The sequence below is a fragment of the Vicugna pacos genome, chromosome 21 (genome assembly GCF_048564905.1).
Source record: "Vicugna pacos chromosome 21, VicPac4, whole genome shotgun sequence".
Classification (NCBI taxonomy): Eukaryota; Metazoa; Chordata; class Mammalia; order Artiodactyla; family Camelidae; genus Vicugna; species Vicugna pacos.
In genome coordinates, this window is record NC_133007.1 from 24,329,523 (window position 1) to 24,466,238 (window position 136,716).

General features: G+C 51.3%; 9 protein-coding genes and 1 long non-coding RNA gene across 20 annotated transcripts in view; 6 read left to right on the plus strand and 4 right to left on the minus strand.

The window, feature by feature from the left end:
• The first annotated feature begins 6,538 nt into the window (after positions 1 to 6,538).
• On the plus strand, positions 6,539 to 16,000 carry SH2D2A (SH2 domain containing 2A). Its single transcript, XM_006214746.4, has 8 exons — positions 6,539 to 6,669; positions 7,271 to 7,431; positions 8,228 to 8,412; positions 9,126 to 9,215; positions 9,469 to 9,637; positions 12,569 to 12,718; positions 12,936 to 13,235; positions 14,919 to 16,000. The coding sequence occupies exons 1-8, from the start codon at positions 6,636 to 6,638 to the stop codon at positions 15,084 to 15,086; spliced, it is 1,257 nt and encodes a 418-aa protein (XP_006214808.2). The 5' UTR covers positions 6,539 to 6,635; the 3' UTR covers positions 15,087 to 16,000.
• Positions 16,001 to 20,730: 4,730 nt separating this feature from the next.
• PRCC (proline rich mitotic checkpoint control factor) lies at positions 20,731 to 42,076 on the minus strand. Its single transcript, XM_006214585.4, has 7 exons — positions 41,059 to 42,076; positions 32,018 to 32,065; positions 29,173 to 29,739; positions 26,759 to 26,854; positions 24,795 to 24,938; positions 22,678 to 22,743; positions 20,731 to 21,168 (listed from the first exon to the last, which is right to left on the minus strand). Exons 1-7 carry the CDS (start codon positions 41,524 to 41,526, stop codon positions 21,082 to 21,084), a joined length of 1,476 nt encoding a protein of 491 aa, XP_006214647.1. The 5' UTR covers positions 41,527 to 42,076; the 3' UTR covers positions 20,731 to 21,081.
• A 12,355-nt stretch (positions 42,077 to 54,431) lies between these two features.
• HDGF (heparin binding growth factor) lies at positions 54,432 to 64,525 on the plus strand. 4 transcript variants are annotated; one of them, XM_072946350.1, is made up of 6 exons: positions 54,432 to 54,850; positions 61,226 to 61,302; positions 61,447 to 61,585; positions 62,275 to 62,460; positions 62,746 to 62,966; positions 63,162 to 64,525. In XM_072946350.1, exons 1-6 carry the CDS (start codon positions 54,764 to 54,766, stop codon positions 63,166 to 63,168), a joined length of 717 nt encoding a protein of 238 aa, XP_072802451.1. In that variant the 5' UTR covers positions 54,432 to 54,763; the 3' UTR covers positions 63,169 to 64,525. The 4 variants fall into 4 exon arrangements, with proteins under 4 accessions (XP_072802451.1, XP_072802450.1, XP_072802452.1 ...); XM_072946349.1 differs by lacking the exon at positions 54,432 to 54,850 and adding an exon at positions 55,561 to 55,580; XM_072946351.1 differs by lacking the exon at positions 54,432 to 54,850 and adding an exon at positions 57,940 to 58,079.
• Positions 64,526 to 65,387: 862 nt separating this feature from the next.
• Positions 65,388 to 69,296, plus strand: MRPL24 (mitochondrial ribosomal protein L24). Of its 2 annotated transcripts, none has more exons than XM_006214589.4 (6): positions 65,388 to 65,581; positions 67,873 to 68,116; positions 68,197 to 68,292; positions 68,505 to 68,608; positions 68,842 to 68,972; positions 69,069 to 69,296. In XM_006214589.4, exons 2-6 carry the CDS (start codon positions 67,934 to 67,936, stop codon positions 69,203 to 69,205), a joined length of 651 nt encoding a protein of 216 aa, XP_006214651.1. In that variant the 5' UTR covers positions 65,388 to 65,581; positions 67,873 to 67,933; the 3' UTR covers positions 69,206 to 69,296. The 2 variants fall into 2 exon arrangements, with proteins under 2 accessions (XP_006214651.1, XP_006214652.1); XM_006214590.4 differs by having other exon boundaries at positions 65,563 to 65,717.
• A 316-nt stretch (positions 69,297 to 69,612) lies between these two features.
• On the minus strand, positions 69,613 to 76,606 carry METTL25B (methyltransferase like 25B). Of its 5 annotated transcripts, none has more exons than XM_072946353.1 (8): positions 76,441 to 76,606; positions 73,446 to 73,505; positions 72,866 to 73,336; positions 72,329 to 72,391; positions 71,955 to 72,098; positions 70,981 to 71,465; positions 70,383 to 70,567; positions 69,613 to 69,961 (listed from the first exon to the last, which is right to left on the minus strand). In XM_072946353.1, exons 3-8 carry the CDS (start codon positions 73,151 to 73,153, stop codon positions 69,840 to 69,842), a joined length of 1,287 nt encoding a protein of 428 aa, XP_072802454.1. In that variant the 5' UTR covers positions 73,154 to 73,336; positions 73,446 to 73,505; positions 76,441 to 76,606; the 3' UTR covers positions 69,613 to 69,839. The 5 variants fall into 5 exon arrangements, with proteins under 5 accessions (XP_072802454.1, XP_006214653.2, XP_031545011.2 ...); XM_006214591.3 differs by lacking the exons at positions 73,446 to 73,505; positions 76,441 to 76,606 and adding an exon at positions 75,564 to 76,329 and having other exon boundaries at positions 72,866 to 73,058; positions 73,212 to 73,336; XM_031689151.2 differs by lacking the exons at positions 73,446 to 73,505; positions 76,441 to 76,606 and adding an exon at positions 75,564 to 76,136 and having other exon boundaries at positions 72,866 to 72,973; positions 73,212 to 73,336.
• ISG20L2 (interferon stimulated exonuclease gene 20 like 2) lies at positions 75,997 to 80,975 on the plus strand. Its single transcript, XM_072946356.1, has 4 exons — positions 75,997 to 76,383; positions 77,004 to 77,855; positions 79,782 to 79,982; positions 80,687 to 80,975. The coding sequence occupies exons 2-4, from the start codon at positions 77,121 to 77,123 to the stop codon at positions 80,798 to 80,800; spliced, it is 1,050 nt and encodes a 349-aa protein (XP_072802457.1). The 5' UTR covers positions 75,997 to 76,383; positions 77,004 to 77,120; the 3' UTR covers positions 80,801 to 80,975.
• Positions 80,976 to 94,543: 13,568 nt separating this feature from the next.
• Positions 94,544 to 99,438, plus strand: CRABP2 (cellular retinoic acid binding protein 2). The gene is made up of 4 exons (XM_006214593.4): positions 94,544 to 94,683; positions 97,990 to 98,168; positions 98,385 to 98,501; positions 98,969 to 99,438. Exons 1-4 carry the CDS (start codon positions 94,614 to 94,616, stop codon positions 99,017 to 99,019), a joined length of 417 nt encoding a protein of 138 aa, XP_006214655.1. The 5' UTR covers positions 94,544 to 94,613; the 3' UTR covers positions 99,020 to 99,438.
• On the minus strand, positions 94,645 to 107,480 carry LOC140688078 (uncharacterized). 3 transcript variants are annotated; one of them, XR_012062791.1, is made up of 3 exons: positions 107,333 to 107,480; positions 106,503 to 106,634; positions 94,645 to 96,277 (listed from the first exon to the last, which is right to left on the minus strand). It is a non-coding gene; the product is annotated as an uncharacterized lncRNA (long non-coding RNA). The 3 variants fall into 3 exon arrangements; XR_012062793.1 differs by having other exon boundaries at positions 106,459 to 106,634; XR_012062792.1 differs by lacking the exon at positions 107,333 to 107,480 and adding an exon at positions 107,142 to 107,325.
• Positions 107,481 to 115,210: 7,730 nt separating this feature from the next.
• NES (nestin) lies at positions 115,211 to 124,771 on the plus strand. Its single transcript, XM_072946357.1, has 4 exons — positions 115,211 to 116,141; positions 117,254 to 117,378; positions 119,151 to 119,224; positions 119,471 to 124,771. The coding sequence occupies exons 1-4, from the start codon at positions 115,359 to 115,361 to the stop codon at positions 124,237 to 124,239; spliced, it is 5,751 nt and encodes a 1,916-aa protein (XP_072802458.1). The 5' UTR covers positions 115,211 to 115,358; the 3' UTR covers positions 124,240 to 124,771.
• Positions 124,772 to 132,728: 7,957 nt separating this feature from the next.
• BCAN (brevican) overlaps positions 132,729 to 136,716 on the minus strand; it is a 13,182-nt gene continuing 9,194 nt past the window's right edge. Inside the window, exons 8-13 of the mRNA XM_072945897.1 lie at positions 135,879 to 135,986; positions 135,162 to 135,320; positions 134,470 to 134,552; positions 133,956 to 134,100; positions 133,503 to 133,693; positions 132,729 to 133,215 (exon numbers count right to left, since the gene is read on the minus strand). Of these exons, the coding sequence (XP_072801998.1) occupies positions 133,108 to 133,215; positions 133,503 to 133,693; positions 133,956 to 134,100; positions 134,470 to 134,552; positions 135,162 to 135,320; positions 135,879 to 135,986 (794 nt within the window). The 3' untranslated portion in view covers positions 132,729 to 133,107. The remainder of the gene's footprint in view (positions 133,216 to 133,502; positions 133,694 to 133,955; positions 134,101 to 134,469; positions 134,553 to 135,161; positions 135,321 to 135,878; positions 135,987 to 136,716) is intronic.

Sequence of the window (136,716 nt, forward strand, 5' to 3'; positions counted from 1 at the left end):
GAGAGGCCACTGAAGCACCTCCACACCTCTCCTTTCTGTGTTTTCTCTTTGTTTCCATCTTCCCCAACACCTTTCAGGCCTACTCTGCCCCACCCCAGGCCTGGGACAGCTGTCCCTACTTCCAAGGAAAGAAAGTCACGGGAGGTTGTAACTGAACCAGTGCCGGTGTGTCCGGGTGTGGCTGGTGTGAAAGGCTTACAAGGGAGCCGTGCTCGCCCCACACGGGTGTGGCTCTCAGGTGAGGTCCGCCACCCACAGACAGGCAGCTCTCTGGGTGCCTGGCCCTGTGACTGTCATGATGCTCCAGGCCTTTGCACCCCTGTTCCCCCTGTTTCGGACATTCTTCAGACCTTGACGGGCTGGCTCCTTCTCATCTGGCCAGTGTCTGTCACCTCAGTGGGGGGCTGTCCCAAGCAACATCCACTCTTCATCTAACACCCTGCTTTATCATCTTATTACACGTATCAGGATCTGAAACTGCCTTCTCATTTGTTCACACGTTTCTTTTTCTCTCTTGCACCAGAATGAAGGTTCCCAGAGGACAAGGTTCAAACACATCCCTGCTGCTGCATTCTCAGTGCCTAGGCTGCCCGACAAATCCTGAGAGGGCTCAAGTCTGTTGAACTAGCCAGCTGGATGGACCTCCATTTCTTTCTTTCTTTCTTTCTTCTTTCTTTCTTTCTTTCTTTCTTTCTTTCTTTCTTTCTTTCTTTCTTTCTTTCTTTCTTTCTTTCTTTCTTTCTTTCTTCCTTCCTTCCTTCCTTCCTTCCTTCCTTCCTTCCTTCCTTCCTTCCTTTCTTTCTTTTTTCTTTCTTTCTTTCTTTCCTTTTCTTTTCTTTTTTCTGGTTAGTGGAAATACTAGGGATTGAACCCAGGATCTCGTGCATGCTAAGCATGCACTTTACCACTGAGCTATATATAGTTCACCACCCACCCCCCATAGCTACATCCGCCCATTTCTTATTATTACAATAAATTAAATGACAGTACCCAAATACAGCAGCCTTTTCCAGGTGACAAAGCATCACATGAGTCACAGCTCATATTCTACATACAACAGCTTAGTCTGGGTTATCCCCACTTTACATACGAGGCAACTGAGGCTCAGAGGGCCTACAGGATTTGTCCCAGGTCACAGGGCCGGTAGGTGGCGGAGCTGGGGCTCAAACAGACCCAACTTCTATTCTCTCTCCACAGTCACAGAACTCACGCCTCTTCCTCTGACACCCTCATCCACATAGGTGCCCACAGCAGGCACAGGTGCGCATGTGGAAGAAAGTCTGCACCGAGACAGAGGCTGGCCTGTGACTGTGTGAGGAGACACACGTGGAACCTCATGAGAGTGGCATATGCAGGGGACTGTTGCACTAGTGTGAGGAGACAGGGAGGTGACAACATGGAGACACCTCTGCCCGGAGGGCCATTTTTAATTCTCTAAAAGCTTTCTTTTCTCCTTTTTAAAATCTTCTCAAAGATGTTATTGAGTATCTCTGACACGCCAGCATTCTTCCAGGCCCTGGGAATTCAACATAAATCAGAGAAGATTTCCACCTTGGAGTGGAAAAGAATGAAGAAAAGAAACTCAGAAACCTCTCTTTTCTACCATTGATTCATTGTTTCCTTTTTTTCCCCCATTTCTGCTACCCAGGTATGTGGGGATCTTTCCTGCAGCTTTGGTCCTATAAGAGATCTTCTGCCAGCTTTCAGTTGTTATTCTGTGAGAATTGTTCCACACATAGATGTATTTTTGATGAGTTTGTTGGTGGGGAGGTGAGCCCCACGCCCTCCTACTCTGCCATCGTGATCTCCTCTACTTGAATAGTTGTTTACTCAAGGAAATCAGATGCTCTTTGAGCCCATATACTAATTAAAAACTAAGCAATTGATCTAATTAATCAGTGTCAACACTAACATTACATTTAAATATTACATTTGCAAAAGGCCTTATACTTTTCAAAACAACTGTGAATATAATTATTAAGTATATTATGTTAAGGAGGAAGTTTTTTATACTTTCAGAAGAACAAGGAAGAACTTGACTAGGCCTGGCTCATGATGCATTCATGTACTAATTCCATAATAAAGCTGTGATTTAGAAACCCAGCCAGGCACATGCAGACCCACGGGGAAAGGGGGCTGTTGAGGTCAGGGCCCAAAGGTGTCCATTTCAATTCTCAGTCCCTCACTTTCAATGTGCTGCTTCTGTTACCTGCTGGTTTTCAATAAGAAGTAAGAGGCACTAAAAGGTTAATATGCCGTGGGTACTTCTCTTCACCCAGACATGAACTCCAAAAGAACAGGTTGCTGAGTTTTTATTTACTATTGCATGTCTAGCCCCTAGCGTGTTTGGTGTCCTCCAGGCAGAGAATACATGTTGACCAAACAGACACAGTAAGAGTCACTATAAAGTAATGCCTTAGGTCCTGTAAACGCGGACAGCTGTTCAGGGAAAAGGCAGTATGTGAAATCTGAAATATCACTGCTCCTTTCGGTAGCACCGTGGGAGTGTGTCACAATCACTTGTGATGTCAGCAAAGCACATTCTGCTGGATGAAAAACTACATTCAAAGATACTATGGTTCTGCAAATGAGTCCATGTTTTGGGCTGAAACTGCAGCAAAGCACAAGTTACTAAAAGGGAAGAGTTTTAACTGGTGGTTAGAAAAGTTTCCTGGATTCCAGTTTTGTTGTGGTTTTTAAGTGGAAGTACTGGGAGTCGCACCCAGGACCTCATGCATGGTAAGCGTGCATTCTGCCACTGAGCTATACCTACCTCGCGAATTCTTGTTTCCTAGAGTTTGAATATTTTGGTCTTTACAGGAAAATTCTATAGAGAGCGTTTTTGTTCTAGCGCTAGATAAAGGCTTGGAAAGTCTGCTCCTTTTCTGCTCTCCTCGAGTGTCTTTTACGTGAAACCATTCAGTGGGAAAGTAGCACTCGAGTGTCTTTTACGTGAAACCATTCAGTGGGAAAGTAGCAGAGCAGGGCGCTCCTAACTCCTTGGCGTCTGTACTGGCTAGAAGTTAAGATCACACGATCTGAAGCCAGACCACCTGGTTCTAATGTCCACTTCCTGACTGTGTGACCTTGGGCAAGTCACTCAGCCTTCCCAAGTCCCAGCTTCCCTGTCTGTGAAGTGGGGGTGATAATCAGAGCGTCTCCTTTGTGGGTGTGTTATAAGGGTATACGAGTCCATGCTTGTAAAGCACTCAGCGTGGCAGTTGCTCATGGCAAACACTCAGGACTTGGTGGCTATAATCTGTCCCCATCCCCATACCTAGAGGTCCCAAGTTGGAAACCCCAGGTTTCAGACTAATGCTCTCATTATGTGACTGAAGCTAAGTCTCTTGATCCTGATCTCAGTTTTCTCACCTGTAAATGGTGCCAGGTAATCGTCAAATAAGGCAAAGTTATTTGGCAGTTATTTGTCAAATAATAACTGATCATCCAAGGTAATGATGAGCTACTGGTAAAGTCTAGACACAGGGCAGGATGGTTAAAAACACACACACAGAGATATCAGTTTTGTTCCCTGAATTCAGGTGGTTGGAATGAAAAAGTAAAGATATTTGTGTAATCCACAGTGTGTATTCTCCTTACTATATTGTATCTCCTCAGATTCCCTCCATTACCACCTCCTTTCCAAAAACCCTGTTCTGGAACTTGCTGTACAGGACAAGATGTTGCACCTTGTATTTCCCAGCACTAAGAGAGAGGCACAGCATTTATTTGGCCTCTTCGGATTTGGAGACCAGGTGTGCTGTACTTGAGAATATCATTTCAAACTAGTTGTGAGGTGACCCAGAAGGTTACCAGGTCCAAGCGAGTCCCAGAGCTAGAAAAGACCCCTGCAGCAGGTCCAGACTGTAAACAAGCTGTCCCACTTCTTGGGCCTCGTGGTCTAGCATGTCCGGTGGTGCTGGAAGTAGCTGTGTTGGCTCAGGATGCTATGTGGAGTCTGGAAAGCTCTGATAGGGGAACTGCAGCACACAACCTGGGCTTCTGGAACAAGGTCATGCTCTCTCTAGCAGAGAATTACATCTGAAAAATAACTCCTGGTCCACTATTGGGACCTCACAGAGACTGAGAGCCTGACCAATGGGCGCCAAGTGACCATTCAACCTGAGCTATGCATCATAAGTGGGATGCCCTGAAGAGATGCCCTTGAGGAATCCTTCCCCATGAGCGTGGGTGGGACCTGTGACTTGCTTCTACCAATGAAATGTGGCAAAGATATAAGTAATTACGTGCATGTGATCACATAAGATTGCAGTGCCCATCTTGCTAGAGGCTTTCTCTCTGACTTGAAGAAGTAAGCAACTATGTTGGAAAGCTCATGCGGCTAGCAGCTGGGAACAGCCTCCAGCCAACAGCCACTAAGATACCAGAGACCCTAGTCCTACAGCCACGTGGCAATGAATCCCGTGAACAACCTGAGCAAACTTAGGAGAGGATTCTTCTCCAGACATGTCTCTGGATGAGAACACAGCCTGGCAGTCACTTTAATTACAGTCTTGTGACTCAGAGCAGAGGACCCAGCTAAGCTGTGAAATTACACGTGTGTGTTGTTTCAGACTGCTAAGTTGTGGCAATTTGTGACACATCAACAGATACCGAATATGAAGACCCTCTGTCTCCTCTTCTCCCAGTCCTACCTCAGCTCCAGCAGGGAGACGAGCAGACCACACCCTCTCCTGACTCCAGCCCCTCAACCACGGGCCAGGGGAACAGGGTGGGAGAGGGGAGAGAGGAAAACAAGTTTAAATCAGATATGCGATTGGATATTGGAGTTTTAAACTCTTCATGCATGAACATGAGTGAAAATTAGAGTATCTGCTTAAGATGCTGTTACAGGGTAAGAAAGAGGGCAGAGTTTGGTTGCAGGTAGAGACTGCAGAAAAATAAAAAAACCATGTCAGATTTGAACTCCACTGAGTTGAGACTACTCAATACGCTGGTTACATCTTTGATTTTTGAGGAGGGCCAGCTCCACCTATAACTTACTGGGAATGCTGGGCAAGTGACTTTTCTCTCTGGGTCTGGATAAAATGAGCAGTTTGGAGAAGATCTTTAAGGCACTTCTCAGTCTCATTTCCAACCCCTGGGGGCTGGGATCAAGGAAAAGGCAACAGTTTTTAAGGAAGCGGAGAGGGACCAGGCAGCTAAGGGGTGGGAGGAGGTAAGGTCCTGGGGTGCGGGTATGGCTGGGCCAGCAGTGACTGCTGGGGTAGTGTTTTGGGATTCCAAAGTTCTTCCTGGGTGCAAGGCAGTGTGTGCTCCAGCCCTGGCCCCCTCCGGCTGCATAAACCACCACTGGCAGCCCCCAAGGCAGCGGATTCTCCAGGCACACACTCCCCTGCTCCACCCTATTGCCCTCTTCCAAGCCTGTACACAGGCTTGTCCTCTTCTAGAAACATCTGTCCTACCTTCTTTAACCCTACTCATCCTCTACAACTCAGCTCCCTCTCCTCTTCTGACATCCCAACCCCCTCTACACTCCCGCATGGCTAGATTAGGAGCCTTTGAGGTGGGCTCCCGTAGCATCAGCCCACACCACTAACTTGCCACAACCTTGTATAAGAATCTGTTAGAAAGTCGTTTCCCTTTCTTTTCATCTTGAGACAAGATCCTTTTTCTCTCTGGGCTCTCAGCACCAAGAATGGTGCCTGGCACAGAATCAAGGACTGTTGGCCTAAATCACAGTGAAATTAGTAAAAGAAGACCTGATTTCTAGTCCCAACCCTGCCATGAACATCAGGGACAATGAAAGACCCTTGCCAAGGTACTTCATTCCTCTGAGCTTCAGTTTACCCTTCTGGAAAACGATAATGTTCTCTGTCTCCTTCTCATTTGTGAGGATCACATGACAGAGAAATGGGATAGGTCCTATGGGGTGGCAGGAGATAAGCACTTTACAAGTTTAAGGCATCAGCACTAAAGTTACTGACAACAACCACTAGTAGTCTTACTGCTAAAAACGACCTGCTTAGTTGGAGGAAATTCTCCCTTCCTTTCTCTGGGATTGCCTGGTTTTGCCCTAACCCAGCTCCATGATGTGCTTAAGGAGCTCTCTCCTCCCTGCCCCCTGGTCTCACAGATTTCATAAGAGCTCAGAAAGTCCTTCAAAAGTCTGACCCGCTTTCTTCCTGTTGCAGTTCTGTCCCCTCCACCTCGCGTGTCCTAAGAACAAATCTCTGAGGAGCCTGAAGTCCGATCACTTTACACGGTTTATCCTTCCGAGGTTGACATCCCCACTGCCTCTCTCAGAGACAGAGAGAGAGAGAGAGACAAAGATTGAGGGAAAGGGAAATCCCAGTCTGGAGTGAGGGCGTGGAGAGAGAATCAGGAAGGATGGAGATAAGATAGCAGTAACGGCTTCCCAACACCCAGACACAGAATGACACAAATACTCACCACACTGCCACCACCTTCAGCTGCCTGGCTTCCGGGGGAGGGACAATTGTCTTACAGCTTTCCATGACGTGGGTCCTCTGCGAAGTCTAGGGCTGTGGGTGAGGCGACATTTCCTGCCCCCGGGGGCAGGGGTGAGAGGAGAGATGAGTTGCTGAGTGTGCACACCTTTGAGAGCCCATACACACAGCCTGCTCTGGGGGCTCCTTTCCTAAGCTGCCCCCATGGAGTTCCCCCTGGCCCAGATATGCCCCCAAGGTAAGTGTGAAGTTGGAGAATGTGGGTGGGAGGGAACATCGAGACCCCCATCACACCCCCACCCGCCTTCCCGCTCGCTCCCCCAGGCCTGAGCTCCCATTTCAGGGGTGAGAGGCCCCACCCCAAGCCAGAGCTGGCAAGGCGGCCCACAACTCCTTCTCCTCCTCTGGGGCTCCAGGTCCATGCAGCCCCAAGGATAAAGGTGGTAGGGTCTGCTGAGCGCTTCTTAGACACGAGCAAGGAGACAGCAGGATGACGAAGCGGGGTGGGAGGCAGAGGATCCTGGCCCAGAAGACGGACCTGCCCTGAGGAGATCTGCCTCCTTTCCCAGATTTAGGGACTTCCGGGCCACCAGATGACCAGTTGACTTTCCAGCTCTCCTTCCTGAGGCCCAGTTTCTCTGACAAGCCCCTCTGCCACCTCAGCCCCTCTTGTCTCCTTGGCTCCTCACTCCTCCCTGAGAAATCATCTCTGCCATCCCTCCTGCATTTCTCCTGCCATGACTGTCCGGCCCTCCAGGTCCCTGGTGAGAGGCCTGGAGGAGGGGTGGGTGGCAGGGAGGGAGGTAGGCCTTCACTGAGAAACCTCTCTGTGCGAACAGGGAGTCCAGAAGCCCCCGCCTTGAACTTCAGCACCTTCCTGCCCGTGGACTTGAATCCCAGGAGCTGCCAGGACCTGAACTTGCTTCCGGGACCCAGACTCCAGGCTCCAAAGGCTGAGGAGGCTCAGTCCACCCCCAGGGCCCTGGCTGTCCACGCTGTGGTGAGTGGGAACCGGGAGGTACAACTCCCTCATCTGCCCCACCCTCCCACGGGTGAGGACTTGCAGGTGGACAAAGGCCAAAGCAGGAATGAGCTGGGGTTGCCAACAAGGCCAGGGGCACAGAGGGAGGGAAAAGAGATGAGGAGCTCCTCTTTCAGTTGCTGAATGACCCACTCACTGCTCCTATGCCCCTGGGAAGCTCAGGGTCCACAGGTGACCAAGCTATGGTGACTTGAGTCCCAGAAGCAAGCTTCTGCATTTCTGTCTATGGCCTTCATCTGCCCAGAGCAGCCCTGTCTCAGTCCTTCTCACCCACCCAGTCATTAGGAAGCCCTCCCAACAAACCAGCTGAATTCCTCCAACTGTAGGGTGAGCTCTCCCTCCTTCTGGCCTCTGGAGTGACCTCCTGCATCATCTCCCTTCATGGCTTAGGCCAGGGAGTTTCTGTCTATCTGGAAGGCCTCACTCCCATTTAAGCGCAGCTTAACAGCTCCCTATTCCTGAATCAAAGGCCCAGGGACTCGGAGGGAAGTGGAAGGAAATTCCCTAGAAACAAAAACAGCTGGAGTTGAAGCAAGAGATTTAAGTTTGACTTTGGGAAGGACTTTCTGGGTCCTAAAATATCCTAAAATAAGCAACTGAGATGGGAGAGGGGGGTGGGGAGCTTCCTCCACATGTCCAGGAGGGGCTAGATGAAGGGATGTGAAGCTGGCTCTGAGGCAGCTGACTTGGAGTCAGGAGAAGGACCACTAATCAAGGCTAATTCCCCCTCCTTGAACTCTCTCTCCCTATCTAGGCACCTCCCCAGACCCTGGGGGCTGCCTTCAGCCCAAAGGACGTTGGGAAGGCTGAGGAGGTACCTAAGGAAGGAGGCCTGTCCCTGCAGGCTGAGACTCAAGCTTGGTTCCAGAAGACCCAGGCCCGTGAGCTCCTGCAGCACGGGGCAGCCCCCGCCTGGTTCCACGGCTTCATCACCCGGAGGTGAGTCACAGGGGAAGAAACAGGTTCAGAGAAGGGCAGGGGCCAGTCCTGGGTCCTGCGGTCAGTTAAGAGTAGATTGAGGCTACAAGCCCAGGCTATGACTCCTGGAGGTTTCAAGTCTATTTTCTGAGGCAGCTCTCCTGGGGGAGATCATTGGAGAAGGTCCAGCGCAAACCCCCCACCCTGTGCTTCAGTTTCCCCCCTCTAGGCTCAACTTCCCTCCTGTCTCTTGGGCCTCTAGTGCTCAGTTTCCACCTCTGTCTCCATCTCTCTCGTCCTCCATCTGGTTTTCACCAGCCTGCTCCTTTCTTCCCTCCCTTGCAGTTCCTCCTTCCATCTCAGCTTCCCTTCTCCTGTATCTGTGTTCACCTCCTCCATTCAGCTTATGACTTCTGAAATCCAGAAGTCTATTACGGTCCCAGTTGCTGAAGCTGCAGAACTGCCTCCCCCCAGCCCCCCACCCCAGGCTATTTTTCCAGAATGCAGCCAGAAGGATCCAGGGCTGGGAGTCTCCTGAGTGGGACCCCTGGTCCTTGTCCCTGCCCAGTCCCTGCAGCGGAGTGCAGTGCCCACATCCTCTCTCCCACCTCCACCCTTCTCTAGCCACTTCAGCCTGCTTAATTAGGGTATATGGGTCCCCCATGAGAGCCAATGAGATGGGGGTGAGAATGGATGTCAGAGCAGCCTTCCCGTGTCTTCTCCATCACTCACAGAGAGGCCGAGAGGCTGCTGGAGACAAAGCCTCAGGGATGCTACTTGGTGCGTTTCAGCGAGAGCGCTGTGACCTTTGTGCTGACTTACAGGTGAGGGGAGGGGCGATGCGCTGGGGGGCAAGGGGGCGGGGCTTTGGGTTAATCGGGGGGCAGGACTTGGTGCTTAAGGACCTGTGAGGGGCAGAACTTCATGCTGATCCCCAGCAGAGGCAGGGGCTCTACGCTCAGCCCCTAAGCTAATGAGGGTAGGAGACCCTTACGCGGGGCGGGTAGGGGTCACTACTCGTACTGACGTCCTGGCTGGGAAGAGGGAACAGGTCTGATCCTGACTGGTGCCCTCCAGGGGCCGGACTTGCTGCCGCCACTTCCTGCTGGCCCAGCTCCGGGACGGGCGCCACGTGGTGCTGGGCGAGGACAGCGCCCACGCGCGGCTGCAGGACCTGCTGCGGCACTACACGGCGTGCCCGCTCAGCCCCTACCGGGAGAAGCTCACCGAGCCCCTTGCCCGTCAGGTACGCCGCCCCTACACCCCGCCCTGGCACTGACCTGACTCCAGAGACTCAGGCTAGCGCCCCTTCCCACACAGAGTTCAGGCCGCAGGACCGCGACACCAGGCACCTTCTCACTCTACGGACGACCCAGTCAGACCTCCCGTGCTTACACATCTCCGCAGCAAGCCCTTCCAGAAAGATGTGTTGAGGAAGGGGTCCTTGAAAGATCAGCCACACAAAGACTGGAAGGGCTGGGAGTGGCCAGCTAGCAGACAGGTCATTTGTTTTTTTAATTAAGAGATATTTACTGAGGACCTAGCATATACCAGGTGCTGGCAGGCCCTGGAAATAGAGCTATGGACAAGACAGAAGGTGTCAAACCCACAAAGCTTGCTCACCAGCCGCAGAGACAAATAATAGGAACCAAGTGTGAGAATGTGATAAGAGGAAATACAGAGTGGGGTGCTGTTTAGTTCCCTTGGTGGGGAGCCAGGTCAGAGAGTGCCTCCCTGAGGAAGTTCAGGCAGTTCTGAGGGATAATTATGTGTCAGGCATTGGTCTGGGCACTGGGAAATGCTATTTCAAAAGAGTAAACAAAACTGACCCAAATATCCCTACCTTTGTGGAGCTTACATTCTAGGGAGAGGAGACAGACAACGAATGATAATATGGATAACAAACAGAAACTACAGAAACAGGGAGTGACAGGGTTGGGGCTATTTTACATAGGGATGTCAGGGAAGGCTACTCTGGTAAGGGGATATTTGAACAGAGGCCAAAGTAAGGGAGGGGGTCATGCAGACAACTAGAGGAAAAGCATCCTAGGTAGAGGGCACAGCAGGTGCAAAGACCCTGAGGTAGGAGCATCCCTGGTGAGATGAGATGAGAAAGCTACTACAGGTAGAGGTAGGAGATAAGATCAGAGGAGTGAAGGTAGGGGGCCCTGTAGACTCTTGTTTGATTTGGGATTTTATTCTGTGTGAGGCGGGATGACACTGGACAGTTAAAAACTAAAGAGTGACATGACCTTGTAAGTTTGGGAGGAACATGGGTGACCAGATGGAGACCACTACAAAACTTCAGGAGAGAAGATGGAAGCCTGGACCAGGCTGGTAGAGGTGGAAGGGTGAGGAGGTGGAATGCTGGATCTGTTTGGAAGGTGGAGCTGATAGGGTTCTTACAGGATTGGATGAGGAATGTGAAAAGATGGAGTTGTTGACTGAGATGAGGAAGGCTATCAGAGGACCAAGTCTGGGGAGGCAGGGGTTCAGTTTTGACATTCATGGTTTGAGATATCCATTCAATATCTAAATGGAGATGTCAAGTAGGCAGTGGGACTATATGGATCTGGAGTTTAGGACAGAAGTCTCAGCTGGAGAGAAACATTTGGGAGCCATCAGCATGCAGATCGATTGAGTCTAAAGCCCTCAGGAGGGATGAAATCTCACTCAGGAGTAAGTGTAAATGGAAAAGAAAAGAATTCCAGCATTTTTAGAGTTTGCAGAAATGAAGGGGAACCTACAAAGAAAACTGAAAAGGAGCTGCCAGAGAGAGAGGAGACGAACCAAGAGGATGATGCCCTAGATGCCAAGCAAAGAAAATGCATCAAGGAAGAGCAGGTGCCAGCAGGTCCAGAATTGACTATCGGATTTGGCCAACAGAAGGTCACTGATGACCTGGGCTAGAATAGTTTCTTGGAGCTTAGTGAGTATCAGTTCAAAGAAGTATTCTCTGTGGGACTGTTCCTATGTGGCAACTCTTGTGCAGAGTTTTGTGAGGAGTAGATAGAGACTTGAAGATTCCCAAGCAGTGGCAATGGGTTTTAGCAAAGTCTGGAGGTGAGGGGAGCCAGCTGCAGCTGAGAGAGATGAAGGCAGATCTGTCAGAGACCAAGCTCTATGGCCAGGGCTCAGAGGGTTGGGTGACTTAAGTTCTCTGGAGTTTGCGCTTTATCCTGGAGCAACAGGCAGCCACGGACGATGGCTAGGGGAACTTCTGCAGGCTCACTCTGACCGAGGAGTGGAGATGGGTTGGCAGGGCAAGATAATACAGGGGGAGGAATTAGGAGGCCTGGACCAGAGTGGTGGCTGTGAGCATGGAGAGAGGTGTGCAGATCTAAATATATTTATGCAGTGGACGGAGCAGTGGATGTGAGGAGGAAGGGAGAGGATGTCCAGGATGACTCCTAAGGCACTACTTCAGCAGGTCGTTGGAGGTACTGCTTTGTATTCATAAAGGGAATGCTGAGAACTCTTAGGGGGTTGGGGCAGGGAAAAAGAATTCTAATTTGGATCCATGAAGTCTGCAGTGCCTGTACACCCCTAGATGGAGACATGCGCTTGGTGGATTGCAGAAGCAAGAGAAAAGCCCTATGGTCTGAGCCTCCTAGAAGTAATGGACATGCGGTGAACATTTGTGAACCCCGGGACAAATGCGGAGGGAAAAGCACACCTAACACAGGGAGGAAACCTCCCTCTGTGAGGATGGCTCCTCTCCCCTGAGGCAGTAACTATGTCCCTAAAATATCTAGCTTATAGCTGCATAAAGTTGTCCTCTGGCACCTGCAGAAATAAACACAGACACAGCAGTCTTGGAGATCTCTCCCCATGCTGAAAATTTTTAGGCTGAAAACTTCTAACGCATTGTTGCAGTTTTGCAACCACAGGCACAAATGGTGACCAGCCTGGCCCTGTGTTTCAGATGAAGTTAAGTTTAATACTAGATGTGGCCTGTGACCGGAGCAACTGCCCCACCTCCTTGTTTCCCTGCCACCTCCATCCCCTCTTCCTCATCCAGGAACCCAGTGTGGGCCAAATTTCTGTGCCCCGCCCCGCCCCCACATCCTCCACCTGGACCAGATTACTCCGTCCTCCGGGATTACCTGCCCAGTCCCACCCGTCATCCGTCCTTCACCAAGTCCCTGAGGCTTACTCCCCCTCAACCCTCCCGCAGACTCCTGAGCCCGCGGGACTGTCCCTAAAGACTGAAGAATCAGACTCTGGAAGTAAAAGCCAGAACTCACAACCTCAGTATAGCCCAATCCTCAAAAAGGAGCAGAGCGCATCCGCCACGCAGAAGGAAGGGGCTAGGGAGCCACAGGAGGTATTGGGCGGGAGGGGCTGAGGAAGGAGGCAGGGCCTGAGGGAAGGGCGGGGTCGAAAAGGAGGGCGCGGCCGGGGGAGGGGGCGGGGCCAGTGGGGAGGCGGGAAGCCTACTGGGGACCGATGCTCAGGCTGGGCTAGGGCTCCAGCTTTGGCCCTGCCTGGGTTGTTCTGACGCGCTCTCCTCCCCTCTCTGCCTTCTCTCCTGGCCCTCCCAGCCGTCCAGGCCCAGGCCTCCCGTGCCCGCCAAACTTCAGCTGCCCTATGAAGTCTACACAAGCTCCGCTTCGAGACCCCGCCCAACCCCGCCCCCTAAGCCCTCCATCCCCATCTACCACGAACCTGATGAACCCATAGACTTCTATGCCATGGGCCGTGGCAGCCCCGGGGAAACCCCCAGCAACATTTATGCCGAGGTGGAGGTGAAAGTGCCTGATTCAGGGGGTGAGAGCCTGCCGCGCATCCTCAGGCACGAAATCCTACGGAAGTGCAAGTCCAGACCCGTCCCAGAAAGCCAGGTAAATGGGGATACAGGGAAGAGTTAGACCACGAGGAGGCCTTCCTGAAAGCTAGACTGGGGAGGGTGGAGAAGATGTTGAGACTGGATGCCTGGGTTTAAGTCTGAGGTCTCACCTGAGATGGGAAGGACAGAGGTCCAGGCTGCCAGCAACCCTTTTCCATCTCAAGAGATTGCTCCTTCTCCTCTGCCTGGAGTTCCTGGGACCTGACTCCCCTTTGTCAAGTCCCCATCCCCTCCACTTCTCGGAGAAAACAGAGGTCCCTCACAGGGCCCCCTCAGCCTTCCCCTACCTGAGCCTGTGTCCCTCTCACCCATCCTGTGCCTGAAATCTTGGCTCCACTCCTCCTCTGCTGCCCAGTCTGAACTTGGGCCTCTCCTGCTCTGGCTCCTTCCTCTCAGCCTTCAGGGGCCCTGCCTTCCTGAAAAAGAGCACTTGGAGTCCCTTGTGTCACCTAAGATGAGCTCAGGGGAGGGGGCACCGGCATGCTTTCTCCTTCCACACACTCCCTGTCTCCTCCTTCCATCCCCCACACCTACCCACTCTTCTCACTGATCAGTTCAAGTCAGTGTCTTGTTTCCTGAGCTGTGTTAGACCCACGGGCTGCTCCCACCCTCTCCCTCTGCTTCTGCCCCGCCTCCCAGGCCCTCCTTCACCCTCCCCCACTGCGGGGCGCACCAGGGTCCACCTCCGCAGCCCTGGTACCGGCTCACACTTAGGCAGGCTCCTGCCGCCTGCTGCCATCCAAGAGCTGGTGTCACCAGTCCATGTTTCTATCCAAAGTTTTCTCCAGGCTTCTGCCCAGCTCCCCGGTGTCCCACAGCCTCTTGACCTCAGTGCAGCCAATGCTCTCACTGTACTCCCCCCTACCCGAATTCTCTCTCTGTATTCCTTATCTGGTCTCATACCACTGCAGCCACACAACTGTTCAAGCCAGAATCCTGACTCCTTTGACACCTCCCTCCTCTTCACCCTCACTCCTTGATAAGCCACTGATTCCTGCCGAGTCTCTTCCTAAATACATTTTTCCTTTCCCAGTTTCAGCCCCCATCATCTCTCATCTTGCCACTTGTGATTCACTCTGCCCTAAGAAAGTCAGAAAGGTCTTTCTAAAACAGCTACCTGGCCCGTGAGGCCCTCTGTACTTGGGGGGACCACCTCCTCAGCTGTACCACCGGCTGCTCGCATCCTTCCAGAACTGTTCACATTTCTTCAGACACACCAAGTGGTTTTAAGCCTCCTGAGGGTTTGCATATGCCAGTCCCTCTGCCTGTACACTTCCTGAAAGTGCACACTGCCGCTGCCCAGCAACCTGCTAATCATCCTTCCAGACCAGCTTGCCCTTCTCTCTGCAGAGACTTCCCTGACCTGACTGCAGAGGCCATCCACACGGAGGCTTTATACACACCTGTCGTGCCACTGATCACAGACACCCGTCTTCCCTCTTCCCCAGCAGAGTGTGAGGGGCTGGGACTTATTCATCTGTTTCCAGAGCACTCAGCACATTGCCTGGCACGGAGCAGGTGCTCAACAAATGTTTGTTGAATGAATGAGAAAGGTTTAGACCTCATCTCTGCAGGCCAGTGACTGTTAAGATCAGACTGTCTTATCCATTGAGGCTGCAGGTAGGCCTAAGAGGCAGAGGGTAGAGGGTGTGATCTGGGACCATTCTTCTCTTTACAGAATCCAAGTGGCCAGCAACTGTATTCTGAGAACTTTGCGGCTGAACAAGGCCTTTCCGTGCCCCACCAGCCCCTACCCCGCTGGGGGCACACCCTCCCCCACAACTTTTCTAGACAGGTGCTTCAGGACAGAGGACAGGCCTGGCTCCCCCCGGGGCCTTCTCAGTAGCTTGTGAGTCTGAGCTGGCGGAGGATAACTTGGAACAGTGGATCGAGAGACCTTCACACACACCCAGGCGCCCTCCTCAGGAAATGCGGATGGAACAAACTGCAGGTGATCAAAGCTGGCAAGGACCTCAACCATCATCTATTGCAAAGATGGCAAAAAGGTGTCACCTTGCATGCCAACTCCGATCCATTGGTTGTGGCTTCCTAGAGCGCTGCGCTGGAAAGGATGTTAAGGTCATACTTGAACTCAGCAGAAAAGAACACCTGATACACTGTGATTGATTAGCGATATCTGCCATGGGTGAGAGAAGGAGGAAGAGAAGCATCTACTTTGCCCTTACTGATTAAGTCCAACCCCCTCACTGTGCAGATAAGGAAACAACCAGAGAGGGATAGTGGCTTAGCCAAGGTCAAGGACTAGAACCCAAGCTTCCTGATTCCTCTGTATAGTCCTCTGTTCCATACCCCACATCCACAGGAATGTCAGGGATTTCCTCAGATAAGAAATCTGGCTGCTGTCCAGAGTTCCACCTCATGGGGGCCTGGGTGCTGGTTCCCATCCTCCAGATCTCAGCTTAGACCTGTTCCCCTGACTGGTCTGGGACCCCACAAAGAGCCTGGAGGTCAGAGGAGCAAATGTGGAGTCAGCTTCCTTTTAGGGACACACCCACTGGCTCTCTCCCAAGAGTCATTATGAATCCAATGGCTCAGTGCTTGGCCATCTTCTAAAACAGTGGGCTAGGAGGGCCCTGCTGCATCCCACTGCCCTGGTTTCTCCTCCTGGAGTCTGATTTCCTTGGCCCTCTGAGCCTTTGAGTCTGGGCCCTGTTCCAAAGCTGCTGTTGTCTGAGGAATGGTTTGGCGAGAACAGATGTTAGAACTTGTTTGTTGATTCTTGTCTGGCTAATAAATCATCGTCAACCACCTCCCCCAACAGGGATTCAAGAGCTCTAGGCTCCTTCTGTCTCCGTCTCTGACTCTCTCTCCCATACTGTGGAAGGAAAGTGGTTGAATGGCCACTGCAGGGAGGGGAGAAGGGCCAGGCATTGAGAGACACATGGGTAAGTGTCACAGATCTGGGGGCTGGGGGCCGGGAGACACCAAAGCAAGGGACAAAGACCTCTCTCTGCAAAGTATTCCTTCCCTAGTGGAGGTGGGCTGGGCAGCTATCCAGGGGCAGAGGGGTGGCTGTATCACCTGGGGGATGCCAGGAAAGAAAGAGGGCAGGGAGGGAAGTGGTTGAAAGTTAGCCCCTTGCACCTCCTTCCCCAACTCCCCTGCCAAGCCCTGCAGGACTGGGGGAGGGGGGTAGGGAGCCTATGTGTATGAGCCCCTTAGGAGGATGGGGAGCCCGCCCACAGTGGCTCCAAGGCACTCTCTTGTGTCTTCCCAGCCTCTTGCGCTCAGGCCTTCTCTGTCTCCCTCATGAGGCTTCCTCTCTCTGCCCTACTATGGCCAAGCTCCATGCTCTGGGCTTCAAGTGCCTAGAAGAATCTCCCTTAGATCTTATCCTTGTCTCATACTGGAAGCTCTCTGAGGCAGGGAAGTGTCTGTCCTTGGGTTGCGCTCAGGGCTCAGATCAGAGACTTCCCCAGGAGCCTCTCAGGGGGCTTCTGAGCACTCCTGGGGTCCCATCTGGGCAGCCTCTTCTTACTCATCCCTGTGAGAGCTCAGCCAAGACAATCAGGGCCCATCGGGGTCCCCCTTCCTGCCAAGGGGCCCTGGGTACTTGCCTGAATCACGGAAGTCCCCCAGACCTTCCCTGAAGATATGTTCCCTAGATGTGGGTGCTGCACCACCACGCCACCCCCAGCCTGGTGCAGGGCCAGCTCCAGTGACTAGTGAATTCCCCTCCTTTCCACTCCAGCGCTAATCAGCTTAAGGAGAAATATGGTTGCTGAGTCAACAGACTTGGGGTTCCATTTCCTCCTGTCTGTAGATCTGAACTCCCTCCTGAGCGAGGGAAGAGGTGGGAGGAAGATGGGGGAGGGGAGGGGAGCAGATGGCTTTGGGGAGGGTAGGCTGAAAGTGCAAGAAAGGCCTTAGATGAGACTCAGGGAGTCACCTGGTGGCTGAGTCCTTGTGGCAGGGGAGGAGGAAGAAAAAAGGAAAAGCTAACTGTATAGCAAGAACTAGAAATGAGAATGTCAGAAAACAGGATTTCCTTAGCCTTCAAGATAGAACAGGATGGGCAGGTGCAGGGAGGGGTCAGAAATGCCTAGTGACCCACGTGGTGTTTCTGAAGGAGCAAGGCCTGCTGGAGAGGGGCAAGCGGGACCCAAGGAACCTCTCCCTCCCTCTTCAGCTCCGCATGGCTAGGGGTGGACTCACCAGAGCGAGTGGGATCAGAATCCGGAGCCCTAGGTTCCTGTTGTGGCTCTGTGCTAACAAGCTGCCCAGCCTCTGACAGGGAAACTTTTTCTGTGCCACTGCTCCCTACATTCTTTTGAAATGGAGGCAATGCCTTATTTGCACACAGGGCTGCTGTACAGAGCTGATGAGACCATGCAAGTGAGGGGATTGACAGAGCAGGACCACTGGGGCTTGAAGGGACTTCAGGTCCTTTGTGACTGACTCTTTGGTTCAACCAAATAAGAACACTGAGGGCTAGACAGGGGAGGTGGCAGGAACTGGAAGCAGTCAGGACCAGATCTTGTCATCCCAATCCAGTGCTCCCCCTTATACCGTGGGGTCCCTCCCAGGCCAGGTAAGGCCCCGGTCCTCCCTCGGGCTCTGGCTGCAAGGTTCTCCTCACCACAACCATGGGCACCCCTGCACCGTTCTGCTGACTCCACTCCCAAGGGGAGGCCTGGGGCTGCGGTGAGACCTCAGGATGGAGAAGCTGGGTAACTAGTACAGGAAAAGGAGCCTGGCAGTCGTGCTGAGCAGGTTGCTCTGCCCGGGCAGAGGCCACTCAGGCCAGGGGGCGGTGGGTGGTGGTGGCACTTCCCAACTGACTCGGTCTCCCATGGTTATTGCATCCCTCCTGCCTCCTCTAGGCAGGGCTTTCTCTGGCTCAATCCCCTCTTAGATCTGAGGAGAGCTGTTGCTGCCAAGCCCCTGATGCCCTTCAGAGCCTGCAAAGGCCTTGCTGCAAGTGAATGTTCCAGCTTCTCCCTCCGGTTCCAGCCCCTTCAGCACCATGGCTGACTCCAATGTCTCTTTGTATTTTTTCCTGCTCTTGTCTCCCTTATGCTGCTCCTTTCATCCTGTCAGTTCCTTCAGCTAATGCAGTAGACAGTCTTAGTAGGACATCCTGTAACTCGGCCCAGGTGGACACGGCAGGGGCAGAGGGGATGAGAAGCTATTAACTCCCCAACCTCAGCTATCCCAAGTCTGCGGTTCATCATTCCCCAGGAACCCACTCAAGGAGGACTAAGGCCCCACCCTCAACTACCTCTCCAGGCCTTAGAACATCTGTCTCCACCTGAAGGAAAGCTGAGCAGAGGGAGAGGGGGTGAAGAGAAGGTCAGGAGCAGACAGCAGAGCATTCCTGCATCCTTGCCGCCTCCCCAGGCCCCACAGAACTTCAACCATCCCCTCAACAGACTCTGGCTTCCTGGACAGCAAGCTCAGCACTCAGCTAGGGTGAAGACCTGGCTGGGTCCCTGCCCAGGGGCCAGAGGCTTTGGGGTAGGAGCAATGACAGCTGCGCCATCTCTGTGCAGTTCCTAAGTCTGATCCTTGTGGACCTCGGCTTCCTTAGCTCCACTGTCCCTATCAGTGCAGCACAGCACACTCGGACTTTGCCCCCGCCCCTCCAACCACTTCCAGGGCCATTTGGATCCATTTCTGACCAAGGCCTTCACCCCCTCCTTCCTCTGTCCCTCAGCGGTTGCCGCCATGCCTATTTTAGCCAAGTTATCGTTTCTTATTCCTCCTTCCCTCTCCCTTATACCTGTCTTCTCTTTCCTGTTCATCACTTGAGGCTATTGCCTCAGAGAGCCCTCTCAAATAAAGTATGCCCATTTTCTAACTTGTCAGTATTTCTTCTGGTGACCAGGAAATTCCAATCACCAAATAAAATGTCATCTTTGGTAGGGAATAAAATGTGGCTTTTAAAAAATGGCTTAAGACTACTTGCAGAATACCAAAGGAAGTGGGAGGCAAGAGGAAGCTTAAAGATATCTGGCTTAACTCTGTCGTATCCCAGAAGACACCGGGACTCTCCCTGCCCACCATGTCTTGCCTCCCAATGCACACTTCCAGCTCCATCCTGATGTAGCCCCTAAAATAAGAAAGTTAAACTGTCGAATCCCAGGAGTGTGGTAACTCAGGAGCGCAGGGCTTCATCTACAGCATAGTGGATACAAAAAGAGCATTTGATTCCTTGGGACCTCAGACTTTTGGGCCCTGCTGAGCTACCTCACCACCTCACTTCACTGAGACACCCCAGAGGGGCGATCTCAGCCCGCAGTGCCTAGTGGATGGTGGGAGTGGTGGTGCAGGCTAATGCTCCGTGCTAAAGGCTAGATGGATGCACTGACTCGGACAACTGCAGCCCAAGTGTCCCTGTGGGATGCAGGAGCCCTGTCTGGCTCCAACCCGAAGTAGGTCAGATTTCAGATAAGCGGGTGGTTTTCCTGTAAGCGATGAAACCCTCCTCTTTACTTAATGAGAAACAGACTCCTCAACTTACCCCAGCCCACAAGACCAGAAGCATGGTGAGATTCCTCACTTCTTTCTCATCCCCAAGTTCCCATCACACACTCCTTCAAACTGCCCCTCTGGCCTTAACCTTCCTCTGTCACCAGGACTATCAAACACCAAGTCCTGTTTCCCTGTTCAGAACTGGCAACATCTGGAGTCAGGCATCTTCATCCAGCCAGTGCTCCTCTGCCTGGCATCCATAGCCTTTCTTCTTGCAGTTTAACACTCCTTTCAGTAGGAAGTCACAGCAGTTAAGCCCTACTGGAGTCCCAGTGCCCTCAGCAATGCATTTCAGCAGTGGTCTGAAGTAGGATTTGCATGCTGTTTTGTGACCGATATGTGGTATCTTCCATCTCTACTAGAACCTTGCCCTGAGAAGGAGGAATCACGCCACCCATCTTGTGGCTCCTGAGCATCACAGTGCCCTACAGCTAACTTAAGTCCACAGACCCTGGCACCTCTCTTCCCCACTCACTCACCCACCCGACCTGCCCCTCCCTCCCTAGCAAAAAGCTAGGAGTCCAGAAGTCTCCAAAGAGATCGGTCTACCCACCAAGTTCTACGCAAAGCTTCCAAACCAATTCAGGTGGATGACAGCAAGTATAAATGTGAATCATCTTTAGGGACAGGCATTTAACCACTTGTCCATGTCCAACAACTCTTTCATGTCACAGAAACAATCTCTTTGACTCTCCCCAATCTTTGAAGATAGAACTGAGATCAGCAATACTTTCAATACATGGGGTCACAGGCCCCTGTCCCATACAAAATTGTACATACAATCCCTAGAGTCTTCAATGGCCATGACCCCAGCTTAGATGTTGAGTACACAGAAAAAATGCAAAGTAATCATGAGGCAGCTCATGATAGTTTGGAGGCTGCTTTACATAAGGTAAAAACTGAGATCCAGGACCAGGATAATAAATGAGAAAAGGTCCAGAATCGAAAAGGAGACCTTACTAAAAAGCAGGAAAAGGGTCAGGGCAGGCAGCATCTGTCAGACTGAATGTTTTATTTCAACAGACATCCCTGGTTTAAAAAAAAAAAAGTGGAAGGAGGGGTTCAACATTTCATCACACCCAACAGGGAGCAAAACTCCCATCCAAGAACTCAGAGCCCCTTCTGAGGCATCACTTGAGTCTTTACTAGCTCCAAGACAGAAAGGAGCTGAATTTTCTAACTTTTGTTAAGAAAAATCTATCAAATATGTTCATTCTCGCAGAGGCGAGGGCTGGGTCCTCAGGGAAAGAGATCCTGGGCGTGGAGCAGCTGGGGTCCCGGAGATGAAGCTGGGGGCCAGGCCAGCTGGGCGGCAGGAGATCCTGGGGGCAGTCGGGTCCGGAGCCCTAGAATCCGTACTTGGCTTGGGTCTGCCGGCGGCTGAGCTTGTTCTCCGACCAGGTGTTCTTCAGTTCCAGCTCCCGCTCCTTCGCCTGTGAGAGGAAGAAGGGGCAGGGGAGAGTCACGCTGCATTTTTGTGAAACATGTTACTCTTGCCTCTGTGAGTGTCCCAATTTAAAATCTTTCTTCCATCAAGGAAATAACAAATCCTTTGAAAGACTTAATTTTCTCTTATTCAAGCAGAAGGGAAGACTGAGAAAACAAAGGAAAATCATCTCTTTGGGGAAGCTAACAGGATTTAAGCAGAATAAAAGCTCAAGAATCCTGGTTCTAGAATTAAAACCAACGTGCTCAAGTGGGAAATGGACAAATGAGAACTTGGATTTGGTATCTGAAAGGAAGACAAATCAGCTGCCTTGGATACCTAACCAGCCAAGTGGGAAAGGACAGCCTCGAAGACACGGACAGGTCAAAACAGGACCCCAATCAACAATAACTTATTTACTGGACCCACAGTTTTGCTGCCGTGTTGAATAGAGTGTTGTGGTACCCTAGAAGTTCACACTACTTTATTAGCACCACGCTCTAACCAACTGAGCTAGCCGGCCGAGGTGCAAGTTCACACTACTTTAAAGTGCAAACTGAAGCTGCGAAAAATTGACTGGAAGGTCCCAGAATTAATGCTTCCCCTTCTGACTGCAACAGCTTCTGGCTCTACTGCATTCTGGGAATGTACAAGCACCGCCCCAGGAAAGGGCTCCTCAACCCCACCCCCAACAAGTCACCTGATGCGGGTTCCTTTCCCTGGGAATGGGAGGAGGTAGTGCTCAGGTTTAAAAAGAGAGTCTACCCTCAAATTCTTCCCTTACAAATAACAAGATAGGGGAACGGTACAAAGCCGTTCCTAAAAATGAAGGCGAAAATATAAGAACAACGAAAGCAAGTTTTGCCACTGAAATTACTAACTAGCATGCACACTCCCCGGGGACAGGGTCAGGAAACTCTTATTTCTGTCTATATCCTTGACAGCACTTAGCATAGCAGGTCTCTAAAAGATGTGTGTTTAACGATTCAAAGAATATTTGAAAGCTGTCACGTCTTATCAAATAAATAGCAAGACATACTCTCATTCCAAAAAACATTTCTGGATTATCTATAATTTTGAATTATTTGCACTGTTGTTTCCTGCCATAGAAATGGAAAAACACAAAACTAGCTTCCTCATCAAGTGGATGTTTTGCTAAAAGTTGGTAAACTAATTTTTCGATATAGTTTTTAAAATCACCAGATAAACTTGCCACTTAAAAGAACTCTATGATAAACCGTTTCACTCTCCTCTTACCATTTATGTCTTGAGTATCCGAATTTTCACTTTAGAGTTTATTCCAAGCACCTGTACTCGCCTTATCGGAAATGAGACTGATGCAGAGCAGAACAATTCTGAAGGACACATCCCCACCTAGTGGCCACATGGAGAACTGGGGAGGGTGCCTGCTGGGAGGTGGTGCCTGGCACAGAGGCTTCTAGCCTAGATCTCAGCCTTCAAATCCCCATGTTTACAGGGATCCTGCTTGGCAGGCCAGGGCCCTCAGCCCTCTCACCTGATGAATCAGGTATGTGATCTGGTGTTTCCGCCGCTGCTGTCCTGTTGGCTGCTCTCCTTTCTTCTGCAAGGGAAGAAAACAGTCATTCACCCACTGAAAGAAAGTAAGTTTCCTACTGACCCAATGGGACAGGGCTGGGGATTAAGAAACCAACTACACAGCCCAAATTCTGGACGTAGGGGGAAGTAAGCTTGGTGCTATTTTTATGTCTACATACTTACAAAATAGTTATTTTTATTAAAGCCATTAAGCAAAAAACCCAAGCTCAGAATACTTGCCTGAAATAGCCAGCTAATACCCCCATTAGACTGGAAATATTTTAAGGTCAGGGCTGTGTCTGCTATTTCTTTAAAAACCCCACCCCACCCCCAGCATCAAGCATGGGGCTCTGCCCACAGTGGACACTTGATACCAGTTTTACTGCCTGCAGTCAGTCTACAACAGCTTAAGTGCCAGGGTCCAGATGACCCTCCTCTCTCCTTACCTCCGTCCTCTCTAGATCCCCTTACAATCCCTCTGCCTATCTCCCCTTTAAGCCCTCTTCATCTCTGTCCATTTCTCCCCAGTCAGGCCAGATGTCCAGCCTATCTCCCACCTACTGCTTACCAAGCTCTCTCTCATCCATCACCTTTGGCTGAAACCCCACCTCCCTCATTCTAGTAAGTGTCAACAAACAGCTTCCCTGGAATTAAATTTTCACAATCATTTCACCTCTCCCCAATCTTCCAGCCTCCACTCATAACTGCACTGAACCCCTAACCAAACTGTGATGCAAATGATTTACTGTCAAAGTCTATATTGGTCTGCGCTTTCATTCTGCGGTTTTTCTATCCTCTGCCACTGTTGTCTCAGACTGGAAACTTCCCAATCAGCCCCACCCAACTCCCCAAACTCCTCTCTGGAGTCTCCTCAGCACTTATGTAATCAATTTGCACTGTAATCATTTACACTCAAGTGTCCTTAAATCTTTTTCCCAACTACACTGTAAACCCCTGAAGAATAGGAACCATACCTTTCTCTTTGTTTGAAAATCTAGCTCAATACAGCGAGATGGTGGAAAAAAACTTAGACCTGGGAAAACAGCAAACTCCCAGTTCCTTGCTGCTATTTAATGTCAATTAATATGACAGTTAAAGATGACAAACATAAAACATCCAGTTCCACTCCTGGCCCACGGTGAGCACTAACAACAGTAGCTATTACTACGTGATGATGCATCTCGACCCACGGTTAGTAGCGCATGCTCTCCTAAGTGGTTTTTCCAGTAAACAGTGATGGATCTATGCTGATCTAACCATAATCCTTTGCTCTGTCCTGTATGACCGCCAGCATTCAGTTAAAACAAACGACTGGGGCTCAGATGGCCATCTGTGGCCACAGAACAAAGCAAAGAAAATGGGGGGAGAAGAAGTGAATAAAATGCCCGACCTTGACCTTGCTGGTGCTGGGCTTGAATCCAGGGCTTCCCCACATTTTCCCCACTGTGAAAAGCTCATAAATGTCCACATTTGCTGTACTCAGCTACTAGGTGAAGAGATGTTCATCATACTGACTGAAGACAACTAGCACAGAGGGTAGGAGTGTGGTATGGGAAATGCGAGGAATAAAGCATCTGAAGAGACCACAGCTAGCCATAATTAATGATGGAAAGAAAGGAGAGAGGAGGGGATGCACACTCACAACGTAGGAACCCAGGATATCTGAGACTGCTGTGCCCACATCTCAAAGATGTGCTGAGCCAGGTCCCACCTTAATAGGATGGAGAGAGGGATATGATTGTAGGGAAAGGGAAGAACAGCTGTGGGTTCTGTCCAGCCAGGGAAGGAGCCACACATATCAGAGATCTTCCTGACTACAGGATAGGAAACTGTTCCAACCATTCAATCTCAGTAACCAGACTCCACCGTCCGGATGGAGAGCAAAGTGCTGCAAAATTCTGGAAGGCAGAAGCTGTAGCTGGGAGACTTGGTGGACACACCAGTACCAAGGGGAACAGGTGTTTGCTAACGGTGATGGGACAGTAACAGCAGGGTGTGGGGTCAGGGTGGGGAGTAGGACCGGATTTTGCTTTGGAGACTCCCAAGTTGGCCACCCAACAGCCCTTTCCCACTTACTTTGCTGAATGACTTCATGGTTTTCTCTTCTGTCAGTGACTTGGTCATCCACTGCTGGGCCCCACTAAGCTGGTCATCACCTTTGATCTCCACAAAGTTGATCTCCTCCCTCCCACGATTCCTTTTGCCCTGCAGCCGCTTAAACTGGAAAAGGGGAAAAAGAAAATGTAGGAGTGGGGAACCTGGGTAAAGGATCAGGAGATGTCGCCAAGGATCCAATTTATGGAACGGTTTCAAGGCTCCCCAGTTTCACTGCACCGTCAAGTCTCTCTATGCAGTATGTCTTTTCACCCTGCCACCTACTGCGCTCCCTTGATGCCAGGTGAAAGGCTACTTCTTAGAAGTTCTCCTGGACTCAGGAAAGGAAGGCTAAAAGGTATTCCCAAACATAAGTGAGTGCAGAAAATCACTGGTATGAATTTGTCCTCAGATTATGTATAAATTGGATCTGCCTAAAAGGACTGTATACTATTTTCAAATTAAGAACTCAAGGTAAAAAAAAAAACAAAAAACTAGGATTTCTCCTCTAAAAATTGGTTCTTCTAACATGTCTGTTCCTTCTCACTGATTCACTATTACCAAATCAGCAGACCCCACATCGGAGCAGACATTCGAGAAGGAGCATGTAGTGCCTCAAAAAAAGGCCTGTCAAATTTTCTAGGAGACCATTACTCTTTCCTCCTCCTCCTCAAAAAAAAAAAAAAAGAAAAAAAAGCAGATCACACCAAAAATCACCAGGAGATTTGCTTAGAAGGGAGTGTGGGTGAAGGGAAACTGAATTAAAAACACTTGGAAACTTCCGGTGAAACTCAGATTGTGGCCTGAGCATTAGCAAGGTCTCCTGGGGTCACTCTACCCACAAGAAACTGACTTCTGCCACTGGATGAGCTCTTTGCTGCTTCCTCGGCTTAGAACAAACAAGCCCTAACTACTGAGCTTAACAAGAAGGATACACACAGGGAAGTGGATGGACACAGTATTAACCAGAGGCAGGAATCTACAAAGGGATAAACACCTTTCTGTGAAAAGGTGAGGAGAAAATTATTTTTTGTAAGAACTTGCATGCAAAGAGGTAGCATTCTCTATTTCTCCAGTCCTCTCCTAATAGGCTATGACCTCCCTACGGATTGAATAATACTTTATCTCCTGAACACAGCCTGATGGTCGCAGGACATTGGGTTTTCCTCTCCCCTTGTGCTGAGGTTGGGGAGAAGCTCAGTGGCAGGGAATACAGTGATGTGAAACATGGGGTCATTTACTGGGCTGCTGTTCCCTCCCAAAATCCTTTAGTGTGAATGAACCCAACAGTTTGGCTAGGCATGTTACCACCCAACTGAAAGACTACATTTCCTTGCAACTAGATATGGCCATGTGACCAGGTAGATTAGATAGAAGGGGAAGTGTTCATAGGAACTTTTGGGAAATCTCCTAAAAGAGGAGGTGACTTTGTTTCTCCACTCTGCTGCCTGGTATACAGTAATGACGGCTGTAGCCTTAGCTGCTATCACGGCCCATGAAAATGATGGCAAAGTAATGATCAGAAGGGGACTGGATCCCTGACGACTTTGTGGAGCTGCCACACACCAGCCTTAGCCTGCCTACCTCTAGCCTTTTTTTTTTTTAAATTGAAGTATAGTCAGTTTACAATGTTGTGTCAATTTCTGATGTACAACACATTGCTTCAGTCATACATGAATATACTTATATTCATTTTCATATTCTTTTTCACTGTAAGCTATTACAAGATATTGAATATAGTTCCCTGTGCTATACAATTAGCCATCTTTTATGAAGAAAAAAATTAGCTTCCCTCATATAACCCATTATTATTTGAAGTTTCTCAATTCTATGTTGCCAAACCTAATCCTAACTAAACAGAGTTTAAAAAAAAAAATTTCCTTTACTTAAAATTTGAAACCTGGTGTCTGGGGTCAAAGATGATCACTTGTGCTTTGTTAACTTACTGCTTCGTCATCAATGAAGGACGCATCTGGGGCAATTTCCTGGGGGGAGACCAGAGCCGGGTCCTGTGCAGGATAGTAGCCACCACTGTAATAATCCTGCAGCCAAGGAGGGAAAAAAAAACACCAAATGAGGGCACAGTGGACAGGGGACAATGTCCACCCAGGAACAGAGAAAACACTCATCAGAGACACCCTTCAAATGGTGGTGGTGACACCCACATTACAGACCCCTCAAGTATACCAGTAAAGTCACAGATCCTGAGGACCTACCCTACGACTCAAGAACACCCTCTGCACCTTTTCTGATCTGCCCCACCCAGACAGATGGATATTTTTTGGGGAAGGGTGACAAGAAATAAAGACGTTCTCTCCTGCTTTAATTTACATCCTGCTACCTGTGGCTACTTCCCAAGCGTGATTCCCAGCCCTTACCTCTACTGTCCCTCAGCCCTGCTCCTCCTGCTCATAAGACCCCAGTAAGCTCCAGTGTGAGCAGAGGCAGGAAGGTGTGAGGCATGCCATTCCATACAGGCCTGCCTATAACGGGCGGGAGGATGCAGATCTCTGACATAAAATAAACCACTGTAAGGGTGGTATGGAATTTACAAAGCTGGGAACAAACCAGGTTTGTGTTACTAGATTTTTAGTTCACGGTTTGATGATTCTCCTTATAGGTGATCTGTCTAGATGTTGCTGTGGACCCAGAGGAAGAGGGGTGAAGGCAAGGGCAAGGCCCCTACTGTGGCCGAGCCAGGCAGCCACAGGGCTGAGAAACTATTTCCTCCCTGCCTACATGTTCCCCTAATTCTTCCACCTTTGCCCAAAACTACAAGAAATTCTCTTGGAACATTCACTTTATAGTGACCTATGTGACAAATAAGGTTTCATACTGACTAAATAAAAATAATACATTAAAAACCTAGAGTACCTGAAGCATTAATTTCCACTAAAAAGTATTGATAATAACATATATTTAAATTGCAAGGTCCCCTAGGGTATTTAAAGTGCTTTAATTTGCAGCAACTGCCTCAATGATGTTTGTAACTGCATATAGAAGTCTGACTGTTATTTATTAGCTGCATTTAAACTAGAGGTTTCTTAGATTTAAATAGCCTTTTTTTTTTTAAGCTAAAAAGGTCAAAACACTCTTCTTCCTCCTTCCTTCTAACAACCTTGAGGAGAGATACACTGTCCATGATCAGTCTACAGGATACAATGAGGTTTAACAGCAAATAGTTTTCGAAGTCTGATCAGAACAGAGTCCCCTCAAAGCCCACCTACCATGGGTCCCTATCCGTGTGGACAGGCCGTATCTACATTCCTATCCATGCGTGAAGACAGACTGTAGATAAGACTAACACTGACCATGCAAAGAGTCACAGTGGTTGCAGGAGACTGAGGTCCTGCAACCATCCCACACTGGCAGGAAAACTTCCAACAGCTGCCCAGCCACAGGACCAGCCAGCTGCCTCTGCTCCACCACCATGCTGCTGCGAGTCCCTGAACTCCTGGGAGCTCTCTCCATCTAAGGAAACTCTGACCACTGTAAACCTATTTACAGCCTGGCCTCATTTATTCTCACTCTCTGAGGCTACACAGAACAATTTAAACTGCTCTTCCAAATAACATTTGAATAAAGTTACCATAACAATTTACTGAGCATTTGCTATGTTCCACACACCACACTAAACCAGTGTTAATCCTCCGAGCAACCCTATGAGGTTGCTATTATTATTCCCATTTTACGGCTAAGAAATCTGATACTCAGATAGGCAGAGAGGCAGTTAAGTAATTTGCCCAAACTCACACAGCTTGAGATTCAAACCCCAAACCACCCTCTCAAACCCCATTCTCTATCTCTGCCCAAACTATGGTCCCCTAGTGCCTTCTCTCCAGGGACTTGCCTCAGTCTTTTCAACTTTCCATGACTCAGTCAAGACCCCCTCTTCTCCTTACTCCCTTTTGCACTCAACTCTCTGGATTCCCTCCTCTTCTCCTCAGTCCCTTCGCTCCCTGTCTTCCTCCAGAAACTCTTCCTGGACCCTCTGCTACCTAGGAGTCTATGCATGGTTCTCTTACCCTCCTCACCCACACTCGGATCTCTGAGACTATAGACCACTCTCTGGAAGACTAGAGACTTCTCACCAGCTCCTACAGTAAGATTTTACTTTCAGAGTAAATGGATCAATTATGTGGTTCTGTCAGACTTCAAGACTTCTGGATCAATTAGATCAATAAGATTCAGCATAAAGGTAGTATGCTGTGAGGCCTGATAGGTATAGGAAAATCAAGACACCAGAAGATTCATTAATTCAGCCAAACTGACGCCACAGAGGCTGTATCACTGGCTCAAAGCTCTCCCTGAGGGCCATACGCCAACATTCCCTAGCCTGCCCTCAATGCCTCCAACCCACCTGATAATAAGCACCAGCGGCATTGGCATCGCCATACGTAGAAAACTGATTGTAGCTGTAGTCGTCCCCAGGCTTCGGCATCCAAGGGGCCCCACTTGAGCCTGCTGCCATCTTGAATTCTAGCGGGGCATTGGCTGCATCGTCCTGGAAGGCCGGCTCTGGTTCCGTGCCTGGAGGCAGCTCTTCAGGAACGGTGGGAATGGGGTAAGGGTATGGCTCAACTCCAGGCGGTTCGGCCTTCTCAGGGAGGGAGAAAAAGTTCTCAGGGGCTACTTCCTCATCGCTGTCGTCCTCCTCCTGCGTGATCTGCTTCGTCACCTGCAGGGCAGCACTCTTGGCGGCAGCCTTGATGGCAGAGGGCGACGGAGTGGTGGTTGTGGTGCCCACAACAGGGGCCAGAGAAGAGGGCTTGGTCTTAGAAGCCTGTCTGGAGGGCTTAGTGTCAGAGGAGCCATCCGAGGGTTTCCGGGAGAAGGCATGGGGCAGGAGCAACCTGTTAGTCTCTTTCACAGTCAGGTTTTTAGGTTGGGGAAGCAAGGCAGACAAACCAGTCCCCTCACTGGATCCCTGGCGAGACACAGTTGGGTAAGGAGGGAAGAAAGATGACAAGTGAGATGTTACGATGCACACAACTGATACTGAGAACAAGCATTACTGGTAAGTGCTCTAGCCTAAAATCTTACCAGCCCTGTTCCCGTCTTACTTCCACCCACTAAGATCATCCAAACCGGGCCTGACTCCTCCTACCTTCGGCTCTGCTGCTGTCCACTCCTCCCAACCCTCCACTGTCTGCTTCTCTCACAGTAAGATGTCATCACATTTTCCTCGACCATCTCAACCCAGCTTCTCTGCCCTCTGCCACACAGCCTTCCCTGACTCTGTCTTTTGCAAATAGGATGTATTCAGTAAATACATCATCCTTCTTCCCCAAAAGCCCAGGGCTCTCTCTAGCTGATTGCTCAACCTCTCTCTGTATCTCGAAGGTTCCTCCTAACATGGGAACTCTCTGCTTCCTTTGGATTGACACTCAAAGCCAAGAGCAAGGCTCTGTTCAAAAAAGACATTCATACATACTGCCAAAAGTCCCCTTTCCAAGGAAAACCCTACAGATGTGGAATATTCAGCTTGTTTATGCCAGAGTCAAGCATTTAACTTAAGTCAATTTGTAAGCTAATTGGCTCAACCCATCTAGAGTTCCTCAGCCCATCCAGAGTTCCTATTACTCCTAAGAATCTCTCAGTTTCTGCTTTCTGTGTGCTACAGGGTCAGCTGGGCCTAACTGTAGGGCTAAGGGAGGTATCAGTTTGAAAAAGGGGAATGGAATAAGGTCACTGTGTCACTGACCTGGAGTACTCAAGTACTTCAGCCCTCTCAGCCAAGAAATGTCCAGAATGAATAAAATAAGACTTTTGAGTCAAGCAGGCCAAGCAGAACCATTCATCCAGAAAATGGGCCTTTCCTGATGTCTGTGTTCACAGATTTGGGGCATTCCAGCCTAGTAGACCCCAGAGGCTTAGGCTCATAAAAACTAGACTGAGGTGCCAGGTGGAGCAGGCTACCTTTTAAGTATTCGATTTCTCAGATGACATCTGGGATCATGGCTACATCCCTTTGCAGTGGTAGGTCCACATTCTGCCTTAACAGCTTAGAGTTTCTCTCTCCACTCATCTCTTCCTACCATCTGGAAGACTGCTCTTTACTCCTGGGGTGCCTTCTGAGACAGTGTCCTCCCATCTCTTTAGTCGCCAGTCCACCTCCACCAGGAAGCCATTCTGACAACAGGAGAACGACTGGCCTCAGTCAGCCTCAGCATGTCAGTTTCTTCCATGAGTCCTCCCTCATCACACACTACAAATACGGACACAACATCACTCTCACCAGCTATCTTTCTAACTTCCACATGACTGCGCCCTTCGAAGACCCCCCAGCAGTGGAAGTGACACATCAACAGAGTCAGGCAAAGGGGAAACTTCAGCAGCACATACCTGAATCATGAGACAACCACCTCATAAAGGCAGAACCACTTCTGCTCTTCTTGAGACATATAATCAACTGAGGCCAGAGTGTTTAAGTCACCGAGTGTGGAACAGAACAGGAAGAAACTCCTGGGAGCCAGAACAAAGGCACGGGGGCAAGGGAAACAGCAAACAGCAGCGAGACTGTCTGATACTGTCTGTTTGAGGACTTCTGGTCTTGGTTACAGAGCAGCAGCCAAATGCAGCAAGTAAAAGCTTGGATTCCACAGTCAGACTGCCTCAGTGTGAAGCCCATCTCTGCCCCTACTAGCTGTCTGGCCTTGGGCAAGTTCCTCAAGCTCTCATTTTCCTCATATGCAACATAGGGATGATAAAAACACTACGACTTAGGCACTACTAAGAGGATTAAATCAGTTAAACATTAGTATAGCACTTAGAACAGTGCCCAGTAAATGCTATTTAGATGTTTCTTCCCCAGGTTAAAAATGAAACAAAGAGAAGATGGATAATTTTAAAATTCAGATGTTCCCTAACCTCATTTTGATCAATCCATTTATTCTACCCTTCCTAAATGATCCTTTTACCTGAAATGTAATGGATCAAATTGAGTTCCAATTCATCTCCCTACCACGCCTGTCCCCTAGGAGAGGCAACACCAGCGCGCTGAAGCCAGGGAACGGTGAGGAGAGGGTAGAGAAGCAGAAGGCCTGATGTTATCAGGAAAACAAAACGACACCCAAATGGCCAGGCCTCAAATCACTGCATTTGCTCCAAGCCTGATTTGGGAACGGCTGGGCACCGTAAATCCCATCTTTCAGTAGGCAATATGGGAAGAGAAGAAACGGCTTCTACTATGTCTCGAAGCTTACCTGAAGGACAGTTTTCTTCTTTGTGGGTTCATCTTCCTCGGAATCTGACTACGAGAAAAAGAAATGGAATAATGCCTCACTGTTTAAGGACAGTGGGGGAAGCACTCATATTAAACGAAGCACAAATGAAGGACTGGACAACAGCGGCTATCATATTGTCTGTGCCCCACCTCAAGAGGTGCACCGCGCCAGGACCTGCCAAACAGCAGGCCTTCCCTCCTGCCTCAAACAGTGTCAGAAAATGAGGTATGAGCTGACCTCCCCCAGTCACTCATTCTCATACCCCAAGACCTGTTGCATAGCCTTCTCGGCATCAATTTCTAGTCCTTTAAATTAAGACTATTCCCTCCCATTCAGTCTTTGGTGAGGGGGAAAAAAAAGAAAAGGCTATACCCATTCTTCTTCCTATAAATCTGTCCACTAGAAGATGAATGGGATTTGGCCCACAATCTCACCCAATCTGAGCTTCACTTCTAAAACCACTTATATAGACTACATAACCACAGGGCTGGGGAGCTCCGGTGGGATTAAGTGGTGTGTTAACTACTCTTCTATGAGGCATTAAAGGTCAAAGCCATTGGAGAAATCCATTCCCTCTCCAAGTATGATCTATTGTCTGCCAGACAGAGTTGTTCGTGTCCAGGAAGAAAGCAAGCAAATGATGACTATGAGAATTTCGGGCAAGACAGGAGGTCACCTGTTATCCCTCTGACTCAAAAAGACTGTTTCTAATACAGCTTTCACACTGAAAAATACCTAAACTTTCAGCTCAATACCAGTTCCTCAGCACCTTCAACCATCAGAAAGATGCAAGGCACATGAATAGCCAGCTTTAACATTTTATTTTTAAAAATTAATATCCAAACCAAGAACCTTAAAAGTTTTCTGTTTGTTCTCAGGACCCTGGTTTTGGGCATCTGTAAATAAAGGTGATTAGGCAGGAATCTAAGACCCTATTCATCTCCCAGATTCTAAAGAACTCAAATCCTCTGCCCTTCTTTCTCAACTGAACCTCATATCTCACAAGTCCCTTTTTGGATCCATCTGCTACAAGGACCTTTTTTATGACCATTACTCAGAACCTACTCTATGCAGGACACCACCAGGTACTGCAGACAGCTTCCTAACCGGTGTCCTATGGCTGGATCCTGGGTACTAGGATGATACTGATCCATTCAGCCCACAGGGCATCAGGCAGGGCTTGGAGCAGGCAGAGTCCTGGCTCACTGGTTTCCACAGGCACAGTCTGTACCATTTCTCCAGTGTGCTGCAAAGACTGTGTGTGCCATGACATGAAAAAAGTCCCTGCCTTCAAGAAACTTACAGTCCAGTGAGAAGAATGACAAGTACCCAAACAACTGTAGCAAAGGCAGTTAAAAGATACGGGCAACAAGTGCAGTTCAAACATCCCCTGAAAGAACTGGCTGGTTCTCCATTTGTGCTTTTTCATGTAAGCCCCCCATCACTCCCTGACCCCGTACCTGGATCACTGCCACCAATCACTCTCCTGTCAGACCATACTCCGTTCTTCCTGACTCAAAACTCCTGAAGTCTTCCTGATGACTTTCAGCTTGCTCTTTTTCATTCTGTGTCCCTACATTACTCATCTGTTTGGGGAGGCATCATACTTACACTGATGCATTTGTGCTTGCTCTGTAAACGTGCCATTTTTCATGTGTGCTTTCTTGCCTTTACTCCCACAGTAAAGGCCGTACCTTACAGTTCTATGTTACCTCACGGTAGTCAGCACACAAAGATTTTAATTAGTAACTGCTGCCAAACGTAGTATTGAAAAAAAAAAACCTGTAAGAGAAATGTCTTGGTACTTAAACATGGGGGACAAGAGAAGGGGCAGGAAGGAAAGGACAGGCATCTGCTGAGTACCTACGACGTGTCAGGTAATTTACTCACAATTTTTCATTCAATCCTGACAGTGAAATTTCAAGGGAGGCATTATTACCTCAATTTTATGGGTAAGGAAAGTAAGGCTCGGAGAGGTTAAATAATGGCTAGTAAATGGCAAAACCAGGACTTGAATCTGTTCAGCCTCTCAGGCTTTTGTAGCGACACCACGCTGAGCTGTCCGTGTATGTCCACGTCTGAGATCCGTACTGACCAGATCCCACTAGATCCCACATGATACAGCCGAGAGCACAAGCCACAAAATCAGAAATACACATTTGAGTCTCAGCTTTGCAACTTATTGGCCGGGGGATCCCCAATGAGCCATTTAACTCCCCAAGCCTCAGTTGGAAATAATACTTAGCCATGTCACAGCGATGTTCTAAAGACTGCATGAGCTACTACCCATGAAAATGCATATAAACTAAAAATTTTAACAGAGTTCCAGGATTATTATTCTCTCTAGCCTGTCAAGATGTCAAACTCAACCAAAGAAAAGCCTTAAGCTCCAAACACTCCAGCATTCTCGATCTTTTCTCTCTGTTTCTCTGTTCCACGCTCCCGCTGCCTCAGGGGCTAGTGACCATCTTCCTTATCTTCTGACCATGTAGACCCTTCTCCTTTCCAGCAGATGACACAGAACCACCTCACTACGGGATGTACGGGGTTTTCACGAAGTCCCCCGGTACGTTTAAACTTTAACATCTTAGGCAATACATCCAATGGAAACGATCTAAATAGAAAATGTTATCAAGTTTAAGACTATTACATTTATAAAACTGTACAAGCCTATTTTTATTTTTCAGATCCTGTGACAAACAAAAAGTGGCTACTCTGCAAATGTAGGCAAACTGTCCTACAGCTAATAGAATTGATGGCCAGATCAGCTGGGGAAAGAAAATTCAATTTTTCTTTAAATGTCAGATTGTTTCCATTACACTTGTCAACCTAAATTTAAAGTTTAAAAGCATGCACACACACACACAGCTGTACAAAGACTTCAGGAACACATTATTTCTGGATTGAGAGGACTGCTATGGTTACTCACAATCACCCTTCTTTCTTTGAACATCTTATACTAATCTACTAAACCCTGTCTCAAGATGGGCACCAAATATGACAGACTCCCTAAAACAGAACACTAAGACCCTCAAAAAATGTGCTGAGACCCTAAACCCTTGTTAAGTCATGACTATTCATCTTTGAGGGATGGGCAGAAATAAACCTTTACCTCTTAAAGCTGACAAACAGAGTTCCAAGACATTCAGTAATCTACCCAGGGTCGCAGAGGAAGTCTAGGGCATTGGGAGGGTGGAGAAATAGAATGAGAACAACCGCCTGCCCCTTGAACTAACTTCAGCCATCTAAAAAAAGTTGGAATATGGAACTCACCAGTTCACTGTGAAAAAGAAAAGCGGTTTAGATGCCACTCAAAGCACTTATGGGCATGTGGGGACCCGAATGAAAACTAACAGAAATCAAAAGGAAATCTCAGCAAGGAATTATCTAAGTACCTCACGAAAGAAAATAAATTTCAGTTTAGAGTACCAAAAAGCAGGAGATGAGTAATCCAAATGCTAAAAGATGTGCCATGTATCTTCTAGTTATGGGCCAGGGGAGGGGAGATGCAGCTGTCCTGGGGCATTTGAAAGAAAATCAATCAATTCAGCTTCCATCAAAAATCAGCTGGAGGCGATGGGCTCAGCCTTAGCACAGTATTTAATTTAGACACATGGAGAACTTCCTTGATGGTGAGAGGTACAGGAGCAGATTGCATTTTTTTCCCTTTATCATGGTAAAATATATAAGCATAAAATCGACCACTTTAACCATTTAAGTGTACAATTCAGTGGCATTAAGTACATTCGCAATATTGTATAACCATCACCACTATTTCCAGAACTTTTTCATCATCCCAAAGAGAAACTTTGTACCTATTAAACAATAATTCCCCCTTCCCCAGCGCCCTAGCCCCACCCCCTAACCTCTACTCTACTTTCTATCTCTGAATCTACCTATTCTAGGTACCTCATATAAATGGAATTATACAATATGTATCCTTTTGTGTCTAGCTGATTTTACTCAGCATGTCTGCAAAGCCCATCCATGTTGTAGCATGTATCAGAATTACATTCCTCTTAAAGGCTGAGTAATATTCCATTGTATGTATATACCACACTTTATCCATTCATCTGATGGACACTTGGGTTGTTGCCACCTTTTGGCTACTGCGTGTGAGCAGCACTGCTATGAACACGGGTGTACAAGTATCTGAGTCCCTGTTTTCAATTCTTTTCACCTAGGAGTGAAACTGCTGCATCATACATGGTAATTCTAATTAATTTTGCGGGGATCTGCCAAACTGTTTTCCACAGGAGTATATTAAATGGACACTGTGGAGTCAACTCCTAGAGAGTGCTGAAGACCAGCAAACGGTGATCTGAGTGGGTCTGTGCCATGAGACCCAAAGAGAAGGGTGATGCTAGAGATTCGGGGGCACCCAGGGCTGGAAGAGGTATGCTGGGCCAGAACAGGCATTTCAGGGTTTGGGAGGCACAAACTGGTTGTATCTTTTAAGAAGAAAGTACTGTATTTCTTCTTGGCCTCACAAGAGCCCAAGCCTCAATGGCCACCACTGTCCTCTCTGTTCCTGCTGCCAAGAGTGACAAGACACACACACCCCGAGACTGCTGAGCAAGAACGGAAACAGACATTTTCCATTAAGCCAAGCCCAGTGGGATCTGCTAATCTATCAGAGCCTCATTCCCCATGGCAGCCTCCCTCTTATCTTCCCATGCTCTGGTTCTGACAGACTCCTGCTCCAAAAAGCAATCACTAGTTGCCAGGGCCAGGAGCCAAGAAGGAAATCAGGGCCCAAGCACAGACCTCTCCCCTCACCACCCCCACCCCACGCCTCCCAGGCTCCAAACTCGAACCACTACCACACTCCTCTCTGCTATTATCCCTATTAGCTAGATTCATCAACTTTTTTTTAATCTTTGGTCTCAAATATCTTCTTACATCTGCGCTTCAGCTAGGACATCATTTTCTCTCCCACTTTTGCACTGCTCATTGTATCGCTTTCGTATTTCTGGTCGCCCAAGGCTCTTCGATCTTTTCGGTAGACACTATGATAGAAGAGAACAGAACACACCTGGGTGCAAATATGACTTCTGCTCCTCCCAAACTGTGTGATTTTAGGCAAGCCACCTGTTTTCTAAACTCTACTTCCTGACCTGTAAACTAGGGGTAATACTCAGCTTACAGAGTCACTGAAGTGCCCAGCAGTGTCAGATCCCAAGCACGTGCCCCACAGACATCAGCGCGAATCTTTCCTTTCTGTCAAGGGCTAAATCTTAGCTACATTCACCACAGTCAACTCTTAATTACTTGGCTAACAGAAATGACCAAAATTAGTGAAATCTCAATCTCATAGCTTCAAATTTTCCACACCTGGGAAAACAACCTGAAAGTATGGGGAATATTAACCCAGATAACCCTAAAATGTCTATTCATGTTGGAATGCACACTGTATGATCGAAAACTTACAGTAAACTTATTCTAGTTTTGTTGTTTTTGTATCCTAATTTTAGAAGTCTAAATCCCTTAAGCCTGTAAAATCAATTAACCAATATTTGGATGTAGCCTGGGTCAGAAAAAGAAAAGTAAAAAGGGAAAAGGAGAGGATGATTATTCATTTTATGGCTCATTCCTAATTCTTCATGAGTCAAAAGCTGACTGAACTTGACTTTGCAATACACCTGGAGAGAGAATCTGGTATTAGCCTGTCCCCTGACTGCAGCTGATTGATGGGCTCACCCAGGTCAAACCAAATGTATTCTGTCCCCTGGGAAAACATCAAGAGGGACTCAGATTGTGGTTCAATCTGGGCCAATCACTAAAAGAAAGGAAATAAAACCAAGAAGGTACAGGTGGCCATCTTTCACCTGCGGCCAAGGTTAAGAAGTGGAAACCAGTCTGCAAAGAATGAATTGAATGTGCAAAGAGAAGCTGTGTGGGTCCCCAACAGATCTCCAAATCCTGATTCCAGGCCCTACCCAAGGTACCTCAGTATATTTATGATATGTTTCCATTTAAGCTAACTTGAAGTGGTTTCTGATACTTGTAACCAATTAAATCTAACTACTCTCCAATCTGCTCTGTCTCTGTACTCCCTAAATGAATGGCACCACTACCATCCCAGCTGCCTAAGCTGAAAGGCAGGGGGTCAGCCTTGAATCCTCTCCTTCACAACATCCAATCAGTTCCCATCTTATCACTTCTACCTCCTAAACAGACCTAGAGCCTACAGCTCTCTCCATCCCCTGCTACTCCTTTAGCCAGGCTGCCATTATTTCTCACACTGTCTCTGCCAGTCTTGCTCCCTCCATGTCTTTCGCCACCCTGTGATCAGAGAATTCCTGTGATCAGAGAATTCTTGCTCAGACATTAAGGGCTCTTCACTACCCCAGAATTACGTACAAAGGCCTTGGCATGGTATCCAAGGCCCATTATCATCTGGCCTCAGCATCTTTCTCTAGCCTCATCCCTCACCACTCCCCTAGCCCCACCGGTGCACTCCAGCCACTGTGCCTTATTACCTAAGGTTCATCCAAAGCACTGTCATTCTCTCTCACCTCTGGGCTTTTGTACATTCCATTCCCTCTGCCTAATGTGCTCCTCTCCACCGGCCCTTTCTCTGGCTACCTCCTCCTCAACTCTCATGTCTGTGTTAGACATCATCTTGTCCCGGAAGCCTCCCCAACCTCTGGACAGGCTTAGTGCCCTCTAGGAGTGCTCCCATGGCTCTTCCCTGACTTGACCTAAAATCTATTTCCTTCTCTGTTGGTCTCCCCCAGTAGATCATAAGCTCCTTTTGTGACAGGGTCTATCATGTTCACTGCTGTACTCTTAGCTCCTGGCACAGAGAAACAGCTCAATATTGAATGAATGAATGAATGAATGAAAGAATGAAGAGTTCAGAGTTAATTACCTTTACTTTAGCACCAGACCCTAAAGGGAAACTACTTAAGGAAACCTAATTCACTCCTTCAAACATTTACTGAGAGCCCAATAAGCATAAGACGCAGAGCTTAGAACCATGAGGCCGTAGACCCACAACTATTTCAAAGGCAAAAGTCACCCTCACCTAATTATCTTGAACTCTCGTGGGCTACCTTTCCCAGCAATTTTATGTTCAGAGAACACAAATACCAACTTGAACAGAAAAAAAGTGAGACACTGAACTAGCTAAGGGCTAGAATTTGGCTTTATTTTACTTACCCATGTCACTGTTTACCTCAGGAATTTAGAGAATTACACTTACAAAGAACGGATCGTTACAAGTCCTCAGAGTTTCCCACCACTTCAGTCAGCCTAAATGGAGGATTCTACAGCCTCTACCAACATAAATGACTCAGACCTAGAAATGAGTCTTTCCACTGTCACCGCGGAGGGAGGCAGGCTGGCTCAAAGTGCCATCTTCCCCCACGTATCACAATTAGGCCAAGAGAAAGTTTGGGGAGAAGATTATGAAAAGAGAATACAAACAAACAAAAAAACTATTTTCCTGTCTTATTCAGGGACTTTCTTTTGTCTCAGGTTAAATCAAGGCCAAAGTAAGCTTCAACGGAGCAACAGGTTTCAGGGGGGAACCTAGACTTAGAAATGACAGGCTCAGGGGAAGGAAGCGGGTAATGACATGGAAAAAAGTTTGGAACAAGGTAGTAAGGGAGACTCTGGAATTTCCTTCCATGAAGAATATTCATTTGAGTTCATTCACTCAGAAAATATTTAGGTAGTATTCAGTATGTGCAGGCATTGTTCTACCCACTAAGGATATAGCAGCGAATAAAACACACAATAAGGCCTGCCTTCATGGAGCTTGTACACTAGCAGAAGGAGAAAGACAAATAAAATATATAGTATGTTAGATAGTGGTAAAGTATTTTAGATGGTGGTGCCCTGGAGGAAAATAAAGAAGCAGGGTGAGGAGGAGTGGGTGATAGGAAGTTGCAATTTAAATAGGTCAGATAGGAAGTCCTCACTAAGAATCTGTCTTTTAAGCCAAGATTTCAAAGAGGTGAGGGAGAGAACATTAGGACATCTGTGAGATAGGACCAGCAAGCACAAAGAACAGAAATAGCCCCAGGCAGAGTCAGAAGTCTGAAGAAAAGCAAAGGCAGGAATTAGTATCTCCCAGAGGATAACCAAAGGTGAGCCAGGGATTGACCAATTAACCTTTCAGAAGAGAATGGAAAGAACTCCAGATAACTCTAAAAGATTACCTTCCCCTAGGCTGTCTCCTTTATTCCCAAAGCACTCACTCCAGGAGAGGCCTTCAATTTTTCTGCTCCATTCACAAAACAACGGAAGCTTGGTTGCCTCTTCTAGGACCCAAGAGTCCTAAATGTCCTAGGCTTGACAAATACCTAAATAGTGAAACTGAGGCAGAGGCCTGGAGTTCAGATAGACCCAACTCTTAAATCTTCACTCTGCTCTTTACCAGATAAGCTCTTACATGCTGGACACCTGTTTCTTGTCCATAAAAGTTAAAATGATTTCTCCCAGTTCTGTAATAATCAAAGGGCCAATGCCCAGCAAATGATCTCTGTTCAGCAAATACTCAATTTCTTCCCTAACTCCTCTCAAAAACAGAATCCAGAATTCCTATCCTTTTGGTTCAGATCCTGATGCTTTTTAAGTTCAGAGGCAAAGGAAAAGGTTAGTCCTGAATGTTCAGCAAAGGCTCAAGAATCCTGTCTCCTGTTACCTCTTCAGGTGCCAGATTTTATGCTGTTCACAGTAGAAGGGGAGGTGGGGACTGGCCTGCAGTGAAGATGCAACAAGGGAGAGTGGAACCAAGTGTCCCTAGGCCTGGGCCTGTCAGTGCCAGGTGATGATATATGGCCCTTCTGCAGGCGAGTTTTGCTTGGGGAAACCTGCATGGACAAAATATCTCAACTCCCCAAAGTTGCCAAACTTCAGTTCAATCAATCACACTGTACCAGGGACCCAGTGGTCTGGAATCAATGGATGCATTTATAGGAGGGAGTCCTGGAATCTATACGTCTCTCCTATGGCTGAGCCCATGCCCAAACCCAGTGGAAAATTTGGGGGTGTTCTCCCTGGATACTCACATCCCCCTTATGCAACTCCGGCGCCGCAATCTTCACCGGCTCTGTCCTCTTCTTTGGCTTGGGAAGCCCCAAGGGGGGCCCGGCACCGCCGATGGGGGGGGGCAGACTGAGGCCAGGGCCTCGGGGCGAGGGCAGCCCCAATCCCAGTCCCTCCCCAACTCCCGCCGCTTCAGCCGGGCTCACGCCTGGAGGTGGGGGGAAGCCTCCCAGGCCGAAGGGCAAGGGGGGAGGAGGCTGGAGCCGGGGGTCTCCCGTGGGTGGGGGCAGCAATAGCGGCGGAGGGAAGGTTGGGGCCAGCATCTGGGGGGGCGGAGGCAGCAAGGCCGGACCCTTGGGTGCAGGGAGAGAAGCGAACAAGCCCCCTAAAGTGGGCCCAGGTGTAGGGGCCGCCTCCTCCTCCTCCTCCGGCTCCGGCTCAGCCTCATCCGGCTCACTCTCATCGCTGCTGGCGTAAGCAACCAGCGACATGGCGCCTCCCGCCTTTGGGGCGCCCTTGCCGGCAGACGAGGCCTACTTGAGACCGGGGATGCCCAGAGGCCTAGTGGGCCCCGCCACTCGGCGGGGCAGGGAACCAAAAAGCCCGCCTTCTCCGTACTCTAGGGCTAGCCGCGGCAGAAGCCCATGCCCACAGTTGATTTCGCCGAATAAGGCTTCCCTCTTCACTTAAGCTCCTAGTCCCGGGCAACTACACACAGCTAATGGCCGCCGAGTCACTCCGCCTCCTCGTCGCCTCACCAACATAAGAACTACAACTCCCAGAGAACACTTTGACCACAGCACCATTCTCCACCACAGGGAACTCAGCGCAAGGCCCGGCGGGAGTTGGAGTCCAAGGAAAGAGTAAGAGACGCGGAGAAAGACAGGAGGAAAACCCGCCTCTAGCGCGAGGGCTCCTGGGATGAGTAGTTTTTTTGGTCGCCTGGCAATTCCTAGGTGACTACAAGCCCCATCGGTCACCGCGGTAGTCACGGAGACGGGTAGGAGAGCATTTCGGTATTTGAAGTTCCCTAGGGTAGCTGCTTGGGCGCTAAGACTTATGGGAGATGTAGTGCCCTTAGAAACTGCAAGCGATGTCGGGAATGAGAGGGAGTCTGGGAAGGTGGCGGATTGGGGAAAATAGCTTAAAGGTAAAGTGATCTCTAAATGAACTGATGAAGCTTCGGAGGCGACTGAAACTTGGAGTTGTCCCCAAGAAGAGCCAGGGCCAGAAAGACATGTACGAAATTGGGCTGCGAGTCAGAAAGAAGCAAGACTTCACACGTAATAAACATCCGAGAGCTGAAATAAATGTGACGTAAGAGGGAGTAAGTGATCTCCCTCGCCTTGACCAAGGTGCACATCCAGGAGCACACCTAGCCCGTCCAGCCTGGGTCCTGATCTCTCTCTGCAGCAACCAATGAGAGAGAAAGTTGGGGAGGGTCCTGGAAGGCAGAGCCTGGTACTTGAGGTTAATCCAGTCCCTTCAGCCCAGTGGGGGAAGGGGGCAAGCTACATCTCAACCCCCTACATGGATCTGAGGCATCACCTGAGTCCATCCCTGTGTGCCTGTGCCTCCCATCTATCTAACTGCATATGTCCTTTGTTTTTGTCTCTGTTGGTGCCTGGTGTTTGTTGTGCCTTTGTATGTGACCTTGTTAATCGGTCTCTGTGAATGTCCTTTATTTCCATCCATGTTTATGTGTGTCCTTTTCCAGCTTACATATGTCTGCCTGAGATTCTGCACCGTCCTTCCTTGTCCACCTGTAATTTTGTGTCCATTGCTAGTTTATCCATTTTTGCCCCTTCTGTGTGCCTGTAACTGGGTGCCCTCTACTTGTCAACTCAGTCTCTGTGTGTCCTTTACATGTTAAACAATCTTGTGTGGGCTCCATCTCCCTGCTCCCAGAGAGCAGAAGGTTCTGAGCTCAGCCCATAAGGTTTGGGGAGGAGGCTAAAGAAGAAGATGGAAAGGATGACGAGGAGGGTGATGATGATGGCAACAACAAAAGGACAGTGAAAGGCCCAAGCGTGAATTCTCCATTAGACAAGAGCCTTCTATGACCCCCTCCTCCCCACCTCCATGTGTCTAAATCTCACCCTGCTTTCACCAACAAATTCACATGCCGCCTTCTCCATCTGTTTGCTGCCTGCTCTGGATGCCCAGAGCATTTTTTTCTGCCTACCAATTCTTAAACTTGAATTGTGCCTAAGATCACTAGGAAAACTTAAGCTTCTTAAAAATGCAAATTTCTAAATTCCAGCCTAAGAAATTTCTCTTCAATAAATGAGGCTCTGGATATTTAAGAAACTTCTCAGTTGATTGCAAAGCAGATAGATGCACTGAGGACCACACTGAGAAAATAGACCTTCCAGTCCAACCTCGAAGCCAGTATGCTTTGCACAGTGCTGACTTGTTTTTTGAATCTCAGTTCCCCAGCCAACTCTGGTGAATTTGTCCAGTCACTTCTCTTCTCTGAGTCTCACTTTCCTCTTTTGGAAAATGGATAGAGTATGAAGGAGCCCTGCCCTACACCTGATATTAACACACAGTAAAATGATTTAGAACCCTAAGAGAAAAGGAAACTTTCAAAGGGAAATGACTATCCTTGTTCCTTATCAACATATCTTGCTGCCCTGCAGTGAAGAGACACCCCAAAAGGGCCAGGATCTGCCCTTTTTTGACAAATTCTTTTTTAAGCAGGGTTCTCTTACTATAAAGATTAATGCTTTATCTTAATAGATAGATACCTTCCCCTCAAAAGATTGTTTTCATGCAAGAAATTGATAATAGAAATTTCAGGACAGGGATGGGAAGGGAATTTATTTCTCAGGGTATACTCTTTTATGCCTTTAGAAATTTGTAACCAGTGTATGTATTATCTATTCAAAAAAAGTAGTAATAACAGTAATAAAGTCTCCCAGTAAAAGACAGTGAATTAAATAGACATCTAATTTGGCTCCCTCCTGAAATTCTACTAAAACTTCAACTGCAGTATTTTTTTTGAAAAGGCATTAAAGATCATTTTGAAAAGATTTAAACACACAACGATGGGGACAGAAGAGGAGATCACATTAACATTTTGGAAGGTGGAAAGCAAAATGCACCAACGAAACGCATCGAAGAGAGCTGAAAAGCAAGCTGGCCTTGGGGAATGATGAGACTCAATCTGAACTATCTGCAAAAACCTCAGAAGGCTCAGGAGTGGTTTCATCCAGAAGTGAATGAGGAGGCAAAGGAACAAAAATGAGGACTGGTTACAAGCTGGTTAAGAAACAGATCCAAAAATCCCCTCCCTCATTTCATGCTAGAGGCAGACTGCCTCTCCCAAACCCCAGAAAAAAATATTAGGAAGGTTGTTTTTATTATTATTTTTTGTTTTCTTTTCAAGAGGGAATAAAACAGAGGGTTTCTGCTGTAGGGAAAACCAGGCACAGTCAAGGGAAGAGGTATTTTACAGAAATCAAGGGAATTAAAGTGATACGCACATGGAATACTGAGACCTCAGACCTATTTCTCCCACAAGACTAGCCACTGACCTTTACCCTCCAGGCTAGGTATCAGAAAACACCTCCACAGGAAAATCTGTTCAGCCCAAGAGGAAAGACCTCTGGAGCCTGATATCAGGGACTCCCCCTACAAACTTCTCTACCATCAGGGTTTCAACTGACAAGCCCCAACCACATGCCCAGAGTTACAAGATGGCTTTTTTAGTCCCTCAATCTTTTTATTTTTTATTTTTTATTTTTTGAAGTACAGTCAGTATTTTTTTAATAGTTTTTTTTTTTAATTTTGGGAGGATGTAATTATGTTTACTTATTTATTTATTTAGAGGAGATACTGGGGATTGAACCCAGGACTTCATACATGCTAAGCATGCACTCTGCCATTTGAGCTATACCCTCCCCACTTAGTCCCACATGAGCAGGCACTCTGACATGGATGATGGGGACAAAGCAAAGAGAAAGAAATAATAAATAAATAAACAAACAAACAAACAAACAATATAGAAATAAAAATAGAGGAAGTACAGAGAGAAGAAAACTTCCACAACTTATCAATTTTCTCGGATAAACAAGAGAAAATATTGTATACAAGAAACAAGAACAGAATACCTTAAAAAAGAAACACACAGAAAATAAAATAGAGCTCTTGAGAAATAAGAATATAAGAGCATAAATAAAATTCTCACTTATGACACAACATTGTAAAATGACTATAACTCAATAAAAAAAATGCTTAAAAAAAAAATAAAATTCTCCATAGAAGAGTTGGAAGGGAAAAGTTCAGAAAATCAGAGGATCAGCCCAGAAAGTCCAATATTTGAATAATAAGAGTTCTATTAAAAAAGTGAACAGGAAAAAGAAAAAAAACAAAACAAAACAGAACAAAACAGAGAGGAAATCATCAAAGGAATAATTACAGAAAATTTCCCAGAACTGAAGGATGAGAGTTTTAGATTGCAAGGACCTACCCACTTCTCAGCATACTAGATAAAAATGGACCCAACTGAGACAGGAAGGATGGGGGCAGGGCACAGCCATTCAAGGAATGACACAGCAATTGACACCAGAATGGTGGAAGATTCAACCCCCAGTAGGCCTTGAGGCTCAAGATGGCAGGGGATTTGACTTCAAGCAGACCTTGAGCTCCATTATTTGCTCATTGTAATATATTAGCATGATAAATAACATGCCCACAGGCACCATGACAGTTCCAAGGCTGACCAAAAAAGGTCAAAGAGTGGGCAAAGACCAAATTCCTGGGAATCCCAGCCCCTTCCTGAGGGTAGCTAGAAATGTCCTCCCACTTATTAGCATATGAAGCTACCAAGCCCATAAAAACTGGCAACACTGCCCCTCACAGCCCATTTTGCCCCCTCATCTTTGAAGACGGACCACACTGTCTATGGGGTGTGAATCTACTTTTACTAAGCTGAGCACGCAACTCCCATACCCTGTGTCTTTTCTCTTGCCCTCAGAAATAGCCTACCTCTGTGCACTATGTATCTCTCTAAATAAATCTACCTTTACTCAACGGTGGCTCCCTCTTGAATTCTTTTCTGCACTAAGCCAAGGACCCACACTTGGCGGGGCACATCCCAGGGGGTTCCATTGAGACCTGGGACACAGCCCTCCTCATGCCCCACATCTGTTTTTCCTGCATCAACACCATCATGAAGTTTCAGCTCCCAAAGAAAAGAAACATCTCTCAAAATGGGTCAGTACAGAATGGCTTCAAACTTTGTAACAGCCACACTGGAAGCTAGATGACAATGGAGAAAGGGCTTCAAAATCCAGAGGGGAAAATACCAAGCCAAACTCTGAATCAAGTGGGAGGGTAGAATAAAGACATTTTCAGGTGTGTAAGTTCTCCAAAATTTCTGTTCTAAGCACCTTTACTCAGAAAGCTACTGGAGGACGTGTTCCATCCAAAAAGGGGTGATTAACCATCTAGGAAACACCTAGGACTTAGGAAACACAGTCTCCAACACAGGAAAAGCAGAAGGGAAACCCCAGGATACTGGGGAACGGAGATTCCAGGAGGACAGCTGTGCCCTGGAGGTAGAAGGCCACCAGTCAGTCTGGATTGGGAAAGAAGGCTTGAGGAGTGATGTCAGCAAGAAGTTGAAGTTGATAGTATATCTGGTGTGTCTAAATATTTTCTGAAGAGATTGAAATGGTGGAGAATTTGTGGCTGAATTAGTGAATAAGAACCTAGAAAACTAAACAAAAAAATTAAAACAGTTAACAATGTAGGGGCAACAAAATGTTATGCATAGAAGGAAAAGTGTGGCTCAGATATGACTGATACATGAATATTGAATATTAAGACAACAGAAATGATGATGCAACACTTTTTGGACATTGGGAGTTTGGAAACAAAAAGAGCCCTTGAGGCTGAGATGGACAGAGGAAAGAGCGAAATCTCTTCTGCATCTCTTCCACAGCTTCCCCTCAATAGATAATACCTAAAATGATAAATCAAAAAAGTAACCATAAAAGCATGTTGCTTAGAGATATGGAAGTAATCCACAAAAAATTAGTTAAAATAGTTTGAATGTTGTTGTCCCTGGAGAGGGAATAGAGAGCAGTGGGAGCTGGAACCACTGTTTTTCATTAAAACTTTGTAGAACTCTGCTTCTTTAAACCATGGGCATATGTGACAGTAAAACAACAGCAACCAGCACAGGAGTGGAGTTACCATCACCCTTGGTTCCTTTTTTTTTTTTTTTTTTTTTGGCATCTCCAGGCTCCTGCCTCCTGGGGTATGAGGACAGCCTGGGATCCTGCAGAGAGCTATGTCCTGCTTTGTGATGTGAAGTGATTTAATCTGCACTCAGTTTTTCCCTCTGAATAATGGAAATTATAGCAGATCCCTCACCTAGGATTTCATGAGGAGAAGGCAAGTGATTTTGGCTGTTTAATTTTTTTTCATTTTTTAAAATTGTTTTTAGTGATCACAATAGTCCCATGACTACAAACATTAGTATTTGAAAGTTCCTGGTAACAGTGTTTCTTTCTTTCTTTTTTTATTGAAGTACAGTCAGTTACAATGTGTCCATTTCTGGTGTACAGCACAATGTCCCAGTCATGCATATACATACATATATTCGTTTTCACATTCTTGGTTCTTAATTTACTTTCATCATTGATCCACATATGACCCTCGTTGATTTACCTATTAAATATATATGTGTATAATCAATACGCATGTGCCTACCACCCCAACCATTGCTACTGATTTGTGCTTTTCTGTGTTCCCCTTCCCCATCAGGCCCCCCAAGTCCCCCTAACACTAGGTACTAGGTATCCATTGTCCTAAAACCTCTCTCTCCCTCTCTAGCTCCCTCTGTGTATATGTGTGTGTGTGTATATATATATATATATATATAGTTTATATATATTATATAAATAATTTATATGTTATATATTATATATATAGTTTATACACATATATAATTTTCTCACAACTATAGGTTCTCCTGAAAATGTGTTGTTCAATTTTGGCTGTTTCTAACTTTATCAAAAGGGTATAAAACTGTAATGAATTACTTTTTTCACTTGATATTGTATTCCTTATATTCACCCACATTTTCATCCACATTGAACATCTGTTTTTTTTCTTTGCTTTAATAACATTCCTTTGCATTAATATGTGACAAGTGAACTATCCATTCTCCTGCTGATGGGCATTGGAGTTATTTCTAGGTTTTCACTGTTACGAACAAACTCATGATATTCTTTCTTCTCCATCGCTCCTAGTGTGCACACACAGCGGCTTCTCCTGTGTATACACTTAGCAGTGGAAATAGTGGGTCACAGGGTATCTGAAATTTAGACGTTACAACGTGAGGCCAAACTGCTTTCCAAAGCAACATATAAGGGTCTCTGACCACAATTTTCTAACGTCTGGTACTGTTGGACTTCTTAATTTTTGCCTCTTGAATGAGTATACATGGTTTCTTACTGTGATCTTGATTTGAGCCTTTGCTGATCACTAATGAGATTGAGTGTCCCCTCACGAGAGTAGTGTATTGGTCATATTTTCTTTTCCTTATATGAAACCCTTGTTCATGTAGTTTGCCCATTTTTCTATTGGTTTGTCTGTCCTTTTCTTTATTGATTTGTACATGTTCTTTTATACAGATAATCTTGAATAATCTTTTATTAAAAATAATAATAATCTTATATTGATTTGCATTCAAACTTTGAAAAAAAATTTTAAAAAATAAAAGCAAGAGGGCAGAGAAGGGTGGAATTTGGAGTGAGAAAACTAGAAACTTCCAAACTGGAACACTGAAGTCAGAGCTGGACCAGGCTGTGTCAGGATGACTGACAGAACCGAGGGCTAGAGACCAGACTACTCACAGCCAGCCACTTATTCATCTTCAGACCCACCCCTTTCCGGCAGCACTGGCCCAGGGCCTGGCATGGCACCTGCCAAAGCCTGAGGAATAGATGTGGAGGCAAATGAATCAAACCTCAAGCCCATGGCAATGTGGTGGTAGAATATGACCTCCCACTGACATCTGTGCCCACAAAAGCCACAATCAGCCTCCTCCAGAAGGGCCAAAACTGCCACCCAATTTGGGTGGAAGCTCTCTCCCCCAGAGAGGGAGGGACAGAGAACCTACTAGGGCTCAATCTTATCAGTCCAGAAAAGGGCCCTTGGCCCCTCCTCACCATATGCAAGTCCCGGCCCCTCTCCTCCCCAGGCCTCTGTCTCTGGGGTCTCAGAGCAATACCCTCAGTGGGAGAGGGCTGAAGAATGTGGCCAGACATGATCAGAGCCACGGCAATTCTCTCGGCCTGAACCTGGCCGCAGATCTCATTCCTTTAAGTCTTAGGGACCAACCTGGGGTTTGTGCCTGTACAAAATGGCGGGCCTCTCATCCAGCCTTAGACGCCCCAGCAAGGTTACTTCCAACACTACTTGTCAGCAAATTCCTGCCAATAATGTTGCTGTGAATGACCTTTTTCATCTTGCAAATTGGAGAGAAAACTGGTGAGGATCCTCACCCCCAAGTGAGGTGAAATGGTACAGTGGTACAGTATTATTCACTGTAGCACGGTTGGTATTATCAAAAGAAAGGAGACAAGTAAATGCCCATCACCTGGTGACTGATTAAATTGCTTACGACACAGAAATATTGTGAACTATTATGCCACCGTTAAAATGAATGGGGCAGATGGTCGTGGACTGAAATGGAGGCAGTTCCAAGATCTGTTGTTAAGTGGAAGATAGTAAAGTGCAGAACAATGTATATGGGATGCCACCATTTGCGGGAAGGAAATAGATAGCTCTACATTTGCTTGAAAATTAGAGAGAATATTACAAGAATACATACAAAATTGGTAATTTTTTGCCTCTGAGAAAGCAATTGTGGTGGCAAGGCAGACAGGAAGAGGTAACATGGAGATGACTTTTCACTGAATTATCTTCTTGACTTCCTAAATTTTGTATCATATACACATATTCATTACATATACAAAAAAATAACTTAAGTGTTTATGCGTCGTCTACAGCTCCTGGGGATCCTGATGTGCTCTGACTACTTTGTGCTCTGACTACTTCCTGCTCTGTGAAGGCTGAAGCTCTCGCCCTTGATGGCTCAGGAACCATTACCACCCACAGTTCTTGGAAAAGCAGAGAAGACAACCCAGGAACATAGCTCCCTGGGAGCCTTCGTAGTCCTTCCACATGCCGGGTCACACGTCCCGCAGTAGGGACCACTGTGGTACCCTCTCCCCTGACCTAGCAAGCCCCTCCACATCTGTGCTGCCTCCAGATGAAGCTTCTAGAAGTTCACTTCTGCTCATGTTTCTCTCTTGCCTAAACCCTTTAATAGCGTCCACTGTCAAACAATTAAATCTAAACTCTGGGGAATCGGGCCCAGGCATTGGTATTCCTTGCACTCTTCAAGTGACTCTAATATAGGGCTCAAGTAGAAAGCCATTGCCTTGAAACAGCGCTGTCCAATAGAACTTTCTGTGATAATGGAAATGTTCCATGCGCTGTCCAATACAGTAGCCAATAACCACATGAAGCCACTGAACACTTGAAGAGTGGCTTATATGACTGAGGAAGGGAATATTTAATCAATTTAAGTTTAAATAGTCACATATATTAGAATAGCTTTAGAGAATAAATCCAATGATTTTCACTTTAAAAAAAAAGAATCCTCCTTTTAAAAAACAATATTTTTATTATGCAGGATATTATGCATATAGCAGAGTTGTTATAAAACATAAGCATCTTTAGGAAAAATAGCTAACATTATTATACTAACAGCTAATAGCTAACACAGAGTAGCCAGTAGTGCATATGATGTGCCAGGCACTGTCCTAAGCATTTACATATATCATACATATTAATTGATTTCTCAACCTCCCCCTTTACAGATGAGAATACTGAGGCACAGAAAGGTTGAGTAACTTGCTGCAGGTTACATGGTTGGTAAGTGGTGGAGTGGGACTCAAACCCAGGTAATTGGGCTCCCAAAGCCCATGTGAACACCTATACCCACTGTCATAGTGCCAGCTTTACTAGGGCATAAGGCTAGTATGAAGAAGCTCAATCCAAAGGAACCCATTCCCTTGAACTAAATATTACTCAAAAGCTAATATGATAAATATAGTGATAATGGATTTTATCAAGCACTTACTATGTTCCTGGCTCTGTTCAAAGCACTTTTTAAAATACATGAATTCATTCAATCCTCATCACAATCCTTTTTCTACAGACATGGAAACTGAAACTTACCCATTTTACAGACATGCAAACTGAGACTGGGGGCAGTTAAGTAGTTTTCCTAAAATGATAACAGTGGGACACGGTGCCAGAGTGGGTACTCAGACCCTGTTGTCTCTGACTCCTTGTAAAATGCACAAAAGCACAGATACTCTTTTACTTTGGGTGACTTGGGTGGGAGTGGGCAATGGAGGTGGTTTTGAAAAACACTGGTCTAAACTACCCATCCTCCTCTCCTCCCTCAACTCTCTGTTAGGAGGTAAAGGGAAGGAAGTGGACATTTTCTTTGAACCTAATGAGCAGGTAAGGTTTTCACGCAGTTGATCTTCTCCTACCTCATATAAGGTAGCTATTTGCATTAGGAGTTTTGCAACGGAAGAAAATTTTATTTAGGAATTCTAGATAAGCCATTTGCCAAGAGCAAAACTCAAACCCAGGTCCCTTGACATGCAAACACAGATTGTTTCCATTAAACCACACTGCTTCTTCCTCTCGACTCTAAGCTCCGTCCCCCTGCAGCTGTATCAGCTACCCCTCCCCGACGTGGACAGAAATAAGCCCGCCACCATCTTCCCTGATCTTGCTCCTCCAGACTCACTTTGGAACTCTAGAGCCAGATCTGCACCCATAAGTCTTCTCTGCTCTGGGGCCCCAAGTTCACTAACTTCTGTCCTGACCTCTCTCCCACACAAATGTGGAGTCAAGCACCAGCATCAAAAGAATCATTTCACTGAGACATCTGTGAACTGGTTCCAAGCTGGGCTGGCAGTCTGGGGGCCTGTGACCGTGTGTTTTAGAACTTACTACTCAAATGAAGGTTCAAAGCAGCAGAAACAGCACCTTGGGTGATGAGATACAAATGCAGGCTCCCCAAACCTACTGAATTAGAATCTGCTTTTTAAGAGATCCCCAAGTGATTCATTTGCACATTAAAGCCTGCATGCAAAGCACTAAGGCGGACCTGAATCCCAGGGGAAGCAGGCTTGTGCCCGCTGCCAGTGTAACTGACCCTCTGCGGCTCCTGGCTTGGTTGTTAGGGGCAGCTGTGAGTTAGTTGATGATGTTATTGTAAGGAGAACTTGGATATTGAATTGCAATGAAGGCCTAGGAGATTACTGCAACAAAGGGAACACAGGTTGTTTTATTGCAACCAGCATCTGCATGAAGGACTGAATGACAGGCCCAAGAGACTTGGCAAAAAGAATTTAAGAAGCCTTATTGCCACCTCCATGCAACAAAGTGGGGCAAAGGATGGGACTCTTGATTTTAACTAAGTTGGGGTGCGCTAAATTGGAAAACAAATTAAAAATATGCTTGCTGCGCTGAAACAGCATATTTATAATACTGGCCTGGACACTAAAAGGAAACCAATTGTGTCACTGGATTTATTAAAACATCTCTAAGAACTTGTGACAAGATTCTCTCTTAACAACAATAAGAACAACAAAGAAAAGTATTAGCCTGACAGAATCTGGACCATTAAGCTGACTGCATTTCAAACTGGAATGCATGGTAGAGTAAACACCACTGGAATCTAGCTGCCCTGTTGCAACAAGTTCGGATTTGCTATTGAAACAAATCGTCAAGTCTGTGGCTGAGGGCATGCATGGCTCTTTTATTGCAACAGGACCTTGCAGAGTGTCCCACTCTGCCAGCAGCCTGGGGCCTGAAGTGCCTGTGAACAGGGCCAGAGCAACTCCTATCATAAGGCAGAATTACACTGAGAGGCCACACTGTTAGAAAGGCAAAACTCCTGAAATGCATTGTCATGGGTATAAGGACAATCCATAAGGATATTAAGAACTGTAGGGAACAACTTCAGGCCTCCGATAATAAGCAGCCAATGCATGACTGTGATGTTGGCAGAGAGTAATGTGATCCCATCTCACAACTGAGGAAACTGAGGCTCAGGGAGAAGTTCAGGGGGTAGCCCACGTTCTAATGACTGGTGAACAGCTGGATAGGAATGTATACTTGGGCCTTTTGGCTTCAGCCTGCCCTTCTTTCACAGGGAGCCTTTGCATATGCTTTGAAGTAGGATCAGGAAACTTGTGGGAAGAAAAACATGCATATTTTATCCATTCAAACCTAGAATATTTTGTTGCAAAATTTTAAGGATTTGGACATGCTATAACGTAAGAACCAAATCTTACTTCTAAGAGACTGTAGATGTCTGGAATTTCGGCAAATCCAAGACCAATACAGTGACAGCAAATCAAAGATGTAATTATAGTAAAGTCTTGTTTGGCTTAATGGTAAGAGATCTGAGTTCAAGTTTTGGTTCTATGAGTTCTTAACATCCACATAGGCTAAAATGTAGTGTCTGGAATTCGGCAAAATCATACTGATCCTTTAAGGTCCAACTCAAAGTCACCACCATTGTGAAGCGTTCCCAGATTCTCCCCCACGTTCATCCCGCAAGAGGTAGTCACTTCATATTTTATCGATGGTTTGGGATTTATTGGTACTCTGCTGTCTCCTCCCACTAGTACAGAGTCCATCTTTGTGGGCTTACCTAGTGGTAAAGCCAGATCTCTCTTGCCAGGAAGTAGCATAGAGAACCAATACCTATCTAAGGCACCTGGAACATGGCCACTTTGTGCCACAACCCCCCCGAACACCTCCTGTCTACCAAACTCGAGCCTCTCCTCTTCCACAGAGGCCATAGTAGGGCACAAATCCCCGACGTTTCGGGGCCTAGGCCATTGACTGTAAGCACATCGAGGCCCAGGGCGAACCTCAGTGTACTTCCCGGCGCCCAGCACGCTGCCAAGCACCACGGGCGCCCAGAACACATTCGTGGATGGAGATGCAACCGAGGGCAGCGAGGCACTGCGGGTAGACGACGACCCTTGACTGCGCTGCAGCCGCGGTTGGGAGCACCCCGCGGGGTCGGGGGAGGGGCGCCAGGCCGCTCCGTCCAGCCGGGCGCCAGCTCCTCCTGGGCGGGCGGGCACCCACCGACAGCGGGCACACAAAGCCTGCTCGGCGTGCTCGGCGATCGGCTCTTCATGCCTGTGTCGCCGCGCGCCGCCAGGCGGCTCCAGGTTGGGCGTCGGGCTGTGACAGGCACGGGGTGTCAAGAAGCTGCACGCATCAAACCGCCACGGGAGGGAGTGCGGAGTTGGGGGAGGAGGAGTGGGAAAGGGAGGAGGGAAGAGGAGGAGTGGGGACCGGGCGGGGGGTGGAGGAAGAGGCCTCGCGCAGAGGAGGGAGCAATTGAATTTCAAACACAAACAACTGCACGAGCGCGCACCCACCGCGCCGGAGCGTTGCCCCCGATCCGCGCCCGCCCCGTCCGTGCGGAGCGCGGGCGGAGACGCCGTGGCCGCGCCGGAGCTCGGGCCGGGGGCCACCATCGAGGCGGGGGCCGCGCGAGGGCCGGAGCGGAGCGGCGCCGCCACCGCCGCACGCGCAAACTTGGGCTCGCGCTTCCCGGCCCGGCGCGGAGCCCGGGGCGCCCGGAGCCCCGCCATGTCGCGATCCAACCGGCAGAAGGAGTACAAATGCGGGGACCTGGTGTTCGCCAAGATGAAGGGCTACCCACACTGGCCGGCCCGGGTGAGCAGCGCGGCCCGTCGCCCCCTATCCCCCTTCAGGCTTGGGTTGCATAACACCCGGGAGGGCACGAGCGCTCCGCGTGGAGGGGGTGGGGGCGAGGGGCGTCGGAGTCCCCCACTCTTTGCTGAGCTCCTCCAAGCCCACCCCCCCGGTTATATAATGGTGGAGGCGGCGGGGGGGGGGGTGGCGCGGCGGCGAACACCTGGCCAGACGGCTTCCGCGCGTAGTGGCTGGTGCGCAGCGTGGGGATCCCAGGGCGCCGGTCACTTCCCGGCCCCCGGCTCCGCGTGCTCGGTTCCGCCCTCAGCCCCCATACTCCCAGCGGTTTCGGGCGCGCTGCCTGGGTTTGGGCCAGTCATGTAACTCCTCCCAGGCGCCACCGCCACCCCCCTCAGGGACCCCCTTAGAGACCCCCAGTTTCTTCACTGATTGGTGCCCCCAGTTCAAACTCTTATCTTCTTGGACTAAACGGTTGAGAAGGATCTCATCCCAGAAAGAGAAAGATAGATGGAGGCGGAGTTTGCGTCTAGAAAACTTTGGTTTGGGGCATCCGTAAGAGGTTTAAAGTTGGGAGGGTCGAGGGATGGTTGGGGGGCGGCAGAAGAGGGGGTCTGTCTGGCTTGGAAATTACCCGCTAGTACTCTTCACTCCTTAGCCCCACAAAAATAATTCCTCCATAGGCTGCCAAATCAAATTTGGGGCCGAAGGTGGCAGAGCCCTTGTGGGATTGGTAAGTCCAGCCCAGACTGCTTCTTGGTAGAGGTGGGGGCAATCCGACTTTCTTCTCTCCATTTTTGAGACTCTCCCGCCAGAACGGCCCAGTCTGCCATGTGGTTGATTCAGCCCGCCAATATGAGGTGCCCCCCCACCACAGCACCTGGCCAGGTGGGAGGGTGGGGCCCAAAAGCCCAGCCTGGCGCATTCATCATGTTTCCCCTAAGAACTGAGACAGGTGGAGTGAGGTGTTAGTAAGGGAGGTTGCTGAAGAAGGTTGGGGGAAGACACAGCGGGCAGTGCCTCTGGCAGCTTATTTCGGAGTTGGTGTAGAGAGAGGCCTTTGGTATTAGCCCTAGGGTATAGGAGTCTTGCAGAGTGAAAGAAATCCAGAGAGGAGTAGAAGGAGGGAGTCTTCTGGCTGAGGGGGCCAAGTGCAGAACTGCCTTATGGCTGTGGGTTTCCCTTCTCTGCGTGAGCCTGTGTCTCTTCATTCTGCTCTGCGCTTAGGAAGTTGTCCCAGGCTCGCCTGGGTCCTGTTCAGAGTGTCCAGACCAGTTTTGGGGCCACTCCGAGAAAATCCAGGAGACCCTTTCTCACTCTGTACCCTCTCCTGAGGAATGTGCTTAATCCCGTATGCAGGAAGCCCCTTGTTCCCTCGAATTTATAGATGTCTGGCCTCTAGAATGGGAGTGAAGTACAGCGAGAAGCAGGGCTCTCTCAGCTTCCAGGGCCTTCTAGGGGACTACGAGCAGGGATTAGTGTGAGGAAGCAGCCACAGACTGCCTTGTGTGTGCATGTATGTGTGTGGTGTATGAACACTCGTGTACTTTACCCAGCACCTTTGATCCATCTGGCTTCTTGACCCAAATGCCAAGGGCCTGGTGGGCAGGGCAAGAACTGAACCCAGGTCTCTACTGCTCCTACCTCCTGGGGGTGGGACAAAGTTCAGAGGCTAGGGAGGGGGCTCAGCTGGAATGTGGGTTGCCGGGACCCCTTTCGGGTTGCAGGGAAGAGAGACTTGGTAGGGGGAACACATAGGGACCCACATTGGCCCCTGTGAGGAAGACCTTCAGGTTTCCTGTGGCCTTTGGAGTGGGGGCAGCGCCTGGGACTGGGGATGCCATCCATTTCTTCTTTTCATTCTCGGCCTCCAGGACAGAAGAGTGGGACAGGGAGGCAGAGTCTCTTGCTCTGTTGAGGCCTTACGCTCTAGATAAAGTTAGGGCTGGGGGAGGGAGATCAGACTGGATCCCAAAGAGATAGGACCCCACCCTTTGCCTGTGCTCTGGCTCTTGGTTGTGACAATTGCAGGGAGTGGTACACCCAGGGCTGTTATCTCCCAAATACATTCTACTTGAAAGCCACAAGAACAGACAAATCTAAGTCTCCTCACCATCCTTGGATGCTATCTTAGTCTGTGGGGTGGCCCCTCCTGAGATGAAGGAGGAAGGAGTAGGGGGGCCTTGCTGACTAATAGGCAACCAGAGTCCTCAGCCATGGTGAAGGCTACTGTGTGGATTTTCCTTCCTCAACCCCTGCTTCTGGGGAGGACGGCTGACCCTGGGTGAGACTAGAACAGCCCAGTGCTTAAAGAGTCCAGCCAGAGAGGCCACGTGGTAGGCAAGACCTGCCTGGAAGGATGGTGTGATTCCATCTTAACCTTCTCCTTTCCTCTTCCTCCTCCCTGACTTCCTGGGGGATCTCCAAGCATTTAACAGTTAACCTCCAAGACTCAGGGATTTTCCCCTTAGGTTCCTTCCTCCTTTCTCCACTTCCTATTTCACAGTCCCAGAAAACCTGAGCAGCCAGAGGGCCTCACCCATCTTTCCGCCCTCTGCCCCTCCCCCACACCCAGGCACCACCTTCTCTTTTCTGCCTCTTGGGCTTGCCACACTTTCCTGGCCCCAACTGTCTCCTGCCCCAGATTTTCCGGTTCCTGGGTCAGGCCGGGCCTGAGCCCTGGGTGTGGTGGTCAGAACCCTGGCTGGCAGTCAGTGTGGGCTTAGCCTTCTCTGCTGCCTTTCTACGTGCTGAGTAGGCGCCCCTAGGCCTGTATTTGGTCTGAGGCTAGGGGAGAGGTGTTCAGTCCCCGTCTCCCCCACTCCTCACTTGGGAACTTCGGATTCCTCTTCAGACCTTTGAGGGTGTCTATAGGATCTGGGAGGACGAGACTTCCAGTGCTCAGGCGTGTCTGATAGAACCAGGCAAATGCAGAAGGGCAGGGGAGGGAGTGGGTGAACCCTAGCTGGGGAGAGGTAACTCTCCAGGATTCCTGAAATGGCTGAGAAGTAGCAGAGCCCCCTCCCCTGCTGGCCAGCGGAGGAGGTACAGTGGGATCCCCAGCATTCATCTGGCCCCACCCTGACCCACTTAGCCTTGACTCACTTGTTCTGAGTCACAGCCTGGATATAAAGGCACCGCCTGGGAGACACATGTCTGTATTGGGGGTACAGGCCTCCCCTGAGACCTCATGTCCTCTGCATTGACGAAGAACCGACCTTCACTTCCAAATGTAAGAAAAGACATTTCCTTTGTAGCTTGAAGGATGAAGAGGCCACTACAGAAGGGATTTCTCCCATTTTGGGGGTAAGGGGTTGGAGATTCCATTAAGTGAAAAGAGTATACTTCTGGCCCTTCCTCCACAGGTACCTGCACTCAAGCGGGGAGATGCCCGTCTGTCTACTCAGGCCCGTGGCCTCCCTCTTTCATCTAGACCAACCCTTTATTTGGCTGGAAGTCAGCAGGGCGGGTATATCTGGTGTGTCTCGTTCTGTCTATTTTTAATTCCCATCCATTCTTTTGTTTCTCCCCCGCCCCTGAGGCTGGGCAGCTGGTGGCCTCCTGGATCCCCTGTCACAATGTTCAGCTACCTCTCTGAGTTTGCTTCCCACGGAAAAGAGACTGATGGTCAGGGTGCTACTTGGCCTTGTCTGAGCTTAGAGAACCTCATATCTTCTCTTTCTTCACTCACCCTACCTCCTTTCCTGAGCCTCAGTTTTTCCCCTTTCATCTCATGTTTCCTGCGAGCCTGTTAATGTCCTGGCTCAGGTGTGGGCACTGAAAATGCAGAGCCCAAAGAAGTTTCCAGCGAGCACCCTTAGATCTCCACCTCCCCAGCCCCCAGCTGCGGCCCTAGTGCACAAAGATCCGCTGAGAAGAGGCTGAGGAAAGGGCTTTTGCTATTATTGTCCTATGCCTGTCTCCTGGGATCTCTAAGCCCAGGAGGCTCTCATTTTGCTTTTTGCTTCCCCTTCTGAGAGTGGGGAGCTAGCTGGCAACAGAACCCAGGTGTCCTGGCTGAGGACTGGCTCCTCCCCAGCCCACACCCCAGCTCTGGCTTCCTGAAGAGGGCCCGGCCCTCAGCCCTAGCTGTGGTTTCAGGCACAGCCAGGGACCCAGGTGCCAGACTCCAGGCTTGGGGGTGGGGTGTGTGTTAGTGTCCCCTCCTCCCCAATCTGGAGAGAGGGCCTGGGGGGAGGGGCAGTCACATTCCTGGTTGCTGAGTGGCCCTGGGGGCGGGGTTGGGTTGTCATGGTGATGGGGATCGAGCTGGGGTGGGGGACAACATGCCTTTCCACCCCCTGTTCTCACACCCTAGCGTCTCCAGGTCGTGGGGAGGGCCCAGTTTGTGCTGGGCCTTCCTGGGGGGAGGGGCTGGACCTCTGTCCCCAGAGGCCACAGGGCAAGGGGGGAGGGGCTCAGGAGCCTGAAGACTCCATGTCTGGAGCAAGATGCCCCTCAGACGCTTGCTTGCCCAGGGTTCCGCCCCCTCTCTTGGGTGTGTCTCAGCTTATTTCCAACCACCCAGCCTCCCTGTCTCCCCAGGCCCCCAGTCAGGCACTCTCTACTAGTCTCTGTTAATCACTGCCTTGGCCTGTCTGTCTCTTTCCTATCTGCGCCTGGGGCCCCAGTCAACATGGCCACCTGGCCTCTGTCCGGCGGGAAGCCAGGCCCAGGCCGCTGGGGCTGCTGCAAGTGTTGCTGGGAGTTGTAGTCCTCCCCAACTTCCCCAGCCCAGCTTGGCCTGGGCTTCACGGCCTGATCTGGGAGAGGCTGTCTGGACCACTGCCTTTCACCATTTCTCTGACCTCAGACCTCTGTACCTTCTTCACTGCAGCACCCCTTATGGCCCTCAGGACATGTGGGGCAGAAGATCAAGTCAGGAGATCTTATTCTAACATCTAGCCTTCACCAGTTTGCCCTTTTGCCCTGTTATTTTGGGCAAATCACTTTTCTTTTCTGGGCCTCAGTTTCCTTGTCTGTAAAATGAGACTGATTATATCGCATGACTTTCAAAGTGTTCCCCAGAAGTCTTTTCTGAAGCTGCTGCTGATGGAGGGATATTGAATAGGCAGCCCCTTGGCCTTACCCTTCCTCTTTAACCAGAGCAGTCTGCTTTTGTCTGTTTCATAGATTTATTCAGCAAATCTTTGTTGTGTACTTACTGTGTGCTAGGGCATGAAAACAGACCTCTCTGATCTCAGGGCAGGCATAGTCCACATAGGCATTAATCAAATGATAACATGAAGATCTGTAAAATTGGAATTGTGGAAAGCACTATGAAGGAGAGGTGCTAAGAGAGTTTCATCTGGGAAACGGACCAGGTTAGGAGAGATGAGGAAGATTTCTGGAGGAAGTGATGGTGAGGCTGAGGTTGGAAGGCTGGTCAGGAATTAGTATAGGAGTCTGAAAGGCCAGTGTGGCCAGAGCAGAGAGCAGAAGGGCAGTGTCCTGGGAGAGGAGGAGGACAGCAAGCATGTATTCGGGATGTACATGTCAAGTCATGGTTACTTAATCCTTACAACCCTGTGGCTTCAGTACCATAACTATCTCGGTTTTACAGATGAGGAGACAAGTTCTGTAAGTTGCCCAAGGTCATACAAGTACAAGTGGTAGCACTGGAATTCAGACATTATGGAGGCATTATGGAGGAGAGGTGAAAGGGTGGGCCCTAGAGTTCTGAAAAGGTTTCAAGCTGGGAGACAAAATGCCTGGTCAACGTTTGGAAAGGCCCCCTCTGCCTGCGATGTGGAGAATGGGCTGTAGTAGGGCTAGAATGGAGACAGAGATTGAGGCTGTGGCTTTAGTCCAAGCAAGAAGTGACAGTGGTTGGGCCAAGGTGATGGCAAAGACATGGAACTTTATGGACAGGATCTGTTTCTTGAGCTGTGAAGGAAGGCGGGGGTTGGTAACTCTGGGGTTTCTGCTGGGCTTTTTTATGTCTGACTTCTTTGGAACAAAGTTCCACTGCTAAAAATGATTCAGAAATCACCTTGGTGAAGTCCTGGGTCCCTCTCAGGCTGACTTTTTTTTTTTTTTACATTTTTTATTGATTCATAATCATTTTACAGTGTTGTGTCAAATTCCAGTGTTCGGCACAATTTTTCAGTCATTCATGGACATATACACACTCATTGTCACATTTTGTTCTCTGTGATTTATCATAACATTTTGTATATATTTCCCTGTGCTATACAGTGTAATCTTGTTTATCTATTCTACAATTTTGAAATCCCAGTCTATCCCTTCCCACCCTCTACCCCCCCCCAACAGGCTGACTTTTAACAAAAGTGCCTTAGAGGTCAGCCCCCCACCCCTCGCCCCAAATCTTGACCTCAGGATTCCAGCTCACGCTCACTTTCCTCCTCTTGCTCTCAGATTGATGAGATGCCCGAGGCTGCCGTGAAATCAACAGCAAACAAATACCAAGTCTTTTTTTTCGGGACCCACGAGACGTGAGTGAGGGGGCAGAGGCAGGGTGGGCCACGGGTGGACCACTTTGGGGGAAAGAGTGGTGGTGATGGTGACCCCTCCCTGTCGGGCTACGCAGCTCAGAGGCAGGGAGGGGCTCGAGAGGACAGTCTCCCATCTCTCATCAGGGCATTCCTGGGCCCCAAAGACCTCTTCCCTTACGAGGAGTCCAAGGAGAAGTTTGGCAAGCCCAACAAGAGGAAAGGGTTCAGCGAAGGGCTGTGGGAGATCGAGAACAACCCTACTGTCAAGGCTTCTGGCTACCAGGTGAGCTGCCATCTGCCCCGAAGACCCCCTGGAAAGCAGGTGTGGCCATAGGCGCCGGGAGCCCCGGGCCCACACTCAATGCTTAGCCTTTAGGACGGGGGGGCTGGCTCAGAACCAAACACCAGGGCTTTCAGAGTAGGAGCTCGTTGGGTGGGGGGCGGGGGAGGCCTCCTGCAAGAGGGGAGGAGTGTAGTGTGGGTGTGTGGTGTAGCCGTGGTGAGGGGCAACTCACTAGACAGCGCCTGGGGGGGCGAGAACAGGATGGAGGCGGTAAGTGAGGACTGGCCTTTGGTGGGCCCAGCGTGAGTGTAGAACGTGGCCTTAACTCTTTCCACAAAGGCTTCCAGGAGGAGGTGCTCGTGAGCCGGGCAGGATGAGGCGGGAGGGTGGGGGGCGGGGGTTGGCGGGGAAAGGGTCCCAGCTCCCTTTGGGAGAAGTTGACCCGAGGTTTTGCCTCCTGCTCCAGCCCTCCCCCCTCCTGCACAGAGCCCTGCCTGCCCGGCCAGTGGGTTTACCCCGGGGCTAATCCGACAGAGGTGGGTCTCAAATCACTCGTGAGACTGGGCACCTGGGTGGGGGCGGGGGAGAGGTGGGAGAAGGAAGGAGTGAGTGGCCGAGGGAGGGGCCTTGGGAGGGGGCCCAGCATGGCAGCCGCTGGTGCCACTCAGCCTCTGCTGTCTCTGCCGCAGTCCTCCCAGAAAAAGAGCTGTGTGGAAGAGCCTGAGCCAGAGCCCGAAGCCACCGAGGGTGATGGCGACAAGAAGGGGAATGCTGAGGGTAGCAGTGATGAGGAAGGGAAGCTGGTCATCGATGAGCCGACCAAGGAGAAGAACGAGAAGGGGGCGCTGAAGAGGAGAGCGGGGGACCTGCTGGAGGTAACTGTCCCCTACCTGGGGCCCAGGACCAAGGCTCCCAGTCTGAGGAGAGAGATTACTACTTCTTCAGGGAGTGCCCAGTTTGAGAGACTCAGCCCCTAGTCATGGGGTGTCCCTTGCTAAGAAGATGGGACACGGGAGACATCTCAGCCACCAGAGGGCTGGAGAGGGGTTGTGGGTCTGCCCAGGAAGGAGCCTTGGGGAAAGGAGGGGGAGGCCCGGGTGGGTGGCTGGTGTCCTCCCTCTCCAGTCTCAGCCCACCTCGTCTCTGCCAATCCTGCCTAGGACTCCCCCAAACGTCCCAAGGAGGCAGAAGACCCGGAAGGGGAGGAGAAGGAGGTGGCCACCTTGGAGGGTGAGAGGCCCCTTCCTGTGGAGGCAGAGAACAGCACCCCCTCTGAGCCTGGCTCTGGCCGGGGGCCTCCTCAGGAGGAGGAAGAGGAGGAAGAAGAGGAAGAGGCTGCCAAGGAAGATGCTGAGGCCCCGGGCATCAGAGATCACGAGAGGTGAGTGTGCCCCCTGCCCTGTGGCAGTCGGGCTGGGAGGGCCCAGCCACCTGCTGAGAGGAGGAGGAGGAGGGCCTGTAGCAGTCAGCCTCTCGGGAGGCAGGGTGGGCTCTCCCAGGAGACCTGCACTGGCTGGGGCCTGGCCAGGCCAAGGCCACACCATTAACCCTTCTCCCCTCCAACCCTCCCCCGCAGCCTGTAGCCACCAATGTTTCAAGAGGAGCCCCCGCCCCGTTCCTGCTGCTGTCTGGGTGCTACTGGGGAAACTGGCCATGGCCTGCAAACTGGGAACCCCTTCCCCACCCCAACTCACTCTCCTCTTCCATTCACTCTGCCCCTTCTGAGCTCAGCCCTTGGAGATTGACCTGGATGAGGCAGGCTATTTGGCCCTCACCTCCATGTCCCCACACCCCTGTGACCTGAGTCAGGTCCATGTCTTCTGCTCTGTGGGATGAGATGAGGCCATTGTGTCCCTCCCTGCCTGGAGCTGTTTCCCAGGGTATTTGTTTGGGCCTGGCCCGGCTATTTCCATACCTGACACCCCTCCCCTGCTCTCCCAGGCATTCTAGACCTCTGGGTTGGTTGGGATCAGGGCTAGGAGTGGACAGGATGAAGAATTAGCAGCAGGGTGGGCTTCTGGGGTCTGGGAGGGGCAATCTTCAAATTGGGGGTGGGGGTGGGCAGGAGGATGGCATCTTCTTGAGTTCCTGTCCCTTCCTCCCACACCTATTATCCCAGCTGCCTAGATTCAGGGAAAATGGGACAGCTTGTAGGGGAGGAGCTCCCTTCCATAAATCCTTGATGATTGGCAATGCCCATTCTTTTGCCAACCCCAGGTGTTAGGGGAGTTACCTTTTATCACCAGAATATTTGGGGCTTCCAAGTTCTTTGGGCCAAGGACCTGAGATGTGAAGAGTTGATTTCACCCAGCTTAGGTAGGAATGTTGAGGAGTATCCATCCGCCTCTAGGTCTTGAGCCAGGGATGGGATGCCCTGGGGAGACCCTTAGCTGCCCTTTTCCCTCTCCCCACAATGCTCAAGGCCAGCCTATAGTCACATAACGTCACCCAGACATAAAGGAAAAGACACATTTTTTGAGGAAATGTTTTTAATAAAAGAAAATTACAAAAAAAAATTTTAAAGACCCCCACCATCCCTTTGTGTGCTCCCCCACTCTGCTCCTTTCTCCCCCACTGTTGCCCCCATTTCTGAGGTGCACTGGGAGGCTCCCCTTCTGTTTGGGGCTTGATGACTTTTCTTTTTGTAGTTGGGGCTTTGGTGTTCCTTCTGGTGTCATTTTGCATCCACATACCCCCACCTGGTCCCTCAGTGTTGTCACCAGATCAGATTTGTAACCCACTGAGAGGCCAGAGGGAAATAAGTGCCCTCTCCCAACCTATTTCTAGTGGTCTCCATGCCTCTCCTCCGTCTCTTGTCTCTCTCGCCCTTGTCCCTCCCCTTGGGCTCTGAAGAAAAATTGCTGACTGTAGCTTTGGAAGTTTAGCTCTGAGAACCGTAGATGATTTAAGTTCTAGGAAAATAAAACCCATTGATTACTACATTGGATCTTGACTGGTTCTTTGGGGGTATATTGGTAAACTGAAGAGGGGAGTGGGGAAAGGGAATGCAAATGATTTCCAAGTCCACTTCTCAGATTGAGGTAAGGGGTGCTAGTCTTCTCTTCCATTCTCAGGCTGTTAGAAATAACTAAAATTCTACATGAGGGCAAAGTCACAGAATAAACTGTACCATTCATTCTACTTCTGCCCACCCACTGTTTAACACAATTCCCCCGTAAGCACCTGGGAAGTTTTTTTCAAGTTTGATCAAGAACTAGGGTATGAGAGATTGCCAGCCAGTATCAGCCACAGCCCTAGATGGCCATGGAAGTGGGGCTGTTGGGGCTGGTTGTAGAAACAGCTTTGACCCTCAAGGGCAAAGCTAGGGATACCTGCCACGGGTAACTGGTGGGGAGGGGTGGGGAGGTTGATAACGTGGAATCCTCCCAGTACTCCTGAGTTAAGTGGAATGGATGGATTAGATCCTCTCTCAGATTCTTCCAGGCTGACATTTTGTGACTAGACCTTCGACTGGCATTGGAAGGGCCCATGTTTCATCTCTTTAGAAAGCCTGTGACATTCTTTTATCTGCCGTGGCCCCCTCCAGCAGAGAAGGGCAGGCAGGAAGAATACTGGCTATAACCTTGACCAGAAAGGAAGGCCCTCAGCTTTGAATAGGGAGCGGCGATCACCTAGAAAATGGAGCCACGGTCTCTAGTAACTACAATTCCCAGCGGCCTCCTCGCAGAGCATGTGCAGGAATGTGCCAGGCGCGGCAGCCTATCCGGCTTTGCCTTCAACTCCCGACGTGCTTCACGGTGCTCTTGCGCTTCCTTGATTTCCTACCCGACCAAATTTCCTGTCCCTCACTTGCTCCGTAGCAACGGACTACAACTCCCAGCATGCAAAGAGGCTAAATTCGTTGTTGAGCGTCCACTGTACGACTAGACTACATTTCCCAGCAAGCCGAGGGATAGGGAGAGGCGGGGCTCGGGGCTCAGGTCCCATGTGCCGAAGAAACAGGCGGAGGCAACCCGGGCTCAGCGGAAAGCGAAGGTGAGGGATGCGCGGCCCGGCGGTGTTGGCAGCTCTGGGCTCGTCCGGGAGGCGGGAGCGGGAAGGGCCTTCCTTTTCTCCTGGCATGGCACAGTTGCCTCGTCTGAGGTCTCCCTGCATCGGAAGCTCGGAGCGGGTGGGTGCTGAAGACTGCTGGGGGCTTGACATCGCCCACATCTAGGCTGGGGCTGGCCATGGAAGTCTTTGGAGCCGGGGCCTGAGGCAGCAGACGCTCTACCTCACTACCTTGAACGGCGCTCCCAGAGCACACTGTGAAAGGCTCACTGCGGAAGGGACACCAGCTTCTCCAGGATTTGGAGGGAAAAAAGGACGAGATCTAGGGGGCTGGCTTCTGGGATCTCCTCCCAGAGCTTCACATCTAGAATGACTGTGGTTAAGGGTTGTCTTGCAGCAGTCACGCAGGAGTCTCGGATCTTAAGATTGGCTCCGCTCCTATCAAGCTGTATGAACTAGGGCAACTCGCCAGCTCTCAGGGCCTCGGTTTCCTCGTCTCCTGTCAACCTCCTTCAGGGGGGCTGTATGAAGATCAAATGCCAGGAATAGTGAAGTTGCTAGCATTAGATCTGTCAAATGATAGTGCTCCCTAAAGCATTTTTAAATTCTGGATGGGACCACCTAGGCCCTTACATACATCCAACATTAGTTAAAAATAACACTAGATCTTTTCTTTTTCATGTTGAGAGGTATAAAGAAAAATGACCCAATATCTCACTGTTCAGATAAACCAGTTGATAATATATTTTTTAATGCGCATCATTAGAAAATGCAAACGTTATGGAAAGGAACACGATGGAGAGTAAGAGCCCTCCCAAACTTCCTCTTACTCAAAACAAGTATGTTAGTTGTTTCCTGTTTCCTTCTCATGAATACTTATGCCTGTGACAATATGTATATATATTTAAATTTACTCAAAAGGATAATACTATCCCCGTCATTCTGCACTTTGGTTTGTTAAGTTGTTAAAATTAGGCCGCCTCTCTTGCTCCCTCCTCTTTGGAGGCTGCGTGCACTCTGTCTATGGAGTGTGTACTTACTTTTACTTTAACCTGAGCACTCAACCCCCGCACATCGTGGCCTTCCTCTTCCCTTTTGAAACAGCCTACGCTCTATACAGTATGTATCTCAAAATAAATCTACCTTTACTAAAAAAAAAAAATAGTTAAAAATAACTTGAGTGACACAAACAACCCTGTAAAGTTGTACTGATGATGAAACTGAAAGTTGGAGGTCAAGTTGCCTAGGATCACAAAATAGGTTGATAGTGGAGCAGGGACCAGAACCCGGGTCATCTGACTCTCACTTCAGAGCTTTTTATGTTATTTAGTGCACTTTATTTGTACTTTAAAGTTATGCTTCGTTCTTAGCTATAAACCAAGGTTAATGGTATTTCCTTCTTCAGTTGTCCTTAGGCTTACATGAGATGATACAGGAAAGCACTTAGCATGGCACCTGGAAGGTAGCAGGTGCTCAATAAACTGAAGCATTTATTATTTTTTGCCCTCAGTTCTCTTACCACTCTATTGGTTTAGTCCATTATCTAAAATTGGGAGGCTTAGAGTACATACTTAGGGAAATCCAGGACCCTATAATCTTAGAATCTGCCTCTGGATCCTTTTCCTTTAAAAAAGAAACTATCTTAGGGAGGAGTGGTCTTATCCTGATTAAGATTAGAAATTGGAAGTGGTGAGGGGACATTTTAATTCCAGTTTCTATCTCTGCTATCTGTTTGTTTGTTTAACCTTATAACTAACTGCCTGCCTTTTGGCCTTATGCCAATGTTTTGTCTGTGACCTGTTATCTTCCCATCCTGCTGTTCATGGATTTATTTAATAACTATTTATTGAGGACCCACTTTGTGCCAAGCCCTATAGGATCTGCTGTTTAAGGGTGAGCTAGATAACATGATCCCTGGCCTTGTTGAACTTTTTGGACTTTAAAGTCAGATATATGTGGGTTTGAATGCAGATTCTCCCACATAGTAGCTTTATGACCACTGGCAGGTCACTTAACCTGAGTCTATTTCCTCATATAATAATATCGGGAGGGGGCAGGTATAGCTCCTTGGTAGAGTGCATGCTTAGCATGCACAACGTCAATCCCAGTACCTCCGGCTAAATAAACCTAATTCCACCCTGCCCCCGACCAAAAAAAAAAAAAAAAGCAATATCTTGTGAGGATTCAATAAGATGAGGTCCATTGAGCCATGGAGAAAGTACTTAAAGAAATGTTCCTTCCTTTATTTCTTTGCCCCCTTGTTTGTCCTACCCCAGAGCTGACTAAGAAGATTTCTGGGACTTTTGCTGGCCAGGGGAATTCTCGCAGCCTCCAGCCATGCGGCTCTCTGCCCTGCTGGCCTTGGCATCCAAGGTCACTCTGCCTCCCAACTACCGCTATGGGATGAGCCGCCCAGGCTCCTTGTCAGACAAGAGGAAGAACCCTCCAGGGACCAGGCGGCGCCGGGTGGCTGTGGAACCCATCTCTGATGAAGACTGGCATCTGTTCTGTGGGGACAGGGTGAGAGTCTCAGATGGGGTAGGATGGTGAGGGGCTCCTGGGCAGGGATCTCCCTCCTTGACCCTCTTATCTCCTCACAGGTAGAGATCCTAGAAGGCAAGGACGCTGGGAAGCAAGGCAAAGTGGTTCAAGTCATCCGGCAGCGGAACTGGGTGGTCGTGGAGGGGCTGAATACAGTAAGTGAAGAGTGAGGATGGGGATGCTCCGGAAGCCTGTCCCATGTGTCTCTCTCCATTAAGAGCAGCACTGGGAGGCAGGAGACTGGCTGAGGGGATGGTGAGACAACTGAAGCTTATACTTTTCAACTTGGGCTGAATACTCTGAGCTGTGGTAGGCAAGCCCCCTTCACACTCCTTGGTTTCTGATAGCACCCCCCTCTTTTGGACAGCATTATCGGTATATTGGCAAGACTGCGGATTACCGGGGAACCATGATCCCCAGCGAAGCACCCTTGCTCCACAACCAGGTCAAACTTGTGGATCCGATGGACAGGCAAGAACATGAGGCTCTGCTGTTGATCATATTTATCCAAAGGGAATGGGGGTTGGATGCTCTGGAAAATGAGAGGGGCTATCTCATGGACATGGCCCCCTGTAGGAAACCCCAGTACAGGGGTAGCAGAGAAACAAGATGGTGACCACAGTGTTTTCAGTTATTGACTTTTGGGTTGGAGGGTGGCAGGGAGACCTGGCTCCCTGGCTGGGCTCACTTCTTGTATCCACTAGGAAACCCACTGAGGTGGAGTGGAGATTCACTGAGGCAGGAGAGCGGGTACGAGTCTCCAAAAGATCAGGAAGAATCATCCCTAAACCTGAATTTCCCAGAGCTGATGGCATCGTCCCTGAAACATGGATTGGTGAGGCTGAGTGAGGGGCAGGAAAATGAGGGAGGGGAGAGTGGGAGTAAGGGGTGTTAAGTACCGCCCCCAATCTTCTTTCCTCTGGCTCAATAGATGGTCCCAAAGACACATCAGTGGAAGATGCTCTAGAAAGAACCTATGTGCCCCGTCTAAAGACACTGGAGGAAGAGGTGATGGAGGCGATGGGGATTCAGGAGACTCGGAGACACAAGAAAGTCTACTGGTATTGAGTTTGGGGAAGAGTAGCTTCTCCTTGTCTTAGCCGTGAAGTTTCAAGCCACTTCTTTTTCAGACACTAATAAAGAGCCTAGAGTTCTCCCATGTGTGCAGCTGCTGTCTTCTGGTAAACTGGCACCCCTAACCCTCGTGCATCTGTTTCAGGGACTGAAGGAAGAAAGGGACATCTGTCCTGATGTTGGGACCAAACCTTAGGCAGTCTTAATGTGGCCCTGCAGATTCTGGGATGGAAATCTGAGAGACAGTCTCCCTCCATGGAAACTTCTGAGTAACAAGATGCTGCCTGTTACCGAAGACAGAGGGGGTTGGGGGTGTGAGACCTAATTTAGCACCTCAGCAGCATCTCAGTAGGGAGGGTGCATGTCTGACCTTTCTATGCTTAATAGAAACATCAGGGAAATAAGGATTTCACTTTTTTAATAAATAAAAAATAAAATTTTTACATAATACTATATAACACACAGAGGGAGAGAAAGGATAAGAAGCTGAAGGTTTGTGAGGCACCAGGATTCCAGGGAGAGTGTAGGATGCTGGTTCTCTGGCTGAGGAAATGAAGACTGCCACCCAGCGTGGCACCTGGCAGTTCCAGATGAGGTCCGAGATACGCCCGCCCTTCCTCAGGCTGCATCAGCTGTCTTCAGTCTCCAGAACACAGAAGGCCTCACCCAGAGGCCTTTTGGTAGCCACCAGAACTAGGTTTCTGGGAGAGAGTTCGGGGCTGAAGATGGGCAGGAGCTCAGCATGGAAGCCTGCGAGAAAGGCAGGGCTACTCAGAAGGGGAGAAATAAAGCAAACCCTTGGCCACTTGCTGCCTGGCCTGTAGGCATGGCCCCTTTTCCCCATAAGGGAGGCTCGAGGGGGTCTAAGGAGACCCAGTTCTCTACCATGGGTGCCCAAGGCACTGACTTGGGAGGAGACAGTCCTCAGCACGTGGTAGGTTCTCAATGCCTGGGATGCTGGCTTAACATGCACCTCAGGGATGTACTGCCACAGGCTAATTCAGTGGGAATCTACATTAACAAGTCCCTCACCCCAACCCCACCTGACCCTGAAGCAGGTGGTCTGAGAATCACCACAGTGATGAACCCAGTCCCGGCAGGTGCAGCGGCTGCGACCTGAAGGAGAGCCCTAGAACTCCAGCCCTTCTGGCCCTGCTTTGGCCACCCTCACCCTGCTCCTGAAGGTAGAGCAGCCGGTCCAGTAGAATCAGTGTCTCCACCAGTGGGGCCAGCAGCAGGGCCAGGCTGAAGAAGGCCACCACACGGTTCTCCTGGGCCTGGTGGGCCCGAAGGGCAGCCAGATTCAGCGGCAGCTGGGGATCCAGCCCCACCCGCTGTAGCCCCCGCTGCACGTATCTGTGGGGTCAGCCACAGACAGCACTCAGTCTGGTTTTAGGAACCTCCCATTCAAACTGCCCATTTCTAACTTGATTCCAATTTTGCTTGATTTGCTACCCTAAGGTGCATTTTGACATGTTTCTCTGGCTGAGCTGTCCACTGAGCAGCAGATCAATCCAAAAATTTATTTTCAGCCAAAGCTGTCCCATTATTTAGCCATATCTTTAGCATTTAAATATCTTAATAAAAGACTGACAACTCCCTTTTAAAGAAAATTTGAAGCTGCCTTAGAATCATCCCGTCTGTCTGCCTGCCCTGCCCCACCCCAGCACATTTAGATTTTCTTTAGGACAAGTGAGGGTGAGAGGGGAATCATACCTCTAGGAGGTGATGCCCGTCTCCCACCCACCCCCCAACCTTCCCAGCCTCACTCTTCAATCTTGAGCTCGTGGACCCTGGGGATCCCCTGCACGCCTGGCCGACGGAGCTCAGGCCGGGCGTGCCGAATGACCGTCTCCAGTGCTGCCCGGTAGCAGTGGGTTCGGAGGCCGGGGCCTGCTTTCTGTAGCCGCTCAGCATATTCCTCCAGGGCGTGGCAGGCCCCCTCCCGTAGTCTGTAGGGCAGTTCATAGCCGGGCAGCCCAGCTACCCATTGACTCAGTGGGTAGCCACCAGGGTCACTCAGCTTCATGTAGCAGCAGCCCACTGAGGCCAGGGCCGCCACCTCGGGGCAGCAGCAGAAGTGCCTCAGCAAGGCAACACTCAGATCCCCACAGGCGTGGAGGCCTGTCAGCAGCAAGCGGGCCCCGCTCTGAGGTGAGTTCTCCAGTGGAAGCAGAAGCTCCTCACACAGGGCCATGGGGTCTACCCACCTAACCACGTGGTGTGGGGAGTGGCGAGGGCCAGTTTGGACCACCTGTGGAGGCAGGACAAAACAAAGGCAGGTGGGAAGTCTGTTTGCTGTCCCCAAGCCACCTCAGGCCATAGGAAGGGATCTGTCCACTTGAGTTCCTTCTCGAGGAGGAAGGTGGGAGAGAAGCTGGGGCACAGGAGACAGTGGGACCTTCACTCAGGAGATAGGACAGATTCTGGTCTACCGTTATTAACTGCAAATCTTTTCATCTGAGTCCCAGTTTCCTCATTTGTAATGAGTCTAATACCTGACCGGCCACTTCACAGGCGGTTGTGAGGACATATGGGTGTGGAAAGCACTTTTTAACTAGAAAGTAACTTTAAAATATGAGGTGGCTTTAGCAAAGGAGGGACCTAGTGAAAGGGGTAGCAGAACTAGGGACCACACCATCTCAAGCTGAGAAAATTAAAAGAGGGATCTCAGCCTTGGTGCCCAGTTCCAGACAAGCAGACCCGGCTCTCACGGCCCTGGCTGCTGGAAGGGCTGCCCTACCTGTGGGTTCCTCTTCTCCTCTTTCTCCAGAGCCTGCAGGAGCTCCTGGTCCAGGCGCTGGGCTCTCTCCACCAGTCTCTGATCCCCTTCAATGCTCTTCACCATCAGTCCCAGCCCCAGGGACATGAAGCGGGAGAGATGGCCCTGGAGTCATGAGAGGGAGGGTGAAGACAAGCCTGCTCAGTGTCCTTTCCACGTCACCCTCCCTCTCTGTGGCTTAGACACCTGGCTCCCAGGTGTCTTAAATTCTGCCCAGCTTACTTCTACCGCTCCTTAACACCTGCTTCCTTGGGCCTGTGGCCTGATAATCTGCCTTCCAGCTGTTCTAGTCCCACTATAGTAACAAAAACCCAGAATGTCAGGGATTGGCTCACCTGGCCTGAGCCTACATCCACAACCTGGGTGCAGCCTGTGAGGTCACTCAGCTTCTTCACCAACTGAAAGGGGAGGGAGCAAAGGTCTCCTGGGCATTGGTTGTTGGCTCCCCGGGCAAACACCCATAATGAGGGTGAGGAGCTGAAGATGGCAGAGGAAGATGGGTAGAGGTTGCCATAGAAGAGACAAGAGACAGGGAAACCAAAGTGGGGTGTGCTGACCCCAGGCTCAGGCTACTCTCCTTGCTCCTCTCAGGCCAGTGATTCAATCTCCCCCACAGAACAAGAAGAGATCCACTGTGAAGCCATGAGCAGATTGTGAAGGTATCAGAACAAGAACAAGACAGTGATTCAAATATAGCCACCAACCTACCCGGCAAAAGGATGAAGATATGATTATTGTATACCTGACGAGGAAGGGACCTTCTAGGGCATCTGGTTCTGCAGGTGATATAAGGTAACCACATCTTTGTAACCCACAGGCCTAAGGAGTCCCCAAGCTCCCAGACACCACCTATACCCCAGCCATCTCCTCACCTCTCCCAGCCTCCGAATCTCATGCTGCTTCTTGGGCCTGACATGTTTCCGGAATGGAGCTGTCAGTCGGGAACTCTGGCTGGGGTTCTCCAGGAACTCTGAGGGGGTCTGAAACCCAGGCGTCCGGGTAAAGGCCAGGGCATAGGCTGTGGACTTCAGGGCCAGCAGGGTGAGTGGCCACACCGACCTGTACCTGAGATAGCCCGGCCCAGGCCCCCAGTGAATAGTCCCATTGCATCCTGAGTGTGCCAGTTGACAACCCAGGAAGCCCTTGTGAGACTGAGCCATGGCTCCCCACAGGGCTCAGCGCTGGAGAGCGCTAGCACCAGGCCCCTTTTGCCCATACCTGACCACTTCCCCTTCCCCAGGCATCCCCAGCAGCAGTGTGGCCAGCTGTGGTGGGTTCAGTCCATCCAGTGCTTCCTGCCATGAGCAAGGGAGTGTGCCCCACAGGTTGTCTGTGAAAAATTCCTGTAGGAGAAGGGGAGAAGCAGTCAACAGGCTACTACCCTTTCCAGTCTTCCTTGGCCCATTCTCAACACAGGGCCACTGGCTGCAACTAGCAGGCAGCTCTACTCACTGGAGTCACTTCTTTTAGCAGTTTAGCATTTACATGTCTGTTTTCTCCACTCAGCTGAACCTAAGGGCAGAGATAATGTCTTCACAGCTGCATCCTCAACACCCCAGTGACCAATAATCAGTATTAGTATGTTACCACCTAATAATCTACCATTACATGAGCCAGACACTTTCTATAACAGACATTATATATGCCAGAATGTATTTTTATTCCTTCATTTGTTCAACACAAATTCTGGAGCTTTGGTTAGGCACCAAGCTCTATTCTAGACTCAGGGGATACAATGAACCAGACAGACAAGATTTTTGCTCAAGCAGAGTTTACATTTAAAAAATTATTTCAGGTAACATCAAATGCCACATAGACAATAAAACACTAATGACACAGTAACATAATGGAAAATTTGAGAGAGTACTACTTTAGATGGAGTAATGAGGGACGACTTATCTGAGGAATTGACACTTGAGCTCAGACTTGAATGATGAACAGAAAACAGGGCATGTAAAAAAATTTCAGGCAGTGGTTGCCAGAGGTGGGGGTGAGGTGGGTAAAATGGGTGAAGGGAGTCAAAGGTACAAACTTCCAGTTATGAAATAAATGTCATGGGGATGTAATGTAAAGCATGGTGACAACAGTGAATAATACTGTACTGTATTTTTGAAAGTTGCTGAGAGTAGATCTTAAAAGTTCTCATCAGAAGGGAAAAATGTAACTATGCATGGTGATGGATATTAACCAGAGTTACCATGATAATTTCACAATATATACAAATATGAATCACTGTTACACACCTGAAACTAAAATAATAATTCCATCTTAAGAAAAAAAAAGGTAATAGCAAACACAAAATAGTTTAACATGCCAGGCACTGTCTGAAACACTTTACATGTATTAATGCATTTAATCCTCAAAACAATTGTATGAGATGTACCATTTTTATTCCTCATTTTACACATAAGGAAACTGAAGCACAGTAATTAAGTAATTTGTCCAAGTCAAAAAGCTAGTAAGTAGCACAGCTGGGATTTGAAACCAGTTTGACTCTAGAGTTCATGCTCTTAACCACCCTACTCAACTGACTCTCTGTGGAGGAAAAGGATTCCAGGTAGATCAGTATGTGCAAAGGCCTGAATCAGGCCAGTGTAGTATAGTCCATGTGGGAGAGAATAAAATGCGATGGGGTTAAAAAGGGAGCAGGGGACAGATCATGTAGGACTTTATAGGTAACAGTAAAGAGGATTTCATCAAAGTACCTAGGAAGCAAGGGAAGTGTCATGATCAGATTTATATTTTAAAAAGATCAATCTGGTAGTTTTGTGAGAACTGGTTATGGAAGGGAGGAAGCAAACACAAAGATCAGTTAGGAAGCAGTCCAGGAGAGAGATGTTGTTGGCTTGGCCTAGGGTGGCAGCAATGGAGATGAAGACAAATGGGTGAGATTGATATCTATTCTGGAGGTTGAACCAACAGGGCTTGTTGAAGCACTGGATTGTAGATCAATAAAGAAAAGAGCTGCATCAAGGATGGCTTCTGCGTTTGGGAGCTGAACAATTCAGTGGATGCTGGTGCCATTTATACATCATCTCATTTATTTTTCACAATTGTCCTTCAGAAAGGGATCCATTTTACAGTTGAGAAACCAGGGATAGGAGGAGTTTTTGTTTGTTTTTGTTTTTTAAGTACCTAAGGTTAACAGCAGGGAAGGCAGTATTCTAATACAGGTGTGTCTGATTCCAAAGTTAGAACTGTCCATTACACTGCAAAACCAGGAATTTATTCAAAGCTTGAATGAATGAACATGTGTGTTCTTGGAACACCTCACATGTTCCTGGGAGAGTTCACCGTAGCCGCAGAAACATGCGTCAAATGCCCGTGCGTTTTATTACTTTGGATCTGAAAAGGTTAGAAAAACAACCCAGATGCTAGAAATACTAATATTTAGGTCATCTGGGAAAAAAGGGGAGGTTGCCTCAGCTTCAACCCTTTCTTGTACAAAAGACTGAAGGAACTCATACAAGAAAACATATCAGAAGCTAACTCTCCAGATTCTCTCCCTGTCGTGAGCACTTAGCCAACAACACAACCAGGAGCACCCCACCCACATCCCTGTGGCCTCACGATGATGTAGGCGTCCAGGATGGAACGGTAGAGCGTCAAGACTCGGGTCAGGTTCACAGCTAGCTGTCTCCTCTCCTCGTGAGAGAGGCCCCGGGCGGAAACCCCTGGCATTCCGGGGTCCAATCGGTGGCGCCGGGAACGAGAATGCAGTGAGAAGGCAACCAGGGTCAGGACCACGCGGGTCGAAGACCTGGGCTGAGCTCAGGTCTGCAGGCGGAACGGGAAGAAAGCGCTCGGAATTCGGTCCCCGACGCTGCCTTTCCGGGATTCCAGGCTGGGGTTGAATACGTCAGGTGCCCTCCCGACGTCACAGGTCACGACGACCCACACGCGAAGGTGACAGCGTCGGAGACAAGCGGGGCGGCGGCGAGGCAGCGCAGTGACGCCACAGAGGCGTGCTAGGGCGCCCAGCTCACGGAGAAGGGCGGGCCAATTCCAGGTCCCGCCCCAGGTCCCGCCTCTTCCCGTACACTTCCCTCCTCTTCCGGAAGTGAGAGCCGGGGTCTCCGGCGCACTGCAGTTCCCGTTTGTCGCGGTCTCCCCACACCTTCGAGTTGTACCTCCAAGGGGCTAGAGGGGCCGGGGAGCGCATCCCGCCCCCGCCCCCACCCACGCCGCCCCCACCGCCGCCGCCGCTGCCGCTCCTCACACACTCAGAATCCCTGGCCTCGCTCCCGGAGGCTGGGGCGCTGCGGGTACGCGCGCGCCGACCCCTGGCGCGTTCTAATCCACGCGCCTGCCGGCCCGGGCCTCGACGACGCGCGCCAATTTCCGTATCCGGCTCCGGACGCTTCCGGCCTTAGCTGGACCCATCTAGGAGGTAGGTGTGTGAGCATGTGGGGCTGGCTCCTGCCCCGGACCGCCAAAGTGTGCTCACCAGGATAGGTTGTCCCCAGCCTCGGTCTCCCCCATGCTGATATGTGTTGTCAAAGGTTCTTTCTTGGGAGAAGGCCTTGAGTGAGATGCATGTGGTTTTCCCCCACCTGGAACGAGGGAAAGGGGTGCCTGGATTTATATCTCTGTTCGTGGGGCCCGCACTGGGAATGCCTGGGTAACCCAGAGGTCATCCATGCCATACGCGTCATTGCCTTCGAGCATACTTAGACGTTCTTTCCCTGGGCAGGTAATAGAGCTCACCTGTTCTGGCGTTCCAGATTCAGAGTTCCAGCTGTTTGGCCCTTCAGATCCCCCGTTTACAAATGAGACTGAGATCTAGAGAGGGGGAATGGCTTCCCTTACACCATACAGCTGGTGAATTGTGGACCTTCGCTAGAACCCGGGCTTCCTGTTTCAGACAGTGCTCCTTGCATCATTTCATACATTACATTAACTGAGAGGTTGCTCTGAAGTCTTTCCTTTCTAAAGTTCTACAGAAAGGGGTCATATCTTATTGGTTCCCAAGCCAATGGGCTCCGTTATCAGGATCACTTTCTTCCCCAGGTTATACCACAAACCTCCAGATGTTGGTGTGTGGGATTCAGCAGAGGATGAGTTTTCTCTCCTCCTCTCATTGGTAAACTACTCTTCCCAACTGTTCGCCCACCATCCACTGTCATCATGTCTACCTTACTCCTCAATCTGGATTTTGGCGAACCTCCTCCTAAAAAGGCATTAGAAGGGAATGCCAAGCACCAAAAATTTGTCAAGAAGCGGCGGCTCTTGGAACGGAAAGGTTTTCTGAATAAGAAGAAGCAGCCCCCTAGCAAGGTGCCTAAGTTGCACTCAGAACTTCCAAAGAAAGGGGAAACTCCTAAGGTAGATGGCGCTTGGAAGGTCCCTCCCCTTCCAAAAAAGAAAAAGACAGCTGCCTCCAGCAGTGGGTCGGAGCAGTCTCTGGACAAGAAAGCTGCAGTGCCTTGGCTGACCCCTGCCCCTTCACAGAAGGCTGGTTCTGTTGCGGCTAAAGTAGATTTGCTGGGGGAGTTCCAGAGTGCCCTACCAAAGATTAAGAGCCACCCAACTCGCCCCCAGAAGAAAGGCTCCCAGAAGAACCCTCCTCAGAAAAATGTCCCCCAGAACTCCACCAACACTCATTCAGAGAATAAATATTCTGGAGCATCCCAGAAGATGCCGAGGAACATGGTGGCAATGGACTGTGAGATGGTGGGCACGGGACCCAAGGGGCATGTCAGCTCCTTGGCTCGATGTAGCATTGTCAACTACAGCGGAGATGTGCTTTATGATGAGTACATCCTTCCCCCCTGCCACATCGTGGACTACCGGACCAGATGGAGTGGTATCCGGAAGCAGCACATGGTGAATGCTACACCCTTCAAGATTGCTCGGAGCCAGGTGAGAGGCATGGAGCACGATGGTAGCAGCAAGGTGGATGGAGAGAGGTCCAAATAATTTTTCAGAGAAGGATATCAGTCTGGGAAGGCGCCAAAGGAGGGGAGGGATGGATGGAGAGAGTAGAATATCAGAAGGCGGCTTTCTCTTGGGATAAGGAGTGGTGAAAGTGTGGAAAGGTACAATTAGCTGGTATAACAAATTTCATTAGTTAAGATCTATATTAGGTCCCAAGTAGAACCCTCATCTGGAGAACTGGGAATCTGCATAGAGAAATAACAGCCGGTTTTGATGGACAGAGCAGCAGGCATGAGGGCCAGGGGCAAGGGGCTCAATTTGAGAATGCCTTGTAGAGTTGGAGCCTAGGGTTGAGAACAGAGGTGGAGAGGACCTCCCAAGCAAGAAGCAGTCCGTGGCAATGTGGAAAGTTGGTGGTAGGAGAGGCAGAATGTTGACAGAAGGAGCTGGGGCATTTATGTAACTGGAACACGTAGCCTGCAGTGAAGGGGATAAAAGATACGGGACTGGTATGTCAGGGTTCTCACCTCCCTCACTGAGCAAACTTAGTCACTTTAAGCCCCATGCTGAATACTGGGGACACAAAATAGGAAAGGAGCGAGAGCTGGTAGAGGTGAAGGGGAGTGGAGCCTGCCGGTCTTGGGAGGCCTCCAGAGGGCGCCCTTGGTTCACTTCTTTGTAATTTCAGCTCCGCTGTCTTTGCCTTCTTTAGACACACTGTTCCAATCACTCCTTAAATGCCAGAACAGTCCATTGGAGGAGTTTTGTTAGAGGTGGAACAGCTGGATTTTAGAAAGAACTTGAAAAAAAGAACTGAAGAACATTCTGGCACGAAGGGCACAGCTGAGCAGTCTTGGGAGATGCAGAAGGTGGGGCGGGTCTGAGACATTAAATCCCCTCAGCTTTAATGAGGGCTATGTGTTGAAGTTAATGCGAAGTAAAGATGTTGGTGGTCACTAAACTGCAGGTAAAGTTAGCAACTCAGTACCCAGTTGATTGGACTATATCTTGTTTTCATCATAAAAACCAGCGCCCAAGCTGGGGTATGAGACTAAGGTACATCCAGATGAGCCTGTTCCCTTCCAGGGGTCCCATTGGGAGGCCAGTCATTGATTCCAGGCCTGTTGCTCTTGTTCACAACCTGTTTGGAACCCCATTTTGGTAATGTCCTTCAGGGTTCATGGCATATTCTTCAGTTGTCCTCACTGGTAGTATGTTCTTACACTTTAAGATTCTGAAATGGTGAGAAATTATTTGGTTCCAAGACTAGTGTGAATAAGGTGCCCTCTGGTTATGAGCAGGAGGAGCTATAAAGCAGTGGAACTGACTTTGATAAAGCAACATAATCAAAGATCACTTGATTACTTCCCTCTTCAGTCTTTGTAAGTTATTCATAATCTTTTATGGCTTATAGGCCCTTTGAGAATCTGATGAAAGGCATGGATTTCTCCCCCTCCCCTCAACCCCCCCTCCAAATATACACATATCTATGTGCATATAATTTTGGGTTTCCATTATCTCCCTGGAACCTGTCTTTGACAATATTTGTCCCAGCCTCTGTCTAAGGCAAACATAATGATCGTGGTTAAAGAACTTTAAGTATCAAGCCAGGACTGAACTAGGTAGTTAAATGAGTATCACACTGGAGTAGAATTTAATGAGACAATAAGGAGCCATGTGTGATAGAAGTCGAAACAGGGTTATACCATGGAAAATACCTACTTTCACTTCTGGGAGAGGAGGTGGATTTCAGGTGAAAGAAAATTTGTGGGAGAGGATATTTCAAGGATAAGGCAGGTGGGCAACTGGTGAAAAGAACCTAGAAGGACTTGTGGCCGTGTTGGGTTTTCAGGATGCAGGGTCTACATCTTTGAGTCCTCCTCACCATCACCTCTTCCATGCCTGTTTCAGATCTTGAAGATTCTCACAGGGAAGATAGTGGTGGGGCATGCCATCCACAACGACTTCAAAGCCCTTCAGTACTTTCACCCCAAGTCCCTCACCCGGGACACCTCTCATATCCCCCTCCTCAACCGTAAGGCTGACTGCCCAGAGAATGCCACCATGTCTCTGAAGCGTCTCACCAAGAAGCTGCTGAACCGGGACATCCAGGTAGCATCTCCCCAGATGCTTCCAGCCTCCTAGCTTGGACACTAGAGGCTCTCTTGCTGCCTGTCTAGGGCTCTGACCCTGGAGTTCCACTGGTTTTAGAGAGATCTGGGCGGGATGCTCTGATGGGAAGAGCTTTGGGCAAAGGGGTTCATCTGCACATAAGGATAACATTTCTTGTTCTCCATCTCTCAGAGTGTTCCAAACGGTACTTGGAAAAGGAAAAAAACCTTAAAATGAGAGTTAAATCACGACTTAAGAGAAGTAGAAAACAAGTAGTTGTGGTCTAAAAGACCACATCCTGGATGCAAGGACCTCTTATATATTTCACATGTTTGGCACTCAAAGAGGTGGTGGCCTTCTGGGCAGGAGGGTGTAGACACATATCATATATAGATCAGTTAAGGAACTGGGGAATATGGAAGACTCAGAAGGCCTGTCTATGATATATGTTCTGTCTCTACAGGAGAATGTAGAACAAACAGTATGGCATATATATATATATGTTGCCCTAGAAAGGGTTGAGGTAGGCAATAGCATAGAAGTTGAACCCCTAAAATTAGATAAGGTGTAGGGCACCACCGGAGTTCTGCCTTTTCAGCCCACTAACTACAGAAGCAGCAGCATCATTGGGGTTGGAGGGAGCTGGTTGGGAAGGGAAGAAAACAACTTGTAACTTTATGCTCTTTTCTTCCTCCCTTGTTCAGGTTGGGAAAAGTGGACATTCCTCTGTGGAAGATGCTCAGGCCACCATGGAACTGTACAAGTTGGTTGAAGTTGAGTGGGAACAGCACCTGGCCCAGAATCCCCCAAAAGACTAGTGGCAGTGGGGATGCTGGTAATGTGGGAGGCAGAGGCAGCACCGCACCCAGGAGAACAGGGCAGTGGACCAATGGACAGCTCTTCCAGCTCCACACCTTTGGAAGCTGGAGTTGTTGGGGAGAATGAGGCTCCACCCCAGACTTAGTATCCATTGAAATTTCACCTCAGGTGTTATGTTCTGTGTCTGGTTAAGTGTCCTATGGAAGAAGGAAGCTTCCATGTAAGAACCCAGCCCTAGGCTGTTTACCTCTTAAACGGTGCTAACCACAGGTCCCAGGGTGCTTTGCTCCTGGGAAAAAAGCCTTTTGACTTTCAAGGGGCAGGGCATACTGGGCAATGTAGTTTCCCAAACTGCCTTATCACTAGGGTGGCCATATGTCTCATTTTATGCCTTTTGTTCTCAAGTAATTAATAGCTTCCTCTTTCACTCTCAGAAGTATCCTACTGGGTAATAACTTATATGATCACATTACATCTCACAGACTCTGCTTTTGGCTCAGAGTCTACATCTAGTCTGTCAGAATATCACCTGTTCTTTCCACCTTGACTTCTAGAGAAGCCATCCCTGGTGAGATTTAGTTCTCCTTAGGCAATAGGGTAAGAGAGTGTGACTTGGAAATCAACTTTTCTGATTTAGGAAAGCAGTCTCTTTCCTAAAGTGATAGAGGGTTTATTTAATTTAGATCCCACTTGGTAGTTAAAAAAGAATTTAAAGTGTTTTTATGGTAATTTTTAGTCTTTTGCTTTGCTAAATGAAGCCTCTAAAAACTCAAATTATTCCCTTGATAAATTTTTATAAAGGAAAAACAGTTGTGTGATATTTTCTTTTTAACTTCACATTAAATAACTTTAATCACAAGATCCTGCAGAGCTATAATTCTGGTAGGGGGTCCAGGGTCTCTGTGGATGACACTCACTGGGCCCTGGTTTGCTGGAAGTCATCAAGAAGTGCTGACCAAGCCTTTGTGTGTAGCCCATGTTCTCTGATGCCTTGTCCTTGTCCCTGCCACAAATCAACGAGCACACCTAAAGTGACACTCCAAGCCATGCAAACACCCTCACAGAGCCTGTGTGACCAGGAGAGTGACTCAGAGTGGGCATGCAGGAGGGACGGAGCAGGGGAGGAAGGGTGCTTGGTGACGCCAGCCTGGTCGCTCCTGTCAGGCCTTCCTTGGTGGTGCACACCCTTATGTTGGGAAGGTGAGTCATAGGTCTGACCTTGTGTCTGGGATCACTGTCTGCACTCTATCTTGAGCAAATGCAGACTCCATCTATACACCAAGACTTGTGCCCTCTTGAGTGGCTGGTTTGGCTCCAGGGGCCAGAATCAGAATCATGGCTGCCGTCGAAGGGAATTTCATGCAGCCAAATCAGACCCCAGACATAGTCTTGCTCCCAATGTCCTGCATTGCACGGTCTGCTTGCACAGGCAGCTGTTGAGTTCTGAGTAAGTTGGGTCCTGTTGAATCCAACATATGTAATGTCCATGACACTTCACAAAGAGGTGCCAGGCGTCCTCACACACCCCTAAGTGGGAATAATCTAGGAAGGCCACACCAAAAACTGGGAATACAAGTCTTAATTGAAATAAAAGCAAGACTTAATTACATTGTGATAGTAAACTAGAAGATAATTGGAAAATTCTCATTTGAGTTCAGCTTTTACAGTACCTGGCTTTGTGTGTGTCTTGGTGAAGCGGCAGCTGGCTTTTATGCTCTACCCTGCCCCCGACTCTCATTTCCTGAAAGGGCACCTGGTCTCAGTCCAACTTCAGGAAGAGCTGAGTCTCACTTCTGCTCAACAGGAAGAACCTGGGGACCAGAGGACTTTGCAGTCTTTTTCTCACTGCTTTCTTTCATTACGCTTCCTAGTCAGAGCCCAGCTCACCCTGCAGAGTGCCTGGGGGTCCCCTGTACTTGAACCCTCTCTGTCTCCAGGGTCCTGGCTTCATCCACCTGATGGTGAGCAAGCCCCATTGCAGATTGCTGCCTGAATCCCAATCAGCAAGCCCTGTTTTGTCTTAAATCTAAGGTCTTTCAGAGTAGAGCATTTGCGCAGAAAAACACATTCTCTTCCAGTAATAATCTTTTCCTAGCATAATGCTGTTTTCTAATGCTGAGACCCCCTGCTGTAGGTAAGAATGAGAAAGATCAAAGTGTGAGAAGTGTATCCTGCCAAACATTCTTGATCTTCTAAAATTTCATGTAACAAAGTGGTTCTTAAAAAGGGAAGGGGGAGTATATTTTGAAACTTCAGGTAAGCTGCCATTACCTCTACCCTTAAGAACCACTGATCCAGCCAAGGCTCCAAGAAGGAATCATTTGATTCCTAGTGTAACAGATGATTACAGCTGACAATAGGGAAGATGAACAGAGCTGTAATTACGAACTTACCCCAAGGCACATTAGCCCAAGTCCAAGTTTAGAGACAGAGACAGAAATTCCCATGTATGCAGTATGCCAGGTGCATCTACAAATATCCTACATCTACTGTCTGTACTGTTCACAAAGCACTTTCATTTACCCTGTACTTCAGGGCAAGTCCACCAAACAGCTGACAGCATAATAGCATTTTACTGTTGCATTGACGCTAGGTTTTAAGTTTGGTTTTGCAACTTACTAAAGTTGTGATGGGAAGTCCGTTTGCTTCTTGGAGCCTCAGTGGTTCTAGCATTAAAGTCTCGGGATTCTTTTCTAACCTTGATGTTTACCGAGTGGTTGCTGGCATTAATTGTAATAATGGCAACCGTTTGTTGGGTGCTTCTAATAAGTCCTTTAGGAGCATTGTCCCAGTCTCTCTAAGGTAGGTGGTGTTCTAATTTAACAGTTGAGGAACCTGAGGTTGACAAAAAGTAAGAAATCTTTCTCAGGCCAAGTAGCTGGAGGTTGGCAGTGCTGGCACTCAGACATGCCAAGTCTGTCTAAAGCCTCTATTTTTAACCACTGCCCTGCTTGCCTGTTAACACATCCAGGCAGCATCTGATGAGGCTTGGAATCCTTCCACACATATATTAAGCGCCTGCTATGTGCCGGACATTGTGCTGGGCACTAGAGAAATGGCATTGTCTTTGCCCTGGAGTTGCTTACAGCAGCCTGAAGAGAAAGCAGTAAACTAATTTCAGTGGCTGTGGGAAGTACTGTCTAGAGTCATTGAAGGATTTAAAGCAGGGAAGTGGTGTGATCAGATTTGTGCTTTAGGAAGACGAGGCTGGCAGCCAAATGGAATCTGGATCGGAAAAAAGCCAGGAAATGAGTTCTTTGAATAATTTGAATGAGCGATGATGGAGGTCTGACCCAGTGAAGTGGGAAGATACATATGGACATCACTGAAGAGGTAGAATCAATAAGACTTAGAGATCAAGGCAGAGGATTAAAGGTCGCCTTGATGTTTCTGAATTACAGTTAGTAGACAGCAGTGGTGCCACTCAGCAAGACAGCATATGGTGGGCAGAAGGGTGGGTTTTTGAGGAGGATGACTTGGGTATCAGTTGGGTTGACTGTGAGCTGCCTGAAGATACCCAACTGGAGATGTCCAGCCAGCAGCTGGGCATACCAGACTAGCTTAGAAGAGTAAAAGCCCTGGGGCTGGAAACTAAGGCTTAGAGACGAGAGTGCAGGAGTGGGATGGCAGCATTGGACTGGGATGAAGCCTTTGAATATAAAGAAGAACAGAAGGTTAAAGTAAGAATCTCAGGAAATACCCATCCTCAAAAGCTGCAGGAGGAAGAGAGGCCTAAGAGAGGGCTATCAGGCAGATAAGAGGACAACCAAGGAGACAACCAAGGAGATGAAACAGTACGGAGCGCCAGTAAGCAAAGAAAGGGTCTTTTTTTTTTTTTTTTGGAGCAATTCACAGCTCTTCATCTGAACAATGTGGTGGGAGCGGCGGGGAGGGCAGCAGAAGCTAAGCTGAGGTGGGCTGGAGAATAAGTTGGAGGTGATCAAGGAGAGAAGTGAATGTGGACTGTTCTTTCCTGGCTTTGAAGAGAAGCAGATGAGGGTCTCTATAGGAGTGAGAGGTCAGAAGATGCTGATGGACAAAGCCCGTAGAACATTCCATGGCTGACGAGGGGTCGGGTAAATGATATAGTGGATCCTGAAAGAGTAGGGGACAGGGATGCTGAGCTTAGCTTTGGCCAAAAGTAGAGACCGTTTGTCTTCTGGGTCAGGAAGGAAAGAGGAAAGCCTAGGGCAGAAGGAGATGGTTTGAGGTGGCAGCGGAATAATGTGACAGCACCTGGTGATCTTGAGTGCTCATTAAACTGGAGGCAGAGTGGTCTGCTGAATATAAGGGGGAAGCCAGGAGACAGAAACTTGGGAAGAATAAAGACAGTTTGAGCAGCCACTGAGAAGATGGTAGAGCGAGCTAACCGAGAACACAAAGAAGGGCCTCTGAACAACAGCAAAGTTTCTGTTTGAGGTTTGCAAGAACATTGCAAGCTAGTTACCACGTTTTTCCCTAGCATCATTCGGCAACCCAGATAGAGAAGCAGAGAGTTTAAATGCTTGGGGCTGCATAGGCTGCAATAGGAGGACAGCGTGGAGGTCCCTGGAGGCGAGTGTCCAAACCAAGATAGAGACAAAGTTGTTGCAGTTAATGGAGTCAAGGACTTGAGACAAGAGTGGAACTCTTGACTGAGAGGCAAACCTGTTGAGTAAGCATTGGAAGCCACCAGGTGGCTGGCCACAGGATTAGAGACAGAGGAAGATGGGAGAGCCTGAGCTAGATCCTCAGTGACATGAGGTGGACAGATGCAGCAGATAAGGAATTGAAGATTTAGTGAGCATATGGTATGAGCCTTAAAGGAGTTGGGTCAGGGGATTTCTAAGTGAGCAGCTGAAGCATCACTGAGAAGTATGAAGAGTTCTGAGCTCTCCCAGCCAGTGGATCATGGCCCCCACCAGTATCCACTGTATCACTTTCGTTTTCAGATCTGATTTTTATCAGAGTACCTCTTTCATGCACCTATCAAGGACAGTGAAATACATGATTGAATCAAAACCAAGAGATTAATGAAAGACACAGATAACTTCTTTCAGCCTTAGTAGTCATTGATTTTGACTGAAGTCATTCACTTACTTTTCATTTATTTGTTCAAGAAATATTTATTGAGCACAAACTATGTGCCAGTCACTGTTGTAGGCCAGCAAAATCTGCAGGGACTTTACCTGTAGTGGGGGGTGATGAGTGATACGAAGGAAAATAAGGGAATGAGACAGGTATGTGTGTACATAAGATTTTAGATGGGCTGTTTAGAGAAGATGTGACATTTGAGCAGACCTGAAAGAAGTGAAGGAGTAAGCCATGTAAATATCTGGGGGAAGAACATGCCAGAGAAAGTGAGGTGCAAAGGCCCTGGGGCAGGAGTATGCATGGTGTACTTAGGAAGCATCACGGCTTCATGGCTGGAGCAGGGGAAGACAAGAGGAAAGGAGTAGGAGATGGGGTCAATGAGCAGGGGGAGATATAGGCAGATAATATAGAGCCTTGTAGGGCATTGTAAGGACTTGGGCTTATATCTGTGCAAAATGGGACACCAAGGTAGAGTTTTGAGCAGAAGAGTGGCGTGAACTGACTCGGGATTTAAAGGGCTGCCTTTGACTGCTGTGCAAGGGAGAGACTGGGAACAGAGAACCAAAGTGGAGGCTCTTGCTGACAGGAGTTGAGACAGTGGAGGTGGTAAGTGGCCTAGTTTGAGACTGATTAACTTTACACGCACGTGGATGATCTTTGATGTGGTTGATGCTGAACAAATGTTTAAGTCAAGACTGACACATCAGGTCTTTCAACTCTCACCCAAGCTCCTGTACACACTAGTCCACCAAAGAGTGTTCGGGAAGTGGCCACGTCCTCAGAAGCTGGGGACACAAGTGTGGTCAGGGGTAAAGGTTTGCTGCAGACTCTGAGCAGAGTTGTGTAATCTCTTTCAGGCAGTGACTAAATGGGTGACATCTAGTGGTACTGCTGAGGGGAGGGGTCCTGGTGTCCCAGGCCTCTCACCCTGCAGCCCCTGCTGCCCCAGCCCCTGGCCTCTGGACTGCTGCACAAGTCTTTGTTCTGCTCTCCTCTCTGCAGTCCCGCCACTTAGCTGCTCTGACTTGTTGGTTTTGTTTCTTTCTTTAATATGTAAGACTTCTTGCTTTGTTTAAGGATATCATCAATTCTATGCTTTCTTTGAAAGAGTGTATATAATGCATAGGATTTTGAGAGAGACGAGGGTGGAGGAAGAGGCAGAGAGAAGATATTTTTAAGAGTTTGACATGGAAAGACAAGCACATCTTAATCCTCTTCCAGGCTCAACTGAATTCCATTCTGAAGTGTTTAAGAGCAAAGCTTTGGAATCACACAGACCCAAGACTGCACATGGAAAGTTCTTGCACAGTGGTGGGTTCAGAGTCAGAGCCACTCCTCTCCCAGGCCTGGGCACTGAGGGTTGGGCCCTGGGACTGTGACCCTGACCCCTGTCCCAGTGCAGCACCAGGAACCTAAATTGTCTGGCATCTCTAGTCTCAAGGCAGCTTCCCCAAAGGCCAGGGCCTTCACTCCCTTCTACCCTGTGGAATCCTGCTTGGTCACTTCTTTGGAAAGGTTCCATGAGAGGGATCCAAACCATAACCAGAGGAGGAATGAGGAAGACTGCCCCACACCCAGGACCAACAGAGAGGCAGAGGCAGATAACCCAGCCTGGCAGCTAGAGACCTAAGGCTGGGGCTGGGGTGCCACGCTGGGCTGGTAGAGTGGGTAGGTCTGGGGAGCTTTCCTGAAGGGTAAGAGAGGGGAGCTGAGGAAAGGGCAGAGTGTTCTGGTGGCTTCCTCCTAGGCTGGAACCCACCCCATCCCCATGCATACTCTCCACTCCAAGGCAGGGCCTGCCTCCTCCCAACTTTGGAATCAATTCCTTGGGGTTCCTAGGAGCCTAGCACCAGGGGGTCCAGGAGCTCATAAAAGGAGACTTGGCCCAAAGAGACCACAAGGCCTGCAAGCAGGAGGAAAGGCGCTCCCTATGAGTGTCCTCCACTCAGGATGGCGCCCTCTCTAGGCCAGTTACTGAGAGCTCAGTGGGAAGACTCAGTAACCAAAAATCCAGATCCTCTGGAAACCTGGAACTGTGCAGCTGACAGTCCCAGAGCACTGGGATTCAGGAGGAGTGAGACTGTAGCAAGGAGGTTAGCAGCTGTGAAATGCAGGAGCTGCTGGATCCTTTGATCCCCTAGAGACGAGTCCCTGCGAATCCCCAAGTGCCAAAGCTCCTGCTTGGATGTCTTTCCCAGATTGGTGGAGAAGACAGGAAGGGGGAGTGGGGGCTTTGTCAGGACAGTGTGCGTCCTCAGCCTGGAGAACTGAAATTCACAGGCGCTAGCCCAGTGCCCTCTGGGAATCTGGGCAGGCTGGGGGGCCCTGGTGGATGGGGTGGGGTAGGGGGTACTGAGGAGGAGGAGGCAGGGAGACTGTACAATCTCTCTTTGACAGCTAGCATTTTCCAGAGCTGGCGCCCGAAGGAGAAAGGAAATCAGAGCTTCCCACCTCACACATCTTTTTCCCATTTTGTTCGTGCTGCCCAGGGAAAGCCATTAGGGCTAGGTCAGTCTGGGGCCTCCCCCACCCGCCCATGTCTCCAGCCTGCTATAAGGAGGGGTGGGATGGTGGGGTCACTGGAAGGACAAGGCCCTAGCCTGGCTAAGGGGCCAGACTCTGAACTCTTGTATCCCTTCTTAATTCCCTGCCTGCTCAGGATGGGAGGATGGGGGCAGGGACCAGGAATCTGGGCTCCCGTGGCCCTCCCTTACTCTGCTCAAGTCCCCCCACACCTCTGATCCTGTCTCCCGAGAGTCTGGCCCACTGGCCGGGGCCTGGTTTGCAGCAGGAAGGGCGCTGGGATTAGGGAAGCTGGTCCTTATTATCTGACTCTTGGGGCTCCAGCCTCTTCCCTGGAGCCATTAGCACAGCTGGTTTCCATAGGCCCTTGTGGGTCAGGCTAGGGGCCAAACTACTAGGTCTTACCTGGAGGCAGTAGTTGCATTTGTGGGTTAGAGAGAGGAGGGAAATGGGGGCACTGAGGAGCCTTGAAGACGTGTTTCCCCAAGCTGGCTGACCTTCCTGAGTCTGACGCATCTGCCCCTTTACCCTGCCCCAGGGACAATGGGTCCAATGCCCTCTTTCTGTCCCCCTCCAGAACCTCAGAGCCCAGACCTGGGGCCCCCCTCAGTCTCTTCTCGCCCTTCTTCCCTCCCTCCTGCCTCTTTCCTCTTCAATCCCAGAGTCTGGTTATCTGGCCCAGTGCCCACCTTCGGCGGTTCAGGCCAGCAGAGAAACATAGCACCCACTTAGTCTGCAGTTCTGCCGGGTTTCTTTCTTCTTCCAGAAACTCCAGATCATCTCAATGGAGAGAGGGATTCTCTGGACCCCTGGCTCTTCTTCCACTTCACATCCCCAGAGAGTGGGAGAGGAGGCATCTGGGAGATGGCTTGGGCTCCCCAGGACCAGTCTTGAACTAAACTGCAGGCTGTTCATCTTTTCCAGGTTTACCCACTGTCCCCAGGCAGCATACAAATCCAGGTGTCCAGCCTGCCAAATTTGTCATAGCTGCAGCCTTCTCCCTCCTGCTTTGGGCTGCCAGGGGTTAAGGGGCCAGTGCAGGGCAGGGGGTGGAAATGGCAGAGGGGTCTGGCCCTAGTCACTGGATCATAAAAGCCAAGAGGAGTTTAACTGCAGGTCACAGTGCTGACTTCTCCATCCAGCAATGCTGCCCTAGGGGGATTCATTCAGGAGGGAGAGAAAGAGGGGGCCACAGCTGGCCAGAGTCAGGCCCAGGACTTTCCCAGCTTTAGATACTGGCAGCTGCCACCAACGGTCCTGGGCACACTGGATCCCCACCTCAACCTGGAGGTTCTCCAAGAAGCAAGGAGGCTCCAGAGGAAGAGGAGTTGAATTTGGTGCCTTTCACTGTAGTAGAAGAGAAAGCTGAGTAGGGCCTGCGTGGGGAAAGGGATGACTTCCCATGCCAGACAGGCAAGAAGCACCAGTCTGGGTGGTGGAGCCAGGCAGAGAGACAGAGGAGCGAAGCCCCCAGGATCAGAGAGTAAGATCAATGCGGTGGTGGCCAGCCCCTGTGCGGGGTCTCCAGGTTCTTCAGTGGCTGCCCACACCTCTGCGCCTGTCCGCCTAAAGAGGCCAGCAGAGCTAGGGGCCTCTCTTAGGGGACAGAGATTCAATCCGGACACAAAAACTCAGCCAGTGCATCCCCACCTCCTCTCTCTTCCCTCCCTTGCTCAGCCCTCCCAGCTCAGTGTGCCAGGCCCAGCCCTGAGGAGAGCCTGGGCAGCTGGAGCTGGGAACCAGGTAGCGGAGCCAAAAACAACAGAGGAGCCGCCTGGCTGCCTGGGTGCCGTGTGGATCCTCCCTTGTCTAACTGAAATCCCTCCTATCACAGCCAGCCCCCTCCTCCCATCCTGTAGTTCTGACCCTACTGAGCCACACCTGCCTCCCTCTTTGTCAGGGCCTGGGGCTGGCCCTGGAGGTCACTGTCATCCCCTAACTTTCAGCCCAGCTGCCCCTTCCCCTAGGTCACTGGGGATTCTCTGCCCACACCTTCCCCAGTTCTCAGGGTTTCTCCCCTCAGACCAGATGTTTCTGGGAAACATGTTGCCTCCTTTCTGGATCTCTGACCGTCTTCCAGCTTGCACTTTAGCTTGCTGGGAGCTCATTTTTGATCTAACTCCCATCCACCCTGCTGCAATGGCAATTTCATTTGGGGAGGATCAGAGCTGGGCTTTACCAGATTTGAAAAGGGCTGGGTCCCTGAACCCAGGGAGGCATATGAATGGAACACTCCCTCCAGGACTGAGGATCAGACCAGACTTGGAGGCGGGATGCTTGAGTCTATGCTCCGTGCTGAGTGGAATCCTGAGGGCTCAGGAAGGCCAGGAGACACAGCTGTCCTGCCCCAGGCACTCACAACTCCTCTCTTCCACTCTCCGACTTCCCCACTCTCTATAGAAGTCTTGCCTTCTTCGCTGCCCCTACTTCAAATGGCAGAGACCCAGGTGTCCAGCCCCACCTGGGTTTAATTTCTACATGACAGCCAACAAACTCTCTGATCCAGCAGATGCAATAACACTGCTCAGGGTGAGGCCCTTCTACAAGTGCTGAATTTGGCCAGAGAATCTCCTTGGTCCCGGCTGGGGGTGAGGGTGAGGGGTTCATGACTCTTCCACTCTTTCTATCACTCCTCCCTCGCTCAGCCTCTATGGAGTGATGAAGACAGGCGGGGGGGTCTCCTCTTCCCAAGCCTCTAGACCCCGCAATAGCACACACATCTACATCCACTTACACCCACACTCTTCCAACCACCCAGAAGCCTGCCCATCTCCATCTCATCTGCTGCAAAACTAGTTACTTTCCTCATAGCCACACTGCAGTGGGAACAAAGCCCCAGAATGTTTCTTTCCTAACTCTCTCAAGCCTGTTTCCTCCCCACCCCCCCATCCCACCTCTGCTCCCTCAGCTTTTCTCACCAATTTCGCACCCTCCCCAACTTGAGTCTCCAAATTCCTGGGGGAGCCCCACGAGGGGTATGACCAAGACTCCTAGAAAGGGGGAATGTGTTGCCCCTGGCAGATCTGCAGCAGATTTGGTCATAATTAAAAGGCCAGCGACACTAGGAAATTCCTTCTCCTTATTGATCCCCAGCGGGAAATTAAAGCCAGTTGTTTGTGACTGAGTGACTGATGCTAGCTAAGCTCTGCCCTGGTCCCAGGGCCCTAGCCCCTTCCCCTTGCCTCTAGGCTCCCCAAGCCTCCTGTTAGCCCCCCTTCCTGGTCCCCCCAGCCTTCTCGTCCTACCACTCCCCAACCCCATGCCCTCAACTCCCTTCCCTTGCATCTTCCCTAAGAAACCCCTCTACACATGAGCCTCCATGAGCCTATGGGGCTGAGACCTCCAGCTTAGCTGCTCAGTACCATGCTCTGGACCCTCCACCCACCTCTCTCAGCCAGGGTTGGGGTGCAGGGGCTGGAGCTCTGGCTCAGAGCTGCCAAACCACAAATGCTCACATCTGGAAAAAATTCCCCTCCCAGCCCAGACTTCCCTTTGTCTTATTTCTGTCTCTTTGGAAATTCTGGCTGACTGGCTAGTGCAGGGAGTGAGGAAGTGAAGGGAGGGGAGTGGGCCCAGGCCTCCCTGACCCCATCCCAGGGATCCCCCTCCTCCAGCTTCCCCAATTTCCTCAGCCAGACCGCATCCCTCCTCCATGCTCCTGTAAGTCTAGGCTCCCTCATCCTAATGGACCATCTTTTGAGCAAGGTTTTAACATCCTTTGTCACAAGGCTTGTAGGGGAGAGGGCCTGCACCGGCCCTTCTCTTTTGCAGTAGAAGGGATGCCTACGGAACAAGAGACAGAACTCTTCTGGTTGGGGGCTCAAGAGGGCTGGAGTGGAGATGGACATAGACCTGGGTGGAAGAAGTAGGGGGCAGTGAGGGGGAAGGGGGGACAGTGAGGGGGAAGGAGGGGCAGCAGGAGTCTGGTTTCTGCCATGTTCCCTCCCCCAGCCTCTCCTCATCCCTTTGGCTGGGAGCCTGATTTCACTGTCAGAACCTAATCCCCCTCCCTTTACCTACAGCATTGCTGGAGCCCGGTGGTTGGGGGAGGAGCATAGGCAGTTCCTTAACCCCAGGCCCTAAGCACCCGCCAGGGGCCACCCCCTTCCCTCCACCACCTCTGCTTTTGTCTGTCCTTCCTCAGAGAGCCTCTCGACCTGCTGCCCCCTCACTTCCAGCCCAGGCCACCTCCATCCCCAAATAAGCTCTCTCACACAAAATCTGGACCCCTAAAACCAGGCGGAAGCATCCAGCTCCCTTCTTCAGAATTGACAGTTTGTTGGTTCTTGCTAGGTGGGGCCCCATCAAGAAGTTCTTCCTACAGTCTAATCTCCATCCCTCCCACTCCAGAGTCACCCTAGTTGCTATTTTTTTTTCTACACACTCATTGTTCAGAGATTTCCCTCTTTACAGCACAGAGGATCAACCTCCAGTGTGTTCTCCAGTCTTTGGCAGATCCTCCAGCTCTTCTCCTTTGCCTCTTTTCCTCCGGACGCCTCCCCAGCTAAGGCCTCTAGCCCCCTAAACCTTTCCAGGATTCTAAAAGAAAGGCTCAGAATCTCAGAGAGCCTGTCCTCTGCTCCACCCATAGCCACGCTGGCAGGGAGGGGCCAGGGCCAGAACCCAGGGCTGGGACCAGATGTGGGGATTTTCTTGCCCGCCTCGGAAGGAGCTGGGGGGACAGCTCTAGGAGGGGGGCGGAGGGGGGCGCGGTACGGGCAGCGGGGCCACGTGCACGGATTCGCCGAGGGCAACCGGGCTGCAGCGTCTCTCAGCGCTGGACAGACCCTGGGTTCCGCCCGCTTAGGGCACCGAATCCCTCCGACCCCGCTATTCTGCGGTCGGCGGTCTCGGGTCTCCCGGCCCTTCTCCGAGGGCCCCTGCCTGACCTCCATTTCTGTTTCTCTGTCTCCCGGCCCTCTCCACTGGGGTCTCGCCCACTCCCACTTGGGTCTCCATGGGGAACCGTGCCCTGCCTCCCTCCTTTGATCTCCCACTTCAAAGCCGCTCGCGGAGGGGTGGCCGCTCCTTCCGCCGGTTTTACAGCTCAGAATGGTGACACCTGAGACCCTGCTCCGCCCCTTCCCCGCGGTCCCCAGCCTCCCTCCAACCTTGTTAGCAGCGCGGTGCGCCGGGGGCTCCGCGCCTCCGTCCCCGCCGCCCCTCCCTGCCGCCTATTGCTATCCCCTCGGGGGTCTGGGGAGCCCTGCGACAGAGAAAGCGCCTTAATAAAGAGTTTGTGTCAAGTGATTGGCTGTGACCTCTGCCCTCCCCAGCCTCGCTCCCGAGGTTCCTGTTTAACCCTTCGATGACTGCCTAGCGCTTTAAGAGGAATAAGTCAGCGCCAACTTCCAGAGTCCCCATACACTACCGGAGCCCGAAACAGAGTCGGGAATCGGGGCTGGAGGTAGCGGGGTGGTGGGTGGTGGAGCCCCCCTCCCTGCCTCTTCGAGTCGTTCCAGCAGGGGGCGCCTTTGCCTCACTTCGGTGCCTGGCCCCCGAACCCCAGTGCTCCCCAGCGGGTCTCTCGAGTTCCGAGTGGTCACACTGGATCCAGCTCAGGCTTCAGAGGAGCCGGGGTTCGGCCACCCATTCTCCTCCCCAGCTCTACGAGCAGGGATTCAGCCGTTGGTGGTGTCGCCGCCGGGTGTCCGGCGCCAAGGAGTCGAGTGCACTGAGTCAGGTTGAGAAGAGATGGGGAACAGGCGAGATATGACCCTGTGGTTCGGACTGCGGGACGTGAGACCCGAGCATCTGCGCCCGGGGCCCGGCGCCCGGCGCCCCCTGCTCTCGGCTGAGAGCCCAATCCGAGTGCTCGCCCTCCACCCGCCTCCCCATCCACCTACCGGCGCGGGAGCCAGCTATCTCGGGCCCCCTCAGCGAATTCTGGACCCGCCCACGGGGCTAGATCCAGAGGCCGGGGGTGGGGGTGGGGTGGTAATGCAGGGCCGGGACTCAAGGCCCCCCAGGTGGGGTTGGGGGGGTGGAGCAGGAGGCGGGGTCACCTCAATCTTAGGCAAGGGCGGGCCCCGCGAAGGGTATAAAAGCTGCCCGCGCGGGCGCCCAGGCCAGCTTTGGGGTTGTCCTCGGACGTCTCCGGATTCCTGAGTCTCACGATCCGGCGAAGGCGGCGGCGACATCTCTCTCGACTAAAGGACTCAGTGTCCAGTGCTCCAGCCGAAGGATCTAAAGGGGACCAACACCAGCGCCTCCACCATGCCCAACTTCTCTGGCAACTGGAAGATCATCCGATCGGAAAACTTCGAGGATTTACTCAAAGTGCTGGGTAAGGAGATTTTCGAGAGCCGGGGAGAGAGGAGGGAGCACAGAGGCCTCGGAGGTGGGTACGAGAAAGGAAGGGAAGCTGGAATCAGGGCGTGGGGAGCTGGGCGCCCGGATCTCCAAGAGTAGGGTCCAGACGCCTGGGTTCTGGGGCGCTGGACCCGAACGCCTAAATCCTTCTTTCTCCGGCGGGGCGCCCACCGATGCCAGCTCCTGAGGTGACTCAGCCTGTGAATCAAGTAGAAACCAGAAACACGAGGTCGGTATCCCTTGGGGTGGGGCAGGGGGGTTCTCCGCAGTTCAGAAGCAGCAAACCCTGCATCCAGGCTGGGAACCTGGATCCCTACCCAACCGAGTCCCTCGGAGGCATTCCAACCTCCATCCCTCTTGCCCCCTGCAGGTAACCCTATCCCTGGGGCAGATTCCTCACCTCTCCGCACCAGTCTCCACCCACCAGGTGATCCGTCACCACAAGGCCCCCTGATCCCCCTTCCTTCCCTTTTCAGAACTTTTCCACTGTCCCCACCCTCTATCTGTGGGACAAATATTTTCCTACAGCGAGCAGCTCTGGAGTCCTAAAACCACTCTGGATAATTATCACTTTCTTAGGTTTCAACAAATGGCTTCGTGTGAAACCCCAACCACTCCCTCCCTTTCCAAAAATCTGCGTTCTCTTTTCTTTCCCTCTCCCTCCCTGGAGAGGAGCTGCAGCCCAGCTGGGTGTGTTGGTTAAAGGTGGAGGAAGTTGAACCTACTCAGACTGCCCTTCCTAAGTCCTCTGTGCTGGCTGGTGTCTGGGGAGGGGGAGAAAGCCAGGACTGGCTGTGAAGAGAGCTCTGCAAAGAGATGGAGGTTAGTCAAGGACCAGCCATTGGGAAGCCACCTGGAAATCCTGGAGCCATCGATTTCTGGCCTGAACAGAGAGACCTGGGCTGGACTGAGCAGAGGACAGGGAATCAGTCTGGACCTAGGAAGGGTATGGAACGCTGTGGGAAAAGCAGGGATTTCCATTTCCATTCCTTGCTGTTAGTTTTTCTTGCAGACTGACCACAGAATTTCTTGTAGTCACATCAGCCTCTCTTGCTCTACCCCTTTTGAAATTAAAGATCCAAACAATAAAAATGTTCCCTTCAGAAAGCCTAGGTACCATTTCCTCTGCCAACCCCTCTGGATTCTGACCCCTCTCCCCAGTGGGTTAGGCAGTTGCCTGGCACACCCCCATGTTCCAGCTGGAGGGTAAGATCTCAAATCCGACTCTGCTGTCTGTCTGTCTTCAGTCTGTTTGTCCTCCCTGCAGGGTCTCTCAGAGCCACGTGCCCTCCTCAGGGCTTGCTGGGGGCCAGATTGAAAACAGACCCGTTAGACAAACACAGTCCTGCATCAGCCAAGGTCAGCTGAACCTGGCCTCAGCCCCACAGGCACCAGAGGCACGCTAGAGGGGTGTCTCCTTTGAACCTAGCCTTGCTTCTGCAGGAACTTCAGTCCCTTCTCACCTCTCTTTGTCCTATTCAATGGTCTCTCTCCTGGGAAGGGATTTTCAGGGGGATACCTGACCCATCCAGTACGATGGTCTGGCACACAGCTAGTAGCTTCTGTTCCTATAATGGAAAAGATGGATGTTAGATAGTAGGATGGACTTCCTAGGTAGCAACAGAGAGTGAAGTAGTCTTTTTGTCCAAGGAGATGGAGTGGGATGTGTCTCTTCTACCGAGTTAGTTGGGAACCTCAGTCATTTTTTCCTGGACCCAAGAGACCAGCAGCCAAGAAGCAGGCTCCTGGGGCTCCTGGGGGACAGGGCTTCCTCCCTCCCACTCCTTTTTATCTGGAACAGAGTGGTCTGCTCTGGTGCCAAGGGGGAAAATGATGTGTTTCTCTAAGAACCCAGGTCTGGAGGAGGGCCAGGGGCTCTGGACCACATCAGAGGGTATGGGAATCCCATTTTCCTGGCCCAGCCCAGCTTGGCTCCTCATCCCCATGCATTGCTTCCCTGAAAGGTTCTGCTCCAGTTTAGGGCAGGCGGTGAGGCCAGGTGAAGAGATGTAGAGCTTGGACCTGGGCCCTGACTAGAGGTGCCTCCCTACCTGCTTGACTTCCTGTCAGAGGGCTGCTCTCTCCCAGCTCCCCTCCTCCTGTTAAATAGCTGGGCTCAGAGAGAAGCGGTACAATTTGGGAAAGGCTATGGGGGACCAGCACAGGGACTCTGAATCCACAGAGGTTGGATGTGAAGACCTGACCCCCTGAAGTGGGCTGGGTGATCATGGAGTTGGAGTCACATCAGGGGAGGGGAGGGCAGTGCCCCTTTCTGTCCCTCAAGGGGAGAGGGACATAGGAGACTTCTAAGAGGGCAAGTGAGCAGGAGTCTAATGCAGGGGACTTTGTCTGAGCCCCAGCTCTGGCTTTTTCTTTGCTTTCCTTTTATCAATAAAAATAACAGCAACAAGACTAGCTACCGTCTCCTGAAAATGTGAAGCTGTGCCTGGCCCTGGCTTAAACCCACATCGTCCCATTTGATTGGTTTCTGAAGATGCTGTTGTCTCCACTTTTCAACTGAGAAATCTGAAGTTCAGAGAGGTTAAGTCATTTGCCCACAGTCACCCAGCCTGCAAGGGAGGCTGAGCCAGGTAGAAATCAGGGCCTAATGGATCTTATTGCACAGCCTGTGGCTTGGCTGCTGACCATTCTGTAGGGAGAAACAGCTGCTCCACTTCTTCTCCTACTGAGAATCTGCTCCTTCTCCCTCCGGGGAGGGACAGAGGCTTGGCAAATAAAGGCCGCCAGACAAGGCAGATGAGGAGGGCAGAGAGGGAAGTGGCCTCTACCTCCAGGACAGGGGTAGTGAGGCCCAGCTGGGGAGGGTCTGCCCTGCATCAGGGCAGGGGTGCAGACACAGTGACTGTGGAGCCCACCCCAGCAGATGGTCTCAAGCAGGTGGACAAAGAACCAAGGCGAGCTGGAGCTGGATTCATGCCGGGTGAGGGGAATGGAGGGAAGCTGTCCCTGAGGAATGAGTGAAGTGAAGAGCTGAGACTTGGGGAGCCCAGTGCGGGGCTGCTGACTCATCCAGGTGGGGCTGCAGCTAGGAGCAGAACTCCCACAGGCAGGGCACTGCCTCTCTGCCCTTCTTCCCTAAACCCACCACCTGTCACGGCTGCAGCACTTGTCCTCTTCTTCAAGGTAATTTCTTGGGCCCCAGGCAGCCTGACCCTCTCCCTAGCCGCTCACTGTTCAGCCTACTCCTGCCATCCCCTGGGGAGGGTGCCAGACAGGTGCCTGGAGTGCCCATCAAAGCGAGTCTCTCCTCCTCCTGCAGGGGTGAACATGATGCTGAGGAAGATTGCCGTGGCTGCAGCATCCAAGCCAGCAGTGGAGATCAAACAGGAAGGAGATACTTTCTACATCAAAACCTCAACCACTGTGCGCACCACGGAGATCAACTTCAAGATCGGAGAAGAGTTTGAGGAGCAAACTGTGGATGGGAGACCCTGTAAGGTGCGTGCCAGGGAAGGGGTCCCTCAGGGTCACAGCATCTATTGCCCTGCCTCTCAAAATAACATTTTCCAGTCTTTTCCTGGGTTCTTTTCTCCAGGTCCAAGGGCAAAAGTCCCTAGGTAGTGGTGGCGGGTAGAAAGGGAGTTCATTCTCCACCCTTCTCACTGCATTGTCCCTGTTGTGGGCCCAGCTCACTTGGCCACCCCTCTTGTGCAGAGCCTGGTAAAATGGGAGAGTGAGAACAAGATGGTCTGCGAGCAGAGGCTTTTGAAGGGAGAGGGTCCCAAGACCTCCTGGACCAGAGAACTGACCAATGATGGAGAACTGATCCTGGTAAGGCCTGCCTCCTCCCAGCTCAGAGCAAGCCCAGTGCTACCTCAGAGATTTTCTGGGACATTCCAGGGTGCATGAGATTGAAGAACAATGGGGCTGATCTCCCTGTCTCCTGATGGGGCTGCTGGGGCAGGACTAGGCTGTCCCTGTCCTATAAGCGCCCTCGTGCAAATGCAAACGGGTGTCCCACATGTGTGGAGCAAAGGACATGGGCTGAGTGGGCTCAGCAGTTCTCAGGGTGATCTTCCTGGCTTGGGGAGGAGGATGTAGGATGCACCCCTGGGGCTCTGTTGTCCTTCATCCCATGAAGCCCAGGCATTTTATGACCAGCTCTTGCCTGTCAGTCCTGAGCCAAGAAGTAGATTTGGACCTGGAAGCCAAGTAGAGTACCTCTATTCATCCTTCCTCCTCCCAAACCACAGGACCCAGGAGCCCCCCCAGGATAACAATAACTTGTATCTTTTCAGACCATGACGGCGGATGACATCGTGTGCACCAGGGTCTATGTCCGGGAGTGAGTGGCCGTGGGTCCAAGAGCCACCAAAGCCGGGCCACCAGCCCATACTCCCTGCTTCACTGCCCCGTGGACCGCCCCTCCCCCATTCCTTCCTTCTAGGCTAGCTCTCTCCCCACCCCGTCACTTCAGGGGATGCTGGGATGCCTCCCGCAGGGGTTCTGCTTTTTTTTTGGCCCCTCCTCTCCTCCCCTACACCAACAAAGTGGGATGGATGGCAAAAGCCCAGATCACCCATTCCAGAATCACTCCCCGACCCCAAGTCAACAGTCCCAGCCCCAAACCAGCCCAGAGCACCGTCTCTTTTTCCGCAAGGGGACCCGAGGGCCAGGGTGGGAAAGACGAGCCCTCTGGCTTCCACTCTTTGTCCCTGTAGCCCATACAGTGTAGAATATTTATTGGTTAATTTTATTAAAGTGTTTTAGAAAAAACACAAAACCCTGTCTCTGGCTCATTGGGAAGGGGTTGGGTATATCACCTGAGTTCAACTTTGCCTCTGAAACGCAGTGTGGGAGAGTTGGTGTTTCTGCAGCACAGGGGCAAGTTTCACAACAGGGAGGGAAGCGCCTTCCCTGCACCCTTCTCACCAGCCCCCCTTCCCTTGTTGCTGAATCCATGAGCGTCACCTTCACTGCCCCTCCTCCAGCCTCCTCAGTCCCCTGCTCTGGTTTCCAAGGTCACCAGGGCCTCATCTTCCTGACTCTCGGCAAGCACTGGGTACTGAGGAACTGACAACCCTCTTCTCTTCTCCCATGATCGTGACACAGCTTCCTCCTCCGCCGCCGATTGTTCCCTCTCTCCTTCAACTCCAATCTGTGGGCGACCCTAGGCCTGGCCTTGGCCTCCCACATGTTTCCAGATGAGCTCATTGCCACCCACAGGCTGGCCTTGCTCCTGCCCAGGTCTCCTCTGTGTCTGAGACAAGCCCATCTCTGCCTTGAGATCTCCCGCACATCTCTTCTGCCCTGTCTCCTGGATCTTCCAGGCCCCTTGGATCCTCCTCCCACCCCTTTCCCTGAGCCTCCACACGCAGGTCTATTCCATGTCTTCCCAAATTCCACCATGATCTCTCTCAAATGCCTGCCTTCCTTCTCCAGGCCACCACCACCTTAGACCAGACTGTCTCCCTGCTCACCTAGTTTATATGGCAGCAGCTTCTAACTGGTCCACCTGTCTGGTCCTTCCATTATCGTGGCATGAGCGGGTGGAACGAGCACAAGGGTTGGAATAAGAGGTTCAAATCCTGGGTCTACCACTTGCTAGTTGTGTGACCTCAGACAAATTACTTAGTTTCTCTGAGCCCCAGTTGGGTTTTTTGTTGTTTTAAACACAAAATGATGAAACTTGATGGCTTATGTACTGGAAAGTTTCAGCTGGGTCTAGCTTCAGGTGCGGCTGAATCCAGGGACTCAAACAAGGTCATCAACTTCTCCCTCTGCATCCATCCTGCTCATCTCTGTCTCTTTGTGCATTGGCTACATTCAAGCCAGTCACACAGAAATTTTCTCTAAGTCATAGGAAATTGGTCTCAGATGTCCCAAACTTACATGGTTATAGTTTGAGATCAAAAAAGAGGAAGAACTCTCTCCCAGGGTCTATATCTTCAACATCCTAGAAGGATTCAGTTTCGTTGGGCTTGGACCACATGATCATCCCCTGGACCCTTAGACCAGCTGCTGTTGGCAGAGCAAGGGGCCCATTGATTGGCCAGGCCTGGACATCATGTCACACCTATGGCCAAGGAGCAAGTGGGGCACTGTGATTGACAATCCCAGCAGAATCCCCCGGGATGGGAAGGAACACTTTTCCAGTGAAGACGGTTGCTATGAGGCTTCTAACCTTTAGAATAGCAGTTTTATATAACATCTACCTCATAAAGATGTTGTAATAATTAAATAAAATCTTATTAAGTGCACAGCACTTAGCAATAGTAAGCCCTCAGTGTCTCTGACCTATCCTCCGTAATGCTACCAGGGATCCTTCAAAACACACATTTTATTATGTTGGTGACCTGTTTAAAAAACAATAAAATGAAACAAAAAAATCCCCTTAGCTGCAGCTCTTCTTTTTGTCCAGAATAAAGTCCAAACAGGTATTAGAGGCCCTTTAAGATGTTGGCCCCTGCTGCATGTGCTCCTCCCGGCAGGCCTCAGCTCCAACGGCCCTGCATGATATATGGCCCTCTGGCCCACTGACACCCAGCTGCTTCTCCAAAGCTTCGCTCCTCACATAGCCTAAAGCGGCCTCTCCCTCCATTAGAGCTGACAGTCAGTGGTCACGCTTCAGAGCCTCTGTTTTGGCTAGTGAGCCTCCTCTCCCTGCAAGACCAAGGTGCCCTGGGGCCAGGGTCTCCTGCTTCTGCCCCAGAAGAGGCCACAAGCTGCAGCTGAGGGCGGAGGGTCAGGGCCAGAGAGTGGGAAGACAGCGTCCTTGGGCAAGTGAGACCCCTCTTTGAATTTGGGATGGGGGAGGTGAAGGGCCCTTTAATTGATTCATCCAACTATTGTTTCCTGAGAGCCTCCTAGGTGGTGGGCACCCTTCTAGGTGTTGGGAACACAAAAATGAATAAAATGGACATGATCTCTGCCCTCATGGGGCCTGTAGGAGGGAAGGGATCTTTAGTGGGGAAGGATGGACAACTGAAAAATAAATGCACCAATAAATAGATAATTGCCTATTATGGTAGGTGCTGAGGAGAAGGGGAGCAGAGGGAGAGAGCACCACGGAGAATACTTAGGTTGGAGGCGGATGGAGTGTCAGGAGAGCTGCTGTTCTGGAGGACAAAGCACTTAGGGGGGCCGTGAAGGACTTACTGGGGTAGAGCAGAGGGGAAGGTGCTCTAGGCAGAGAGAACCACAGGGTAAAGTCCCTGAGGACAGTTTTAGGCTGACCAAGGTCCCACATCTGGAGCACAGGGCAGCTGGGGGCCGTCAGGGGCTGGATCCAGCTGAACCTGAAGGACCTGAGGGCCAAAGTTAAGTATTTCTTATTTTATTCTAAGAGCAATAAGAAGCCACTGAAGGATTTTCAAAGGTGGCTGGCATCCCATTTATGTTCTAAGGAGTTTCTTCTGGCTGTCAGGTGAGATGGATCCAAGAACAGGTGAGTGAAGGAAACTCACTGGGGGACTGGTGAGATATTTAGGCAGAAGGTAGAGAGAAACTGGGTAGAGGGTGCAGATGTGGAGGGTGCAGACTTGGAGATGCATTAGACGGGAGAGGAAGAAAAAGGGAGATGCCAAGAATGGCTGTCTGGCTTTTGTCGCTGGGGGCTGCTGGTGCTGTTTTCAGAAATGAAAAATGAATCAGCCTGGGCCTTCTGGATGCCAGTGTTGTGTTTGTTTTAATCCAGAAGAGCCCTGGCTCCTCAGCCTGAGCCCTTGTTTGTCTCCTTCCTGCATCACCTCCTCCCTTCTCACTCTATCCTCAATTCCAGCTCTGTCTGACCTGCTCCAGGCTGCTGGCTCCCCAGCCTACTTGACTCCTCACTCCTACCCTGGAGAGACCTTTTTTTCAAGCCCTCCATGGTCCCTTCCCAGGCCCTCATGGCTGGAGCTCTGTCTGTCAGTTTGATGGGGCCTCTGCTCTTGTTTCTCTGCCTAGTTTTTCTCTTTCTGGAATAAAGTTGTGGAGAATGGCAGAGAGAAGAGACATTTCCTTTTCCCAGGAGATCTCAAAGGGCAGGGACTGGATCTCCCCCTTCAAACTAGGGGTTCTCTGAAGGCAGTAGCTGTGTGTCCACCCTGGGATGGGGGAGCCCCTTGGGTGGGCCCTTCCCCCTGGCCCTGCTTCTCCAGTATTTCTCTGCCCGCCAGCCAGAAATGACAAGGAAGCTACAGTTCTGAACCCAGGAGATTGGCTCAGGGAGGGGCCACCTCACCCATTTGCCCAGCCCAGCCCATCCTGTGAGAAAGTCCCTCCAGCCTTCCCTCCCACCCCAAAGCCTCTGGGGCTCACCTTCCCGTTACCTGCCCTCATTACTCAGCAGAGCGTTTAGGAGAAAATGCATAGGAGCCTCCACCAGCTGCCTGCAAATTCTGTGAGATCTCGGTGGGCAGAGTCTTCTGAGAGCCCAAGCTTCTCAGAGCCAAAACACGGAAGTGTTTGAAACCTCGGGGGCAATAGAGGGGCTGGGCCACAAAGCCCCCAGTCCCACAAGGGCCAGAGCAAGGAGGGCCGGAGAGGATAGGAAGGCAAAGACGAGGGAGGGAGGGGGTATGTGTGATGCTCTCCTGGGGTCTCAGGCTGGTCTGCATGGTGGGTGCACGGACAGGCACTGGGACCATCTACACCAACATCTTAGGGAAAATGAGATACACACACACACACACACACACACACACACACACACCAAGAGACAGGAAATGGAGCCGAGAGAAAAGCCTAGAAACATCAAAAGCAAGAGATTCAGGGCACAGCTGAGACCACAGAGGAGAAAGCTCTGAGGCCCGCGGAACCTGACAACACCATGCCTGTGAGTGGCATGAAGAGCCGAGTTACAGGGATCCACGAGAGGGACTGGCAGAGTGGGGCCCCAACACAGAAAGCTCTGAGAGAGCGAGGGAGACAGGGAGGGACTGGCGTAGGGTTGGGGAACTGGGTTGGGAGGAGAGGAAAGGGAGGCCCCCAGGGGAGGGGAACACTGGAGAAAGCAGGGGGTGGGAGCAGGGACAGGAGGAGATCCAGACAGGAGAGGGCTGAGACACTCAGGAGGAGGGGAGGAGGGGGAAGAAAGGGCCCCAGGCGTGGGGCGGGGGTCAGAGGGGAGGGGGGCGTGTTGGTCAGGCCCTCTGACCCCAGGTCTCAACAAAGGGCCGCTTGAGGACTGCCACAGGCGCAAGATGGATGGGACTGGGGCCTCCAGGCCCTTTGTGGCGGGGGATGAAAGGGAGCAGGCTCTGAGGAGAGTCCTCCAGGGTCCCCCCACCTCTTGTAGGCTCCCTTGCCCCTCCCCACAGTGACCTCAGGAACCTTCAAGTGCTGGTGGGAAGGGGAGAGACTGAGGTGGGAGGTGGGGAGGAGTCCAACCAGGTATTTCTCCCGGCTGGGCCAGTCATACCTGAGAAAGATGAGGGACAGAGTAAAGGGACAGTGGGGGACCTGGGAGGGTCCTTCAGTCTATTTAGAAAGTGAATCAGTCATGTGCAAATAAGATGCAAGCACGATGCCTAGGAGGCCCCCAGAGGCTGCAACTGCTGTTTTAGTGAGGGTCGCGGTCCCCTGGTCAGGTCCTCCCACCTCTCCTTTATCCTTGGGGACTGCCACTGCCCTCCTGACCTCTTGGCTTCTTCCTACCCCTGTCCCCCTTGGCGCTGCCAGTCGAGAAACCAGTTCTGTTCCTGCCCTGGATAAAGATCTCTGGGCTGGGCTCTTCCCAGGCAGCAGCAGAAACCTGGCAGGCTGACAGCACCTCCGCCCCCAGCCGGGGCTGCCAAGATCTCCCCACTCCGGGCCCACCCGAGGGGAGGCTAGCCTGGCCCCTTCCTCAACATTCCTCCCACTGTCCAGTCCCACCTTCCTTCCCAGCTGCGCTCCCACTCAAAGAGAAGTTCTCCTCAGAGTAGCCCTATTGGAGGCAGGGGTCCCTCCCTTGCCTTCCTCCTCGGGTGTCCCAGGAGCTGGGTCTCCCCTCCCATCCCCACTCTCCTTTCCCATCGCACCGGCTGGCTGGCATTTGCCCCTCCCTCTCAGGCTTCCCACAGGGCTCTGATAATTGCTCCCCACAGCAGGGTCAGCCCTTTGCCCAGTTACTGGCATGAAAGGGGGCAGGGTGAGACAAGGTTGACCCCACTTAAAGCCAGCCCCTGGTCTCCCCTGGAATCATCATTCATTTCCCTTGACGTTCAGGTCCTTTTCTCATCCCTTGGAGTTGTCTGTCCCCCCTCCCCACAACTGGAAAGGACTTGAAAAGGTCACCTCCTCCATTCTTCTGCCTCCTCACCAAATGTTGGCCTGACCTCTGCCCCCACCCAGCACCCCAGAAACCTTATTTCTGTCCCAGCCCTCCACAAGCTTGATCAGCCTCTCCCAGCTTCCCCTGGGACCCAGCCACTTGCAAGGGAGGGGGAGACCCCAAAGCAGAGAAGGCAATTCTGGCAGCCATGAGGGGAGATCTGGGATGTTTGCAGGAGCCTATACTCCGGTCTCAATTCCCACCTCCGCAGCTTGAGGTGAGCAGGTGTGTCAGGCCAGGCTGGGAGTCAAGCTGGTGACTCAGGCTGGAGCGACCTGACAGCTGCTCTGACCTCGGCAATGCACCCTCCCTTCCGGCCACCCTGAGCTGGAATCTTAGAAGCTGGGAATTCTAGAACCAGAGAACAGAGTCCCAGAAGGAAGGGCCTTCAGGGATCACACCTCTTCTTTGTTCAAGAGGAAACTGAAGACCAGAAAGTGGTGCGGCCTGCTTGGGGGATCACTCAGGCAGCAGGGAAATCATTGGTCACTTAAGAGGGGGCTGCTGGGGTTCAGTAAAAATAAGCTTGGTCACACCAGGTGTCGCCTGGACCCCTCCACAACCACTTTCTCCCCAGCCAGGGAGTGGGTTCTCCAGGGTGGAGAGAAATGGTCAGCCCCTCCATAGCCTATCTTCTATCTCACCCTGGAGGGGGCAAGCCTGTGCCCCTTACTGAGCCTCATCTCTCCTTCCGGGCCAAAGATTGCGAGGCCAGGGCAGGTGTGGGAGCCCTGCAGGTTCAGGTCGGGGATTATGGGCTAAAGTTCAGCAGGAGCCTGAGGGCAGAGGGACCCTGGGCTCAGCTTGGAGTGGTATGGGGAGGAAGAGCCACCCTCCCTTGGCCCAGCTTCTGAGCAGGACACTAGAGCTTCCTCAGAGGCCTGATTCAGCCCCCAATTTCTTTCAGCCCATCCAGCGGTGTGCCTAAGTTTAAGGAGACCTCAGGGCCAGACCATCCTCCACTTGGGTCACACATGGCAGAGGTGTCATTACTGTTCTCGGGGGTGCCCACAAAGGCAGGGCCCAGGCCCAGCCTTGGCCAAATTAGGGAGCATCAGCTATGTGCCTGACACTGCGGTGAGCAGGACCAGTGTGGTCCCTGAGACAAGAGCTTTCATCCATCCTCCCATCCATTGAGGAAAGATTTCGTGTCATTCCTGCACCTCCCCCTGAGTACCAGAGCCAGGATGGGACCTCCCACAGCAAGCTCCATGGGACAAGGTGTCAGGAGGGCCCTCTCTTGCCATGGCCAGCCTCTGCCATCCTTAGGCTGCCTGTTCTCAGGTCCAGCCCCTTTCCCCACAGCTGTGTATAGAGGCTAAATCTTTCAGTGAAACTTTCCTGTAATTGTCCCTCTGTCATCACAACCTCTGATTCAGAACTCAGCCAAGGAACTGCGTAAACAGTGGCAGAAAGGTGAGGTCATCCTTCCAGCAGCCTGTCTCAGGGCAAAAACCTGTGCCTCAACCCAGCTGTGTCCCAGGACTTAACAGAGAAGGAGAGCGTCCACCCTCCCACAGCGTTCTCTGGCTCACTACTTCCGTTGTCTTCATTTCTCCAGGGAAGTCCTTCCTTAAGGCTAACTTAAGTGCCTCTTGCTGTAGCTCCAGCTCCTCCTGGGGCTAGAATCCAGAGGACAGGCTCCTTTCCTCAGGCGGCTTCAGGGACTGGAAGAAGAGCAATGTGGGCGTACCCATCCCGGGACACTTCCTCCACCTCTCTCAGCCCTCTTTTCTTTTTCTCTTCCCCACCCCTCAGCCCCTCCCCATCCCTCCTCTCTCCTCAGTCCCTGACTCCAGCTCCTGGCTGGGCGCCAGCATTGTTCCTGCCTGGCTCCCCACTCCCCTCCTCCTTCCCTCCCTGCTCCCTCCAGCCAGCCCAAGGGGCACCAGACTGCCCAGTTCCCGCCTCCAGGAGCCCCCAGCTGGGTTGAGGGGGGTGGGAGGGATGGGTGGGAGGAGACCTTGCTGGTCCCATCCTCTGCTTCCTCATCTCTCTGCCCTTCTAGTCCCCACTGATGGCCTCCACCCTGACATAGAAGCCTGGGGAGCTTGGGTTACTCAGGGGCCCTGGTTATTTTTAATGCCACCAGCTCAGAAGATAAATATACCTCCTCCTCCCCCCAGCTGCCCTGGACAGACCAACACCTCCTCCAGATTCCCTCCTTCTCCTACCGTTTATCCAATATCCTCAGACTTGACTCGCCTCCAATGCTTTCCCCTCACGTTCCCTCCTAGTGGGTCCCACCACCCTGGACTCCCAGCAAGAAGAGAGCTTGAGCCCCCAAACACCATAGATAAGGTGGGAGGTGACCTGGTGTCCTGGCTCCACTTGGTGCCTTCTTGAGAAGTTACACCCAACTTACAGCTCAGTGGGAGCCTCCCCCTTGGATGGCATGGCTGGGGCAGGACTCTGAGAGCCCTGGGAGGAGGCACTGGACAGGAGTCACTCCTTGGCCCCAGCCTGGGCCCTGGGCCCTTCTCCTACTTGGCCAGGGGAGGGGCCGGTGGCCAAGAGCCTACTGCCTCCTTCTCTTCCTTATCTGATTCCATTTCTGTTTGATCTCACAATGCAGGCAAGTTCTTCCTGGAATTAACTTCCAGACCTCTTGCCTTGGCTCAAAGAACCCTCTGGCAATAGTTCTGGGCAGGAACTGCAGGTCTCCAGGGAGGACAGATGAGGAGCCCCGGGGGCAGGTTGGATTGTTGTTCATTCCCAGAGTGTTGGAATCCCCAGGACTGAAGCGGCCACCAAGGTCCTCTAGGACTGATCGCAAAATGAATCACCCTTGAGTGGTTAGCTGTTCTGTGCCCCAATAGCAGGACCCACACTCCCTCTGGTGGCCACCACCTCTGGGACAGAAACAAGTCCTGTGGCCCTCTCCTCTGTCTGGGCTGGCTTCTGGGCCTGTAGCTTCTACCCATCAGGTCTGGTTCTGATTTCTGGACCCAGTAAGACAAGTCTGGGTCCTTTTAAGCAAGAGCTCCTCAGACACTTTAGATGACCCTACTGCATGTGTCTATTTTCAAATGTTTTATGTTCTCTATTAATAAAGAATTATATTACACACAGTGGTGTACCTGTCCGTCCCCCTTAGATCTCCTCCCTCCTCCCCAGAGGGGACTACTAGCCTCTCCTTTATTCTTTTTTTAAAATGAAGTATAGTCAATTTACAATGTTGTGTTCATTTCTGGTATACAGCAAAGTGATTCGATTATACATACATATATTCTTTTTCATTATAGGTCATCACAAGGTACTGAATATAGTTCCTTGTGCTATACAGTAGGACCTTGTTGTTTATCCTCTCTTTTATTTTTACTATTATTTTGCCTTTCAAATATATTTTTACTATATATGTGCGTATCTCCAAATAACACTTGTTTTGCAGGGTTCTGCACTTTGACAGAAATTGCATCTGCTGGGCATATGTTACCGCAGTTCGCTTTTTCTTCTCGGCATGATATTCGTGAGGTTTCCATGGTTGTATTGAAGGAACACATCTCACAGATTATGAAAATTTTAAAACCCTGACAGTACCAAGGCAACACAGAGCAAGGGGAACTCTTTGTACACTGCTGGTGGAGAGTAACCTGGTATCCCCACTTTAAAAAATGCTGTGGCATTATCCAATGGAGTCACTCCAACCAGCAGTTCCCGTCCATGTGGCTCCTCAGAGAATGTCACACACACGTGCACCAGGAGGCCCAGGCAAGGATGTTCTGAGCAGCATGAGTGGTAACAACCCAAACACCCCCTACCTTATTCACTCATTTATTCATTTTCACAGACATACACTGAGCACCTACTGGAGACCAGGCACTAGTATTCAGACAAGACAGCCTGAGAGGTGAGCTCTCTGTACGTGGGTTGAAAGGGTGTTATTGTCTGCATTTTATAGAAAAGGAGTCAGACTCAGAGTTTAGACTCAGAGAGGTTAAGCATCTGTCCTGGATGCAAACTCAGGCCTGCGACCAGAGCCTGTGCTCTTAACAGCTTTGCCCCACTGCCTCCAGGTGCCTGGTCCTTCAGCGGGCGCATTGCAGTGTTTCTGTGCCCTCCTTCAGTTGGGTGCTCAGAGCCACACTTAGCCCTGGGGTTTGGCCAGATCAGCGTGGGGTTGAACAGTCGATCACCAAACAGCTGAAAAGAGCTCAGTGTGGGCAGGGCAGCAAGGTACCGCCAAACACACGAAGCACTTTCAGTGTCTTCTCTGGGACCCCAGCCCAAATTCAACCTTAGCCCTCTAATTCCAGCTCCAGTCCAGCGCCAGCTGGTTTTCTTTGTCCACTTCTCACCCAAACTGGGTGGGTGGGTAGTGGTCGGAGAGGCAGACTCAATTTTAACCAGGGGAGGGGAGTTTGAGTCCACACTTAGTCATCTCCCAGCTCCGTGTGGCCCAAGGTGGCCCTGAGCGAGATGCTAGGAGGAGCATGAGGGATGGTAGAGATTAAAGACTTCCCTACTAGAGCCTATCTGACTCATCCTCTGACCACCCATCATCAGCCATCATCACCGTCTTTCCCGAGAGAGGGAGGTCTGGGCTGAGTCAGAACTCTGACTTCAAGTTCTAAATGTGTGATCTTTGACAGTTTACTTAGCCTCTCTGGGTTGTTTCCGTTGGTAGAAAACCATGGATGATAAGGTTGATAATATTATCTGCTTCACCACCTAAATCTTACAGTTTAAAAAAATGGGTGTGTGTGTGTGTGTGTGTCCCCCACCAGATTTCCCCAGGGAATGTAGCTCTTCTTGAAGCAATAGTGGCCCCTGGTGGCCATGTACCCCTGCAGCCCCTTTTATTTTCTGCAGGATGGGAGCCCTGAGATGAACACAGAGCCAGGTGGCTGCTTGTTTGCAATTTGCTCATCAAATCACAGACCCAGAGGGTCAGAGATAGAAAGGAAGACCTCATCTTTCTGTACCCTTATCCTCTCTCCTTGAATGACTTCATCCAAGCTCACAGTTTCCCCTTTATCCACCTCACTCTGGGGTCATCCTTCTAAATGTAAGCCCCAGCCCTGCACCTCTCCCTGTGCCTGCATTCCACCCCATCCTAGGGCCAAGCCATATGTATGGGAATCTCCCCTGTCCCCTCTCTCCATTCCACATCTAACTCTTCCTGGAACTGATGCACCTCACTCTTCCCTCCTCTCCGCCCCTAGGTCCAGTTCTCATCACCTCGATGGTGGCCACTGCCTCCTGACTGGCCATGCCACCTGTCTCCCCCATCCCACCCACCCCAATCCCCCGCAGTGATCTTTCCAAGATGCAGATCTGACCAGGTAACCTTCGATTGAAGTTAAAACCCTTCTGCAGCCTGGAGGGTTAAGGCCCAAACTTAATCACACTGCCGCCTCCTTTGCCCCCTCCCTCCCCAGTTCATCATGCCTCTCTACCCACTTCACACTCCCACGTCTGTCCTCCAACAAGCCCATTGATTCCTTGAGGTTAGGGCTCCACATGAATCATTCTTTATTCTATCGCAACATTTATTTAGTGCCTATGGTACACCAGGCATTCAATACGTACTTTACTTGAATAAATTAATGAGGAAACCAAGACCCAGAGGGGTGAATAGACTAGTCCAAGGTTACACAGAAAGCCAAGGCTCTTTGTTCAATGCTTTTCTCACCCCACTTTCCCTCCCTCAACCCCTCCTCTAGGATGGAGAACTGGAGGCCATCTGCCCTACTGTCGACATGAGGGAAAGGAGAAGGCTGCAAAGCCGACCCCATCACCTCTCCAGTTGGGAAAGGAGAGAATGAAGAAGGAAGCAGCATTTCCACCTCCCAGCACCAGCTCCAGCTCCACGCCTCCCTCACATGGCTGGGGAAGAGCAGGATGGAAAGACTGCGTCCAGCCAGTACCCAAAGCTCTCAGGCCAAAGCCAGACTTCCCAGGAGGGGTCCCTGGGCCTGTTTGCTGCTCTGCTGACCACTTCCTCAGCACTGGCTCTCTCCCTCTCTCTAATTCTGTAGATCACTTGGCACAGAGCTTCTCAAAGTTGTCATCCCTCCCTCTGTCTGGTTTCCATCCCTCTCATTTCCCTCTTCTCATCTTTTTTCTTGTTGTCAAAAGACTTGTGACTCCTTGCTGACATTACCCCCTGCCACACATGTCAAGTAGGACCCATCTAGTTGGGAAGTGGAGGGGAAGAGAGAAGAGGGGACAGGGAGATGGAAAGGAGGGACCAAGTTAGGGATGGGGGCAAGAGTGACTTCCTGCCCCCTGCCCTAGCCTCTGCAGTATGAGGCAAAGCAGTGGGAGATAGGGGAGGTAAAATGAAGCAGCTTTAGAACTCTGACCACTGCCTGCAGTGACAATCTGTTGTGTCTCCCTCTCCTGTCCCTTAAGGACATTTTGGAAGATTCCCTCTGAGGCTTCTTTCTCCTCTGCAGGAGGAAGGAGGAGGCAGGGGTGAGTGCTACTTACCCCACACTAGAGTCAGCCTCCTTCAGATGCAGCCCTCCCTTGAGGGTGGTGATGCCCAAAGCTGCTGCCCTAGAGAAGGGGGGGCTCCTTGCACAGAGTCCTCTTGGCACAGGTAACTTCACCTGTTGCTCCCTGTGGCCCCTTCTATTTCTGGTCATCCCTCTCCGGAGTCTGTGTCCCTTACTCAGTGAAGCTCAGAGGGCAGATGAGCAAGCCCCCTGCCCTAAAAGACAGCTGCCCCGGAGTGGGATACAATGTGCCCTTCGGGCAGACTCCCAGCCTTGAGGAGTTGTCCCCTTGGAAGTCCGGGCCCATTTGCCTCGATGGGCATCACCCTTCCCCTCTGAGCAGAGGAGGGGACACTGCAGCCTGCCCTCCAGGGCTGGCCACCCCGCCCTCCAGTGCCGTGGCACGCAGCCTGCCTTCTCTCCCGGGGACTGGAGAGTAATGCCTTCTGGGTGGGTCTGGCAACTTTCTTTACAATATGTGTGGTGCTTAGAGGCTATTATTTTTAGTTTTGGAATGTAGCTGCAATCCTGAGACATGAGTAGGTTTAGAAAATTTTCATCAAACATTATCCCAAGTTCCCTTACCATTTGCTCATCTTCCCATGGGACCCATTCCAAGCCATCAACTTCCCTCTTAAAATACTGTATCCAGAACAATACTCCAGGTGTACAGAGTAAGGAAATGCCACCACCCCTGCTATGGGCATCTTGCAACTATTAAATCACTTACATCCTTTTCACTTTCTTAGGCAGCCGCGTCACAGTGTTGCTTCATAGCAAGCTTGTGGTCTGCTAAAACTCTCAGGTTTTCTTCACGAGATAGGCATTAGTCTTTTCTCTTTTAACGCTATTGATTTTTGTTTGAAATCCAAAGTGGAATTTTATATTTATTTCTATTAAATGTCCTCTGGTTCATTTTGTTTCCTATTCTGTCAAAACCTAACTCTTAGTTTTTGCATAATATGTAGATTTGATTAATAAGGCTTCTGTGTTTTTATTCAAGTCTTTAATAGAACCTTGTTGCGGGGAGGGTAGAGCTAAGTGGTAGAGCACATGCTTAGCATGTATGAGGTCCTGGGTCCAATCCCCAGTACCTCCATTAAAAACAAACAAACAGACCCCACCATGTATTCAAGTCTTTAATAAAAACTTGTTTCTTTGCTGAGTCTGATAAAAGTTTTGAATGCCAGAGAGTATTTTCTTAATTTTTTGTGTTAGTCATAATGTAACAGCTATACACACGTCTCACTTTTGATTAGCATTATTAGCATTGTTTGCAGCGCTTTCTTTGGTCTAGTTGACAGTTCAAACAAACAAACAAATAAATAACTTGTGATTGTCAGGACCAAGGATAGAACCCTGCGGGGCAGCCCACAGAGCCATTCTCAGGCTTCTTACGGACATCCTTGGGGATGGCTACTGAACTTTGTATCCACCGGCTGTCGCATCACTTAGCCCACGTGTCCTGGGCCCAGGGACATAAGAAGTGCAGCAAAAGGCCTCACAGAAATCCTAATAACCCAGTGCAACCCCCGGGGGAAGTAGATGACACCGGGCCCACATTTTGCCCACTGAGTGCCTGCTGACCCATGGAGGGCCTCATTTTCCTCAGTTTCTCATCACCACAATTATCATTTGTCTGCTTAGAATTGACTGCGCCTTGGGGTCAGCTCTGCCAGCTGTGTTGGCTGGCACCCAGGTTCTCTTGCTTTAGGAAAAGCAACACTCCGCTCTTCTCCAGCGTTCCAGATCATCTCTGCTCCCCATGGCTCCCAGAACTCACCGAGAGCAGTTCATGCAAAGAGAGTTTGCTCTAGCTTGATGGCTTTCATGGTGATGGTCCTCAGAAAGGCTTTGTACAAAGACCTTAACATGTGTGGTCTTGTTTGATCCTCAGAACAAATGCCTGGGGATGATTCAGTATTAACCTCCTTTACCAAATAGGTAAATTGAGGCTCAGTTGAAGAAGCTATGTGATTCATCTAAGGTCATTCAGCTAGAAAGTGTAGAAGTCAGATTCAGTGCTCTTTCCATGAGACACGGTGCCAAATGTCTCCTCTCTGGGTGAGAGTGAGGGGTCCAGGAGAGAAACTCCTCACCCTAGTGCCATCCCACGTCTCCAGGGCACCTGCTCAAGGATTCCAGGGAATCTCAAGTATTCAGCTTCTCTCTCCCCACAGCCAGGAAGTGAAAGAGGAGGGAGAGCCTCCAAGTCAGCTCCCCTGGACACAACTCTTGGGATGTCCCAGCCCAAACCAAACAGCAGGATTTGTGAGGTAAAGTAGGGATGGAGAAGCCTCAGCCTCCTGGTCTGCATTAAGTCTCAGTCAGTCCGCCTGCACCACACCCACTGGCCCCTCCCTGCCAGCTTCACATATTGGGGGTGAGTTCCCAAAGCCCAGTTGGCCTGGGGACAGGGGCAAGGGTATTGGTGGGATGGCCTTCTGCTCATTCCCCCTACCCAGAAAACCCTCTCTGCTCTCTGTGCTCCCCCAGGTCTCTCTGGACACCTCAGGTGCCAAGTATTGTAATAATCTTATTTTGTTTACCTCCACTACCCATCACCTTTGCCCTCACATCACCAAACTACAAGCTCCTCCAGGGCTGGGACAGAGTGCTGACACACAGTGGGTGCTCAATTAACACTTGTAGAGCTAAACTTGATTTATGTAAGCACAAAGATCCCCTCAGTCTCAGAATTCCTGATTCTCCCTCTCCGATCCTGCCTCCCGTTTACAAACCCCAAATCCCGCCTGTTCCTCTCTACCCCACTCCCCAGTTCAAGGACCCCCTCCTCCTCAAGGCCTTCCCAATTATTCCCACCCTCAGTGAGCTCTTAGATTCCTGAACTGTGAAACCCACAAAGGGATGTTTTGAGGATTCAGTCAGATAACATAAATAAAATGTTGGAACATGATTTGGCACATGACAAAGGCTCGATAGATGTGGGCTAGTTGTGACTAAGAGCTCGCCTCTTTCTGTTTCCTCTTCTTGGCCTGGTCTGTAAGCCACCAGGGGGCGCCATCCACCCAAAAAATCCGATACTAAGGACAGGATGGGTGCCCTTCCCTGAGAACTGGGGGAAACGTTCCACTACCTAAACAGAGAGTATGTGAAACTCAGGTTATATGAACGAAAGGCAGGAAGAATGGAAGTGAATAGTGGGGGAAACACCTTTTTGCCCGATCTCTCCGTTTCCCCGTGGAGACTGAGGAAATAGGATGTGTGTGTGTGTGCGCGCGCGCGCACATAGGCAATCTCCCAATACAGCTAACATATTTGTTCTTGTTTTCCAGGTAGTCTCTTTCTAACCTCTCAGGAATTCTGCCTTCTTCCAGTATTTCAGGAGGGTGAGCATTTGCTATTTACCTAAAACATGGCCACATCTATCCTCTCTGCAGTCCGGTAAGAGGTCCATCATTGCTCCCATTTTATGGATGAAGAAACTGAGTCTTGAAGGAATTCAGTAAGTGGTACCTCTCTTGCGTGTGCGGAGTAACTGAGACTCCACTCCCTCGCAGGCCTGAATCCCCTGGCAGTCTCCTCCACAGGCTCAATTCTGTGCATAATCTGCTTTTATCTGGAGTTATGAACCTTCCTCAAGGCCTCCTCCCCCAGACAGCCACCACCGTCGGATCGGATTCTCCAGGCATAGATTTTCCTTTAGTTCCACTCTCCAGCACGCCGGGCTGCGGGGACAGAGGCTGCGGCCGTTTCTCTGAACTCTAAGGGGTTAAGGTCTGGGTCCCGCCCCTTTTCCCGCCAGGCTGGCGGGAGTATGAATAGCCTCGCTCCCACTCCCGATTCTGAGTTGCTCCGGCTCTCTTCGCCCCGCCCCGTCATTGTCCCCATCAGTATCCTTTTCCCTTTCGTCCTAAAAGCTTTGCGAGCTGCTGGCTTCTCCTAGTGCTCCGCGTCTCTCCACCTTCGGTGGGTCAGACGAGCAGGATGGAGGGCTGCCTAGGGGAGGAATCGTTTCAGATGTGGGAGCTCAACCGGCGCCTGGAGGCCTACCTGGCCCGGGTCAAGGCGCTAGAAGAGCAGAATGAGCTGCTTAGCGCGGAGCTCGGGGGTCTCCGGGCACAGTCCGGGGACGCCTCTTGGAGAGCTCGTGCCGACGACGAGCTGGCGGCCCTGAGAGCCCTCGTCGACCAGCGCTGGCGGGAGAAGCACGCGGCCGAAGTGGCGCGCGATAACCTGGCAGAAGAGGTAGAGAGCGTGGCGGGCCGGTGCCAACAGCTGCGGCTGGCCCGGGAGCGGACGACAGAGGAGGTGGCCCACAGTCGGCGCGCGGTCGAGGCCGAGAAATGCGCCCAGGCCTGGCTGAGCACCCAGGCGGCGGAGCTGGAGCGCGAGCTGGAGGCTCTGCGCGCGGCGCACGAGGAGGAGCGCGCGGGCCTGAACGCCCAGGCTGCCTGCGCCCCCCGTGGCCCCGCTCCGCCCCGCGGGCCCCCCGCGCCGGCCCCCGAGGTGGAGGAGCTGGCGCGGCGGCTGGGCGAGGCGTGGCGCGGGGCAGTGCGCGGCTACCAGGAGCGCGTGGCGCAGATGGAGGCGTCGCTGGGCCAGGCCCGCGAGCGTCTGGGCCGCGCCGTGCAGGGCGCCCGCGAGGGTCGCCTGGAGCTGCAGCAGCTCCAAGCGGAGCGCGGCGGCCTCCAGGAGCGCAGGGCCGCGCTGGAGCAGAGGTTGGAGAGCCGCTGGCAGGAGCGGCTGCGGGCCACTGAGAAGTTCCAGGTGAGCAAGTCGGGGGCCTGGGCAGGACAAGGCTTCGAGATGTCCCTCTGGGGCTCAGAGACCTGGGGAAGGGATTGAGGAGTGGGAGTGGCTGCGGATTCAGGGGCCACTTCTTAGAAAAACTATGCTTAGAGCCACCGGAGTAGACTTTCACAACTCTGTCTAGAGTAGGGCTGGCCTAAAGGGGGTTCAGAGCCCTCTTAAAGAGTACTCCCTGGAAGGACAGACAGGCCCAAGATGTTCCAGCAGCTTCCTCACTGTCTGGATGGTACCTTCCAACCTTGCGGGCCCCTGGGCCCCTCCCTAGGCTCTGCTGTCACTCAGAAGATGCCCAGGACTTTCCCTCTCAGGCTGAGTTTGATGGTCTGGCCACTCAGAACCTCCAAGTTCCCAACCTCCCTCCTCCCCCTGACAGGAGAGGGTGAGGGGCCCTGGGTGAGGGGCCACCAGCCCTTCTCCCTTGTCAGGGCTTCTCAGCTCTCCAGCACATTCCAGACGCCTGGGACAGCTGCTCCCCCTCACACTGCGCAGATGTGACCAGCAGCTGAGAAAACAGCCTTCTGCCTGAGCCAGACAGAGGTCTCATCATAGCCACCTCCCCACCCCTCCTCTCAGAGGAGAAAGATTCCAGAACATGTGGGAAGTGGAGGGGGTAGGGGCCTGGTGTGGGGAGCAGGAGACAGTGACTGGGACTGGGGCTGCTTGGCTTCCAGTCCTGCAGGCTCCGGGCCTCTTGATTAATCGTTTTTCCTTCTGCTTCCACTTTTTTTTCCCCCTCTCCTCCTCCCTGTAACCCATCTCCTCTCCTCCTTCACCTCCTCCTTCCTGTGGGAGCTGAATTCTGAGCAGCATGTGCTACCATTTAATCAGCATCCTCGGAGGAGGAGCCAGGCCGTGGGAGAGGGCTGAGAGGGGCCCCTGTGCTCTTCTCATCGGAGGCTCCAGAGGGGGTTCTCCAGGCAGAGAGTGGGGTAGTAGGGGAGGCAGGAATCTGCTCTGCAGAGAAGTTCCTCAAGGAGCAGAAGGTGCTGCTGCAGCAGCCAAAGGGGATGCAAGTTAGCTGGCAGGAAGGACCCCGCCCCTTCACTGACTGCCTCTGACTTGCTCTGCAGCTGGCAGTGGAGGCCCTGGAGCAGGAGAAACAGGGCCTACAGAGCCAGATCGCCCAGGTCCTCGAAGGTCGGCAGCAGCTGGCACACCTCAAGATGTCCCTCAGCCTGGAGGTGGCCACATACAGGTACCATGTTGACACTGACCCACCCAGACACTGAGATGCACATTTACACGCCAGGGTATTCTCCTGGCTGAAGGGGCCCACAGCCACGGGCGGTGTCAGCTCTGCCACCACTAGGTCCTGCGACTCTAGGCTGATCCCTTCCACATCACAATGTATCCCACCTAAGCCCACCTGCTCCTCCTGTGGGTTCAGGACCAGAGAGGTATCCTGTGCCCAGGAAATCCTCCTAGAACAGGTGATACAGCTGAGTGGGACAGCCTCAGGAGGGAGGGCTGGACACATGTGGGTCATCCACATCCAGACCCTTTCTCCAAGGGGCTGAAAAACCCAGTCTGTCTGTGTGCTCATACTGAGAGGGTGATGTCCTTGGGTTGCCTCGGGAAGGAGGAATTGCAGGTGTGCAGTGGTCGCACTGACTTGCCACCTGACCTGGTCCTCAGTCTCTTTGTCTGGACAATGGGAGATTAGCTGAGTGACATCCAAAGTTCCTTTCATCCTGCATGTCCTGGGGCCTGACTCCTTTCAAGCCCTAGTGCCCTTGGCCCTGCCCTGCCCCTCTACTGACCACATTCCCTGTTGGCTCAGGAAAGGCTGAGGCCGAGGAAGTGCTGCTTCTCTGGCTCTGTGGCCTTGAACAAACCTGGTTAGCCAAGGTTCCAGTGATGGAGTCTGAGGAAGAGGCTTTGCCACTGTGAAGGGCTGCATACCCCAAGCCTGCAGGGTCAGGGCCAGGGCTGGACAGGCAGGAGGACTGTGCCCTCAGAATCCACAAGCAAGCAAAGCCAGGGACCCTGGGGAGGGGAGGAAGGGCCCAGAGAGGGAAGGTCAGTGAGGATCTAGGGATGAGGAGGAGAAAGGCTCCACCTCCATGGAGCACAGAGCTCAGAAAGCATAATGCTGCAACGGGAAGGACAGAGGTGAGACCATAGACAACACTAACCAGACTCAGAGGTCATGAAGAAGAACACAGAGGAGACAGATGTTCAGCATCACTTGCTAAATTGATTGGTCCTCCCTCCCTCTGTTGGTCCCCTCCTCCTCCATCACCGTGGGGCGCTAAGGCAGGGGCATAGACATAAAGACCTCCGTTGCCCTGAAGGGCTTGGAATCCAGAGTACTTAGAGATCACAAGATGAGGTCCTTGACCCCTAAGCAAACCAGTGAGGGGAAGGGTCTGGGCAGGCTTAACCGCTGGGTTTTGAGGCATGAAAAGGGTTTGGAAAGAGGGAGCTGAATTCATTCGCTTTTGTCTGTGACCAGCTCTGGGGGCCCTGGGGGAGGAGGGAGCCTATCCCATGGGAACGGCCTGAGAATTCCCACTTCCCCTGGGAAGCCCCCTACTCAGACCCTCCAGATGGCAGTGTGGACAAAGGCAGCAATTAGCATGAGAATCGGCCCCCCACACAGAGGATGAAGTCATAGGCCTGGGGTGGGGAGGAGATAGTCTCAGCATTGGTGGGTGTGTGTACACTGTGTCATCCAACCGTGTGGGAATCTGCTTGTGTGTCTGTGAGCCCAGCTGTGTACCCCAAATAAGTGTCTGACTCGTGTGACCAAGTGCGTGATATCTGTGGATGTGACCATGCAATTTCATGTGCATAGCCAAGTATAACCCTGCATGTGGCTTTTGTGTGATAGTGGTGGAAATAAGGAGGAAGCTGGCTGTGCTGAATGGAACAGAATGCGCATGCTCAGCTGTGACTTTTCCCTAGCTGGCTTGCCTACCGGCCTGGGAACAGAGGACTGACCCAGCTTTCCCTCCCTGTCCCCAGGACCCTCCTGGAGGCTGAGAACTCCCGGCTGCAGACACCTGGCAGTGCTTCCAAGGCTCCCCTCAGCTACCTGGGTAAGAGGAGGGGCCAGGTTCCCCACCAGAACTTTACCCTTCTTTCCTCTTTATACCCCAGAGCGATTCCCTTCCTGAGAGTCACCAGTCTCAGTCTTGACAATGGAGCCCCCCACAGCAGCGAGCATACTCTTAGCCCAGCCGGTGGGAGGCAGGAGCAGGGCCCATGAGCACTCTTGCCAGAAGCGGTAGCTGCTCCCCCAACCAGTACATCCTGACACTGTTTCTTCCCCTCTGCCTTTCCAGACCCTAAGCTGGAGCTGCATGTCCCTGGGACCCCCGAGGGCCGGCGTCTGGGACCTTTGCTCTCTGTCCTGAGCCCTACTCCCCTCTCCTCACCCTTGCCTGATACCCTTGAGACACCTGTGCCAGCCTTTCTGAAGAGCCAGGAATTCCTTCAGACCCGTACCCCCACCTCGGCCAGCACTCCCATCCCACCCACACCTCAGGCTCCCTGTCCTGCTACAGATGCTGAGATCAGAGCCCACGATGCCCCTCTCTCCTTGCTCCAGCCACGGGTTGGGAGACAACAGGCTTCAGAAGCCATGTGGGCTGAAGCCAAGGTGGCCATTCCTGCCAGTGTCCTGCCAGGACCAGAGGAGCCTGGGGGCAGGCAGCAAGAGGCCAGTCCAGGCCAGTCCCCTGAAGATCATGTCTCCTTGGCCCCATCCCTCAGCTCTGACCACCCCAGTTTAGAAGCCAAAGATGGAGAACTCGGTGGGTCTAGAGAGTCCAACAGATTCCAAGAGGAAAGTGAAGGGCAAATCTGGGAGCTGACAGAGAAAGAAACAGCCATAGAGGTCAAAGTAGTGAGCAGCTTGCAACAGGAAACATGGCAAGAAGAGGGGAACCTTGACATGAAAGAAATCCAAGACTCCCAGGGTCCTTTGGAAAAAGAAACTCTGAAGTCTCTGGAAGAGGAGATTCAGGAGCCACTGAGGTCTCTAGAAAAACAGAGCCATGAGACAGTGAGATCTCTAGAGAAGGAGAAAAGAGAATCTCTGAGGTCTTTGGAAGAAGAGAACTTAGAAACACTAAAAACTCCAGAAAGGGAGAATCAAGAGTTATTGAAATCTTTAGAAGAAAAGGATATGGAGGTAGCAAGACCTCTAGAAAAAGAGACTCTAGAACTACTTAAGCCTATAGGAAAAGAGGACCCACAGACATTGCAATCTCTAGAAAAGGAGAATCAGGAAATAATGAGGTCTCTTGAAGGCAACATAGAGACGTTTGTATATCTAGGAAAGGAAAACCAAGAATTAGTGAAGTCCCTAGAAGAGGAGAACTTTGAGTCATTGAGAGCTCTAGAAAAGGAGAGTCAAGAGCCACTGAGATCTCAAGAAGTAGAGAACCAGGAAACATTGAGGCCTCTAGCAAAAGATAATCAAGAACCACTAAGATCTCTAGAAGAAGAAGACCAGGGGACATCAAGACCTCTAGGAAAAGAGAATCGTAAATCCCTGAGGTCTCCAGAAGATGAGACACATGAGACTTTGAGACCTCTAGAAAAAGAAAACCAGGAGTCACTGAGGTTTCTAGAAGACAACCAGGAGACAATGAGGCCTCTAGAAAGAGAAAGCCAGGAGCCACTGAGGTCTCCAGAAAAAGAAAACCAGGAGTCACTGATCTCTCTAGAAGAAGACCAGGAGACAATGAGACCTCCAGAAAAAGAGAATCAGGAGCCACTGAGGTCTCTGGAAGAAGACGACCAGGAGACAATGAGACCTCCAGAAAAAGAGAATCAGGAGCCACTGAGGTCTCTGGAAGAAGACGACCAGGAGACAATGAGACCTCCAGAAAAAGAGAATCAGGAGCCACTGAGGTCTCTGGAAGAAGACGACCAGGAGACAATGAGACCTCCAGAAAAAGAGAATCAGGAGCCACTGAGGTCTCTGGAAGAAGACGACCAGGAGACAATGAGACCTCCAGAAAAAGAGAATCAGGAGCCACTGAGGTCTCTGGAAGAAGACGACCAGGAGACAATGAGACCTCCAGAAAAAGAGAATCAGGAGCCACTGAGGTCTCTGGAAGAAGACGACCAGGAGACAATGAGACCTCCAGAAAAAGAGAATCAGGAGCCACTGAGGTCTCTGGAAGAAGACGACCAGGAGACAATGAGACCTCCAGAAAAAGAGAATCAGGAGCCACTGAGGTCTCTGGAAGAAGACGACCAGGAGACAATGAGACCTCCAGAAAAAGAGAATCAGGAGCCACTGAGGTCTCTGGAAGAAGACGACCAGGAGACAATGAGACCTCCAGAAAAAGAGAATCAGGAGCCACTGAGGTCTCTGGAAGAAGATGACCAGGAGACAATGAGACCTCCAGAAAAAGAGAATCAGGAGCCACTGAGGTCTCTGGAAGAAGACGACCAGGAGACAATGAGACCTCCAGAAAAAGAGAATCAGGAGCCACTGAGGTCCCTAGAAGAAGACGACCAAGAGACATTGAGATCTCTAGAAAAAGAGACTCACCAGCCACTGAAGTCTCTAGAAGACCAGATGACACTGAGACCTCTGGAAGAGGTGAAATCAGAGCCACTGAGGTCTCTTGGAAAAGACCAGGAGATAGTTATATCTCTTGGAAAAGAGACTCAAGAGTTAATAAGTTCCCTAAATGGCGAGAGTGTAGAGGCAGTGAGATCTTTAGAAACAAAGAGTCAAGAACCACTAAAGTCTACGGGAGAAGAAGACCTGGAAATACTGAAACCTTTAGAAACAGAAAGTCAAGGACCACTGGGGTCTGTGGAAGGGAACCAAGAGACATTGAGACCCCTAGAAAAGCTGACTGAAGAATCACTGAGGTCTCTGGGAGAGCAGAACCAGGAGAATTTGAGATCTCCAGAGGAGGTAGACAAGGAAAGTCAAAGGTCCCTGGGAGAGGATGAGGATGTAGAGAACGGAGAGAATCAAGAGACACTGAGGTCTCTGGAAGAAGAGGGACAAGAGCTGCCACTCTCTGCACATCAGCAGAAGTGGGAAGATGTGGTGGGGAGGGACCAAGAACTGAATCAGGAAGTGTCCCCTGGGAGGGCTAGAGTGGGCAGTGAGAACGAGGCAGAGCTGGATCAGAAGGAACAGGATAGCTTCGCTGGGAAGGGGGAGGCTGTAGAGCAGGGTCAGCTGCAGCTGACAGCCACAGGGGGGGACTGGAGCACAGGTGAGGGGCAGCCAGGGAGCCCTGAGCCCAAGGAGCAGCAGGTCCCAGCTGAGGGGGCTGGCGGGGAGGAAAGCACTGAGGGCCTTCAGGACCCTGAAAGGCAGCCAGAGCAGCTGGGGGCCCTGGGCCTCCAAGCTCCCTGGGACATGTTGGAGATGACAGAGCCGATGTTGGAAGATGAGGATGTGGCCCCCGGGCAGGGCCGAGCCTTCCCAGAGGTCACCTTGGGGTTAGAGACTGCCGTGGGTGAGTCTGCAGGAGCAGAACAGGAACCAGAGCCAGAGATGGTGGGGCTGGAGGAACGAGGTGGCCTGGCCAGAGAGGAGGTGATGGGGCCATCCCTCGGGGCGGAAGGTTTGGAGGCAGAGAGGGTGCAGGACTTGGAAGGGCCCAGGAAGGGGCTAGAAGAGGCAGCTGCTCTGAAGCCAGAGCTGTCCACACTGCCCAGGAAGAACAGAGACCCGCTGGAGACTCCCAGGGGCTGGGAGGAGTCAGAGCCTGAGGCCCCTGGGGAAGCAGGGGAGATGTTCCCTGCTGAAACCTTGTGCCATGATGGAAGTGACACCCCTCAACCTAGGCCCCTGGGGACAGAAGGAGCAGAAGAGGATGAAAAACCAGTGCCAGGGCCCCCCAGCCCAAGGCCCACTGAGTTCTGCTCACCCATCCCAATCCCTGAAGATGCCCCTGGGCCCCAGTCCCTGGCTGAGGGGAGCCAAGAGGGAAGCTGGGGGCTGGAGGGCAGGGCTGAGGTCCTGGGGAAGGTGGAGGGTGAGCAAGAGGATTTAGGCTCTGGGGGGATCCCTGAGGGCCTCCAGGAGGAGGAGGAAAGCAGAGAAGAAAGCGAGGCCGATGAACTAGGGGAGACTCTTCCAGACTCCACTCCCCTGGGCCTCTACCTCAGTTCCCCTGCTTCCCCTAAATGGGAACCGGCTGGAGAGCAGAGGCCCTCCCCTCAAGGGGAGACCAAAAAAGAGGGCTGGGGCCCTGCTGTCCTGGCCTCTGAGGGCCTTGGGGCCCACCCCTCAGAGGAGGAGGAGGGAGATGAGGAGGAAGAGGAACGTGGCCATGAATCTGATCTGTCGGAAGAGTTTGAGGATCTGGGGACTGAGGCGTCTCTTCTCCCTGGGGCCCCTGGGGAGTTGGCAGAGCCTCTGGGCCAGGTGCCCCAGCTGCTTCTGGAGCCTGCAGCCTGGGATAGGGATGGGGAGTCTGATGGATTTGCAGATGAGGAAGAGAGTGGGGAGGAGGGGGAGGAAGAAGAGGAGGGGCGGGAGCCAGGGGCTGGACGGTGGGGGCCAGGGCCCTCTGTGGGCAGCCTCCTGGCCCTGAGTGGCCCTCAGAAAGGGAACCTTCTGGGGTCTGAGACCGTGGATGTCAGTGTCCCCTGGGATGATGGCTTGAGGGGTGTGGCATCTGATGCCCCCATGACTGCTCAGGAGACTGAGTCCCAGGACAGCACTGAGCACTCAGGGTCAGAGGAAGAGTCTGATGCTGCTCTTTTGGAGAGGGAGGACCAAGTCTCTGGCCCTCTAGAGACCCTCAGTGGGGTGGAGGACACGGGCTTGGAGGTAGGGGACACCTTTGGTGTCAATGGCCAGGGCCCCAGCTTGAAGGAAGAGTTGGAGCATGTGAATGGGGGTGTGGTGAATGGGCTAGAACAGTCTGAGGGAGTAGGGCAGGGGAAACCAGGAGACCCCAAAGGGGACCCTGAGGGGGACCGAGGGAGCCCCTTGGAGGAGGAGGGGGGCGCCCTGAAGACCCCTTGGGCAGGGGGTCCTCTTCATGTAGGCCCAGGCCAGTTCCTGAAGTTCACTCAAAGAGAAGGAGATGGAGACTCCTGGTCCTCAGGGGAGGACTAGAGAAAGAGCTCCCTGTCCCGCGCTGAGGACCTGGGGAATGGGGAGATGTCCCCAGGCCCCTCCCTATGCAGAGGCAGCACCCCTACCTTATGATCTCTTGACCTGTGGTTTCTGTCCGAGGGGCCTGGCTGGCCAAGGAGAAATGGGTGTGGCAAAGGGACCTGGTCCAAGAATGGAGGCTCCAGGAATGAATAGCAGCCTCTCGGGCCCTGCACTGGGGGGCATCCTGCCTGCACCGGCCTTGAGATGCTGAAGCCAACTGAATCTCTATAGGACTAGGCCCCCTTTTCCTTGCACCCTTTTCCTCCTCATCCCATCACTGGAAAAGGCCAGGGCCAGTGGCTCCTCCGAGGGGAGGGGGCTGTGGTGGTCCATGCACCAGGGCTCACCAGCTCTGCTCTTCCTCACTGCACCCTCATGGGATGTCTGTTTGGTGGCTAATGAGGGTGAGGAGGTGCCTCTATGTCCTGGTTCCCCATATTCTTGCCATATGGTCCTGTCTGGCTCATCCCTGCCTGAATAAAGTAATGCCTCCACCTACAAAGCCTGGACTTGTCCTTTCTCAATTCAGGGGGGCCTGAGGGCTGACACAGAAGAAGAGTCTGGGGGAGGGACTGCCTCCTGATGAGAGGAGGATCTGGAAGTCCTCACGGAGAAGACAAAGCAGACAAAGACTGCAGGCAGCAGTGTTAGGACCCGGGGAGGGCTGGGGGTGCTGCTTGACCTGGGAAGGAGGGGCCAGCCCAGGTGACCTTGGCGCCTGCAGAAGCAAGGCCCATCATCTTCTCTGCCCACAGCACTGATTACAGGGATTAGGCCTTGGGGCCACTCCTACCCTCTTGTGTCCTCCCCGCTGGCCCCTCAGTGCCGCCAGCATAATAAGCCCCCTGGCCCCAAACCCAAACAATTGTCTGGTCTTGGTGTCTGCTCAGACCGGCTGGGTCAGAGCAGGGTGAGGGAAGAGGGAGACCTGTACTGCCTTTGGCTGTGTGGCCTCAGGTTAGCATTTAACCTCTCTGAACCTCAGATTCAGCCACAGAATGAAGGATGCTGGGCCAGGTGACTTGAGGGGCCTCTCAGGGCAAGGACAGCAGGAGGAAGGCGAGGGAAAGCCAGAGGGCTATAGCTTAGGTCTTCAGTGGGATTTTCCTCGCATGGTGAAGCCGCAGACAGGGGAGAGAGGGAGGTGGAGGTGAGCAGAGGGTAGACTGAAGCCGTCAGGGGTGAAACCAAAGAGCAAGGGTATGTACTATAACTGGGGTGAGATTGAGGGTCCACCCACCCCAAGAGCTCCCCTTTCCGGGAATTCTCTGGGTCCCTGCGTAGGGCAGGGAGGCACCAGGGGTTCCTGGATTAGGCGGGGCCTGAGGGCCTTGAAGTCAGGATACCCAAATAGAAATCACTCCCCAGCTCAGCTCGGCAGGGGAGGAGGGGCTGGTGACACTTCTAAATACCCTGGGTGGGGGTGGGACAGGGGCTGCCAGACAAATGTTCCACATTTGGAGACAATCCCAGGGCCAGGAGAAGGCTCTTCCTTTCCTCGGGGCCCAGGCTGAGAGGGCAGGGGAGGATGAGATGGGGCCAGCCTCTCTAACCCCAACTCATCCTCTGGACAAGGAGGGGTGGACAGGAGGCCCCCTGACAGAATCTCACTGTCCGCGTCTCTGCCCACATCTTCCTCCTTCTCCATCTAGGAGACTCTGTCTTGGGCACCCAGACCCCTGTTTCACATACACCCCTGCCCTTGAGATCCAGGGTGCTGTCTCTCCCCACCCTCCTGGCAGCCAAAGACTTCACTCTCTTTCCTGTACCCACTGCTAACAAGGCTGCGTCTGATCACGCCAGGCTGTCAGGCTGGGGCCCAGCAAATTGGCATCCGGGCAATAAGACCCACTCCCTGTCCTTCTAATGGGACAGAGGAACCCTCTGCCTTATCTCCCCAGGGCCTCAGGCATTCCCCGCCTGGGCGAGGGACCAAGCACAGAGGCCAAGCCAAGTAGCCCTTCCCTGGGTTCTGTGCCCTTCCTGCCCTCCACACCAGGGTCCCTGATCCGCTGCCGAATTACCCAAACCAGCTATTTCTGCCAACAATCCCAGACAGGGGAGGGAGGTAAGTTAGTCGGAAGTCAGGACTTTCTAAACGGGGGCTCTCATGGGAGGCGGGTTCTCTTTGGTAGTGGTACTCTGTCTATGCAGCAAGAGAAATGAGGGTTGGACAGTAACAGGGACTGTCGAATATTTACTGAGCGTCACTCCGCACCTTGCACCACGCAGGCACTGGGAGTCCAGGGTTCCCAGCTCAGGGAGCTCTACCTTCTAACTGAACAAGTGCTTCCGAGTGGAAATCACATTTGAAAACAGAGAAGGGCAGGAAGTTATGGAAGCATAGCGCAGGGGGCCCGCCTGATCTGGGCTGGGGGAGTCTGGGAGGAAGTGGTCAGGGAAGGCTGCCCTGAAAGCCTGAAGGATGAGCAGTTGCTGGCCAGCATGGGGAGAGGGAAGAAGGAGGAGGGGGAAGAAAAGGATTCTAGTCAGGGAACAGCATGTGCAAAATCCTGGGGCAGAAAGAGAAGCTTGGGTATTAGAGGAACAGAAAGAAGGCTTGTGTGGCCGGAGGGGGAGAGGAAGGTTCACAATACGACTGAAGAGAGAGTTAGGGGTGGTCAGTGGGCCAAGGCCTCTCCAGACAGTAAGAAATATGGATTTCTCCCTCGGGGAAATGAGGAGCCTATCAAGGGTTGGAAGTCATGAGGTGACATGATCAGGTTTGCATTTTAAGTAGAACCTTCTGGCTGCTGTGTGAGGGTGGATCAGAGCAGACAGAAGTGCTTCAGGGAAGGTACTGCAGTGGTCCCTGCAGGGGACAAGGGTGGCAGTGGGGATGGCGATGGCGAGGAGACAGGTAAGGGAAGCAGAGTCTCAGGACTTGGTGATCCATTGCAGGAGGTGGAGCGGGGACTCAGCAATAGAGGCTCCCAGGTATTAAACCTGGGCAGCTGGGAGAGGGTGGTCTCATCTTCTGAGCTAGAGAATCCAGCAGGAAATGTGACCCCTAGAGGAGCTGCCCTAGGGGAGGGTGGGCATGTGGCGCTCAGGAGAGAGGACTGGGTTGGAGATGACAATTGGAGGGTCATTGGCTTGGAGGGCAGCCAGAGAGAGCCCAGGACAGAGCCCCCAGGGAACTCTCGGCTGAGAGGAGACACCTAGGCAGGAGCTGGAGGAGGACCAGGGGACTGTGGCTCCTCGGAGACCCTGTCATCTTGAAAGCTCTGGGAAAGCATGGACTCTGTCCAGCGTAGTGCCTGGGGGCGCGAGGGTGCTCAGTAAACACGAATTGAATAAATGAACAAATGAATGAATGAACGACTGTGATGAGGTCAGACAACAGGAAGCACTGGAGGGTGGGGGTTAGGGTGGAGTCCCAGGGGAGGGAATGAGGAGGCAGCACCCGCCAAGTCCCCCCCTCCCCAGCACGAGGACAAGTGGGAGGTTATTCTGGGGCCTCCTCTGGGTAAATATAGCCTCTGAGCGCGGCGGGGGCAGGGTGGGGGGCCGGAGGTGGCTTCCTCGGTTTGTTTGGGGCACTTCCTTATAAGGCTATGCAGGCTGAGGCGCCTGGGAGGGTGAGGTCAGGGGCTGAGCTCTCCATTCAGCCCAGCCTGATGCTGTCCCTGCTGTCGCTGAGCTGCCAGAGTCTCAGAGGAAATCAAAGACCTCTGGCTTTGGGCCCTGGCCAAGGGAGCTCGGAGTGTGGCCTCTTAAAGGGCCCCCTCAGCCTCACGTCTAGGCGGGAGCACGGTCCTGGGGTGGGAGAGGGTGTCCTTCCCAGGTCCTCTCAGAAGGTGATGCTGGGGGCTGGGTTTTCCCATCTGAACAACACTGCCAGGACTGGATCATCCCCTGAGGCTCCACACAGCTCTGAGACCCTGGGGTCTAACCTTTATCCCTCCCATTGCAGGGTCTACCCTTCTTGCTCTGGCCTCTTGAGATCAACCACTCAGAGTTCATCTACTGCTTCCAAAGACCCTTGTCCCTCGGGTCCCCCTCATTCCCCCGCCCTCAGCCCCTCCTTGGGGGACCAGCTGCTGCCACTTGACCCTGTGGTGTCACAGCTGCTGTCAGAAATGCAATCCTAGTCAGGCAGGGATGGAGGAATGTGATTTAATTTCAGCTGGAATGTGCCCTCTGGGGCTGCCCCTAGAAAGGGAAGGGAATGGAGACTAAACCCACCTAAGCCCAGAAAACCCAAAGGGCTCTGGGCTTGGGGACAGGCCCCTGGGTCCCTGTGCGCCCCCTCACCCCCACCTAACAGGGGAAGGTACGTTCCAGGATGGGTCCTGCAGCAGGATGGATGAAAGTTAGACTTGAGGGTCTTCCTGGGAGGTGGGAAAAGAGAAGGTGTCTTGTGAATGCAGCTCCAATGGATAAAGAAAGGACCCGCCCCTCAGTCCTCGGGCCCACCAGAGGAGAGCCTCGAGGAACCAGGAAAAGGACTGTTCGGCTCAGGGGAAGGAAGAAGGACAGAATGGCCTCAGGTGAGGGCCCGTGGAGTCTGCAGAGGAAAATATGGTCCACTCTGTTTCCTCTCTCATGGTCTGGAGATCTCTGCTTCCATTCACCCTGGGGGCCCCCTCTCCCCTCTCTTTCTACCACAGCACCCCCACACCCACATCAGGCTTGTCACTTATCCAACATTTCAGGAGCAGTAAGTGGACTCTGCCTTCTGCTCCCCTACCACCTCCCCAAGCCCCATTGACCCAGGGTCTCCAGTGTGGACACCTCTCCTGTAACCTAACTCCTACTCCTCATGCTGTTGCCTCCAGTCTCACTTTCCCCAAAGGGACAGACCCCAGGCCCCAGAGTCCTAGTTCTGGGGACTCTAGGGCCCCCTTCAGCCTTCTCTTCTTCCAGTCACAAGCTCCTCTCCTCCCAGCCCTATTCACTCTCCCCACCCCCATGACTCAGCTGTGGCACCAGAAATAACCCCCCGAGGCAGGTGCCAGGGGGCCACTGTCGAGGAACCACCTCCCAGCAGCTGCGGGATCAACTGCTAACAAGCCAAGCCTGAGTCCCAGGGTCCCAGAAGGAGTGGCTGGGAGGCTTCAATTTCAGGGGTGGGGAGATGGCCTCCTGGCTCTGGTCCCCTCCTCCAGCCTCCCTGCTAAGGAGAGACACCCCTTCGCTGACGGCCTCCTCTATTCACCACTCACAGACCCTCTCTCCTTCTTCCTCTCTCGCTTTTCACCTTTCCTCCATCTTCCACTTCCTTTTCTCCCTCCTCCCTGGCCTGATCCCAGCTCCTGAGTCTCTTGGCCTCCCCTGGATTCCTTCTTTTTCTGTTTGTTTCATTTGCCAGGAAGTTATGTATCAAAAGAGAATTCCAGCTCACCTTGATGGGGAAAAAGGCACAGAGAGACATTTTTGCCAATGATACTAAGAATCATTAGATGCCACTTAGGGTCCATAGAACATGGGCCAGGGGGCTGTGGGCTGCCCCCCGCAAGTGCTCCAGTCCAAGTGGTCAACCAACAGCCTTCCCTCTGTTAACAGCTTCTAAAGACTAAGGAAGAAGCCTCAGGAAATAAACACAGAGGCCACAAGATCTACCCACTCAGACGATTAACTAGAGTCTAGAGTCTTTCGGGAGAGGGGGATTTCCTTCTTCCTTCTCTCTCTTTTCTTTTTTCTTCTCTCCTTCCCAATCCCTTCCTCTTGCTCTGCCCTTGAATCCTCCTGTCCTCCCTTTCCAGGAGGAAGGAGGCTGCTTTACAGGAGGCTGATCAGAAGTTGGATCTCAGGAAGGACCTCCAGCCTAGGGAATGGAGGGAACTTTACATATCGGGGTGAGAGGGCACCTGGATCCTCACTCCAGGCGGGATCTGACTGCGGCCCCCTGGGAAAGCCCTCCCACCCACGGGGGTCTGACGGACTGAGCATTTTTGGAAGTCTTTGGGAGCTGCTGTGTCGCAGCAGGCAGCCAGGACAATGGGGCCCTTTCTCTTCCTGCGCAGGAGACAGGCCCACAGACAGGGCCTCAGCGCTGGGACAAAGGCCCCAGTGAGGTCAGGGCAGTGTGTGGGAGTCAGGGGTGGGAAGGTGGGGAGTGGGGGAGGCATGAAGAGGTGGGGTGTGGGTCAGAGCAGCCTGGGGAAAGCTGGGGATCCTGGCAGATGGAGGACCTCAGGAAGGCCCACCTCCCTGCACTCAGACCCCTTCTCAATTTCCAAGCCCCTAACTTTCACCCAGGCTGGGCCTCCTCTCTCCACACACCCATACACTCTCTGACCGCCCCCACCCTCAGTCCCAGGGAACAGGAAACCCCGTGGGGGAACCCCATTTTAGACATGTGAGAAGGAGGCCGGGAGCTTAATCACATATCTAGGGGCTTGGCAAAGGTGAGCACATGGTCAGATCTCTCCTGCCTCCCTGGAGGCAGAGGCAGATACAGGTGAGCTCCTACTCCAGCTGCCCAAAGAGATGGATGATGGCCCACTACGAGGGGCCGATTCCCCCTATCTAGGCCAAGAGAGGCCACACACACACTGGTCCAGGAGTTGTATTCTGTGCAGGGTGCTGAGTCATCCCTGGACCAGCTCTCTCTTCCCCAGGAAGCCCAACAAAGCCAGGAGAAGGCTTCCGTTTCCGGCAGCCCTGCCGAAGCAGGTCAGCAGGTGTCGGGGAAAGGTTGGGGGAGGATTCTAGTTCCAGCCCTATATCTACCTCTGGAACGCTCCTCATCCACAGATCAGAGATGGTGGATCCCTTCCTACTGCTGCAGAAGAGATTCAGTGAAAAAGCATTGATAACAGGGACCAAAGCCCCTTCCAGCTTGCCCCCAGGGTCTCTCTGGGAAATCCAACCTGCTACTAAACTCCATCTCTGTGAGGATATGCTTCTCAGACACCTCCCTTAAGAACCCAAGGACAAACATTGCCCCCTCCTCAGACTTCTCTTCAGACCCCACCTTCAAAGACCCACCTTGGTCTTGATCCACTTACAATTCCAGTTTAATGCTCTGACATCCTTAAAAGTGCAATGAGTGGACAATCACAGGGTACTATGGATAAAGTAGGGTTCTGCTCTGGCCCCAGGGTCATCTTCTTCCCTGTAGCTCCTTAAGAAACAGTCCCACTCCCTAGCCATGTGAGGCTGGGCTGTGTGGGGAGGGCAGAAGGTGGGAGGAGAGCCTGGGGAGAAGAGAGGAGTGTGGCGGTAGGTGGGAGCTAGGTCTGGGGTTTACATGCCTGGAGAAGGCCCATAAGCTGGGCAGGGATGGCCTGGGAGATCCCCCAGCTCCTCCCAGCAAGCACCTGTATTTCTCTGTCCTGTCTCTCGTTTCTGGGTCTCTTCATATTGCCTGCTCTCTCTCAGCTTTTTGCTCCTCTGGATCTGTCTCCCTGTCCCTTAATTTTATCATGTTTTACTGACTTCAACGAAAACGAATAAGAATTATCCGTATACATTAATGTGGTATAACACTGGGCACAAGCAGAAGTGTGTACATATGACAGTGCACGTGTGTGCATGTGTGTGACCGAGTGTGGTTAAATGTGAAGATCCGCAGCAATGATTCACCCCCATCGTGAAAACAGCCGGCATCCTGACACACAGTTTATCATAAGGCACAATAAGGCACAATTTAAGGCACTGCGATGAGGTACACACACACACACACACACACACACACACACACACACACACACACGTCTCGTCATTCTCTTCTCTCTCCAGTGCTCAGAGAGTGACCTCATCACCTCAGCCTCCACTGACTCACAGACCCCAGGGCCCGCTCAGCCCGGAAGTCTTATCCCTCCCCTCAACCCCCACTCCACCCCGCCGTCCCCAACCCAGACGGCCTCCTCGCTTCCCAGCCCTGGGTTCCTCAAAAAGAAAGAACCCAGCGCCCTCTGGCGGTATCCTGGAACTCCTCCCGTCCGGCTCCACTCACGCATGCGCACGCTCAGGCCGACGTGCCTGCATCCGCAGCGCCCTCTGCTGACTATAGTCTAAGGGGTTGGGGATCTCTGCTGTTTTCTCCTTTCCTTATTTCTGCGTCTCTGCCTTCTCTGCTGGAAGTAAGCCTTTCAGCAGCCTAACCCCCTGTATTCCCTTCACCCTCACACCCTCTGAGAGAACCTGCCTCCGGAACCTCAGGATGGGGACACAAAGGCACCCACCTCTTTGCTTTCCTCTCTGGGCCCTCAGCCCCGCTCCCTCCCCAGACTGAACTCCTCTAGGTCTGCGTGGACACTGCGGGCACTCCAGCTTCTTCCAAATATCCTTTGTTGTCCCCCAACCCTGGTGGGCTCCCTCATTCCATAAATACTTACTGGGCAGCTATTCTGTGCCAGGTAATCTTATATCCACTGACATCTTGGGGACCTCTTTGACTCTCAGAATCTAAGAAACACAGAAGATATATTTATTCCGTGAGGCCTGGCCCAACTCTACTTTTTTCTCTTTTACACACTCAGAAGCATCAGACTTGCTTGGGCTCAAATGCAGCTTTATTTCCTGCTGGTTTTACAGGTACTCCATCCTGCAAACCCATTCTCTTGGAAAACAGAGTGAGTGTGCACAGTGTCCCCCAGGAGAATGGAGGGGATAGGATGGCTGGCAAGGAGAGGGCAGTTGAGGCACTTAGGGACCTACCCGAGGCCCTGAGGAAAATCTGATGCCCAGGGTAGGGGTGAGAGGGTCTAAGGCAGGGCTGGAGCTGCCCGGGTGTTTCCCAGAAGCCCCTTCAGGCACTATCACCTGGACTTCAGCTCCACCCTTCTCATGTTGTCATTCCCTGTAGTGGGAAGAGCACAGGTTCGGGTTTGAGGGAGGGTTGGAGGCAGAGGGCAATGCTGACAGCCTTGCCCCTTAGGGACTTGGAGCAGGATTGGGAGGGGGGTTCAACCATGACTTCCAGCGCCACACTGGCCTCCTCTGATATTCTCCTGGGGTGTTTATTGGGTGCAGAGCTCGAGCCTGGGGAAGACACACACAGACTTACCCTCCACCCTTAAGCTCCTCTTCCTTTCTCTTCTCAGAGCCTGCATTCTGGTGTTCTTGCTCCTTGACCCCTGACCTCATCAAAACACTTCCTGGCTCAGCCCTGAAGAGCCCAGTGTGACTCTCATATTCTCAGCACTGAAGGGGACCCCAGAGAGGGGTAGTGATAACTCCAAGGTTACACAGCCAGTGATGGATAAAGCTAGGACAGAGCAAGGGCTGTGTTGGCTAGTGCCCCCCACCTGCCTCCTCCTGGCACTCACAGGCCTGCGAGGCACACAGGAGATCTGGGGGGGCTCCCAGCGACCATTCTCCTGGCAGCGTATCAGTGGCAGGTTGCGCTGGGCCAGCCCCTCCCGGCACCGGTAACGAAGCACTGTGTCCACTTCATAGCGCAGCCGTGGACGGCCAAACACTTGAGCCAAGGGCAGCTCTGGTGGAGGCCCACAGGACACTGCAGGAGGGACACAGTCAGGAGCTGGGAGCTTGGCTCTGTGGGTAACAGTTTCCAGAACGGGGATGAAGGAGGAGAGGAATAGGCCACAGCCTGACACAAAAGAGAGCAGGGATTCCCAGCGGACCCACCTAATTTGGTACCCCTCCCATGCCCATGGCCTGGGACAGATTTCTGACTCCTCTGTGTAGCTCTGCACCCTCCTTCTACACACTCTTCAGTTCCCAGATCCCCTGGCACACACCCCCTTGCCCGCCCTCACCCAGCCCCATCTTGCAGGTGTAGGACAGGTGGTAGTTGCAGGGCACATCACTCCATTGTCCCTGATCGTGCCACACCATAACCACGCAGTTCTCTCCGGACAGGAAGTAGCTGTCTGGCTGCCCAGGGTTCCAGTTCTCATAGAGCTGGGAGTGGGTTGAGGGGGAGATGGAGGAGGTGGTGAGGAGCTCCAGCACCAGGAGCACTGGGAGGACTAGACCTCGAGGACCTGAGGAGAAGGGGCAGGGTGGGGCACCAGAAGCGAGAAGGCTAGAAAGATGGGGACTAGGGGACTCCATGAGGGGAAATAAGAGGTCGAGGGCTTTGAGGGGAGGGATAATGGGAACCAGAAAAGAAGAGAGGGGGACACAAGGAAGGGAGAAGGGCCAGCGGAGGAGAGAGAAAGGAAAGGGGCCGGGGAAAAGGAGAGGGAGGGATAGGGGTCATTGCGGGTGGAGGGCAGGTGTTTGGAAGAAGCGACCTAGGCAGCATGAGGGGCAGCCAGAGCCTCTCACCAGGGGGACGCCATCAGACCACAGGAAATCGCCTTCGATGGTCCTGTCATTGAGCCCAATCCACTGGTACTCCCGGTACCGATCTGGGAAAGAACCGCAGGGGAGACGAAGGTGTGCAGTGAGCTTCGCCGCCAGCAGATGGCGGCCATTCCCCGTTACCGGGAGGTCTGTCGGTGCCCGCGGGGGAGTTCTTCCCGCAGTCCAAAATCCGTGCTTCGTAATTTCCTCATCCCTCCCTCCAACCTCTGCACAAGGGCAGAATGGAAAGCAGGGACGTAGTGGGTGAGGGAAGAAGGAAACTATCACCAGGGCTAGAAAGGGAAACTCTGGAAAAAGAGTAAAACTTTCAACAAGATCAGAGTCGGGGATAGATGGAAGCAGAAGAGCCAGGGAGATGGGGAGCGACTAAAGATGAGCCCCCCCAGCAACGGCCAGGCTGATGCAGGTGTATTTCCTGCGCCAACCTCAGCCCTTCCCTGCCTGAAGCCCCCACTACGCACGTGTGGAGAAGGAGGGAGGGAGAGAGAAAGGAAAATTGAATGCATGAGGTAAACCAAAATAATGAATATCTGAATTAACGTATAAGGGAGCTAATTACCACATACACTCATTAATCAATTAATTAATGAGTGACTGGGTGTATGAGTGAGAACAGATGACGAGGGTCGCCTCCCGCCCCGTTCCCAGCCCACTGTTAATGAAGTCCTGTTCCTCGGGTGTGCTGATGCTGGCCAGGTGCGCGCCGTACATCCGGCACTTGTTCTCCGCCTCCTCCCAGCTCCTTCGTGTAGAAAAGTGCTTGTAGCAGGCGCCCTGGAAGGCGTCCCAGCCGGGGCTGCAGAAGCGGAGGCCTGGGACACAGAAAGGCAGGCAGCTGAGGCCAAGGACCCGGGAACCCAGAGAGGCTGGGTCCCCTGACAGAGACTAGGCTCCTCCTACTACCGCAGACCGAGGGGGCGGGGCTAATGGCAGGGGGCGGTGCCAAAGGGCGTGCTGGAACAGTGCAACTAGGAGCTAGGGGGCCCTGGTGCAGGGAAACTTGACGCCTTCCTTCTCTGAGCAACAGGGACCAGGGTGAGGGCTGGAGTCCCGACCTGGATCTGTGCAATCCTCCATCCTAAAGAAGAGCGGAACCCTCCTCTCTTCCCAGGATAATGGAAACTGGCAAGTCTTGACTGCCCGCCAGATGCCAGGAGCACAGATCTCCCTCCTTCCCCTACCTTCCCGCGCGAGAGGCATTTTTGGTTCCACTTAACAGATGAGGAAATTGAGGGTAAGTCTCTGAGACGTTATGTGATGTCTAAAATGGGGATTCATTAATAGCAAAGCCAAAACCAGTGCCCCCTAGCACATAGTGGCAGGGTCCAGGCTTCCGATCTCCCCCCACCACAGCCCCTCAACACACTCACCAACATCGCACAGATCCCCCCCATAGCCAGGCAAACATAGGCAGCGGACCCCCTCCTCCTCCTCCAAGCATGTCCCACCATTGTGGCAGGGGCTGGGGACACAGTCACCTGAGAGGGGGAAAGAAGTGAGGTGGGGGAGCAAGGGTGACCAGCTCTGCAGCCTGAGCCCTCCAGGACAGGGGTCAGAGGCCCCAGCCCTGACCCCCTTGTCTGAGGGCTATCACAATACCTTAAAGGTTCTCCCTGGAGTCTGCCTCTGGTCACAGCCCAGCCCTGGGTTCTGGGTTTCCCCTATTCTTCACTGACCCCCACTTCTGGCTCAGCCCTGTTCTGGCCATTGTCATACTCACCAGTGTGGGCCCTGTTTAACAGGGGCGGGGAGGGGGGAAGTGGCCAGGAAGGCCCCCAGGACCTAACCCCACTAAGGGGAAAGATGCTTGGTCATCAGTCATGCATCCTGGACTGTTACCTAGCTCCTGGCTCTGCTGGGTGACATTGGGCTGGTCACTTTACCTCTCTAGGCCTAGAGTTTAGTCCCTCACCCCTTGTCTTTGTGTCAGGTCCTAGCACAGTTCTGTGGAGTCTAGGTGGGCTGGGTGGAACTGAAGGAGAGGACAGCCACCATAGCAACAGTGAGGTGCAGCCTGCCCTTTCTTGCTTCTGGGACCTGATTTAGGGTGGTCCAGGAGGGAGCTAACCATTGCTCCTGCTGGCCACTGGACAGAGCCAGCCCCAGAAGCTGTTAGTGAAGATCCAATACCCGTCCCTCACTCTATGCCCTGCCCTCTTGCCTCCAGCTCAGGAATGGAGCTGCAGCAGCTCCCACTGTCCTGCAGGG

Bases quoted from the DNA above. Each gene is read 5' to 3' on its own strand.
- NES (XM_072946357.1), top strand. From the start codon at position 115,359: ATGGAGGGCTGCCTAGGGGAGGAATCGTTTCAGATGTGGGAGCTCAAC. The intron at 116,142-117,253 runs GTGAGCAAGTCG...CTTGCTCTGCAG, and splicing joins GGGCCACTGAGAAGTTCCAG to CTGGCAGTGGAGGCCCTGGA. The intron at 119,225-119,470 runs GTAAGAGGAGGG...CTGCCTTTCCAG, and splicing joins GGCTCCCCTCAGCTACCTGG to ACCCTAAGCTGGAGCTGCAT.
- METTL25B (XM_006214591.3), bottom strand. From the start codon at position 75,674: ATGCCAGGGGTTTCCGCCCGGGGCCTCTCTCACGAGGAGAGGAGACAG. The intron at 70,568-70,980 runs GTGAGGCTGGGA...CTGACCCCACAG, and splicing joins CACGAGCTCAAGATTGAAGA to ATACGTGCAGCGGGGGCTAC. The intron at 69,962-70,382 runs GTGAGGGTGGCC...CCTTTCTCGCAG, and splicing joins GCTCTACCTTCAGGAGCAGG to GCTTCCATGCTGAGCTCCTG.
- HDGF (XM_072946350.1), top strand. From the start codon at position 54,764: ATGTCGCGATCCAACCGGCAGAAGGAGTACAAATGCGGGGACCTGGTG. The intron at 61,303-61,446 runs GTGAGTGAGGGG...ATCTCTCATCAG, and splicing joins TTTTTCGGGACCCACGAGAC to GGCATTCCTGGGCCCCAAAG. The intron at 61,586-62,274 runs GTGAGCTGCCAT...TCTCTGCCGCAG, and splicing joins TCAAGGCTTCTGGCTACCAG to TCCTCCCAGAAAAAGAGCTG.
- SH2D2A (XM_006214746.4), top strand. From the start codon at position 6,636: ATGGAGTTCCCCCTGGCCCAGATATGCCCCCAAG. The intron at 9,216-9,468 runs GTGAGGGGAGGG...GGTGCCCTCCAG, and splicing joins ACCTTTGTGCTGACTTACAG to GGGCCGGACTTGCTGCCGCC. The intron at 9,638-12,568 runs GTACGCCGCCCC...ACCCTCCCGCAG, and splicing joins CCGAGCCCCTTGCCCGTCAG to ACTCCTGAGCCCGCGGGACT.
- CRABP2 (XM_006214593.4), top strand. From the start codon at position 94,614: ATGCCCAACTTCTCTGGCAACTGGAAGATCATCCGATCGGAAAACTTC. The intron at 94,684-97,989 runs GTAAGGAGATTT...CTCCTCCTGCAG, and splicing joins GGATTTACTCAAAGTGCTGG to GGGTGAACATGATGCTGAGG. The intron at 98,169-98,384 runs GTGCGTGCCAGG...CCTCTTGTGCAG, and splicing joins TGGATGGGAGACCCTGTAAG to AGCCTGGTAAAATGGGAGAG.
- MRPL24 (XM_006214589.4), top strand. From the start codon at position 67,934: ATGCGGCTCTCTGCCCTGCTGGCCTTGGCATCCAAGGTCACTCTGCCT. The intron at 68,609-68,841 runs GCAAGAACATGA...TGTATCCACTAG, and splicing joins CTTGTGGATCCGATGGACAG to GAAACCCACTGAGGTGGAGT. The intron at 68,973-69,068 runs GTGAGGCTGAGT...CTGGCTCAATAG, and splicing joins CGTCCCTGAAACATGGATTG to ATGGTCCCAAAGACACATCA.
- PRCC (XM_006214585.4), bottom strand. From the start codon at position 41,526: ATGTCGCTGGTTGCTTACGCCAGCAGCGATGAGAGTGAGCCGGATGAG. The intron at 29,740-32,017 runs GTAAGCTTCGAG...GTGTCTCGCCAG, and splicing joins AGAAGAAAACTGTCCTTCAG to GGATCCAGTGAGGGGACTGG. The intron at 21,169-22,677 runs GTGAGAGGGCTG...TTCCTCTCACAG, and splicing joins TCACATACCTGATTCATCAG to GCGAAGGAGCGGGAGCTGGA.
- ISG20L2 (XM_072946356.1), top strand. From the start codon at position 77,121: ATGTCTACCTTACTCCTCAATCTGGATTTTGGCGAACCTCCTCCTAAA. The intron at 77,856-79,781 runs GTGAGAGGCATG...TGCCTGTTTCAG, and splicing joins TCAAGATTGCTCGGAGCCAG to ATCTTGAAGATTCTCACAGG. The intron at 79,983-80,686 runs GTAGCATCTCCC...TCCCTTGTTCAG, and splicing joins TGCTGAACCGGGACATCCAG to GTTGGGAAAAGTGGACATTC.